The following is a 144179-nucleotide window of genomic DNA, read 5'->3' on the forward strand; positions in this document are numbered from 1 at the left end:
GTAGGTTGTTTACAGACTGGTTATATGGATTATTGGCTGCTCATGCTGCATAAGTTTGCCATTTAAATTTCAGGATCTTAATCCTGAAAAGATTAACTTGAACTCGGATGAGTTGTTCAGAACACTTGTAAATCATTGCTGCACTGCAGCCTTTGAGGGCCAGCTCCTATAAATTCTTTGAGGTAAGGAGCCCCAGACCTGGTCATCTGTGCTCCTATCCATCAGAGAACCCTAAGTGTGAGAGAGCTCTGCTGTAAGAACCAGAGCAGGATGAAAGCACTCAGCAGTTTGCACTGGCGGCAGTGAATAGAGATGAGTCCCTGAGGAGAGCTGCTACGCTTGACTGCAGTATAAATACTAAATGTAAACAAATTTGTAAAGCTAACCCACGTCATACTATCATAGCTGTTGCTCGACTGAAATATTTTAAGGAAAATAACTATTAGCAAGAGGCAAATTACACACTTTCATGCAAATTTTGAGAAACATTTATTGCAAACTCTGTGAATCTTTCCATCTTTGTAAGCACTTTCAGAAACTCAAGGCAGTTGTCCTACGCATTCACTGCTAGAAAATCGTATCTGCAACAAAAGAAAATGTTCAAGTTGTTGCACCATGAGCTAAACTTCGAAGGCAGATCCAGTGTAAGTGTTGAAGAAAAGAATCTGCCCTGAGGATTTCAGTTGCACCCTGCCCTTTAAAAGAAGTGAAGCTCTTTACATACCTCGTGCACACAAGCAGGAGATAACCACAACTAACAGACTCAAACCAAAGAAAGGAAAATGATGTTTAGTTAATTTTCAGACTGCTTTAGAGATCTTCTTTGTTGATAGCAGATTCATATAAACTTTGCAGACTCCACTTGCCCTTTTAGCTGCAGATTCATTCTTCATCTCCTAAAAATAAATCCTTGCTAAGTTAAGGTTTTAAAACACTTGTAATGTTCTGGATGAAAAAACACCTGCAGTACAGAGGAAAGACCTGATAAGTCTCCACAAATGAAAGCAACTGGGAAACAGCAGCTCTCACCTCCTAAATGCTACCTGCCTTCAGCAATACAGCTCTTCAAACTCATGCATAAAAAGCCAGATATTCAATTTTCTTTCTTAAGCCATATAGAAAAAAAAAGTTTTGAGGAAATATCTACAAAGCCAGCAAAAAAGGCCGAAGGGTCAAGGCCATTCTGCCCTAAGTTCTCTCATTTCTTGCATTTCCATCCCTCCATCCCAACTGAGCTCTGGGGAGTTACATACATCTGAGGGTCACTAAGACAAAATTCACATTCAATATGATTTAAAATCAAACTGCAAGCAATTACTGTAAAAAATAGATTTATAAATAGATTAAGTGGATTTTTTTGTATTTTGTATTTGAACTATTCTTCATATCCTTGTTTCTCATATAAAATCAGAAAATATGTTTGTTTGGTTGGTTTTTTTAAAGTTTTATTTCATAACTCAGTCTTCTTTGCTATCTTTTGCAATCTGGGAGCAGAGAGACTTGAGCTATGTGTAAGTGGCTAATAAATTTCTCTCCTTCTACACAGGCCAGAGACAGGCTCAGCAGCTTCTACTCTCCTGTGCCAAAGCCACTTCTTGATGCAACAACACAGTCTGTACTTGCAGGGGCACTTGAGCAGTTTCACTTCCAAAGCCTCAGAAAGTTTGAATTTTCCCACATACCTCCCACCGGCTTGAATGCTTATTTTATTCTTATTATATTCTTAACCTAAAAATATTTGGGCCTGATTCTCAGGTATACCCAAGCATGCACAAAGGTGCAACAGCACAGATTTCAGTGGGATCACTTCTGCTGCAAATCTGCACAAGCAGCAGCACAAGCAGGGCCACTGTCGGGTTTGAGTTTACCTGGCTTTCCTTCATACTGATGAGTCAGTACAGAGTCACAGCTATCTCTTATCCTCCCAGAGTATGGCTCTGTTTCAAAAACCCAAAATAGCAAAGTCTGCTGCACTGCCAAACAGGAGACCCAGATTAAAGAATTTCAGACAGCAGTCTATCACAAGCCCGTCAAAACCATGCATATCGTGCAAAATAGTGATCGGAGAGACAGATCAGGTGACTGAACCAATATAGCAGCGCAATATGTTCGCTACCTTAATTATCTCAACTTTTTTTTTTTTTTTTTTTTTTTTTTGGTAAGAAACCAAAACTATTTGCTTCTTCCCTCCTTATAAAGATATTTAGTGTTACTATGCCTATGGTTATGGGAATATTTTTAACGTAGGATTAGAAAAGGGAAATGGTTTTTGAAATAGGTCTTTTGTTTAAAAATGTGTGGTGTCATTGAGTTGGTACTCCAAAGTAGACTTTTATGCAAAAATAGCCTCTCTTCACTGTTCCTTCTGCTTTGCCCTTTCCTCCCTCTCCTTGTAAGTTCATGAGGCTGTCTCCTACCTTTTACTGAAGAATCAGCAACCAAAACAAACTAGTACACACAAGGGGAAAAACAGCAGAAAGGAGAAAATCTAATATTCTTCTTTGGAAAATTGTCCCAGCACTATTTTTAATGTGGGATCAAACAGAAATTTGTAGGTGAATACTGCTTCAATTTGCTTCAGTTTATAACATGGTCATTAAATCCATATCAAACATGTGTGTTTTAGAGTCAAATCCTCTAAGACAAAGAGATGAAATAAGTAATCATTTGATAGAAGTACTTATAATGAATTAGATTTGAAAATGTTGGAAAGTCATTCAAGGAAAATCCTTCTTTTACCGTACACTGAAAACATATCATTAGCTTTAATTTAAGTCAAGGTGAGGAGGGGAAGGGGGGCAAAAGGAGGGGAACAGGCATCACAGGAAACTCTTGAGTGAGTATTGTTTAATCCCATTTAGGGACACTTTGAACAATGACATATATATAATGAGATATTTAAAATTCTTTGGTCAATCTCTAGCTAAAGGCTTTTACTGTGGAAAAATGAGTAATTCAATACAGTCTACACAGTCTTCCACATGCTTTTATTCTTGATTTGTTGGACATGTATAACATAAATTTCAAAACCAATCTATTAATGACTTAAATTGGAAACTGGTTTCCTTTGCTTTACATACAGTGCTTCAGTAACAAGCATAATAACAGGTGGATCAATAGATGCTCTTTGGTGCAGTATTTGAAGCATGTTAGCATTAGTCCTGTATCTCTATTATTGAACATCGTGTCAACAAATTCCTGTTTCAAGGAGGATGGCAAAAATATTTTCCAGTGTCAAGGTTATTTAACCACATGAAATGGTAAGAGTTCTTTGTTTCCTCCTAACCTTGCCTCTTCCTTCTTCTTCTTTTAAATAATCCATGTTTTGATCAAATCAGTGGATAAAAAATATTTTTGCATCAAATCTGTGTGCTGTCAACTAAGATTATGTTATTTAGAATGGATAGTGGTTCTGGGAAGAAAATCAATTTTTTTTCTCTTAGAGAAACATAAAAAAAGAGAAAGTCACTTATGTAAACACAAATATAGAAAGTAACAGAGACAAAGTGAGAGAGAACAAAAACAGTTGAGTTTACCATTTGAAGAATTTAGCTAGGGAATTATTTCCGACCTATAGTTCTCAAACACAGCATGAAAAGACAGGAAAATGAAATTTTAGTCATTAGAATTTGACAGCTCACAGTCATAATATGCTGACATGTGTAACAGGAATTAAGGAGTTCTGCAGGCAGAATCAGCACTAATATTTTTTTTAGGCAAATCATTTCTTTCAGCTCCATGAATCACACAGCATTGGAGAATCATTGGACACTTACAAGTGACAGGTATAATATAAATGTACTCATCTTTACATCCTTTATTAAGCAGCTTTAATCCAGAGGTATTCATTACCATCTAACTGGAACAAAGTTTGTATGCCACAAATAAAAAGAGGCTCTATGTGGTGACCACAGCCACAGCAGGGAGCAGCTTGATGGCTGCAGCCAAAACAAATTCTGCAACTTCTTGGCACTCACCTGTAAACTGAAGGTCTATTTTTTTATCTGTGAAAAACAACCAAAACCACTTCAGTAGTCTACAATGGATGTCCAGTGTTTGACTAATGCTTGACCTCCAGGGTGTGACTGCACCAGAATTTCTCAGACTTTGAAGGTGTGAAGCATTCTTGGTTCATCTGATCTTTAAGTAATCCATCAAACGTACAGTAGGTTTGCAGTCTTAAAATGTCAGATTTGTGAGGAAAACAAACACATTTTATCTACTTAGTACTACAGACGAGTGCACTTCGAAAGACTACATAAACTATTTCCCATTTTGAAAATACATTTTATAGATGCCAACATGTTTTCTGGATACTTTACAATCCTTTCAGAAGAACTCTTGGAGGTTCTAACCCACAGACTCATAACTCAAAGACCAATCCCAAACACATATGGCATTTGCATTAGTTGTATGTTGGACAACTCTATGGATCACATTTATAGGGCTCAGGCAGCTGATGAGAGCTGGCTCAAACTGGGAAGGTGAGCTCAATTGGCTGGAGCTGTGTGGTATGGCAGCAGCTGAGCAGCGGGTAACAACGGCGGAGATACAGCATTGCTTTCACACTTGAGCATATGACTCATGCAGAATATGAGTGACTCACATGCAGTATGTCATACCCAACAAAACTGAGCATACTCGGGGAAAACCTGATTATAATATAAGCATCATGCTCATGCCCTAATCACCTTGTAGAATTAGCTGGGATAAATCCCTACTGCCCCCTGCTTTATCACTATTAGCTACAAAGAATCAAGGATGAACTCAACATGCTGATTTCAGAATATTTCTCTAGTAGAATTGCTGGCATTTTTAGAGCACTACATCATAAAGCTTGTTTCCAGCAGGTGTAACTTTACAACATCCAGGTCAGGTGTATTAAGCAACAGGGGATGCATTTCTTTGGCAGTAATCTGCCACTGTGGCACAAACAATCAGGGATGAGTATCTGACTCAACAAACAGCTGTTGAAATTCTCCCTTGCTTTTTGTTTCTAAGCAGATGGCACAACCCACCCAGCCTGTACCCTATGTGTTGTGCAAGTTCAACAAGCTCTTCAGCCGGTGCAGAACCAGTTCCTAACTCAGTACCATAAATCTGCCAGCTTCTCTTTGCATATCCTTGAATCCTGCAGAGAGGATAAAAATATCTTTGGAGCTGACAGTCTTTATGTTTTTACAGTTCTTTGTTACATAAACCCTGTGAAGGCAAAAAACCTTGGTAGCCAAATATTTCCAGGTAGTAAGGGATGGGCCAAGGGCAAGCAGTACTACTGGAAATCTTTCTGACAGAGTGTCATTTGCTGTTGGGGGCTTAGGGACTGTCTTTTAGGGCAACAAGGAGGGTTAGTCATACTCTTCCATCATATTGCTTCTCTCTATATATTCATCTCTGTTGACCATAAATAAAGTCCTTTGTCAAATCTATGAAAATTTTAAAAGGTGACAACAGAAGTAGTTCAGAGAAATTAAATAGTATACATCATGGATCCTGAATCAGTTACTCCTGCTTCAACCCTCTGAACTCAGTATGCTTTTCTGAAGCTTATCATATGTATCAAGAATTTTTCCTTCTGTCTTTCCTCTTCATTTGTATGCCAGCATTTTTTCTTCCAATTTGAATTTTTCCTTCTAAAAACCCATCCCCTTCATCAGAGGAGAATTTGATTTCTGTGCCAAGACACAAGGAATTGCTATGCTCCCTTCTAAAACTTTTGTTTCTATTTCCATGAATTCAGTACTAACTCTAGATATGTGAACTTTTGATGTGTTAAATTATCATCTAATGTGTTAAATTATCTGATGTGTTAAATTATCATCTTCTGTCTTTTTCCATGCCCTGTATGCTTCCTTGGATTTGCACTTGAAGATGCACTCACCTGAAAGCATACTCCAGACTCTGCAGGGAAAGAATGAAAAGAATGAATAAATGAATTCTGCTTGAAGTGACAGTATGCATTATGAAAGAAGTTTTAATTTCAGATAATAAAGACTGAACCCTACTCTCCAGAGGCCTGTGATAATGAGCAGACTAATGGTGGCAAACCCCACCTCTCAAAGATACTGCACTGTCTTCATGGGCTCAGCACTGAACCAGCAGTGCCCTTTATTTCTTCCTCTTTGGATCTGGCATGTGTCAGTTGAGGTATCCAGAGACAGCACAGATGCCCAAACGTGGGCAGGAAGCCAGGTTGCAGGGCTTGCAGTATAAATATATATTTTTTTAACTTCATGCATACCCTTTTTCCCAGTAAGTGTGTTTTTCGGGCTTAGAAACTCTGTGTTCTTAGCTATTTTAAGAAACCTGAAGGGTGAGAGATGGAGAAGCAGCAGACATGTTGGCAACAAAGATCGCTCCATGAACAGAATGCCAAGATTAAAAACAGCCAGGGGAAAAAAGAAAAAAAAAAAAAAAAAAGGAAAAAGGAGGGATACCTTTGACTTTTTCTTGCTCTTTCATCTCAAAAAATTGGCTCATCTGAAACTGTTGGTTTCTGGCAAAGATTTGATATCAAATGAGAGAAATAGCATGTTCCTGAAGCAAGGTGATTTCCAAAGTGAGGCTAGATGTGCATTCAGCTTCTTCTACTTGGCAGCTATCGTGAAGGGCAAAAAGATTTACCATTTCTTCAGAGGGTATATAACAGGGTTGCCCCAATCTGTCAGGAAGTGTTAGAACTCAGTAAGACTTGAAGTGGGATTTAAAAGTTACTGAAGCTCATTTGTTCACAATGTCAGGTGTGGATCCACCCCAATCAAAATAAAAGACAGGAGGAAGGAAATATTGCAGGGAGTCCTAAAGGGAAGTTCTTCACACAACCAAGCTTAGTGAGAGCACTAAATAAAGAGGGAAAATGCAGAAGTCCTTGCAGATACTGTGTATCAGCTGATCTGTTGGACCCTAGGCACATGAATTCTGTTTGTCTATACCAAACTTAAAAGGGGAGTTATGTATTTTATATATACAGTGTAAGTGTGTGAGAGATAAGAGAGACAGAGGAAAGCAAGAAAGCAAGAAAGCAAGAGAAAGAAAGCAAGAAAGCAAGAAAGCAAAAAAGAAAGAAAGAAAGAGAAAATGAGATTGTTATTTATAATGTCAAACATTATTTTTGGACACAACCTTACAGTTTGTATGAGGACATAAGGATGGGGTATTAACTAAGGCATAGGGTTTTTGCATTTGTAAGAAAAAGAAGAAAGCTAAAAAAGAGCACTGCATAACCTCTACAAAATGGGTCACAACTGGACTAGAAGTAATTGCAGAAGTCCTATTTTGTCTAACAACATTTCTCCAATGGTCTGTCCAGATTTCTGTCTAATCTAATCTATCCATACGCCTATCACTTTGAAAATGACTTGCCATTTTTCACATTTTATTAATCCACCTCTGAAAATTCAAAATATGATTCAGTAGCAGGAAATGGCCTTGTGAAACAAAAATAATAAGTAAAAGCACATGCTTAAATCTGTACACTGTCTTACTAGACGAGAATTAAAATGCATACTGCATCTCAAAGATCTTTTTTATTCTTTCAAAGCAAAAACTAATGGAATAAGGGAGAGAAAAGTTTCCACGGCCCAGATATGTCTTTGCTGAATCACTTTGTAAGGTGTGGACAATTGAGTCATAAACTTTCACACTACAGATGGCTGTGTTTCTTTCATAGTGAATCAAGCTCTAAAAGATCTGTGACACTTTATGTTATATGTTAACTAGAGAGGCATATTATGTAAAAAGCACATAGGGTTTCACATGCACTAGTGCTCTCTGCACAAGAGAGCATCATTTTCAATATTCACTCATAAAACCAGCTTCCATTTTTATTTACTAAATTTCTTGTGCAATTGCCTGAAGTACATGCATACTGCTATTAGACTTGCTGGAGATCCTGCTTTGTAGAGCTTCACAAATTCATTAAATGCATCATTTTATATCCCATAATTTTATTTTTTTTATTTTGAAATAAAAAATTGAACACAAAATATCTTTCTAGATTGATACCCAAACTAATGCTACTTTAAGAATTGAAAGAAAAGACAAGCAACTTGATATATATATGTCTTTTCCCACATGGTAAAAGTGTCCAAATATTTTAGACACATTTTAGAATTTTAGAGTTAATATGACAATGCAAAAATACTTGCTGTCTATCTTAAACCAAATCTCTCCTCAATACAAGGCCTCACTTGCTGAAATGTTGATACCTGTAACTACAGGTGCACAGTGTACAGTTACAGTGACATGGTAAGGGTTTGACAGCTCCAGTAAAAATTTCTATTTACATTTTGACTGCAAGTACACTCCTTATAAACATTAATTTTAAAACCAGTAAAAAAAGCTTAAAATCATGCCTCTCCAGCTGACAAGTGGTTCTCTGGCCATGAATTGAAAGGCAGTCGCTGAGGAGGATTACTAGATAGAAAAAGATTAACACTTTGTTTGAGCAAAGAACATTTTGTTCTCATTTTTCTGAACCAATGGAAGATTGTTACACACTGTACAAATTGTTTCTAAGGCAATTATGAATAACTGTATATTTAAAACAAAAATGATAGGCAAAAAAGATTACTACAGTCCACCTCTCATGATATATACTCTTCTCTGGACACTACTGCTTCACACAAATCTATAATTTGTTATTGAAGAGGACATTTTCTTAATTAGAAAAAGGACTGTATTCATTACTATGCTACCAGCCAGAAAGGGGCTGATCCTGGGGATTAATCCCTGTATTTTTCAAAACTTTAAAAACTGTGTCATCAGAGCTATTCTGGAGAAGTAAAAATGTGTCAGGCTGAATTAAAAACTATGCTTTAGATCAAGCTGGCTAAACATCTTGACCCAGCAGATAAAAAGTTCTTGGAGTAACAGAAAGATCATGTTTCTGTCACATCTCTAGGTGCATAAACCAAAGGAAACAGTAAAAATAGATAGTGGATAAAAAGACAGACACAATGAGAACAGAAGTTTTCAACTCTCTTTCACTATCTTTTGAGATAAAGATTACTTCGAACATGCTAAATATTCCACATAGATGACTGGCTTGATCACTTATCTAGGGTCTCATTATTCAAAGTTTGTTATTAACACTTTTTATCTTGAGGTAAGAATCATATTTCCTAATATATAACCTATATAAGCACTAATATACTTAATTTGATTTTTTTTACAGCTTCTATCATATCCCCTTAACCATGATGTCTGTGCTGTAAGGGTCCCTGCTAAGTCTGTTTCACAGACACCATTATTCCTGTTCATCTGAAATTTCTGACAAAAGACAAAGTTTTGCTGCCACTTGGTTCCCAACTGAAGGCTAAAATTGCAGGTATAGTGTCTCTTTTAGCTTTTCTCAGATCTTAATTCTGTTGTGATCTTTAAATACCTTGAGGTATTTAGACATAGTAGATGAGTCATCTAAGCCATGGAAAATGTGTTTCACTATGACGATATAGAATCTGTGGATTGCTCTTACTTAAACTGTGGCTCTATAATGTTTGCTACCAGTCTTCAAAGACATTTGAGCCCATTTTGCCCAAATGAGCCGCTGTGAGCTCTTTCCTTTTGTCTTATCTCCCTTACGTCACTCTGCTATTTCAGGTGTGCATTAAAACCTCCTGCAGTTTTCTGTTTATTGCACATAAGCTCTTTTACATGTGGCACAACTGGAGTTTCAGACACTCACTCAAAATAACCTGCTTGTTAACTTACTTCTACACCCACATCTTTAGACAGATTATGAAGGTCTTGCAGACTAATTTGTCCCACATAATTAGGTCCTGAGAGCTTTACAATATACTTTACTATGCTTTAAATTAAAAAAAAAAAACTCTTTGGAAGTAATTTGACACATAAAATGCATGCAGTCCTCAGTGTGTTTGCCACATGTTCTGCTGTTTCCTGCTATGTTAATATGCCCTTTCATCATTTCCTCTCACCACATCCTCTTGACTGTGCTTCTTTCACCCCCTCCTCCATACACTTTCACTGACTTATCACTACTCCTCAGAGAGTTTCACTTACACTGGGAAGTAGCATCTGTAATAGAACCAGTTGGTTATAATTTAGAGAAGAAATTATGGCAAATAATCAACATTTTGAGTTTTAGATCAGAATATTTTCAGGGCAACATTCAAGTTCTGTTTCTACTCTTTTTGTTCCAGCCACAGCTAATTATCTTCTTGTCTGTGTTCATACCACATTGAACAAGCCCATTGAAATATATTTTACTGGAAAGTTCAGAAAGATTGAAAATGAGTGCTAACAAAATGATGCTTTCCTGAGCAAGGGCGGGTTTTGATAGACTTACTCAAGTAGGAAACAATATGATCTTCCAAGGAATAGAGTACCAAAAAGTGGATGTTAAAAATGCTCCCAATAGAAACCTTAACTCCCTTGCCAAAAGACATTTAATGTGCAACCATCTCTACTGTAAAACAAATGCTGAAGAGGTGCAGTCAGTGATATTTGCACAGGTTCATTCTCATTAAAGGCTTTTGTAATAGCATTCACTCTGGTGTAAACTTTTTAAAATTGACTTCTAGATCTATTAATCCCCTTCATCTCCTTCTCAGGAGCTTAATGTGTGACATTGTAGCTAAAAGGACTAGCTTGGTCCTTAGACGAATAAATGCGAATACAGAGTAGAAGCAGAAAAGTTACATGTGTTTTTAATGGCAGTGGGAACAGCCCTAGAAGGGTTGGAAAGACTTTGGAGCAGGAAAGACTTCAGAGATGGAATTGTAGGAGGACTTAGAGTGAAGATGTAAATAATTCTAGTTATTTAGAGTAATGCAAAGGAAAACTTGATTACAGCTTAAGCACATCTCTAGAGATATATAAGGATTTAATACTAGGGAAATCTTCATCCAGAAGGAAAAAAAAATTAAAATTTTTACAAAATTGCAAATATCAGCAGCTAAAGACTAAAGTTGTATTCCAGATGCTAAGTGTTAACAGCATTGAAACCTCTAAGTGAAACCTGTAAGTGAGGTTTAAGGTGGATTATCCCTCACTGCAACTATCAAATATATTACTGGATAGCTGGAAAAGGTAATACTTATCTAATGACAGCTGTTAGATTTAAAGAAAGAGTTAATCCAGAGAAGGTCTACAGCCTGAAATATGCCTGAGATAAAAATTTTAATTTGGTCTACCTTGTTTCTATAAAGAATTGTTGCAGTTCTTCCCACACTTCTGGGAGAGCACACTTGTGCCTGTTGGCTGTGACACGTCCAGCCTGGTCACTGCACAGCCAACATCCCCAGCAACAGCCTTCTACCTCCCATGAAGTGAAAGAAAGGGAGGCACTCCCAGGAGAATGTGAGTGTTGAATGCCTATGCAGTAAGACCCAGTGTTGTCTCTCTTCTGGCAGTGTCAAGGATGTCTGTCACTGGAGTCAGAAGAGCTTCTGAATTGTAATTCAAAACAGCAGCATTAAAAACCTGTGTCTTTCTGTTCACTGTACATGAAATAAATCTGGGATCCTGATTACACGTAGTGGGATGGCAGGACAGCCATCCAAAAACATTATCTCTTTGCAGCCCCTACTCCTTTCCTATAACTAGAATGAGAGAAATGCTGCTTCTCTGTTTTCTCCTCAAAGTCACACATTCTGCTGTGACCTTCCTTTTATGTGTTGTTTCACTTGTCTTGTTTATTTCTATCTCTTCACCTTGTTTGCAGAGTAGAAAGCCAGGCTGTGAGAGGAATTGCTGGGATCCCTGCCTAGTGCAGAGAATTCTGCTCCTGGGGCTATTTTCTACCCTGATGGATCTGCCCACAGCTCTGCCTCTGCAGTGGATGTTTCCCAGGGTCTGCATTGGCTCAGTTTGTTCAGGCTTCATCACTAAACATCATGTTATACATTGGGATAATGCTTCTGTGCTGAGTGTATGCATTTGCCTAGCTGTGTGGGCACAACAGGCAGGATTAAAAGTGTTTTCCAAGGTTCAGCACTGAGCATATAATGACTGTCACAGGGGAGAGCCACTTCCCTAAATGATGAAAGAGCAACACACCATTACACATTATTTAAACACTCTCTGACATCTCCTGCAAATGCATAGCCACGGTGGAGTGGCAAAGTGTGTCTTGCTGCACAGCTACAAAAAAATCCAATGTTTACTGCACTGAGGACAAGCATCCTCCGACCATGTCAGGCAGAGCATTATGGTCTACCTCCTCATTCACCATGAAACTTGCCTTCCTCACTTCACTGTTAGAGGTCAGAGCAAAAACTGTACTGCAATACTGAAGAGTTGGAAAGACCACCCTTTTCCTCTTTCCTTATCCCTCATCCATGCTTAGCACAGGAGACAGCATTAGCTCAGCACTAAAGGGTGTATTTTCACCAAGGGCAGATTAACTTCTGTTTGCCAAAAGCAGAAGACCTGTTGGTGAGTGCTGCAAGAGTCTGATGAAGTGGGATGCGCCCTGGCACTGTGATCTACCACTGAAATAGAATTTCAGGACTTTCCTGACCTGGCTGTCACAAAATTATCCTAAGTGAAGATGGAAAAGATGAATGAAAATGTATGAGGCTGAAGATACCCTTTTGAACGGAGTTTTTTTTCATGACATTATGGAAGTAGGATTTAAGTATGTGCCCCTGATCTGTCTTGTGCATGTATATAAAGAACTACTATGCGAATCCTAGTTCAGAAGAGAAGTGTATCTTGACTCGTGCAACTAAACATCCCTGAAATCAGCAGGTACCACAAACAATACCTATTTAACAATAGAAGCACTTTGTATTTCACTTCACAGTTACCTCTGAAAATAACTGGGATTTCAGGCTGAACAGGAAGGTTACACCAGCCACATATGAATTGATATTTATTCTTAAAAATAATAATTAATCTTTCTAAATGTCAATCTATTTATATACAACAGAAATGAGTCACTCTTATTTCACATTAATGAGGAACCATCTTCTTAATGGCTTATGCCGACACAAATATGCTGCTTTCTTGAAGAACGCAGCAATATAGAAAGAAACACTTCTGTTAAAATTCGTGCATAATCAAAACAAATTGAATATCCACTTTTATTTCCATAGGGAACAGAGCTATAAAGATTAATGCTAGACAATGATATTTAATTAAAGGTTATTTACTTTATAAGTACTTCCATGTTTTCAAGACTGGTCTCCTCATTTGAGACAGGAAGGTGTAATGCATTTCTGAGCCATCTAACAGTCATAGGTGGGGGAGACCAGTTCTGATCACAGCACAGTTCTTACAGCAATACTGACAAACTGTCTTGAAAAATTTTTCACATTAAAGAATTCTGGTGTTAAAGAATTTAAATGCATTTTAATTGACTTTTCAAAATTCCATTTTTTATTCACAAACACACCTGAACACAATAACAGGAATTCTTTTTTATATGCATTATTCTCTCTGATGGTATCTTGTTGTGTTGTTCATATACTCCTCTCTTCATTTTTGAGAAACAAAATACTGTTCTTCCAAGTAATGCTCTTCCAAGTAATAACCAAATAAGTTTTTTTCCTTGGGCATTAGACAGTTGCTGTTTCCAGACTATTTCTTTTTTTAATAAATTGTTAACTACTTCAGTGAAATTAGGGGAACTAGTTTGTGTATGAATGCAGATACTGATGTGAGGAATTAAAGGGAGTACAGAAGAAAATTGCACAGCATGGCACTTTCATTTGTTTTTTGAGGCTAAAATTTACAGTTAGACTTTGGAACACCAATTTCTAAGAGAAGATTTATTTTTAGAATTAAAGAATTGTTGAGATATATGTAACTGATGATTGTTTCTCATCAGTATGAATACACAACCCCCAAACACAACACTTTCAATAACAGTTGTATTAGCCATCTACAGCTACAAGGCTGTTTAAAATACACAAATAAAATGGCTTTATTTGGATTGTAATTAACATGGCAAATATCGCAATATTCTACAGGAAACAAACATTCCCAATCTATGTATTTTATTTTTTCTGACAACTGGCAAAGTATATTTTACTGCAGAATGCTTTATTGCTTCTTAACTATTCACCCTACACAGTATACATAAAAGCTTAATGAGTATAGCTGCATAAAAACTAATTTTAATGCTTTTAAAATCAATGGTGAACAAAATGTTGTTTAGATTGTTTTTCAAACAACTATACCACATCTGATCCTTTGAGGAAAAGCAATTACTTCTTCTTGTCATAGCCAATACATTTCTTCATTCTCCCATTTCAGTTGTACCATTCTTAGGGACCTTTACACCAGCTACAATGCAAACAGTTAAACATTTGAGCAAATATAAAAGAATATTGTTATTAAATGTCTAATCAATAAAATGCCACTTCCACTAATAGGCTAGCTGTGAGGAGGGCAAGAGGAGCAAAAATAAAAAACTTTTTTTTCCAAACTAACAAATCACATATGCAAGTTTGACTAATTAAATATATCTTTAAGGAAAATTTGCAGAAAAAAAATATGTAAAAGGTATACAAAAATCTCTATAAGACAGTCTATAATCTAGATTTATTTCCTGCTTCTTTTAACCACTCTGTGAGTAAATATCAGCTTTTTTGTATTTTATAAAGAAACATCAAATGTAATCATTTTTTGTAAGTTTCAACTGCTATAAATCATTGGGAACTTAATGCACACCTAATTTATGCAATTGCATTGGTAGCAGGGAAATCATCATTGTTTAGTGTTTTGTATCTCTGTCATTCTCTCACAGAGAATTTTATTATAGTAGGCACCACAATTGTGGAGAGTTTCTTAGCATTTATATTAATGAGATCAATTTTTAAAGTATGTAATTCAGTCATAAAAACTGAGATCATAGCCTGAAAGTGTTAGTTTGTGAATTTCCAAACATGCATGCGCGCGCACACACACACACTCACAAAGACACACGTACACATTTTCTGATTTAAATGCTTCTTTTTGTTTCCCTTAATCTGCACTTCTGAAGTCTAAAAAATATATTCCTCCTTTTTTATCAATTTTTGCAGTCCATCAGGCCAGAATACTATTTCTGTGGTACAGTCAAAGAAACAAATAACAACAACCAACCAAATGGCTGAGGTATTGAGGTTTATAAAGCATCCTTAACACATGCATGAAAGTCACTTTCCATATGCAGTTTCAATACATTCAGTATTATATTTCAGAAATAGAAAAACATACATGTTACTAAATGTGCACTATTATTCATAAGTTTTTTTCTGGACACATACATGAAGTGTGTATTGAATCCATAGTAAAAGTTGTGTAGAAACATTACTAAACATGCTTGCGTATAGCCCTCCTCCTGTCATTGCAACACAGCCTCTGTCTCCTCCTGTCATTGCAACACAGCCTCTGTTGATAATGTTACAAAGAAGTGTTTCTTTAAAAAGTCATGTTGCAGAAGATTTTTCGTGCAAGGGCTGCAGTTTCAAGCTCTGCCTTTACTACAATACTGCAACTGGGTTTTGGGCAACTTGCTCTTACCACTATAATTAATTCAGCCATTTGGAAAGAGGGTTTTGGGGAGCATTTGTTTAACCTCCTTCTATAGCTGCCTGTCCCAGTAAAAATCTTCTACATCACAGGTCTTGTATTTTCTAATCAGAGTTATGTAAGTGCTTCTTTTGTAATTATTTTGTTTCTTCCTTCAGAATGTAAATAGTTAGACTGCAACAGACACAACAGAACCTGAGAACAAAAGTGCAGGCCCAGCCAATTCAGTAAGGAATTAAGTAAAAATCGGGGGAAAAAAAAAAAAAAAAGAGAGAGATTAAATTTCAACTTTAAGGTAATAAAAGATGGAGATGGAGGTGCCAATGAAATCTGCCGAAACTAAATTTCAGAAGCACGGCTTTCTCATCTTGAAATGTTACACCCATAAAAGCAGCCTATAAAATTAATCTACCTGGAGATTTTCCATGTTAAATCAGCTCAGAAATAACTTTTGAGCACTTATGGCATTATATCTAAAATACATATTCTCCTGTTGTCCATATATCAAAATCCTGTATATTTTGAAAAATAAGCTCCGAGCTGCAGTGAAATGTTTGTATTATAAGACAGAACAGTAAAAAGTATATCACTTTCAGAGAGATTTGACATTTATAAGCGTTCTCTAAAAATTTGCATCGGGTAGCAGTATTGGGTGTGTATGCTGCTTAAAGCTTCCTAAATTCACTTTTTTGAAGAGAAGTATATGGAACAGTGAAAGGCAACAAAAAAAGGCAAAAAGCGTATATTAACCTACATCTGAAAATGAAATTCCTAAAATGCTATTGTTACCCATTAACCAGAGTCAAGTGTGGTCCATTCATATAAACTCTTTCATTCTGTTTGCTCAAGAGAAAAGGACATTCAGTATGAGAAAGAGAATATCAGTGGACTAATTTCCAAAGAAAACATTTACTTCTCACAGGAAAATAATGTGCATTTTCAGTTTGTCAGAACTGAAAATAAAGAGCATTTAGATAACATTGTTCATATTCTAATCAATTAGGTTATTGTAAAAATTAACATGAGGTATGTAATAATTTGTGCAAATTTAAAGGTAGCATTTTTTTCCTGCCTAGAAAGCTGTAATAGGCAAAGTGGCTGACACAAGAAGAGAAGGAAAAAAAAAAAAAGATGAGAAAAAGATTCCATACATTTGGGTCCTTTCCAAGAACTTTACCACATTTTACAGATTCTCAGTTTTCAAATAAAGGTGTCTTAGCCCTTTGAATTGTGGAGATATTCCTGCCTCTGTAAATCAATGTGTTGTTTCTAGCCAGCCTAGCAGAAATCTGTCTACAGCCAGTCAGACAGAAACAATAGGAGTGACAATTATATGTACTCTTTTCCCTCCCTCCAAAATTATTGTGGTTTTGCCTTAAAATTGCAAGGCAATTTTATTAAAGGATGTGTTAGTGTTCAAAACACTACGTTAGAATTGAGCAGAGGTTGCACTGTAAAAGCACATATAACTAAAGTTTACAGCCTCCTTTTTTTTTGCTTATACAATGTCAGTTTGTGTTACTTTTATCAACTGAGCATTGCAGATTAGGCAGGGAGACGAACACTGTAAGGAAATAAATTTGGGATGAGCATTGGGATTTTATCAGGTCTGGATGTTTAGTCAAATATGATGTTTCAGGCAAAGTTATTGAAAAAGGGGAGAAAAAAGCCAGTTGCAGACTGAAGTGTACCAAGTCGAACCACTGTTAAAGCACTGCATTCCATGCAGGAAGCAGCTTCAGAAAATCTTGATTAATGTGATAAAAAATATATTGGTGAAATATCTCAGCATTTCAACCGACATGGCTGAGTTCAGGACTTGGTCCAATCCTTTTTTTTCATTTGCTCACCTGAAACTCCCATTAAAATCTATTTTGCCTTCCTGTTCCAGCTGTTTATAAATTACCTTAATTTACTTCTCCAAAAATCCACCTGAACTTTAGTGAAACATTTGGTTTCACAATTTATCAAGTGTACAACGGTGCTGTGGTACAGCATGTTGTTAATGCGCTTTATGTTTCTGAATCTGGAAGCTCTCAGTGAGTTAAACATGTTCACTCACGTTTCTGACACATTTATCCGCAGAACGGGTTCAGAGGTGGACATTCTTTGATGTGAAATCAAGGTGCTACAGAATTCTGCAGAATCTATAGAAATACCTCCACAGATTTTGCCAAAAAACCTCAGCAGATTTATATTGGCCCTGCCAATGACTTTCTGTTTAACTTGTAATCAAAACAACTCAAACCCAGTTACTGTTTGCATATCTGCCAAGCCTCTCAATTTCAGCAGTAGGCAGCAGACTCTCAGTATGACAGCCTGTCTTTCAGATTCAAGCTGAATCTGCCAAGGCTCCACTACAGAGGCAACTGGTAAATTAAATGCCAACAACCAAGGACATTCATGTACCTTTACACTCTGCACATGAAGAGACATCACAGGCCTCTTCATTCTAATGGGTGCTTTGTGTGTTTTGGGCTGCAAAGTAAAGAGTGCCTGCTCTTATGCATAATGAAACCATTGCATATATATTAGTTTAGCTGTATTGCACTAATTCTGTGGTCACAAATTACCTAAGAGGTTTTCTTGTTACAGAAAACGAGAAAATTCTTTTGTTAGTGAAATTGACCCACTGAAATCAAGCAGAGAAAGCAAAAATCAACTTTTAAGCCCTCTTCTACCTAAAGACAGCAGATAACATTATGTAGCCAGGTAACAGAAGAGTCATTGTTAAGGGTAACCGAAAAAAATAAACAGTCAAAATCATACTGTCAAATCTTTAATTCTCTTGTTCGTAATATGAGCACGCTCTCTGATTCTGAAGAGGAGGATCTTTTTAAAACCATCAGTACTGCTTATTATTCTTTATAGCAAGCAGAAGATGTTAATTACATTTATGTAATATTGACTCTTATTAATACCTACAACTTGCATGAGACTTTTTGATTATTGATAGCTGATGCAGTCTCTATTGCAAAGCTTAGATTGTATTAGAGATTTTGAGTGCACAACCATAATACAACCAGAGATATTAATACCACTGAGCATAAATAACAGCACTTGACAGACTCAAGTAGGGGGAAAAAGCACTAACACTGGTTACTCTAATGGATAGAATAAATGATAGAATCATATAATGAGTTTACAGCAGCCAGGTTTAGTGAAATCTGTTTCTGAAGTAAGAAGCGGGGCTGGGGAGGGGGAAGATAGCAGTTTTGGTAACAGAATGAGGGTATGAACACATTAAAAATTAACAGGGTGTTTTCAGATAATTGAAAGAAAAAGCACCAGCATGGGAAATTTAGCTGTTGTAACTCACATGGTTCTACAGTGGGCATTATCACTGTTTCCTGTCATGGATTTAATCTGCCATCACACCTGTAAATGAAAGAAAGACATATGAGCTTCCCAAGAGTTCCTACAATAACATGAGAGGGTTTTATTTTTCTTTTTCTTTTTTTTTAATAGAGTGCGGGAGAGAAATCTTCAGTTACTGTTGTGCAAGTGTCTTTTTTATTTACTGTAATTTGGCAGACACATCTCTGCAAGACTTCAGAGCTAAGAAAGTGGAAAACTTTGACATTCCTTTGACTTGAGTTGGTGAAGATGCATCTTCTTAGCAACTGTAGAGAAATATTATATTGTTGCAGCTGCCTGGTGATAGCAGTGAACTTTGCTTCATTTTGCAGTGCCAGTTCTTCCTTTCTCCACTTCCATCCAGCATCTGCACTACTTACCTTTGTCACACCAAGATTTACTTTAACTGGAACTTTGTCAGGTACCCCCAGAAAAAATGACAAACTACAATTAATCTATAATTGTATTATGAGCCTGAAGGCATGAACTTCTTGGAAAAGAATTCACCTTCTATGGACACACACACGGGGGAATATTACAGGGATATTTGCAATTCCAGACCTCACAATTTCATTAATCAATGAGTAAATCTGTTAGCAACCAGTCATGCTCTTTTGCTGTGTGACCTAATCTTTACCTTGAACTCATCATTTCCTGATTTTATGTCATTTCTAGGTCCTGATGGAGTGGTCACTGAAGCTACAAGCAAAACTCTTATGAATCATAGGGGCTGCAGCATCAGGTTCCTGAATCAGTCCTTCCCCTTCCATTTATTAACAGTATTTTGTAATTATGTAAGTGAAATATGTCATTAATAATATGTACTTAACAGTGGAAGTTATAGGCATCTGTCCTTCAAGATTAAAAAAAAAACCACAGCTCCAGAAATCCTTGTGGTTCTCAAGTTCCCTTTTTCTCTACTCCTTTATTTCAGCCACCTGTCTGTAGGCTGGAAGTTAGCTGCTGGTGAGCCTGAGACAGGGATGGTGCAGCCAGTAGGACCGGCAGCTAAAAATCTCATGTATCTCTGGTATATAAAGACACGCTATCCCCTCCCTGAGGCCTACCTAAGTTAGAACATAAAGTACAAGTACATACAAGTTAAAAATAATGAAACTTCTCCAGTCTCCAGGAGCTACTGAATTTGACTTCTCTGAACAGATATTTTGATGTAAATATTCTCCCAAACCTAACTTTAAACAATTCAGTTCTGTCTGTCTCTGCTAGATATGTTTTGTTAGAGCCTTTTTTTTTTTACAGTAAAAAATTCTCATCAAAAAAATGGTTAATAGATGCAGTTTAGGGAACAAAAAGAAAAAAAAAATCAAAAAACTAAAACCAATAAAAAAACAAAACAGAACAAAACACACATACATAGGTTTCACTAATAATAGGGTAATAATTTCCTAGTTTGCATTCTGACCCACCCGAGGGCAACTAGCTTGGGGCTGGGGGAGGGGAGCAGAACTGGGTGATTAAAGGGTTAATATTCAAATGAGAAATTTGCAAGGCCTGCATAATGGAACTGCCACCCTGATAACAATAGGAATTTTTAACAATATCGAGCCTTGTTAGCAAGAGAGTTACAAGCATTGAGGGCAATCAGTGTGTCTTGTCAGTTTCTTTTTATCTACCATCTCCAACCGCCAAGGAACCGAAATGAAGCACTTTGGAATTATCAATTTCAGCCACATTTGCATAACAAAGCCCCCGAGGAAGAGGCATGATAAATGTGAAGGACCCCTCTTGGAAAAGGAACTGTCAACCGCGCCCCGAAAGATTCTCCGACCGAGCGCATTCTCGGGGATTGTAGTCAGCGAAAATAAAATGAAAGCATTAAAGAAAGTCATTCTCTCAGAGAGAAAAATCTCCCCCTCTGCACAGAGAGAACTGGATGAAATGACATTATGCATATGAAAATGTCCAGAAAGATGTTTGATTTATGTATGCATTAGATGCAAATTCCATTACCGCACGCGCGCTGTTGTGTGATTTGGCTCTGAACACATCACTGCCCTGATCAAATCTGATCTCATTAATTCCGACAAGGAGAGAGAGAGGGAATTGAGAAGAATTTATGGCCTGGACACTTGAAAGAAGTAAATTGTAATTCTGTTTAAAGCTGTAGCGAACCTTTTAAACACCTTTTATTATAGAAAAAAGCACTTACTTTTATAACACTGTTAGAACTTACTTAATCTTGTACTTGGAACTTCTAGTCCTCATTTAAAAAAATCTATGACCTTGTTTGGTGGGGGAGGTGGGAAGGGAGAGAGAGACAGAGACAGAGAGAGAGAGCAAAAAATACGCCTGTCTTAGACTGAAATCCAGCAGAAGCATCATAATAATATGATCAAAGAGGACCTATTGACTATCTGAATAATCGTGTGAAAATTCTGCTCTGCTGGTGTATGTTTATTTTTAAACAATCTTTTAATATCCTCAAATCAAATGTCAAATACTTTACAAGTGTTTTTATGAGAGATAGACATTGCATGCTTAAAAATGTTATTAATTGTGATCTAGATTAAAAAAATGAGTCATGTTTTATAACAATATTCTCAAGCACTGCAATGGTGTCAGCTAAAACTGATATGTGTTCCATTCTGAGATATAGACAATTTAAAGACAAAAAATTCCATATCTTTGCTAAAAAGGAAGTATATTACTGTAGGGGGAAAAAATGTTTCTTACATTAATAAAGATTCTTATCCTTGTTTTGCTCCTGAGAAAGACCTTAATAACTCATTTCCTCCCTTCATGAAAGATAATCACCCTTCATGGGTGAGATATCCTGTATTTACTTGATACCAAGTGTAAAACTGAAATAGTGTCTCAATATGTTATTGCATTGTATAATCAGTGTTCCTCCCCCAACATTCATGAACCCCTAGGGTGCTTCATAGCCTAGAATAGTTTCATTTCTGTTATGCATCTTCCGTTTTAGTGAGATATGATGAAGTACCTCCCCAGCAAAGAACAGAGAGGAAGAGAGTGAAAGGAAAAAAAAAAAAAAAAAAACAAGTGCCCCTTGATTCCGAAAATCTTAGTTGCCTATTACGATTCATTTACAGAGAAGTGAATGATTTCTGCAGTCTCCCCAATGAAGCCTGCAGCTTTCTTTGATAATCTGATCCAATTGAAGTAACTGTTGAGCAAATGTTACCCAGAGAGATTCAGAAAACTTATAATTTATTGTATGTATAAACACAAAACAATAACTTGTAAGTAAACCACGTGAACACAAAACTTGCAGGTAAACCATGAGAATGTATTTTAAACATCATTCACATTTTCAATGGTTAATATTGATTTATTGCGGAGGTTTTTTTTTCAATCTTTCCACATGCAGAAACTATGTGTTTACATATCCAAATGCAGAAAAATGTTACCCTTTGAAATGTTATTTTAGTATTTTTGGCTACCAAATTCAATCATTAGCTTATAAAAAGGGAACACAGACCTGATTTATGTAGAAATTTCAATGGAATCCTAAGTATGCATTCAAAAACCACTTTGCAGAAACATGCAGACATTATAATATATAAATGAGTACAGATATATCCTGTCATTTTATTATTGTGTCCTCACTATGTACACATTTTTGTAGAAGTATTTGAAAGAGCTCATGTATACATGAAAAATAGCAGAGAAATGTATTTTGTAAGCTTATAATAAAGTGGGCATTTGTTAAGGTGAATATGAATGCTGCTTTTTGACTGTACTAAATTGAGTACACCGAAACATGCAGTGTGCATTGTGCTGAGAGCATGAAACAACTTAGCAATTTGTATATCTAAAATATAATTATGTACGATGCAATATTTATGTGACTGAGAATTCTAAAGAATTATTTCTTCTAAATAAGCACCCTTTCCATTATTAACTGGAGTGTGGATTACTTTACGTTATGTTTAAGGGGAAAAAAATCACTCAGAATATTCCTCGCGTGTTGACTTTCAGAAAATTAGAACAGTGTGAGAGAAACTGTAATTGTAAAATTTGGTTTGGTGTTTTACATAAGGTTATCTCCCTCCTCCTGCATACCCTTTAGCATATCACTGAATGCATTTTATTAAAATATTCAAGCCACCTGTCCATTTGAAGCTGTTTCAGTTATCACCCAAAAATAAAAGCAATTTTGTATTTCCGAACACAGGAACCCAGAAATAAGTTTCCACTACTGGTGGCTAATTAAGCAGACTGGGCTTGCTGTCCCTTTAAAAAAAAGAAGAAGAAGAAAAAAAAAAAAAAAAGCCCAAGCCAAACCACAACAACAACAAAAGAAACCACATCCTTTTTGCCACCCTAACCCCTCCTCCTGGTCCCCCCCAAATACACACAGAGACACACAGACTACCCTTCAATGAGTGGTTCAGGCTCCCTGATTAAGGTCATGCCGTTTGTTCATTACTGGCCTGGCTAATGTGATTGAATTGGAACAATACCTTTGAACTCCTTGGCTCTGATCTGCATACTAATTGACTCTCTTGTCCTTGGTAGTGACCTTGACAGGCTTTCCACCACTCTCAGAATGGCTGACCAGTTTCTTATCAAAAGTTCCTAGTAAAAAAAGCCCCAACCCCAAAATACGAATTAGTCATTTGTACTACTTCTCTCTGTATTCATATTTCCTTATATACCATTAGAAAAAGCAAAATTTTTACTCCCTAGCTCCCCCTGGATGCTTATTAATACTTGAAAATCACAGTGTCACTTTAAAGTACTGAAACAGTGACAGCATTGTTTTGAAAGAGTTCATTGTTGCAGCTCAAAACACATTTTGCACGTATTTTCAGGTGGCTTTTTTCCATGTTACACAGAGTTGCAGTTTAACTCATGGACCTTTACATCATCGAAATTTTTCCTTCTTTTTTTTTAATACAAAAAAAATCCTGGTTGTAGCCTAAGAAAACAGTACAAATTAGCTTCCTTTTCAGAATTTACATTAGCATGCTAACAGTCTGCATTTCAACAGGTTCTATAGTAATAGAAATACTATTGTTTCAAACAAAACAAAATCAAGCCATGCAGAACACTGAATCTAGAAAATGCCAGGTTTAAGGTAGTGAGCTAAGGATTTTACTTTCCTATCTCTGGGGCTCTTAGAGCAATGTATTTCTCCAGAGAGTCAAGATTTCTATACAGAAGACATTATTAAGCACTGCAGCAATATTTATGAAAAAAGCAGTACAGGAGAATATTCTTCTGACTGGAAAGGAGAGGTTTACTTCACTTTTACTGGAGTGGAAGTCTACCTTGTGAGACAAGTGTCAGCCTCAGTGAACTTTTATTCTTAAAGTAATGAAGTAATAGTTAAATCAAACTAAAATTACATATCACCAAGAAAAAGAGATGGAAAGCATGCCAATAAATATTCTTTGTCAGGTGGTCCATGAAGATCCACTTTAGGAAAATTTATATTTTTTCTTTAATATTCATTCTTACTTAAGATGATATCTATTGCAGGGAAAACAGCTGGAATTTTAAGTCATTTAGTAACACTTTGCACTTCTTTAGGTTCTCATAGGGCTTTAGAAATATGAAGGAATTAATATGTATTATTACCAGGTGAAGTATTATTATGGAACATTAATAATGAACTGCAAATATACAAATAGTAAACCAAATTACAGAAATTTTAGCACACATTTTTCATGCAATTTCCATTTTTATTCTGCTTGGGTAACCAGATCAGCTGTTTTGAAAAAAAGTCTCGAAACAGAGGCTTTCACTACTGAGAAATTATTTTTTTAGTTTTTAAGGGAATAATATCCAAGACCTTAGACAGAGAGCTCACAAATTTGGCATCCAGTTCAAAACCATTATAGAAATAAGTAATAAAATTCAGATCTTGGTCCAAATTTTCCTAAAAATTCAAGACCGGCCTGAATCAAAAATTCCAGTATGAATTCCAGAATTTTAATACAAGGGAACGTGTGGGGCTTGGTTTGCTTCCCATGACTTCTTCTGTTCAGTACAGAAGTATGGACACAGGCTTCTCATCGCCCCACTGGAGTCTGCACACGTCATCTGCAATGTCCCTGCACTGCTGGGGAAAGCCTCGGGTGCTGAGACAGGAAAGGCAGACAGGGCAAGGTGCAGAGTCCAGCTGCAGACACCTGCAGCAGCAGCAGCAGTGCAGGGAAAACCTGCGAGAAGGATCCCTGCCACAGCACCAGGGCTGAGAAGAGGCACGTGCAGGTAGCTGGATCTGTGAGCAAATTAAATCTCCACAGCACCACACAAGCGACACAGGACAGAAGAATGCATTTTTGAAGGTATTTTTTTGCCTAAAACACATACAGGCAGTTATAGGTGTTTTCAAATGCATTTGGGCCAAATTCTTATTAACTTCAATTTGCCTTGAGTCCGTACAAACAGCAGCTGAACAGGTGAAGTTAGCATTTATATAAATTACCAATCAATTTTTCTCACAAAAAATAGCACTAATTATGCAAAAAATTAACATTTCTGGTATTCTGAGACCTTCCTAAAGTATACTGTACGCTAAAATATACCTGGTGTCCCTGCAGCAAGAAAGCATGCAGAGGAGTTTTTTTTTAGCAAGAAAGATTAGCTGGAAAGAATGCACCCTATGAAACAAGGCTCTGCTCTCTCATAGATTTTATTTTCCTTTCTCACAATTTGTCCATCCTTGGTTTTAGGACACAACTAAAAACTGGTATGGCCATCACTGTCACTATTTAATTTTATTTAAGCAGTGAGCACCACCTACTGCAGGGGAAGATTGCAACCTATTTAGTCACTACATCAATCACTTCCTATAATAATTTGTTTTCCTAAAGCTGTTACTGCTGAAGTTCTGACCAGACCTATTTATAGGTTTCATATGAGATAGGAGCTGGTCACTGCTCAAAATAGAGTTCTTGCGAGCTATCTGCAGCACATCTAGGCCTTAGATACTAACCAGCTAAAGGAAAATGAAAAAGATCTAATAAATTAACCTAGTATATAAAGCAAGACTTCAAACAAAGGCAGCTAGTGGGAGAAATTAGTTTGTTCTACTCTCGATACTTGATCTGTGACTAAAACATTAGAGAAACTGTTCACTGACTGGGGTAACAGCTGTTCAACTCCTTAAAATAATAAATAAGTGAGTTTTAGCACTGAGTTTGTTGTGCTTCTATATGACAGATAGACTTGGTTTAGGAAAAAGGAAGGAAGGGCACAAAAAGTCTCTCCCCTTTCCTATATCAGTAGAAAGGCAGGGATTCTGGCATCACTTATGTGGTGCTCATGCACCCTCTTCTCACTGCAGATGAAACCCCCTCACCTGCTCTCCTCTTATCCATTTTCTCACAGCTACCACTTCCTGCTCACCTAGTTGCTCCCTAACCTGATTCAATAAAAGCTATTTCGTTAAGCTGCATCATTTTGGCTGCTTTGGACTGGAAAGCCATTCTGTGACTCATGCCAGTAGACCTGAGGAGCCAGTAACTTTCAGCAGGAGCCTGGCTGTGAGCTGAGGGGATGCTTAAGCAGGAGGAATCAGGGTACCATCTGCAGCCAGAACAGGCTGACTGCAGCACAGAACTGTTGCAAAGCTATGCTAAGTTACACTGGTCAAAGAGGTTCCTCAGCAGCTTCTGTCTGTGATAGAGGAAATGTGAGCTCTGTCAGTCCTGGTCCTGCCATCACACCAGGATAAAAGTAAAGACCCTCCGTACTTCTGAGGATGAGGCAAATAAAATGCTCAGCTGAACGCCCTGCTGGGCATTACAGTAAGATTGCACATGCCTGCAGAGTGCAAGTGCAATGTATGCCTGTAGATATGTCAGAGGACTATTAAAAAAAAAAAGTCAATATAATCAAAACACCTGCAAAACAACATAGACTTCTGCTTCTAGCGCTTATTGTTTTTTACTTACAGCTGACATGATGTTGGCAGCATAAGGCAGAGAAAACCATCCCCTCCAATTTCATCATAATGACCATTATCTTGATTTCTTTTGGAACATTTAGCAATATATAGATATATGTAGAGACATACTGATTATAAAAATTAATCTAAAATTTTCTCTATGCCTTTCTGTCCAAGAAAAGCACAAGAAAACGAACACGTGACAGCTGTGGAAATGCATAGAACAAGACACACAGCAAGTGTGGTGATGAACAAGGTGTAGTAACCAGAAGGAAAAGAACATAATGAAAGTGAAAAGTATTAATTATTGATAAGATAAGGGACAGGTAATTACCACACTTCATATCTGCCTACCTGCTATAAGGATAGAGAAGACATTTTTTAGCTAATAGGTAGAGTGGTGGGTGTTTGCTCTTTTGGGTCTGTAGGCAGGTTCCCTTCTTCTTTGCTGGCTGGCACTGTCATACACAGACTGCATTATTCCAGGTAATTGCCAGAAGTCTATTGAAATCACTTAAATAACAATAATAACAATAAGGATAACTATTACAGTCGGATCTGATCAGAATACAGGTTAAAACGAAAGTCCAAGACTAAAACACATCCTTCAGCTTGGACAGGAGGACAGATAATCACATGAAAAGAGTCCATTATTTTACTTCACATAAAAGCTATAGTGAGAGATTTATAGCCAGCAGCAAACTTTAAAACAGTTGAAACCAATGAGAGAGTAAATACCAAACATAATATGTGCAAACACTCACATGCAGAACTTAGGATATACATTACATGTATCATGCAGACTGGGGAAAAAAAGCTTAAGTAAATTCTAGACATTTACCTTCTAGACAGAGATCTGAGGCATGTCTCAGTATTGCTTTTGCCCTTTTCTAGTTTTATTCCATCCCTTGCTGTACTGTTTTTGTCCACTCATGCAGTAATTTCTTATTTAAGAGGATAATATTTCTCACCATTTTATTTCAATCACCATCCCTTAATGACTACTTCTTTGTTAATTGAATAAAGACTTCTATATTAACCATTTAATCTAAAAGATTAGTGTAAAATCATGTGACAGCAATATAACAACAGCAAAGCTGAACCTCAAGGCACAAACTCTATGCTGTTAGTTATCCCTGACACACTGTAATGAGAACATTCATAACAAAATCCTTCTTAGTGGTAATGCACCTGTCTTCAGGCTTGCAACATATTTGTTGTCTCCGAGCTATCTTGATAAATGTCAAGTTGGTTTTCATTTCTTTTTGTTTAAAGGTGGTGTTAAGTTAGTAGGTTGATGAAGAAAGCATCAACATAGGTTCCTACACTCTTTTTTCTGATCTGGCAGGAGATGAGCTATCATTTGGTTAGTCACCAAGACATTCTGGACCTCGGATAGTCCTCTGACTTGTCAGCCTCTAGTCAGATATGAATCTGCTGATGTTCACACTCATGAGAAATGCCATGCTCATGCCTAAGAAACCAGTGAGCCAGTGCGCTGCATAACAAAAGCCCAGGTGCTAAAGCAGTTCAGGGATGCTGTTCTCCAAAGCTCTTCCTGCCACTGTGAACTCAAATAACACAGCAGGGCTCCTACTAGTTGCATGAGAGGACTGCCACTGGGACCATGCATTCACTTACTCAGACTTCTCTCAAGAGCCACAGCTTGGCTACACTCGCCTCCTGCAAACAGCTGAGCAGTGCTGAGCCTGCATTTGGACTGAGGGACAAGCCAGACCACCATTCTGGATATGTGTTTACTTGCTTCAGAAAGTCCCCCTCTCTTTTAGTATATTTGTGTTGCCCTTTCACTGAGTGCAGGTGCTAGTTTAGCAGTACCAGACATCTCCAACGTTGCAGGTTATAAAAGGTGCCATTTTTCTAACATTTCTTGTTCCTGTTAGTTCACAAAGCAGAAGACTTAAAGGGCCTTGTGCCATGAGGATATTCACAAGTTCAGTGATTCCCAGACAAGGGATTGTGACCTCTGGCGACATGAAAGAGATTCAAAAATGTAAAATGCAGCACCTTTCATCTGACAGGCTGCAGCTGAACAGAGAAGTAGACTATGATGTTTCCCAAAATGTAGGTGCCAGAAAATGGGTGCTGGCAGCTAAATCTTGCCTACCTGAAACAAATTTGTTTTCCCTGAAGTACCTACTGTGAGCATAACTGCCTAAAGATATATATTATAGGCTGAAAGCCTGACCTTTTAGTCACTTATTTACAATTGAATTTGGAGGAAAAACAAACAACCTCAAAAACAGCAGCATGGGGACAATGAAAATAGCACAGAGAAAGACCTGTCAGATGGGGGCATCACTGTGACAATCTAAACCGGTTCCCTTGAAGATTATGCATCTCTGCTCCTTCAACATAATTCTTTATCTAGGGATCATCTGCCTTCAGCTTGGTTGTCCAGGGTGGTCCACAGACAGTCTCTTAAGGGCACACAACGGGGCTCAGGAGCTGGGAGACAAAGCACCTCTTTAGAGGGGCACCTGTGAAAGGCAGAGGCTCCCACACCTTCCACATTCAACAGGGGCTGAGAAACCACGGCTTTGTGCAAAGAGATGATACCTCCAAAAAGGTGATTGGCAGCATCTTGCTTCTGTGAAAGGCAGTATCTCCCAGCTCTTGCTGAGTTTCAAACAGCATGCTTAACTTCTAATTTGGGAAAGAAAAATACCATCTGGCACCTCAACTTTGAAAAGTTGCCAAACCTTGACTTACTCTCTGAATCTTCCCCAGGAAATCATGGGAACTACCTACCAAGAAAATCATTACAAAGTGTGAGCAAGGCTCACACAAGCTAGCTACATGTAATCTATCACAATGTGTCTTTAAACAGAAAAGTAACTGATTTTTGGGGCAGTTTAGTCAAGCAGTCACCTTAAGAACTTGCTTGAGTCTCCAGTTCTGACTCCAGCTGGAAGATAATGAATCACAACTGCAAATTCTTGGTGGATTTTCATAAAAAGGAAAAAAAATTGTCTTTTCTAAATTAAGAAATTGAAGATGACAATTTTAGAAGGCTAACAATGAGCACTGCAGGATCATGCTGGATAGCACCAGACAACATAAGCATTTGATTCATGTTTGTACTCATTAAAGACTTGTGTATTGCTAAGAATACTATTCTTTGGATATAAAATTGTTTTTAAATAAAAAACATCAGAAGAATCAGTTTGTTAGAAGAAAATGCATTCACATCAGCGAAAAGATTTTTAAATTAAAGTCAATAAAGAATGAAGTGAAGTCTAAGAAAAGGGAAGATCTGAGAAGAGAAATAAAATTGTTGTTCTTCACTACCTCATTATTTGTAACCAGTGATATGTAAACTTCATGTTATAATAGAGGATCAATTGAGATGCAAATATCTGAGTCTTAATTGTATACATGGAAGAAAGAAAACAGCAAAAATATTCAAGCATGCTTTATTTTGCTATTTCTATGTCCTCCAAGATGTACATTCAAAGTTTAAGCAGCAACACATCACCTGGGTAGATTTATATGGAAAAAAGTGAATAAATGCCATTACAAATATTATGTGCAAATTGAAAACCATAGAAATATGCATTGTACTATAGCCAAACTGTAGCAAATCTGTAATATTATTAGTTCAAATTATTTTAGATTAGATGTGTTCTATAGCAATCGTATATATCAAAGTCACTAAGGCATTGAACTCATTTCTACGTTGTTTTACTCAAGTAAAACTTCTTTTGAATTCAAGCATACAAATTCAAGCCATTTATGGTTTTAAGTCTCATACATGTATCTGTACAGAGATGAAGAATGTATCTATTTATTCTTTAACAATATGCTGAATAAAGCTCAAGTGTACCAATTTTAGAACCGTATATTTCTTTAGTCTAATTGTTAAGTCACTTTTCCATGGGGACAGACCTTCTTCTGCTCAAGTCTCTCTCTGTGATTCAATATATGCACAGTTCTCATTATGCTAACTGGGGCTGTGTGTGTAGCTGGGTGCAAAATTCACATCCCTCATGCAAAGCCTGATATCACAGTGTTTGCAACACTGAGTCCTGACACGAGGTTTTGCAGATATGGAATGCACTTCCACAATCCTCCTAAGTACCAAAATCCCTGGGTCTCATTGTATTCCCATCCCTCTTGTTTTTTCAATCAAACCATATAGTTGGCTTTTATAATAATGACTCAGGCCAAAGCCCTCCCACAGTCAAAGGAAAGATTCCCTAGGTCTTTGACAGACCCTGAAACACCTTGTATATTCTTTAGCCATTTACAGCTTACATTCCTGCAATGCCATGGGAGACTGTGTTATGAAAATTGACCCCACAGTGTAATCAGTGGTACAGAATTTTCTCCTGTGAAGTTTTTTCCTTCTTTGCCTTGTGTGCAATTATGTGAATTTCAGCATCATTTCAGCATTTGTATAGCATGGAGGGCTCAGTTTCACCCAGATATTATCCATGGCCAAGGAAAATCTGTCACTTAAGCTGTACTTCATTCCCTAAATTCAGTTTCATTTACAGTCATGGTATATATAAGCAACACCTGCATACTCAAGATATTTTTACAGTTTGGAAAAAGGTTGTACACTTTAAAGGCCAGACTATATGCAGACATGCATGTGTATGTCCTAACTTCAACAAGAAAGGCCTTGTTGGAAACAGCACATACAAAGTGTGTCAATCTTCTGGCTATGGGTCAAAGGTCAGGAACTTTCTATCTGGGCTGGTAAGTACAGAGGAAGTTAGGATGATGATTTCACTCCAACCCATCACGTCCTCTTTCAGTAGAATATTTCTGCTGTGAGAAGGAAGTTGACGCTCACTTCATGCACAAGTGAACTGGAATAGTGCTTGACCATGGAGTTGGAGAATGCAAAGCCAGGCCTACTCCTGGCTACATCATCTTTGGAAAATCACTTCTGTGTTTTCACAATGCTCTAGCAGTGCTCAGCTCACCAGCACATTTGCTGAAATACATCACTAAACTGACACTTATCCAACACGGCCAGAAAAAGTTGTAGTCAAAAGCCTGTGAGAACAAATCATATCCTGCAGCAGCATTATGAAATGTAACATACATCCAAATGTGCAAAACATAGCATAACTGAACTCCCCACATGTATAGGATGCTTTTAGCAAGGCAAAAATAGGATGGAAGAAAAAAAAATGTAAAAAGTTTCTGACTTTCGTTAACCTTCTCTTGTAGTTCAGGTTATTTCTTTAATGCATTTATCTGCTTTAAAATTGTCTCCTTAGCCTCTCAAGGGAAACCAATATAATACACCATCACATTTCTCACAGGAGAAAAAAGAACACTTACTCTTAATAGGTGGCAATTTTGCCAGATGTTATTGACATAGTAAGTGCGAAATTTCAGTGATACTAAATGCAAAGTGCAGAAGATTAAAGAACAATGGAACAAAGTGCAAAATGAAGTTTAAAAAGCAGCAGTGTCAAAGTCAGAGAAAGTGTGAAAAAATTACATTTTAACAACACTATTAAGAACAAGTTTACTAATTACTGTAACTGGCACAAATTTAAAAGTGCCTTCCTTAGACTCAGTAAAGTTTTTCAAAGTGTGATATTTCTTTTCTTGTCAGCATTTTTTTCTTTTCTTTATGCACTGTAGCAGAGACATAACATTATTGTTACTAAAGCAATGACACTTGGAGCTATTTATCTTTCATTTTTTTAACCCTTTCTTACCAAGTAATATTTCTACAAATCCCTCTACGTGAGAAGGGTAGTGAACTACAGAAAATGTTTTGATAACTAATAAAGAACAGTTTAAAATAAACACTATGGAATTTAGTCAGTCATGCTTTACACATTCTCCGGCAATAATGAAATTTACATACTAAAAATGACTTCTCATTAGAAGTTTGGTAAAATCCCATTTTGCTGTTACAAAAAAGAAAAAATCTATATAATGTGCACAGTTTCCTCATATACAATTACCCACTTAAATACAATAATAAAATATTGCAGTTGAGGTGCTACTCTTCTATGAATCAGAGAAGCTCCACTGCTTTCACTGACATCATACCAAGCTTGAAGAACTCCATTTAATTTGTATTCTTCATGTTGTATTGACAAACAGGACCCATCTCTCACCTGGCAGCTGTACATGGACCTCTGCTGAATCTGTTGCAACTACTCTTTTTTTAGCCATCAGCCTTTACACTGGGGCCCATACAGTCTTCTGTGAAACTATAACCAGCAGTAGCAGAGCTAAGACCCAAGTATAGAATCATAAAAACCAAAATTGAATTATTTCAAGCACATGAAAGACCAGGGCTGCTTTGGTGTTGTAGAAGGGACTGCTCATTTGTAGCAGTGCTTCAAGAAGTTCAGAAGTCATTGCCCTGAATGGAGACATAGCCATTCACAGCCATCTATTGCTAGAAAGCAATCTCTAGAGTGGGAGATAATATCTTCACTAGAAAGAATCTCTAGAGTGGGAAATAATATCCTCACTGAAAATTGTTCTGGATTTTTTTACTTTTTGAAGGCCTTAGATTTCAATGAAAATTCTTAGGCCAAAATCTAACACAAAAATTGTCTGATATGACTGAGAGTAAAAAAAAAATCCAGAATAAATCCTTTACATCACTAGTTCTCGATGTTTTTTCTCTGTGTTTTCATTATTCAGTGGGTATATCCAGACTGTAATTGGTAAAGTGAGGTTAGTGTGAAGTTCCCATGATACTTTGATGCAGATAATTCAGACAGAAGCAGCACTTGAATCCATAGTCCATGGTAGTACCTGCCCAAGCCCAGGGTCCTTAAACAACCCACATCACTGAATACCAAAACTTCACTTCAGCATCTCCTAAGTGACATATACAGCAAAAAAATTCCAAATACAGCTCTAGTAGGCAATCCCAATCCCCAATTATTTCTCATCTGAGAAAGGTTTTAATTTAAAGTGCATTTGAAAACGCGAGTAGGAAAGCATCAAGATTTACTAAAATACTACTACTCTCTTAGCTGTGACAAGGGAGAGTTAACTTTGCACAGGATGCAAGTAGCTTGCACTAATTTTGGTTCCATTAGTGGGAGTGCTTCTAGTATATCAATGGCTACCCTTTTCATGGAAATCTGATATTATACAGCTGAATACATCTGCACAACTTTCTTGAGGCACTTTTCATCAAAGTGTATTTATCATACTCATCTATCACCACTTTTCCACCTCATGGCTGCACTTGACTCAATCAAATAATTTGCAAACTAGAAATAAACTCCAACAACTTAAAAAAATGGTGTACTGTACAATTTGATACAAAGCCTACGGCTCTACCCTCTTGAGGATGAAAAGATGGGGCATGGTAGATGATTCACTTGCCAAAAGATCAAATTCTCCTTAACAAATAAAACACAATGTATACGAAACTATACAGAAAGAAAGCCACTGGGATTTTTTTTTTCTGTAGTTGGGAGGAAGAGGCTAAAGTGGCATAATTTCCCATAAATGTACTTTTTAAAGCCACAGAAGACAAGTACAGATCTTGCACACTGATGTTCAGTTAATACCATACAGTTTAATATTGTGAGCACTGAAAAATTGTCTACAGCATATTTAAAAGGAAACACGTTTTTCTTCTTGTATTGTGGGTGTAGTTTGCTCATTTCTGCCTTGAGATGTGTGCAGTTGATGGTGTTCACCTTTTTCATTGCTGTTTGACAGAGATTTTCAGCATTGGCCTGTAGCAATGATGTGTGTTGTCTTCCCCTCAGATGTAAGCTTACAGGGAGTTTGGCATGTCAGGTCTGCAGTGACCAGCAGCTCTTGGTTTCACTATATCAAACAGTAAATAAATGCTGACCCAGACGATTACAAAACCCTCAGTGGGCCCCGGTTGTCCTTGTTCCCGGGTTAGTCACCTCAGCTGCTACTTCCAAATTTTAAAGCAATTATTTGGAATAATAATTATTTTACTTATTTTTCTGTCCTTTCCTGATATGTTTTTAATATAAATTTTGTCACATCTGGGGGTCCATGTCAAAATCATGCTCTGCAATTGCTATCTCTTATGTTCAAATCCACAGACATCCTCAGTCATGGGCCAGAAACTAAATGTGCTGGGATCCTGGAGGAAAGTATGCAGTTTGAGGGGTGAAGAAAAGGCAGTCCTGCTATCAAGACTTGAGCAAGAAAGCAGAAACTTTCTGAATCATACTCAGTGTGACTCAAGTTGAGTTTCTTTGGCTTCTCAGCACTCATAATTTCCTTTCATCTTCAGACAAAGAGAATGACCATATTCTTTGCTCTATTTCAAAATGTTTGCAGATTTCATTAACAGCAAACATGAAAGGCAAAATGTATTAATTTTGAACTATGTTTGTAAATTTTAGCATGGTACTTCATAATGTTTATATGTTAATCTATGGCCTCAGCTGGACTTTTTACCTACACTCTCCATATAGTTCCAGGATTTTAGAACTGTGGTAATGTTATCTCTTCACTTTTCCATTAAAGAGTTATAAAAACAGTGCACCTCCAGAAGTCCTTCCCACCACAGCTAGTTGAAGAATAGGTGATAGTTTTTTTTTTTTTTTCCATTTTCCCATTATGGATTTTTTTTGTTTAAATTTTGTTTCAGTAAGTTCAGGATAAGTTTGTAAAACATGACTAATGTTGAACCATGATGTCAGGAAGAGGGTGGAGGGTCTTTACGTGACTTGATATTTTTGTCTTGACATGTTTGTGCTAAAAGAAAGTTCACTGTCTAGGATTTTATCACATTCAATTATTGCTATCAGCTTGTGCATTCAAGATGTATTCCTAAAAACTGCCATTAGAATAATTTGTTCTGCCTCCTCCTTCTAGATTGGCAATAATTTCCCACCCCTCTCCCCCCCCTTATCTCCTTCTCACCTATTGTGTCTCTTCCAGTTCCCTAGGGGAATCTCATCAGAGCTATATAAACTTTTGCTATATATATATTTTTTTTGCCTCCTACTGCATTATTAATGGAACTCCTTGATCTCTTGCTAAACTATAGTGGACTTCTCTGAGATAATATTTAATCTTTTGCTGGACTTACAGGTATTCTGCAAGTCAATAAAACTGCCTTTTAAAGTTACAACTCTATAAAGAGTCATGTCTCTATTCATCATTCTGTATGAAGGACAGTATACAGTTTCTTTCTACACTATATCCAGTTTGTAGTACATTCCCTCATTCTTCTGGAAGCACTGAAGCACTTTCCACACACGACTTTGGGGATAGCTGAAGTCACACGTTTTGACTGTTGTGGGTTTTTTTGGTTTTTTTGTTGCGTTGGGGGTTTTTTTTGATTGTTTGTTTTTGGGTTTTGTTTTTTTTTTTGTGTGACTCCAGAGAAACTCCTGTAAGAATGTCATAAAGATTCTCCTAATTTGTGGCTATTTTAAGAAACTCATAATCCAACTGACACAGAGAGATTAATAATCAGCAAATGTAGATGATGGAACTTCAACAAAAAATTTCAAAGGAAGATACCATATCAGATATGGTAAACATCCTTCATTCAGTAATTCTACTATTTTGATTTTATACAAATCAACATGTCCCTTATTCTAGTTCAACATAGCTAATAAAATGCAACATCATTCATTCTCATGCAATTGCATCTCAAGATGACAAACATCATGAATTAGACTTTAGAAATTTTAGTAGTTTGGTGCTGACACCACATATCTTCATCTTTCTCTCAAATGGTTGCCAAAGCATACCAGAAATCCAACCGTTGCTCCAGAGTCAACATCAGCTGTTAAACTGCAAAGGGTGGTAAAGTGCTCATACCCCATATGAGCAGCTATCACTACATGTCTTGTGAAAATTATATCAAGTTCTCTATATTATTTTTATAATTTCAATCTGGCTATTAGCATTCTCCACTAGAAGCAGGCAATCTTTCTCTTTACTGAGAAAGATTGAAAGAAATTTTGAAAATAGACAAACACAAATTCCACACTTTCTAACATTTTGAAGGACATATCCTTCACCTCTCCCACTGATTGCATTATAGCAGCTAAGTAAAACACTAAAAAATCTAAATAATCATGAAACTCTGAATTTTCTCACCTTTTATTCTACATTCATTTCAAATTCCACAGTAAACCTTCACCACTATGGCTGCATGTTCTGCTTTCATACAATGTGCTCTGCCCATGCCCCCAGAAACCTCAGAGTAAAAGGAGGGGAGCAAAAACAGAAGGCTCAGTCTCATATAATTTGTTCAAATAATCAACCACACTTGTTTAGTCACATGGGTTAGATATTTGAATTCAAGACGACCTTGATATTTCTGGGCTTCAGTAGGAGGAAGATCTATTTGAGCCCCCAGGGAGCTCCACAAGGCATTGATTTAAGGATCCACTTTTAGAACTGTTTGAAAATTAGTGTAAAGATGGATTTCATCATACTTGTGGTAAAACATCATGTTTCTACATATAGCCAGCATGATATGAGGCAATTAATATACACTAGTAAAAGAATGTTGCTTTCATGATTATTAGGTTTGTATATCTTTTACACTCATTACAGCTTTTATACCTCCCAAGAAAAACCTTCCAATCTACCTTCCCCCCTGAATTTGCATTAAATTGGCACCTTTTTTTTTCTAGAAATCCCCATTAAATTAACACTTTTCCATAAAGGTCGAAAAAGTTTTATAATACTATTTTTGCTACAGCATTGTTTACTGCAACAAGTCAGTTTGAATGCCTTTTTTTATACACTATTGAGGGATATTTCCAGTATGATGAGGAAGTTATAGGCTACAGTAATAGTTGAAATTTGCCTTCACTTATGTGCCTGATTTGACAGCTTCTTAGAAATCTACCAAAAGGTCATTTCTACATTAACTTCTCTGTGATGTCTTGGAGAGGGTAAGAACAACTTTGAGACAGGAAAGAAAATGATCAGAAAAATTTTCAAGATGTATTGAAAATGCAATTGACCTGTATTTAAAACTGCATCTGAATTAATGGTCAGAGTGTAAGCACTGATGAAAGACATGGATAAAAGTCCCCTCTCTAAGCCCTCATCATAGTGATTTACAGGAATATAAAGGGGGCAAAACAAGTGACATTATTTCCCAAAATGAAGAGTTAAGTGTGTTTGGAATCCTGGAGTGTGTTTTTCTGCAATTTCAAATGTAAACTTAACTTCTAATTTTTATTTTGATAATTACAGAAAGATATCCACTGATAAAAGTTTTTGCATGCTCATATCTTCAGTCGTGATGAAAAAATGTTTTTTAGTTAAGTGTTTTCATAGTGGATTGGAACAGTATGAGAGACAAGTCACTGTGGACTGGGTAATTTCTGTGAATTCCTTGTTTCATAATGAAATGTTCTCTGAATGACTGGGATAAAAAAATTTATACATACTTCAACATTTACCTACTTGAATGATTTTTGCTCTCTTAAAATCTTAAGAGTGCTTTTACTCCAAATTGTTATATGAAATACTTTCAGGTCACACTTCTTCTGACTGTCATTTTTGTCAAAACAAATCTTACTCTAACTAGCTTTTCTGAGTCTGTCCTGCAATGCTGCTTTTCATAAAAACAGGCTGCTACTAGGAGAATGCTGAAGTCTTCAAAAGCAAAGATTAATAGATCAAAAAATACTAAGCCTTATAGGTGTGAAAGGCAACTCAGACCAAAAGAATATAAACAGCACAGCCAGAAATCTAATTTTTAAATGTGTTTTATGTTCTGTTTTTCAAAATTAAACAGGCAACAGATACAGGAAATAAATGTACATAAAGGGATGATAGAGGAAAAAATAGGAAAAGAGGAAAAAAGTATAAAACTGAAGAGGAAAGAGTTGTATTTAAGGGTAATTGAGGAAAATGCGCAGTGCAACGGGCAAGGGACTAGAGGCAGGGTTAGTACAGAAGGGTAATAGAATTTATTAAACCAACTGACTTAGTTAGAAAAGAACAGATGAGCTTTCAGGCATGCAAGCCCTTCTTCAGATATGAAACAGCAGGGAACACAATGAAACTTTTCAGGTACTGGATCCCACCCACAGATAATGTCAGAACCCTGACTGGCAGAGGAGGCATAGATTAATGACATTAATCAAAATGCTGACACACAGAAAGTATTAAGATACCGCCAAGTTTAAGACACGCTACTAAAACTCTTGGGCAAGGACTCAGTTGGATTAAAAGAAGGTAAATTTGGGGGCCTGTTGTCATCTAATTCTCAACATCTTGCTTTCCTTTTGAACTTTATTTGGGAGTTAGCATCAGTTCCAGGATTCTCCTGCAGTACTGCTAATGTAGCACAACTTGCTGTTAGACCCACAGTTGAGCCCATAGTCAGGGCAGCACTGTTTTGTTCTCTCAATTTGGTGGGAGAAAGGGAAGTACCCTTAGGTGGATTGTGGAGAGCAGCTCCAGCTCCCATATCAACCAAACACGATCAGGGTGCAGCGCCCAATTCTGTAAAGAACATCTGAAAAGAGGCACAGTAAGACATTCAATATGAGGTGGATCTATTCCATGAGGGGTAGAACAGAAAACTGCATGGAGAAGCACAGCACAACATTTAGTGTGCCACAACATTCTCAGTTTCACTTTGGTATTACTGTTTAGCCATTGACCTTCTTGAGAGTGATGGCATCATCCCAGTTGAGGTTTTCCACAGATTGGTTCTCACACATAAACAGATGATCAAGTTTTGTGCCCAATATACATTAGGGGCATGTGTGCATGAATGCATTTGAATAGGGGTTGATGGTGAAGGATGACGACCACCTGGAGCACGCCTGCATTCATTAGAAATTTAGAGTTTTCAGCAACTGCCAGGATCAGGGATTGACGTAGTATCTTTTGTTGAACTCACTGTAACAAGGACATTACCTACCACCGAAGACCAGGACTTGTAGTGCTGTCAAGACGATTCTTCCATTTCACTTTAAACTACAACAGGAACAGCAATGTGTTACAATGACAGACTATTTCCAAACTACTATTATTTATCAGAGCAGCTCCTGGAAGACCAGCAGGTCAAGACCCTCTTGTACTTGGTGTTGTTCATGATAAACAGTAAGGCATAGTCCCTGTCCCTAATGCTCCGAAACTAGTAAGCTGACACACACTGTAAATATTTAATACACTTTGTGTACCAGCATAAATACCTCATGTACATCAAGATGCTGCAAGATACAAACCAATGTCTCATACTGTAGTAATCTAAAGAATAGTCTGAATATAAAGTAATATTTCTCACAGTTCTCCTTTCATTTTTAAGTGGACTGGATATTGAGGGGCTGAGAGAAGAAACTGCCATATGTGTCTCTATTGCTAACACAAAAGGTTATAACAAATGGCAAACATACTATCAGCGAAGCAAACAAACCTATTGACACACAGGGAGAAATTCTGTACTAACATATACTGATTCAAAAGATGTGTGTTGACTTCTAGAGACTTTTAGAGAATGGAAGACTATTCTTCCAGAGAATAGAAATGCTATGCCTGAAAGAGTCATTCCTAAAGAATAGGAGCAAGGATGGTACATCTGGGACAATAGCTATTTCTGTCATCTAGATAAGTCTGTCTTCTTTCAGAAAAAAAAAAATGGGCCAACTTCTCTGAGTCACACAGCTGCTAATCCATTAGCACTGTCACATTTCAGAAATGCTATTATGAGTGCCTCTCACATTGACATCCTTCACTGTGTATAATAAAATCATCACTTTTTCTATTGGTCAGCCCCACAGTTCAATAGGTTCTTTGGTTTCTTTCCTTTCATTTTTTCCCCTCTATAAGCAGCCTGTATCCAAATTCTGCACTTCTTGTGTCTTCAACGGTCAGGTGGTTTTTATCTGACCGTATCTCTGAAACATCTGGCCAGGCCTTTGTTTTCTTTTACCCTAAATACTCCATCCACTACAGCTCTTCCTTTCTAGCCTCCCACATATACATATCACCTTGTTCCCTCCACAATCCTCTACGACTAAGGAACATCAGCCTTGCCTTTCAGTCTGATCTGATATATCTTTCCCACACCTTGAATCCATCAATCCCCTGATTATGACATTTAAGCTCCTTCCCCCTTTTTCAGAGCTTTGCTCTGCTTACTTACTCAAGTTGGCCCTAATTGAACCTCCTCCCCAACACTCTGGCACCAATTCCTGGTTTGACAGCTGACTCCCTATTTTTCTGTCAAACTAATAATGGTCTCTTTTTTGGTAGCCTTTTTTAGCCAAATGGCAAGTCCAATGCTCTATTTTCCTTTTAAATTCCTTGTCAGTACATTCTTCTAATGAAATGCCCAACATGAAAAAGTGCAGTGAAGGCTGATAAAAGTGCTGGGGTAAGAATTGAAACTGGGAGACTATTTTTGCCTGAAGCATTTAGAGCAAAAGCTACAGGTGCTTCCCCTCATTCCTGCTCAGTCAGGGTTTGCAGACCAAAGTCTGTCCTTGACCACTGTCCCATTCCAACCAAGCTCATTGCCTGCAGCTTTACAAAATCTATCAGCCAGGACAAATGTCAGCTCAGTCTCCATCTCCACATTGCCCGTCAAATTTGAAGTTGAATGGGTTTTAAGTGAAGGCAGAATTTGGCCTGTTTCCTTAATTAAATATGGTCCTGTCAGAAAGCTCTTACATTAGCTGCAGACAGAAAGAAAAGGAGAAGAAAAATTAAATTATGGAGAAAGGGTTTAAATCAGAAAAAGTCATTAAAAAAGACATCATTAAATATATGGGAATTTAAGCAGCTTTTAACAAAGAATGCAGCAGGGAAGAAAGCCCAACTGTGTTTTACAATCTGACAATTATGTTCTGCTTTATAAATCCTAATCTTTAAAGGACAACACTACTGTACATTGAGGAAAGCTAGGGAGAATTTTTCATGCAAAGTCAATGACAATCCTAAAATTCAAGGATGGATCAGTGGTATGGTTCAGTCATAAATTGCTATCCATCCACACTTGCATAATATATATTTGCAGAATCCTAAATTATCTAATGGTGTAATAAAATGCATGTTGGCTCAAGAGCCAGCATCAGAATGTTGCAATAAATTAAGTTCTAATATGGAAGCATAGCTGTATTTACCTATGCACAAATACACATTTGCACTCATACAGGAAACATGTAACCAAAACCTCAAAACAAAACCCTGATTCTATGTCTGTATGATAACAAAACTTTCAGCCATGTAAATGCAAAGTGAACCACATAGTGCAAAACCCCAGTCACACATAACCTCATACTACATTCTGCAATATTCCCCATGAGTTCAATTAGAATAGGTATTCTAGCATTAAGTAAATACCACATAAAAATTAGATTAATATCCAGATTCAGAAATTGACTATAACTGGTTACCTAAACATTGGCATGAAAAATTTGAAATTACATTGACCTTATATATCTCTTCAGACTTTCTAACCACTCATACACTGTTAGAGTGGTCACCATTAAAAAACTTTGGAGCTTAATTTTTCCAAATACCTAGCATTACTCTGCTTTTATGGTATTTTCTACAGTTAGACTATAGAATATCTAAAGAATTTTAAGACAAAGTTACTGACTTGCAATGTTACGTATAAGAGTTTTAATGGAAGTTTCTGTATTCTGTCTGTTGTAAAATGTGCAGTGTAGAAACTTAACTTGTTTTCTTTGTATTAAATAGACTGCTCTGAGAGTTTCCGTATACCACCAGTACTTGTAAAGAGACTGTTACTGTGAAAACTGAATAGCACCTCACTGTACTCTAAATCTAACAGTAATGTATGCTTTTATATCAAAAAATAGCCAGCTAAGGCCAGCACTTTTTCCTCATTTACTTTATATTGATATATGACAATCCTGATAAGAAAGAGATAGACCTGCCATATTTATAATGAATAATTTTATAATCAAATAGTGTATATTAACCTGGTCTCTGGCCAATCTAGCAGCTGGCTGCCAAGTTCATAATTACACTGTTCTACAGTGAAGGGTATGAAATAAATTAATTTCATGCTATTTTTGGTCTCATGCTAAAATACATTTATTAGCTGGCTAGTGTCAACAACAACTAAAGTTTGCTAATTCGGGTCTTGATTTTCCCTATTTAAATTCTTTTTATGTTTCTTTGCTCCATATTCTCAGGTCTGATCCATTTTTTATCCTTATTTTACATGTTCTTTCTTTGCTTAGTGATTTTGTACTTTACAGGCTTGTTCCAACTTGTTCTCAACTGAGAACGTCAAAATATATAAATATATATGTATTTACACCAAATCCAACAAGTATAAAGCTAAAATCAAGAACATGTTTAATATAAAATTACATTTGGATTGCTGATTTCTATGGCACATCTAGCTGTAATGATACTTTACTTATCAATCCCTCATTTTTAATGTCAGACATGTTATGTTAAGCTAGCTTGTTCACGTAATGGATTTACTGATTAGTTCCTGTTTTGGTCTATAATTGTTCAATGATTTCCTCAATATTAGCTTAACCAAAAAGCTTATATATAATTCTTTGCAATGTGCTTGACAGAAATACAGAAACATTCATGAGAGAATCACAGTTTAAGTTAATCAATAAAGGCTTTATCAAGAGTTTTTATTTATAGATAATGCAAGTGTTAAAAAAATGTTACAGCCATTAATTATTAGCAGTTTTTTTAAAGCACAAAGTAAGAGTTGAATAAATGTACTTTAAGACACTTAAAGCTCAGGCATTCTTTTTAAAATGACTAGCTAAAGAGCCCCTTGGGCTGTCTTTTTACTGCTTTTCAAAGCTCTAATAGCACTTTTTCACCAAGGACACACCCCTTGAATCCTCTGAGAGATACAATAGCATAATTGTTCTTTTAGGTTTTAAGGCCTTGACATATCTGTCACTGAAAGAACAGTGAATAATAATACCAGAACTATTTTATGCAAATTCCACTTAGAGGTTTCAAGATTTTTGTGAGACGCATCTGGGCTCCTTGTTGACAGTTTTATTGTCACATTAGCTCTACATGAGAAAGTGGGAAAGTTTTCCTCTTGGTTAAATAATACCCCATTTTAAAATCTTTTAGATAAAGTTAAAAACAAATTAAAAAACAATGAGATGGAAACATCAATTTGGAAAGGTATCAAAGGAGAAAATAGTAGTCACTTGTAAGATTTTTTCCCACCAGCTTTCATTTTTCAAATTATAAATCACACTCATTATAATGTGTAATATGTACAAAATGAATATTTACTTGCATATATGTGTATATTTACACACACATATAGGGTTATGAATAAAACATACCAGGATGTGTATTCTTAGGCTAGTCAGTGAGGAATGGCTCATATCTCAAGGTCACAAAGCTACCAAATACTTTCTGTGCATATATGTTCATAGGCAGCTGATTGTATACAAACCAAATGCATACTAATATATTGCAACTTCTATATTCATTTGGCAGAGAGGAGATGAGAGAAATATATGTATACATCATAGAAGATGCTTTTAGTAGCATTAGATGCTTTTTAGTAGCAAAAAGTTTTTTGCAAAAATTTCCTGAGATGCAGAGGTGTGATGAAGGTGCAAGAGTCACAGGTTTAACCCTTCTCTGCAACTAAGCACCACACGGCCCCTCACTTACTCCCTCCAGGTGGGATGGGAGAGAGGATCAGAAAGGTAAAAGGAGAAAAACTCGTGTTGAGGTAACAGCAGCACTGCTCAGCAGTGCCTAAAACGTGCTATCAATGTTATTCTTACCCCAAGTCCAAAACACAGCACTGCACCCACCACTAGGAAGAAAATTAAGTCTTTCTCAGCTAAAACCATGACAATATCTAAGACATATTCACAAATACTCATAAGTACAGTAGATGGATCCTGCAGCCTGCCTACTCCAGTAGCAAATGGTACAGTATAGGTCTCTACAGAATTTAAAAAGAAATCATTCTGCTACAAGGTTTTACTCTTCTGCGACACTGAAAACAATTATGCATTTTTCCTGTCTGTCCTGTTCACTAAGGAATAACTTTAATCTGAACCAGAAGAGTGTTATTTTATTTACATGTAAAAGTATCCTCAGAATTCTTCAGACCATGGCTCTAGAACCAGTCCAGTCTAGACCCAATCATTGTGAACCACGTTTCTCTTCTTAAATTGCACTAAAACAAGAATAGCAAAAATTACTATATAAATAAAGGTTTAAAGAAGACATGAAGCATGACCCACACTCCCTCTTTTTTGTGAATGCCTGTAGAATAGAGGCAAGGAAACTCATTTTCCTTTCCTACAGTGTGATCTCCTTTCCTACAGTGTGATTTGCTTATATAGTCAGAAGTTTAGCCAGCTGAAAGAATGGGGCTCCCTGTTAACCTGACTTTTAAGGAAAACAACCCCAGAATGAAACCAAAAGGAATGGGAGAATATGCCAATACAATCCCAGTATTTAACCCTCAGATTCACTATAATGGAACCACAGAGGCACAGATAATCCTTCCTGGGAATGTGAGAGGAGAAGAAGGAATTGTGTGATATGGTTGTATAACCTGTTCATGAGCAGGGATATGTCCAAGGATACAGAACTCCTCTGCATACAAATAGCAGGGAGAGAGGACTCAGAATCCAAGAAATTTATGCTGTGCAACTATTTTTGCAATGGATTTTCCACTCTTCTAATATGCTCTTGTACAAATATCATTCTTCTAACTTGACTCTTTTCAAAGCTTTTTCTCAACTTATAGACACTTATTTGATTGCACAGGCTTGAGGAACTACCCAGTTCTGATAGAAAGATAGCTCTGCTCAAGGGCATGCAATGAATCTGTATGATTATGAAAATAATCCTGGGATATTTAATATTCATGGGGAGCAAACATGACCTCCAATTTTAAGTTCTTACCTCTGAAAACACTATTACAGAGTAAACTGCATAAAACTGTAGCATAATAAAAAGTTATTTTGCATAAAGTTGTGCAAAACTTCTACATGCAATGTAAAATGGATTCATACTATTTTTATACTGAATCCAGCTGCATACATTCTTAGTTCAAGGACCAGGTTCAAGTATGCTTCGTTTTCCCTTGAGTTAAACTCATTAGACAAAAATCAGATTCAGATTTACCAACTTACAACTCATTTGCAAAAAATGCCGACATTCACAGGACTCCTCACTCTCAGTACTGAGTTAATAAATATCTCTGATGTGCAAAAATCCACGTTTTCATTTCTAAGGGATTGCTATTGACCAGACTGAGTACCTCTTAGTCCTGGTGCTGAACAGCACCTTTACCAAGAACCTGTGGTATAACCAAGAGAATTATGTGTAAGACTCACTGATCAGCAGTGTGTGAAGAATTCAACAGAGTTCTCAGTGGATTCAAAACATAAAATGCTAATGAGACAGCTCCCACTAAGTCACAGAACTACAACCCAAAAAAAAAGAACAAAGCTGACCATGTGAACAAATGCAAATATGGCTGAAAATTTGTCTTTCTGCCCTCACTAAGTTGTTTTTCAAGCAGTTCATATAATTCAGATGACAAGTACTTTACCAAATTCCCCTCTGGTACAATCCAGCCCAGCCTGGACTGCTGGATGCTACATGGCAGAGAGCCTTTTTCATAGGAACTGTGGGGAAAGAAAAGCCCTTAGAGAAGAAATCTACCCAAAACAAATTTACGAAGTGGTATTCCAAGGTATAGAACCACAACAACACAAGGTGTTTGTTGATGTGTATCAAACCATGGGTAGTTGCTACTTACATTGGTTATGTAACTAAAAATTAGAGATTACAGTCAACTTCCTTGAGCTGGAATGTGTTTCCAAAGTCACTGGGTGAGAAGTGGTTGGATGCCAAAACATTGGGGAGGAAATATGCAGTATGCCGTAAAGCAGAACATCTTTTTCACAGTGAGAAGTAGAAGCAAGGAGAGAACTTGCATTTTCTAGGTGCAGTAGCACCAGAGGGCAGGATAGAAGGAGCCAGGTTGGTGATTTCTATCTGATGCTAGAAATAATGAGGGAGTTTTAAATGAAGAGGGGAAAAACCTGGGGATAGGACCCAATTTCAAGTCTTACAATGCCATCCTTCCCACCCTGCTTTTGCCCATGTGGACATTTCACCCACTGAAACCACAGCCTATTGATGTGGGAAATAGGAAATTGGTTTCTGAATGACTCCTGTGTGAACCATGGCAATCCTGATATAAGGAATATCTCCATCACAAGGGGAGAGATGGAACAAAGCCCTCACTGATATCTTACCATAGAACAAAGTACTGATTGTGCATTTTATCACTTCTTTCAAAACAGAAAGTGCTCCAAAAATGTTGGGTCTGGGAGGCAGAGCAAAAGCCCATTGATCCCTCAGATCATGGGGCCTGAATCCCACTGCCTCAGGCAGGAGCAGGGCAGCTGATGTGGCACAGAGAGCATCACCAGCACCCAATATTTGGCATCTCCTCAGAGAAAGACTAAATCTGGGTTGGAATGTGGAAAACAAGTGGTTTGGTAGGAACTCTGACTGGGACAGGACATGGCTGTGGGGAGCTGGGGATCAGCACTGCTGTGGCAGGGCTGGTAAGGGGCTGACCCCAGGGGGTTTAAATGGGGTCCTGGGCCAAGGGAAGAGTAGGGTACCTACTGAAGATTCCTTCAGTCCCTGATGGGAGGAAAATAATTTGTTTGACCTACTTGGAGGTTTCAAGAGGGAGCAACCCATTGTTGAGCAAATTACATGGTCTGGATCTTAGACCCTGGCAGGGATGCAGACAAGAGTGCAGTAGGTGACTTTAATTTCAAATGTTACATCTGCATGATCCATAAAGCAGTTATATTAAACTGCTACAAATTCTGCATTCAGACAAACAGTAATATCATAACCCATACTTCAGGGCTTTGGTTGGTCAGGAAAGATTTATTTCTAAATGTACAAGTGCTCAGCAGCAGGAGAAAACTGCTTTGCTCTGAATCAACACAGACTGGCTATGACAGGAGACAAGCACGCTAGATAATATATATCTAAGGTGAATTTTCATTTACAGATGCCTGATTGATATAGCCATCTTGAATAACTCAAACTAGTAAGGATACCCAGATTTTTTCCTTTTCTTGCAGCTTGAGTAGGTGCAATTTCCTTCATTTTTTCTCCCTTTCCAGGAGCTTAGTTGCTGGTGCACAGTGGCCTTTCAGTTTCTGTGCCTGTTGATCACTCTAGGTTCTATGGGCTGAGGTTCTTGGTTTTAAAGTAAATTTCTGAGGTAATCATGACCATTCCAAATAATAAAGACCTAACACTGTATGACAGTCCATCGAAAAAGACCTTATTCTGAACCCTTTGGCTCTTTGAGTTGAATTTGGACAAAAATCTAATACCTAATGTTTAAATATCTAACATATCTAATTAGCTCAAAAAATAACTGAAATTCTAATTAATGATAAATTCATAGTTGATCTAATATCAATTGTAGTCAGGCATCATAAGTATATTATGTATAAATATTATAAATAATTTAATCTTGTTAATATGTTCCTTGAAATGGTATCCTAGAGATGCAAACAGTTAAGGAATTTGTTCATGGTGAGGCTGTATTGCAATTTAAAAATTCCAAATACAAATGAGAATATTTGTCTTTAGTATAACTTGAGAAATTCAAAGAAGATTTTCTTTTTTTTTTGTCAGCATGACACATGAAAGAGAAAATGAATTTTTAAATATAAGCAAAGTTGTTTCGTTTTTTTCTGCTTCGCCTGTTAGTCTAGTCATCTCTTCATTTTGTGGATTCTGTTTTTAATTCCATATATAATCTCAAGCATCAACCCTAAACTGACATAATTCCTTCTTTACATCTTCATGTATGCAGATGAAACTTCTCTGCCTGAACAAGTTTATTTCCTGTTGGTTTAGGATGTACAATTAGATGTCTATATCCAAAACACACCTTTCTATAAATCCTACCCACTGAAAAAATCTCATTATCTTAAGATGTTTCTATGGACAAAGGTTATGCTTTTCTGAGCCATATTAATCTCTTTGTCTAAACATCAGTATCTTAATTGGTTTAGATCAGAGTTATACTGTTTTGAGTAAAAGGATGTGATTAATGTGAAGTAAATACGACTGGATAAGCTCAGCATCACTCTGCAGTGTACACAAATCTATTATCATTGGAACTGTGAGAGTGCTTGGTAAAAGCCCAGCCTTAAGCTGGGCAATTCCTTGTAAAAACCACCAGAGAAGATGAGGAGATGAAAAGTACTTTAATTGTGCCTAGGACTTTCTGTCAAAAAGGTGTATTGTGAGCCAAGAACATTTTCATCAGTCAGAAGGGCAAGCTATGACATGAAGGTTTATGTTTCACATTTAGTATGATATAAAACAAACAAAATAAATAAATAAATAAATGAGAACAAGATCCAAAACCTGCAGGAGCAGTCCTTTCACTTCTAGGCACATTTGAAGTACTGCTGTGAAACTAAAGAGGGCTGCCCGAGTTTGGGGGAGCTCAGAAGAATGAAGGACGGGAGAAGTCCTGCCCTGCAGATGTGCTTCCTTGCTTATGTCAACTGCCTCAAAGGGCAGAAGTCACTCTCTCAGTTGACAAAAAGGCAGAAAAGGCTCTGCTCTGGTAGAACCTTATACACTGTTCAATTGCTGAGAGAGCAGTAGCGACAGCCATTGAGGCAAATGAGGAAACAAGAAAGAGAAAACTTGAACAATCTCATAATAGACAGAAAACTGCATAAAGATACTACTGAATAATTCATCTTAGGACAATAAATAGAAAATAAAAAAAGTAACAAAAGTTACTGTATGTAACTTGGAAGTATATAACTGTATGCAACCATGGAAGTATAAGGGGAATGGGGAAAGGAACACTAAATGGAGAATGTGAGCCATAAGCACAATTGTGCAGATCAGTTTCACAGCTGCTCCACATGAGAAAGCAGAAGTATCTCAGCATGTCTGAAGGTGAGCTCCCTCCCACAAGACTTCCAAGCACGGCTCTCTCAGCCCCCTCCCTTTCCATAATTAGAGAGAAAATGTCATAAACATCAATCTCCATTACACAAAAGAGGCACATAGAAAGTTAGGCCTCATCCAAAAACTTTGCCCTGCTCTACAACCCTCCCTTGAAGTGGCATTCCTGGAAGGCACTAAAGAATTTCACATATCACCTGAATTACAATGAAGTTTCATTCTTTAACTGCTAATACTACAATTCCCATAGCAATCCAATCATCTTTTCCTTATTTTTGCTGGTTGTAATAGCAAAACTCATCTTTATCATGGTTACAGGAAATAAAAACAATTGAGTTTCTGCACTTATAGCACTGGATTTTTTTGCAGCCACCCAACAGCATCCCTTCACAGCTGAGCTGCAAGGTCTTATGCATCCCCCTAATGCAAGTCTCTCTCTGTTCAATGTAAAATCTCTCTCACACATTTCTTTGCAGATATAAAATAACTAGAGCTTATTGTGGAGAAAATGAACTGTTTTCTCTCATTCTTCCCAATCACTGGGAATGTGGACAATATCTACTTTCTACCACACAGGCCCATAAAGTCAGAACTCTCTTCTATACAGGCCCCTCTCTCTATGAGCTTTAAGTGAAATTTGTAAGCGTATCCAGACTCCCATCTCTCACTTGAATCACTGCAACATCCTTTTCTCAAATCTTGACAAAAACAGCCAGGCCGTGCTCAAATCCATACATAATTGAGCTGAAAATATCATTATCTCAGGCTTTTCCTTTTGCCACATCATTTTGCTTTCTGTATCCTCTAGTTTGGCTCCATGTTCTTTTTATGTTAAACACAAACATCTCCATCCTTGCATGGACTAGCAAAGTCAATGCTCAGTCTGTCATTTCTCAATCATCAGCTGTCACCTGTGACTGATTCATGATGTTGGCTTCCTTCTCAAGTTTATCAGGTGTCCTAGCACGAACAATTAGTATTAGCATGCTGTTAGTATCCTCAGAGAGTTTTTGGTTTGGTTTTTTTTTTTGGCTGGTTGGTTAATTGGTTAGTTTGGCAGTTTTTGTCTCATTTTTGTATTGTTAGATATTTACAAAAGCCAATTACTTAGCTTAGCTGCTGTACTAGTTCTGATTCTCTTCTGTTCAGAGATCCTCTTGGGACAGGATAAAGATTTTTTTTTTTTTTTAATTGGGGAATAGGTTACATCTCCCAGATTATCCTGAGCTACCTGTACTGATTCCAGCAATTGACTTTGAGACAGGCTTCTTCATGGATGCATTTACTTACAACTGCTAAGAGTAGATGCTTTCAAGGCAAATATCACTCAAGAGCTAATAGAAAAAAAAATTCACTTATCTAGCCTTTTTCTCAGACTCCTAAACCATGAAGGCTCTTCTAGAAGGTAGAGTTGAGCAAGATGCAAGAAGTTCCTCAACTTTCCTTTATTAGTGAGCTTCACTTGAATTTGGCAAGGCTGCTGGTCATTTTGGTGCTTTATATTTCTCAAGCACTTAAAATAAATGGAGAAGGGAAGAACTCTGTCTTTGCTGCCTTTTGTCCGCTTCTTCCAAGAAATACTACAGGTGTTCTGTTCCAGCTCCTGCTGTTGTTCTCCCTTTTCATCCTTTAGCTTTTGTCATTTTTTGAAGACTTCCAGATAGTACCTTTTCTTCTAAATTCCATGTGACTATCCTATATACACTTTTGGTTATGATCGGAGCTCAACCTAAATTTCCACTGCTTTTCTTTGGACCCATCCTAACATATTGATAATTTGTGTTGTGCTGCTTCCTTACATTTCTTATTACATATTCTCTTCCAACAGACTTTCAACTGATTCTGTTCAAAGCCTGGGGTGTGCCAGGAGCTATAATTCTAGTCTCCATTTCACCGGTGCTATGTAGTGCAAAGTAAAGCTTTCTATGGGTAATTCAGACTTTTAGCAGCTAAAACAATAACAAAGTATAGCTGTCTAATACAACGTGAAATCCAAATAAAATTAATTTGGTGGACATTATCTAGTAATATGAGTCAATTGTCCTAAAGTGGGACGGGGCTTAAAAATGAAAGCTCCCACTAATTTGGATTCTGGGAAAAGTGCTAACATTTAAATTTCTGCAGTGTCTAGTGTTCTGTGCCTATTACTTTACTCATGTTGGTCTGTTCATTGCTTGAGGGCCAAAATACAACTTTAAGAAAAATACTCTAAGAAAATAATCACACAGATGTATAGAAAAGTACATAAAAGCATCCTTGACACAAAAAATGTAAATCGCAACACTTATAGCTTATTTAATTTTCTTTCTCCTCCCCTTCTTTTTCTAAGGCATAAAAAGAATAATAATAATAAAAAAAAAGTAAAACAAACAACAACAAAAAAGGAAGCCTAGCATAGTTATCATTCATGTTGATGTCAACAGCCCTGCATAGACAGGTTACAGGAAAATACCACCCCAGGGATCCTATTCATGGTACACAGCAGGGCCCTGTCTGTAATTACTGTGGCCTAGTTATTTCTCAGGGAAAGAAGTCCACCACCAGATCCCTTTTTTTCTTAATAGGTGAAGTTGAACCTAAAGCACTGTAATTTTAATCAAATCTTTCCCATCTGCGTGTAGTGTCTCTAAGAAGTTGAAGATTTAAGTGTATGTTGTAGGGTTTGCTGAATAGTCCCAGAGGGGGGAGAAAGGGCAGAGAGATTGCAATTATGTTACACTTAAAGGTATTTCTGTTGCCAAGAAAGGCATGGGCGGGGGGGTGGGTGCGGGGTGAGCCTCGAGAGCGTTTTTTCCTTTTCTTTCTCTGTCTCTTTTTCCCTTTCCTCTAGTGAGAGTTAATATGATGTCATGGACAGAAAGGAAATACTGCAATGGATTAGAAGAGAAAGCCAGAGTGAGAAGGGGGAACAATAAAGCAGCAGTTTATAATACGTCCATGAATTGTTTTAAGAATAAAAAATTTCAAGAAGGATGATTAAATAGTTTGACATAGCATTTTCGGTATTGCTTCTTTTCCCCAGAGAAGTCTCATACGCAGAAACTATAAGTCAGAACTTATATTGAATGTTACCTTTAATATTTTGATTTCTAATCTCTCATCCCTCTTTATGAGATTCCATAGTTTACATGAAAAAATCTGCTCTTTGTGCCTTTTGAATTGGAAAACACAGTTTCGCAATTATGGCAGAATTTATACTGGAGAAGGATCAGTTTCCTGTATCAGATGTTTCAGTCTAGCAGCTCCTTGGCCATAAAAGATTATTAAGGATGTGTGTCCATTAGTTATTTTTGGAAATGAACAGAAGTCACAGAACTGACAGGTAATACAAAAATCTTGTGCAGCGAAAGGCTCATTCAGCTGTTATAGTTTTAAAGCAACAACACACTGAAAAATAAAGCTGCTATGTGCTTGCATTCTTAAAGCAAGAGCTATCAAAATAACATGTTGTTTCTTCAAGTTACGGTTTTCTGTTTTGATCGGTTGCCACTCTGGTTTCTAGACAATACCAGCATAACAAGGGTGATGCTTAGTGTTCAACTGTTGCTTACAAATGAATTTTTTCTTCCCACTAGTTAAGTTATGTGTATTTTTGGACAGCCAGCCTGCAGGTCTAGAGCCTGTCAAATGCCATTTCCCATTCCTAAGCCACATCCTGTGAACAAGAAGGTAGATGCATTCGTGTAGGTATTAATAATAATGCAAGTAGCTGGATATCTCAAAACTGCAGTCTAGACAACAGAAAATGCAGCTGTGGCACCTGCCTTAACAAATTCACTACCAAGGAAAGTGTGATAAGATTCTTTACTTACTGAAAGTAAACCCCAAATTATTGACTGATTTACTCCAGATTCATTCATGTGGGCTTATTGTCCCATCTTTCTGAGAGGGTGCAATGTGAAATACTGGTACCAGTTTGTGTCCACAGCTTTCAAATTTCCTTACATACATGCCTGGGCATGTTTTCATTAATGTTAGACCAAAATAAATTGTTGGACAGAAATAGTAACATGAACAAATTATACATACTGAAGCAATTGTTTCTTCCAGTCTACAATTTATCAGGATATTCAGGAAGATCACCTAGATTCTACCTTGCTCATGTGTCACTGAAGTAAGAGAAAGTGTCAAAGTTCAAAAGCATAGATCAAATATGTGGTCAATACTTCTCAACTCCAGAAAGGATGAGAGAAACAAAATAAATAATTTATTTTTTTAAAAATCACAAAACTATGAAGTGTAGGAACATTTAGAGACCTTTTGAACAAAAAACAGTCTTCCTTTTACTGAAGTCACATTAATTGAGCCTCATTATATTCTCAAAATAAAACCAAGTATCATTTACAACTTAGCTATTAGGAAAAAAAAGGAATGGAGGAAAACGAGAAAGCTTTTGTTTTTCAGTGAAAATTTCAGATAATTTAAACAGTTTTCTGTTCTGATTCACAATTACCTCATGATACATTTCACTTCACACTAACTCTCTGTTCTTTGTATAGGTATACTCTTAAGTGTTGTTAATTTAAATATTTTTTAATTCAAACACATTTAATAACACAGCAAAGTTACATAACACAGATGTGCCTTTGTATATAAAAAGCATACAATTATAATATTTTCAACACGTGTTTTTCTTGATAAATTCTTCTAAAACAGTTATTGTCCAAGACAACTTCAGATAGAAAAATACATAGTATTACAATATTAATATTGTCAATATCAGAGTGAAAGAATTAAAGTAACAGTTGAAAGTAGTGGATGTTCAATATCAATATTTTCTGATTTTATGTTATCCATAAATAGTAATTATGATAAGTAACATCTCTAATAAGAACAGTTAAGAGAAAATTTTCACAGAAATAAAAACTAGTAGAATTATGTTGTAAGGTGTTTAGTTTAAGATCAGGTTAGGTCTGGGTTTGGCTTAGATTACTTGGTTGCTCTTAATATCAAAATCTCAGTTGGCCTAGAGTACTACAATTTAAGAGCCAGAAGAAAGAAAGAACAATTGAAATGAAACAATTGCTGCCAGCATTGGTAACCAAACGTATTTTTTAGATTTATCTTGTTGATGATAAGTTGGACCCTTTCTAGAAATTCAGAGATGATAAGGGCAGAAATGTTTAATTTAATGCTTTGTAAGAGAAAAGTAGCCTTTTCTTTTGCTATATTAGCTAAAGATTGGTTTTATTTTCCCAAAGACCCTCATAATTATATTAGGACTCCCATCCTGCTGAATCATTTTACAATTAATACAGTGGCAACCTTCTCCTTAGCTTAATGTGTATCTCACTCTTCTGAACAAATATGAGTGAACATATAGCAATGTCTGAAGGAACATAATTTCCAGACTGCCTTTTAATGCAACGGATTTCTTTATGGAAACTTGCAGACAAACTGGACGAAAGTTATAGGATGAAAGCAAATATGTATCAAATATAATATTCACTATTCCCTAAGTTGTATTTCCTGCCCTGTGAGTACCAGGAGTTCTATCTCCCACCCTCTGAGTTTCTGTCAGCAATCAACACCATTTACAACACATGCTGCATAAAGGAAAATTGCATTACAATGATAGTTGATCTCTGTTATGACATGCATCTTCATGGCTACAGAGGGGAAAGATAACTCATCACTGAAATAGCCATGAATGATAGATACATCTGTCTTTCTTGGTAAGAAGTGTCACAAGAGATATTGGCCCTCATGTGCTGCCTATTTACAAAATCATTGTTCTTCAGGAAAGAAAGTTATTTATAAAGACTAAGAAAGTTAAATCTCAGAAATATAGCTAGAAAAGGAATTTTTCAATCCTCTATTACTTAAAAAAGTCTGAATTTTGTCATTACATGACATACCTTGACCCAGCCTCCATATAAACATTAACATCTGACAGCATATTGTTGTCAGATGTTATGTGTAATATACACCAAAATGTTGTCCTTGAAGAAATTTCATTATAGTTAGCCTGTTAATGGGTGAGGCAAGAATATGTTCTCTTCAAAGATTGTGCACGAGCTCCAATTAAGCCTTTATAACTTTGTGATCTGTCACATGTACTACAAAATTACTGTCTTCAAAATGGCTGGAAAGGATTGCTTCTGGCTGCTTTCTTATGGAATAAGACAAACCTCTCCCACATACCTGTTGGTCTCTCTCTGCACCTTTTCAAACCACTGGCCAACTGCAGTTACAGCTGAAAGAGTAAAACTTTTAAAAATCATTAAATTCCTAGATGTTTTGTGAAATTCAGTAGCTGAAGAAAAAAAATGTTTCTCATGACTTTCTGTCTAGGAATAGCAGGGGAACTTGGCTATTATATGTGCACTGGGGTTTGCCACAGGTGTGATCTGAAGTCTGCAGCAGTGATACAAGAAAGAACCTGGGGCATCACCAGGGCCTAGTGACATCCAACAGGTGCATTGGGAAACCTGGCCTTACATGTTCTTCTGCTCACACACTTGAACATTAAAAAAATGAAAACATCTCCTCTGTCACTCTAGCTGTACAGTCAGGGCTTCTCTAAAACCTGCCTTTGTCTTGGGCAAATTTCTTTTTAAGTACTTCAATGTACTTTAAGTGCATTCATGAGTTGTATGGTCAGAAGGGAATTTCTAAAAACCTTGAGCTCCTAGCTTGACCTGCATAACACAAACCACATATTTTTTGTCTCCTAGCTCCTGCAGGATTATTCTCCTTTCCCATGTAAGTGAACTATATTGAATTTAATAAGTCTACAGAGCAAAAAGATTTAGAGATTAAAGATTATTTTCTTCTCCTGGCTAAGGCCCTTTCCAGAGAAGAGCTCAGGAACTGGAAAAGTCATATGTTTGGGTAATAGTATGTGTCAAATTAAACACGTATTTATGCTTTTCAATGATTCTGAACTAAGTTTATGGATTCCTATGAGATTAGGCAACTGAATTCCTTTCTGATCTATAAAGCTGCAGCCTTCTAAAATGCAATGTCTTTAGTCATCAGTCTGAAAAAGTCAACTCATGACATGCCTGAAACATGCAGTTTTTCAAACTCTCCAGAAAGTTATTAATAGACCAGGTAACTGCTATGTAAGATTATGAAACACTTTCTAAAGAGACAGATAAGACTGTAATTCTCAAAATACTCTTCTTATATACACTGGGTTTGATTTTGGTTAAGAATAATGGCATACTATGCTATTTTATTTCACTTGTACCCTGACATAGTGTTTTCAGCATAAGATACAAATTACAATAAACTGAAATACATACTTTTCAAGCTGTAAATCTATAGAAACTACTACAAGGTAAATTAAAAACAAATTCATATATTTATGATATAAATATATATCTTAAATATACATGATTCGTTAAGTAAAAGCATTGTTCCCCGATAAAATATCCATAAACCTTAAGTGTGATCTGCTCTATTTTCCCTCATATACACAGAGGATTTATAATTTAGCATTATATATACAGTTGCAAATGTTTAAACTTTACCTTGCAGTTTAATATATAAGTAACTAGCCACTTTTGAGTGCACCTACCATTTTGATTTTTCCTAGACAAATGAGATATTAAGAGAACACAACATAAATGTAACTTTTACCAAGGTATGGATGCTTCATTCTGCACGACAAAAAAATTATGACGTGCTAACCACACATATAGTGAAAATAATGTCTTAATTTGTCCTCTACAAAACCCAAGCCAAGTCACTGAGTTTTTCAGAATTTTTGAGAGTTTTGCTTCTCACCTCAGAAACAGCTTAAGTAAAACATGCCACACTGAACCCACAGAGACACTTTTTTCATAATCTCTGCAAATTTTTTTGGAATGTTGATTGCACCTTGTGTCATCCATGCATTTTGATATATACCTTTGCATTAACATGCTATACAAAGCCACTGTTTATGGAGATAATGAAATGTTTGGGTTAGGAGGCACACAGAACACACTTGTGATATTACAGTATGTCAGAATGATTCTTAGGCTCTGATGTGTATTATGGGTTAATTAAGGCATGGGAAATAATGTATATGAAAAGATATATCTTCTTCACTTCCAATGAAATAAAAATTTCAAATCAAAAACATCTGTCTTTTTTCGTTTATATGTCAAAATATAATTGGTTATGGTTGGGTTTTGTTGCCTTTATTACTTTTAATAGCTGTACAGCCACTGATTGCCCAAGCTGATGGTTAATTTAATTTCTGTCAATACAATATTGGGGCTGTCTGCATATTCAGGCCATGATTAACTGCAGCAGAGTCCATAACAGTAGTGTTATTATTACTGCATTTAACTACCTCTCGGGAGAAGACAAATTAAATTATGTTGAAAATGCTGTTGATTATCATTACGGACTTATTTGTAGAGCACAATTACTGATCTGTTGTAAAATAAATCAAATTTTTTATCATCGTGGTATAAATTAAATGTAATGTAGGCGAAAGGAGAATGGTTACTGAAGGAGTTCAGGCAGCTTTGTATAAGTCAACCGAGCACTGAATTAAAATAATAATCACAGATGAACACGATATTATATTTTAATAACAAGCTACTTCATGACCAAGTGTTCATAGATTATGGGACTTTAACAATAAAAAGCAAACCTAAAATGCTTTATGTGCTGTTGACTTAAGAAAAGGCTGAGACCTTCATATATAAATTATTTTCTACTACTGCCTCTACACAAACTGGAAACTCACTTCAAGTAACCAATTTGAGGCACCACTTTAAAAATATAATTACACTAATAGCTTACATATGATAATACTTTAGCTCTCCTCCTCCCTCTATGATATACTAATCTCTGCCATACTGTATTAGTGCCTTATGAAATGTGGGCCTTTACTGATAACTCTAGTGAAAACAAAATATGTGCAACATACTAGCAGATATTTAATTACACTGAATGCTCACTAATTAAATGCCCCTTAACCCTACATATTCACAAAGGCCAGGCAGTTACTCACTGATTCATGAAGACTAAATGAGAGCAGGTATAAATGGTTCTTACCCTGCTCTCTCCATAGATAAGTGATCCAGCTTCAGGCACGTTTCTTTTGACCATCAACCATGTCAGGAATGCAAGAAGTAATGCAAGGGAGACACAAATAGAAACTGCCCCCTTTTTCTTTCCACCCCCATTAGTAGAGTTCAGACTGAATCTCATGGGGGTAGTTCCTCAGCTGGCAGGTACATTGCATGTCCATCACCTTCACCAAAATTCTGACAATTCGTATCAACAAGGGATCTGTTTATCAGGTACTTGTACCACTTATGAGTGTCCTTAGAAATTATACTTGCCCATCAAAATTATTCCTCAGCAATCTCTGATGCAAAACTGTTCTTACTAACTACAATGTATTCCAGCATTCTTTACACAGAAAAAAAATCCCATTGACATTCATGGACATTTTGCCTACAAAGTAATCACATAAAATGCCTCAAAATAAGTTGTTTCAGTAGATGTTCATCAACTCATAGAATTCAGGATTTCTATTTTTACTTTTGCCAGACATTATTACTTTGGTCTTCAATCCTCCAATAACTGTCTCAGAGGAACCCCTTCTCTATCCTTACTACATTTTCAGCAGGAGTCAGTCATTCCCATGAATGAACTACATTGGCATGAAGGGTACTTGAGCCCCACAGTTCCTGGCACACCAACTGAGTTTTTGTTCCTGGCACACTGAAGCTCCTAACTGCATTAGGCATGCCTGGAGCTCCATGGCACTCCTTATATGTTAATCACATCCATTATACTTCATGCCTTGCAAAAATTTATATAGAGATCCAGAGTCTACAAGAAAATTACATCTGTAAAGCACCCTTTGGCCTAGCAAAAATATGATGGGCAGTGAGCCACGAGTTCTAGTTACAGCTCTTCATCTGACGTTAATAATTCTGTGCACTACAGAACCCTTATTATGCAGCAAGGCCTCATTAAGAAAGAGACAAGTATCATTTGCCATATTTTGCAGAAGGATTAACTCAGGAGTCATTTGTTGTCATTTGTTGTGCAGCAGGACTCAAACCCCAGGTTTTTAAGAAAGCAAACCCATGTTGTACACAAATAGCCAAGATGGATTTCAAATCAATGCGTTTGTCTAGGTTTTCCAGAGTTACCAAGCTACATTTCCGTATGTAGCCAGTAGATGAACCAAGAATTTTTACACTGCTGATAAATGTATGAACATTAGCAATATTTTACATTACAGCAGTTTTCTTTCTTTGTTTTCTCTTGTTTAAAGACATAAAAAATATCATACAAATTTCTGTCTTTCAGAAAAAGAGCAATTGAAATAATTTGTAGAAGTATCTTAAAAGATCAGAGGATTCAGAGTGAAACCCTTGTACAAAAAAGAAGAGCAGAGAATGATGCACAAAGAATTAAAGTTTTTATCTTAGTTGAAATCTAGAGGAGTTGAGATCTATTCCTCACTCTGCTATAAACTTTCTTTCATCATGATGTGCTCCTGCCTCCCAGCTTAAGCCATAACCACCAGTGGGTGTTGTGATAGCTGCATCCATCATTCTCTGAACATGGTAGCCAAGGGCTGTCTGGAATGGTGACCCAGACGTCTTGCTGGTATGCAAATATGACCATAAGTCACTCATCTTTCCCTATAAATAGCAGACAGCCCAGGGCCCCTGGAGCTCTCCTGTACGGCAGCGGGCTGCACACTAGGATCTCTCCTTGAGCAAGGACACCTCTCAAGGTTACTCCCCAGGTTGAGAGATCCCATTCCACAACAGATCCTCTCTAAGAGGTTATAGCATGATCAACTTTGACTTCTTGGCTAAGTGGTCTAAAGGATTCACTGTGCAGGATTCACTTTAGCCATAGACTATTGACTAAATCTGAGGCTAGAAGTGGATTCAGATGCACCTAGACTCCTCTCTGAAGGAAGCAAGAGGATCTATTCTGAAACTCATGACTCAACAGGAGATAAAACTGTCTCCCTGACAGTTTTGTCTGGCCCTAGCCTCTATGCACTAAAAAATCAAGTGTATCTTGCCAAGGAATCTTGTTAAACCCCTATCACATTTACTATCAAGGTTTGTTAAATCACTTGTTTATATCCATAAACACATTGTTGCTTCTTTCCTATGAGTGAAGCATGTCACTCCATCAGCAAGGTAACATTATCACAATTCAAACTTTTCTTGCTATTATTTATATTAAAAATATATAATTTCATTGCTACTTTCTTTTGTCTTGTTATATTGGCCTAAAAAGCTCACTTTTAGGATTATTTAAAATGTGAATATGTCACGCAGCCTGTTCATTTAAACCATGCATTTCAGGATCAAAGCCATCTACTGAATTGCATGTAACCAAAAGACTTTTTAAAAAGTCTTTAACCATTTATCACCTCTATGCAACATGAAATTCTTCTTGGCACTTTAGACTACCATAAGAAGGAATAGGCCCTGCCACATGGATTTTATAATGCAGTTTCAAGTGTGAGACAAAATAAGGGTTAGCAAAACCAGAAGGGCAAGATTTAGCTGTACTTTGAGAAAGAGAAGATGCACCACAGAAGGAAATAGAAAATGTGCAGATATAATCTGTTCTTAAAATATTCTGAGAATCCGTTATGAAAAAGGGTGATAGACTCTGAATGAAAGGAAGTTGTTAGCAAGCTTTCCATACTATGTGGGGAAGGTTTTTGTTCAATTTATGCTACCAGCCAAATGATTTTCATTTTTCAGTGCAGGACTCATTACTTAGTGTTTCTGCTTTAAAAATAAGGACTTGTAGAAAACTAGTTCTGGAAAATCTTAACAGATATGTGTCTAGGAACAGCATATATTGCCCTCTGCTTCCTATGTCCACATTTATGCAGAAGAAGAAAATCACTCAGAAACAGTGTTTAACTATTGTTTCTATTCACACACCATTTCTCTCATCCTAAAATGGTGTTCTATATTACAAATGAGGTCAACTAAGCTACACCAAAGTCAAGGGGTTAAAAAAAAAAGTAAAGGTTTCACTGTGTGGAGATATGTTCCCACCAATACTGCAAATTAACACAAATTTGACCCTAATCTACACACGTGACATCGACAGAAAAATATGTGAAATCATACATGCAAAAGAAAATTAACTCAATACAGCTATTTTTTGAAAAGGTAAATAGTGTAAACTTTGCAAACACAGGACTATAAAAGAATGCAATGCTATTAATATTCCACTTGATAAAGATTACAGATACCCATAAAAAGCACACCAGCCTGCAGTAAATGATGCCAATATGTTTTCCTAACAATGAATATTTTTACTGAAACAAGACAACTACCTCAATACCTATGCTCAATACAGGTGAAATGCACTCCATAAAGGTGGAACTCTGAAAGGATCCCAATACAGTAGTGCAAGGCACTGAGATTATTTGATGTGACACACTCCATTCATCTTCATGAAAGTTTCAAACTCATGAGATAGATACAAACTGATGTCTATTGTCATTTACTGGGAAACTATGAGGGGTAAACACTTCACACAACTCCCTCACAAACATAAAGCAGAATGATAGCTTTGATGGCACTGATGGATGGTATCCTTACAGCCAGGGGAAGGAGACTTACATCAGCACTGACACTGTGGGATCTATCAGCTGTCTTTAAAACAAAGTGGATCACAGGAGAAGACCAGAGCACAAACATATAACAGTGCTAAGACTTAGTTCCTTCCTCAGGAACAAAGCACATATAATTTAATGACTGTTCACAGAATGCTGGCTGTAAGGTTCAGAGATAAACTGCTCTTCATTATGTGATTAGGCCTTATAATTACGTCTTCCCTACATGATTAAAATATTCCATACAAGATAAATCATACCATGGAATGATTATGAACTGACGATATATGACCATGATACAGTAGGTAGACCAGTCCCTGTCCATGCATGGGGGGAAAACTACTGTCCTTGAAAAAATGTAGCACACTTCCATAGAACACATACCTGACATGCACATCTTTAGGCATCAGAAATCATTATGGATGAGAAATAGGAGGCTTCAGCTTAACTTGGGCAAGAGAGGTAATACAGCTGGGTAGCATAAAGCTACTTCAGTAATCAGCCAAGTTATTACTCTCATTAATTGTCAAAGCCATCTCTGCTCTTTTCAAAGCAAAGCCATCTAGGAATCTTCCCTGAGCTTGTTCAGCCTCAGGACAGACTTTCAGCTTGAACTCTAGAAATCTTTAGACAATACTTTTAGCTATCTGCAAAATTCTTCACTTGGACCTCTACATACTCAGACACCACTTCCTTAATTATAGCCTAATAACTTGCTTAATAATTCCAAGTTCTAAGGAATAACATTACAAAATAGAAGTGGATGATAATATAATATGTGGCACACTGACAGAACTCAAAGCAACTGTTCAGGAAGGGTGTAATTATCCATATTTCACAGATCTTTAAAATGAGGTTCAGAGGGGTAGCATCTTTCCCTGGACACAGGGAAACTGTGGTAGAGACAGAAGCAGTCATGTAGCCTTTATTCCTATACTACCCTACTGTGTTTTGAAATGTGGAGTAAATGAGACATTACCATAAAATATGCTGTAATCATGGTTTTGATTAAACCCCAGATCATGTTAAAATACTGGATTAAGCTCAGTATTTTAAAAACAATTACATCCAGTACAGTAATAGAGGGACATGTTGAGCAGTTTTTTTATTGACTCTTAATTAGAAATATATGCTTCGTTTATCATAGCACTCTCTGTAGGAGATCAAGGTGCAAGAGGTTTCAGTCTGATGTCACCATATGAGCATGTTGGGAACAAGTACATTTCTATAAATTAAAATTAGTGCTTTAATAGGGCCTAAAAGAATTTTTTTAATTGTCTATAGGGATGAGTAAATAATTGCTTTGTCAATACACTTCTCTCTTGGCCTGTGAGTTTTTAGAATTTTACTTTACTTTGTAAGAAATATTTTCACCCAGCTCTTAAACAATATTTTCATCTTCCTTCAGTTTGTTCCAGGCCCCATATTAGAATGAAAATTCTGCTTTTCCTGGAAAATCCTGTATATGTCACTCAAATATCTTTGTTTGTTAAGTCAATAATAAGACTTCTATAATACTCTGTCACACCAATAGCTCTAGATGTGATAGATAAGTTACTAATGCCTGTAAAACTTCTTGTGCAAATAGTATGCTATACTACTTTTAGAAACCAAGCATATTACCATTTAGATGATGAAAATGTATCTGATCTATCTTGTAAAATAATCAGATATATTTATAACATATTTTGTGTACTATGCAGATAATTAAGAAGACAGTCTTTCTGTAAAGCAAATTATTGGACCTGAAGGGTACTCTTGCAACCGCAATATTTCAGGCAAACAAAACAAGCCACCAACAAATCAAGGAATAGCCTTTTCTCACTGCAGCCTGAAAAAAAAATCCTACATTATTTTTAAACCTATAGATTCATATTTCTTATGAAACCACAGAATCAAGAACCAAAACACTTAGAATGTCCATAAGACTACAGCCCAGGATAAATTTTTTTTCTTTAAAAAAAAAAAAAATCAAAAACCCCCTAAAATTATGTACAGAAGTTACAATTTATTGCAAGGTTCTGTGGTCATTCCAGGCTCAATGTGAAATAAAAATACAGACAAGGAATGCTGTTTGCAGCCATTACCTAGAAAATAATTAATATTATCTGTTTTCCTATTTAAAAGGTATAATCAGACAATGTTAGTATAGTGCTTCATTTGAAACCTGAGCCAGTCTGACTGAAATTTTTACCAGTCTGCAACAACAGGTTTTTGGCTTACATTACACTCAATTTATATACATGACTGAAATTTCCCTCAGAAACCTCTCGCATCCTCTCTCATGAAGAAAGCATACGTGATGCGTGTTTTCAAAAAGCACTAAACAACATCACAAAAATATTTGTTACCAGATTTATTCGATAGCTTTTCTATCTATCAGCATTAAAAAAAAAAAAGAGAAAAAACTTTGAGACACAAGAAAATATAATTGTGGAAGCCAGATTAAGAGAAAAATTTAAGATGTCCATTTAAGATGTCTCTGTTCATATGTTTTAATGTTATTGTTGTTGTTGATGTTACTGCTTTTATTCTTTACTTGTCCACTGATATTTAGAGTTAAATTATGATCCAGTCCATGAGTATCTCTAGTGTATATAAAAATACATCCACAGAATGATTTTCGTCCTTTAAGGTTATGGTGAAAAAAATATATTTTCACCAAAATATACATGAGTTTGATTCCCTTGTACTTAATACATAAGCAACAGATATGGGAGCAAAATGTTCACATCTCTGATCCAGATCACCAGGCCCTATGCCAGGTTTTCTCCATCAAGTATTCAAAGAATCAGTACTCAAAATATTCCTACATTTTGTTTGTTCTTATTTCCAATTACAACTATAGGAATGTTTTCTCCCATATTACTCACAGTACCAAAACCCAAGGGAATATATCTCTCTCTCTAACCAGAAAAATAACTGTATTTTCTGACTAAAACTGAATGGTGATTTTTCTGGGCAGTTCCATTGCAAGGAGCATCTCTATTGCTTTCAGTTTTTCCAAGAAAGGCTTACCTGAAAGACATAAAACCCCACAAAAATCTGAGCAGGGCAAAAAAGCATTACAAGGGGCAAACAAAGAGGAAAGTAGAAGAAAGCTGCAAGAGTAGCTTGTTTCCTATACAGGTGAAGAAGTTGACTTTCTTGGCAGCAAGTTCATGGGCCTGATTTGTGATACCATCTGAGGATCCCCTTGACATGAGCTTCAGAAGTATTCACCATACCCCCTGCTACAGGGATTTTATTATTCTGAAATTCATTTTATTAGGACACTTTTGAACATGAAACCCTAAGTGATAGAGTACACTGAAATCAAATGATGAAAAATGCTAAAGACAGAAATTTTATTATCAAGGACACTCAAAATGAGGTTGAGCTGGTTTAAATGCAGGTATGAGTTCCCAGCTCGTCTAATCGATCCCATATAATACATGTAATTGGAACTTCATACCTTATTATTGTCTCCACTGGAGTTTTGTGGAAACAAGATGCTACACATTACACATTTCCTATGATAACACACAAACATTAAACTATGTTTTTAAAGAATACAAACATGGAAGCCTTAGTGAAAGTGCTGCTGATCTAGATTCACAGATAATCTTTAGACAAAAATATGTCTCCTTGGTTTATTGTCTTGCATAATGAAAATTATTTTGTGATTGAGTACCTTTGATGCTGAAGAGTATGCAATTCCTTGGCATCTTCTGTTCAGCTTCAGCTATTAACAATTACAGGTTTTTTTCCTAGTTGTACCCAATAGACCAAGAATTCCTGTCATATTCTCCTAACAGGTACCCAAACCAATCTGAAATACTTCAAGTTTACTTTCTGTAGGAGGTGTCTTTCATTATGTTAACCAATCCTGTAGTGGTTTTTATCTCAAGCTCTCCATATATCAGTATTCTTTCTAATCATGAATATCTGGAGTGGACACATTATTTCAGGAGCTATTTCTTCTGTATCAAATATAAAATGAATGTATTCCATTATTCTAAAAAACCTTCTATACTGGCCCCTGAAGGTACCACTAACATGTGGAACCATGACATTTCACTAAGAGTAGAGCACATAAAAATATTCACATATGAATCCTTGGTGAAGTTGTTTCTCACACAACTTTGTCCTACACTTGTTTGTTCCTAGGTACACAAAACTACCTTTGGCCAATGAAATAGACCCTGCACTTAACTTTTACACCTGCTTATTTTTCCATCTGAAGCATATTTCATCAGTAATCTGTCACTCTACAAATTTCACCAATTTGAATGATTTTTCTCACTTCCATGTCAGTAAACATGCTAAAAATGGTATTATATATGCAGCTGTGTTCCTCAGGGCCTCCTTCATGCACACCCAAATTACAAAACTGAAATATGCAATTACAAAATTTTATACTTTCCTTTCTCATCGCAGGTTGTTGGCTAGCATGTTACAATGGTAGGAGCAAGATTGTTTTCTTTTTTTTCTGGGCCCAAAATCATATTCAGACTTATCTAACAGCCCGAATATAGCTGTCTGTATTTCTCCCTCCTGAATTCATTTTCTGCTACATCATACATGGAACTAGTTTATTAGCTCTTTAAAGAGCAGGACAATAATTCAACTCTGCCATGTCTGGGCACACAGATTTTCTGGAAAATATCATGTAGGTTGTAATGTTATTGTTGCAAGAGTAAAAAAAGGGAAAAAAATATACATATTTCCAGGAGATAATCATAACAGTTGTGTAGCTACTGTGCTTTATTTTTAACAGTTTGATACAACATGAGCTATACATTCTTGCATACAAAGAATGCCCTCTCCTCTCTCTCTCTCAGATTTTTGGACCATAGGGATTGATTGGTCAGAATGTTACAGAACTCAGCAGAGGTCATCTGACAAAAGCTTTTCAAGGAAAAAGCAAAAGATCAGGTCAGTAGTACATATAGGAGATATAACTTTTAGTCAAATATTGTTCCTCTTCCCACCACAAAGCATATACTGTAAACAAGGATAAAAAGATGACTGCCAGCTTTATTGGTCCCAAAGGATGGCATTGTCTTCTCAGACCTTCTGATGTCACATCAGCACTGAATGCAATGGCTATCATATGAACAGCAATGGCTATAACATGTACCCCAAGAATTTCCTTTTGTATTTATCAAGCAAGGGAAAATAAAGCAAGTATAGAGCATCACACAAGAGATCATTAAGCAGATGATGAAGACAGACTTTAACTTACCACAGTAGATCTTTTCTTGGAAAAAATTAATTTGGTTGACTCTGTTGCCAAGAGATGTTTGGGAGAGAGCCAAGAGACTTATGGCAATAAATCAATGAGAAATAAAATAAACACGAATTAGAGATATTGTCAGAAAGTTAATGTCTTGCTATTTTGTTTTTCATAAAACAAGCTAATTTCTTATAAAGGTTCCAGCTATTTTTGCAAAGGAATACTTTTTTTTTAAATGGCACTGATCCTAGCAACATTCGAGAGGACTTCAGTCAGAAGAAGCAGAAAAAGGCAACTAAATCTTCTGCTCAATACAGTGTTTTAAGAAAAATCAAATCAAGCCAGACAAAATCAAACAAACAAACAAACGAGCTAAAGACAAGTAGCAAATTACCAAAAACCTGAATTGAGTGATAATGGGGAGGCTACAATGATGCTTACATTGCATTAAGCACTATCAGAAAGTGATCTGGGCTGATGTTGGTCAGTTATCAGAAGTGCAGAAAAACACAGATACTACAAAGTGTACTTGTTAACGTTATCAGTACAATTTGCATTGTCCATGATACTCATGATATTGGGAGGCAGAAAGACCATTAAAGTCAGGTTTCAGATCAGATTTGGAAAAGTACTTCAGTACATGCAGACATCAACAAGTCATGACACTTCACTGTGTAGTAGGCATGTATTCAGGAATGCAAGTAATTACATTCTGTCTTCTCTAAAACAGTGTCCCTACTGTTTCATGCTGAGAAATCATTCTTTCCTAGTATACACTCTGGTGGAGAAGTACATACAATTTACATTGTGTCATACCAAAGGAAAATGGGACATTTTTAAAGGAAAGGGGTGACTCCTATATATGTCCAGCTTTTGAAAGATATTAACATCATATGATAAAATTGCCATATTAATATAAGATAGAAATTATTATTATTACAATCAGGAAATGTTTCTTTATTTGAGAGGACTTTCTTTCTCTGAAACAAACAGACATATCAAATAAGCAATCTGCCCACTATTACATGTCAAGGAAGGTGCATATAAGCAAATGAAATGGATAATTTAAACTAAAAGCAATACAGAAATCTCACTTTCCCCTTCCCCTCCCTCCTCTACTCATATATATACCACACAAGAGAGGTGAGATGCTTAACAGCATGATAAAATGATCTTCGATGGCAAACACTTTAGAGAACTGACTTTCAGCATCCCGTCCATCCTTCGGTTGGTCTTATTGCTTAGGTTGTAGAGTCAGAAAGTTATTTAGCTGTACACATTATGTTCTGAGTGAGCTGAGTGCATGTAATTTATGACTGTTGCACTTTAATGCATATTTAATAAAGCTGCAGACATTTATACACCAAATCAACTGTGTCAATTTTGTTTGCTTTGGGAAGATGGAGATGTCCCATGGCAATGCTGACACTCCTAGTGAGATTTAAATTATAAGACATTTCATTTGAGAGGAGAACACTTTTAATGTACTATAGCTTGATACAGCAAAAATAATCAGCAAGGACTGACTAACAGATACAGGGAATAAGAACTAGGATAAGTCTTGTAAAGAGTCTCACCTTTTGCTTGCAGACAAAAAGAAGGAAATTAGATACTAGCTGATTGAGAAAACCTCCAGCAAACTACTAAAACTGACAATTAAATTTCACCTCAGGTTTTAAGGGGAGAAGGGGAGGCCATGTAAAACACAGAAAGAAGGATAATCTTTCTAAATTAGAATTGTCTCTAGAAGTTCTAAGTGTCATTTCTTTTTTCCATACTAGGACCACTAGATAAATAGAAGTGACTTTTCTTCTCTGCCATTAAGTTTCACAGCAGAAGCAAACTCTCTCCTGATCCTTGCAATATTAACTGCAGTATTAATCTGAGATATTTGTACCCATTACAGGGAGGATAAATTTGCCTTTTGTCTCTTCATATTCTTTTCAATCTAATCAATCAAAATGTTAGGGCACTAGCATCAACTGATTCAATAGTTTCTAAGTTTATAAGCACTTTAAATAACTGTATGTGGAAGATGTCTCTCATCCAGTAAAAAGCCTGGACTAAAGCTAGCTGCTATTTGAAGCACAGATCTGGACTGCAGTCCTTGTTCTGACAGTCTTTCAGATGGATCTGGTTTACCTAGCCAAGCCTCAATGCTGCTAATAGCCCCGAGCTCTGCAAGGCAGATTGGGAGACCATGCCAAGTTGCACACTGCTGCAGCTATACAGCCAGCAGCAGCCAAAGCAGCCGGCTTGAGGATGAGTGGATATGTCAGAGCAGTGATTTCAGAGTAGGTATGTCCACAAATGTCTAGGTTTTTCCCACGTTTGATGGTATGAATATTGCTGCTGAGTCAGGTTTCGCATCAGAATTTGAGGATATGTTTAGAGAATTACTTCTTTTTTTTATAGTAAATATGAACTTTTCTGGTTGGTAAAAAGCCAGATAGTGACATATATGAATATAGATATATATATGGTATTTGACTGAGGAGCCTAAAATCTGAACTAACCAACACAGCTGAGAGTTTGTTAAAACAAAAAAATCCTACTTGGAAAAGAGTGCACTGAGACATATTCAATATATATTCTGAAACGATGACAAAAATATGTGGTCCTAATTGAAGCAATGAACTGCAAATCTTAATGAATATGTGTCAGGAAATCTGTATTTTGTTTTGTAAAAATCTAGAAAACTCAGCCATTTAAATCAGAATATTTTATTCTTTAAACACTAAGAACTTAGGGGACAAAAGAGATTGACTCCATAAAAATCAGTGGGAGCTTCATTGATGTCAGCTGACCAGGATTCCACCTGGTAAGCATATTTTGCTCCTACAAATCTGATTGTTATTATTCTTTGTATGCATACTAATGGTGATATTTCACAGTGTTCATGTATACACAGCATGTACTTATTGTTCTCAAAACTTAGGATTATAGTAGGAAATCTTTATTCCTTCATCTCCGTTTACAGCAAGGGGGACCATTGTCTATCAGTCAAGGAACCAGACCACTCTGGAGCTCCATAGTTCATAATAGGACACAAAACACCAAAGCAGATATGTGTGAGAATGATTATAAGTGTCCATAGGGTAAAACATACTGATTTTCTAGAATTTCATGTTATATCTCTGTTTCTTTTATTTAATTTTTCAATCAATTTTCAGACTTCTTTCTTGTCCCCCTTATAAATACTTCTTAAAATATCCAGTGATTTTGATTGGACTTTTAGAACTTGTTCTTTTAATCTAATTTCTATTCCTCCCTCGCTAATGCTAAGGTTTTCCCCCTTTACACAGAAATAAAACATAGTAATACAAACTATATTAGTACCAAAAAAAATTTACCCTTCATGTATAGAGCATTTTCCAGCTTGAGAAGCAAAAAAGTGTGATCAAAAAGCCACATCTGGAATAAAGGTTGTTGGGAGAGAGGTTATTTTTGATATAACACATGAGTACAAAGCAGCAAGCTGTGGGCTGCCTGTTCTGATAGCCTGATTTATTCCTGCTCATCTGGTGTCACCAACTCTACCCTCACCACAGATGATTATAGTACAAAATCATTTAAGGTTACAAAACCCCGCTCAGTCCATATTACTCAGTCCAGCAGCTCAAGGGTGTAAAAAATACTCTGTGTCAACTGTTCTCTCTTCTATTGTATATATTTAAATTGGACCTTGGGATGACCATTTATTACAGTGCATTTTATGGACTCCCAAAAATAAATGACTTTTTGACACAAACTATCAGGCTTTCTAAATCCAGCTTCCACACTGCTTGAGGCTAGAAATTTCATCTAAATATTATTGAATTCCAGCACAACATTAGCATGAAAAGATATTTACAATAACACAGCCATTACAACTCAATCAAAAGCTGATTTCAGACAGAATTATGCAGAATTAAATCTTGCAGGATTCAAATTATTAAAAATCTGAGACTCAATAAAGTGTGATCTAGAAGTCCCATTTATCAAGGGAGCAGAAGTGCTTCTACAGTTATAGTGAGTTTTTCATATATATTCTGCAAGAATTTGCATGAATTTTAAAACATTTGAGTTTAATTCTTATAGAAATCAAGTAACTATACCATATTTATATGGCAGTAGGAGCCAACTGAGAATCATTTCTTTATGTTTTCTTTTCTACATATCACATTTTAAATACGTTAGGTTTTTTTTTTATTTCTGGTTCCCACTGGGCAGAAAAATGTTAATCCAAAATTCAAGAAATATATGTATGCTTGGTTCCAATAAAAATTGAACCAACACACCATTAAAAGTAGCTAGCATGAATTTAAAGCAACAATTAAAAATAACATTTCTAGGCAGATAATGTACTGAAAATAATCACTCACTTATTATAGTTGACCAGAGCAATTGTTTTCAAAATTCAGTATATTCATTTTGGCCTTTTTCCAACTCATCAACTACAAGCAGGGTCAGAGTCCAGTTCTCAATAGTAAGGCACATCTCATTCCATATGCTCAACTTAGCCCACTACTCTCACCAGTTCCCACCCCAATCCTTCAAACAAAACATCCCATGATTAATTTCAGTATTTTTCATTGACTTGTTTAATGTGTGATGGATGAAGTCCTGGCACCTGTCTCACTGTGAATCCCTTTCATCACTTGCTTCTTTCCAAACCACAGCACTACAATCCTAATCCATGTATCCCATTCTCACAGAAAAACCCAAAGCCTGTGGTGGCCTTTATAAGGATAAGAAGTAAAGGAATGGATCTTCAGTCAGTGTCTTCAAAACTCATATTGCTCAACACTTAGTTACAGAACAGCAATACTGATCTAAACAGAAGGTTTCAATTCCCCTGGTTTTACCCCTCCTCTAGAAATGATGTTGACTGTATTTCTGAGTAAGTTCCAATTTTTTTTTGTATTAAACAGATGTAGAAGCAATGTCATATGCAGAAGCTAACTACTCAGTCTGAACACTTCTCTAATTTGAGAGATTACTAAGAATTACCACTGGCAATGTTGAAATATCAGCTTTCATTCCTTTGTCCTGTTCATTTTATGGAACCAAAATAGTCTAAATAACCAAAAACTACATTATACGCTGATGCCAAAAGAAAATGTCCCGTGCATCTTCTTAAAACTAATTACCCTCGATCACAGGGACATTTCCTAGGGAATTAAAGAACTGAGTTGCCTTCTTCCTAACCCAAGCTTGCCATGAGATCAGGTCATACTAAAAGCTCCAGTCTAAAGTAAAACCTGTAAGTAGCATCCAGGACAAGATCAATCATGGATCCCCCTTCCCAAACACTCCCAGTCCCTGTCTTTCCTCCCACAGCAGACACTGCTAACACAGCATCTCCAAGCAATGTCTGCACACCCAGCTGTCAGCAGCTTTCATGGAACCAGCTTCTCCAGCTCTGTCATCGCACAACAGCTCCTTCACACTCAGCCCCACTACTCTGCAATTTACACTTCATGAAGATCAGATCTCAGAATTTCTGCTCTCATGACTAGAGAGGGAGGATTTGGATCCAATTTGCCGTGTTCTAGCTTTGATTTTATTCTTATTTAAAATTAATTTCAAATTGACCAATAATTCTTTAAGTAAACTGCTCAAAATTAAAAGGAAATAAGCTCAGTCAGCAGTAAGAACAATCCAACAGCTAAACCACCACTAAGAAGAGGTGTTAAAACACCATCTGTAGATATATTTAAAAAGGGATTATAGGGCACACTGAAGATTAGATGATCTAACATCCCTTCTAGTTTTAATCTCTGATTCCATTGTTCAATTGGCTTAACAAAGAATACCCATATTAAAAGCAGTCCTATAACATACAATAGTGAAGTATTTTTCAGGCAAAATTGTCGTTAACTGAACATAAACCAGTCATATACCACTCACCAGGCACTTGAGCATTTGCTTTTCACCAGCCTGAAATTATGTATACTTCACTCAGGTGTACTGAAACCACTTTGATTTTTATATTAAAACTGCATTTTGGTGAACACATAAGAGGAAAAATGTTACATAGTATCAACCAAAATTTGACTTTGATTTGAGATATAGAACACCATTCAAGTTAATGGAAGCTACAGGGGCACATCTAAAGGCAGAATTTTCCCCTACATGATAATATAAAATTATACAGCAGAAGAAAGTGAAAAACTAAAATAAGGAATTAAGTAATTTAAAAGTAGAGGTTGCAATTTCTATCAGAATTTGAATGTCTAGGATTGCAAATACGTTATGTTCTTTGACAGGTCCAAAGAAAAGTGATTATTTTCAACTCAGGGAATGTATTTTAATGCCACTTAAAATTTATGCTATAACAAAGTTCACAAATGAGCCTTTCCTCAGAGAGATTGTTTCTTTATATTTTTGTTATATTTTTGTTGTTTTTATTTCCCAGGAGATCTCTTAAATAAAATGGTAACATTACTATGCAGGAAGTATGTGTGCATGTAGGTGCATGTGTGTATGTGTCAGGGAGAGGAAATTTTTTCTAGAGTAAATAAAAAATACACTAAAATCTTTAAATCCCATTTATGGAAGCTAATACTTTTAACAACTTTAACTATGGATGGAAAGAAAGTTCCATTCACAAATGTACAGATAATTAAGACATACTTAAACATAATTAACTTTAATTGCAAGTATACAAAGACATCTAATTCAGATATTCCTTATGCAAGCACCAAGTTAAAAACAATGCATCAAGGAATTATCTCTATTATTTTTGGCCCATTTTATTTCTACAATTATCAAATGAATTCTTGAAATAGAATTTATTCATAGAAAGATGTATATTTTATTGCTATATCTTTCACATCCAGCGTTCCCCAAAGTGTTTTATAAACCAGTATTGTAGGCATATGTGAACATTGTAAATAATGATGACCAGAATTTTACTTTGGAAATAAAAGCTTAGTTTATCATAAGGGGAAAACACTGCCAAGAGGAAAGAAAATTCAATTTTCCCTCTCAACACTAAAGAAAAAGGAGGGTTTTTTCTTTGTTTGAGGTAGTCAGCATTGATGGACTGAATGGGGCACAGCTAAATGTTGGGAAGGCTGGGACCTTTTTATTCTTGTAATGCAGCTTGCAACACTCCAGACTTCAAATGGTGGAAGAATGAAAACTGCAGTAAACTTGAGATGAGCCCAGTCTTTTTTTACGGTGGTGTGACAACCCTTCCATCCTGGTATAAATATGCTGAATCCAGTAAAAGTAGGGAGAGATCATGACTTTTTCATATTCCCACAGCACCTACCACAGAAGTTTTTTAAGATTACTAATGCAAACAAGGTAAAATTCTCATTTAAATTGGTTGGGAAGAGCCATCTAGGATCAGCCATAATAATTATATTATTATCACATTTTATGCTGGTCCATCTCAACTGAGTTGCTTTCTGATAGTTAAAAAAATGGGTAAAAAATTGTTTCAAAGGATTTTTATTAAAGAATTCACAACAAAAAGGACAAAAGTTCTATTCATAAAAATTTAATAAAAAAACTAATGAAAATTCTGTTAAATAAATGCATTAGCTCCACTTAAATAAAATGAGAATATTCTCTGCTAAATACAGAATTGTTAGAAAAATTAATTCATTTATTAATTTTCAGTTTTCCAATATTCTCTTTTGTACCCTTCAGAAGACCAAATTATTTCCTTTTCTTTCAGGAAAAGAGAGAGCTAGAGAGCTTTAGAATCAATTGTCACTACTCATCCTGACTTTGACTACTTTTAAGAACTGTCAAACCACCAAGCTTCATTTACATCTAGATCATTTTCCTGGACTTTAACCCAGGCCATTCCTAAATGTTATGAAAATTACTCTGTATGATATATTACTTATTTTAATCAAATACAATTTTTTCTAATTGTCAGTGCTATGGCAAACTCACAGGGGATGGTCTGACTTGTGTACATTTCTGACAGTGAAATCGGTAACAACAGCTGCTTTGTGCCAGCCAGCGCATGTACCGTACCTCTCAAGCCTTGTCATTCACATCTCCCCTAATTACCAAACATCTGCTTTCCATTTCCATTAACACTGCACTACCAGCTTGTCTAGTTTAATACCAATGACTCTTGACCTCCCCCAAGGAAGACACTTTCTGTCAAAATTCCCCCAAAAGAAACCAGCTCGGCACACTAAATTTGTATTTAAAAAAAAAATCCACAAAACACTTCCCCAAGGAAAAGCCTCCTGCAATCAGATAAATAAGATTAAAAGTAATCTTGAACAAAGCAAACATCCCTTGCAAATTGTGCTTTATATCTCCAAGAAGCTTAAAATCTTTAAGGCCAGAAACATGAATATTCAAATGTAATATACAAAGCAATGGGTTACATGACAGGTTACAGTAGCAGCCTATAGGTTAGGGTGACTGCATTTCTGGCAAATATAAAACTATTATCTGTAATGATATCTGTCTGCTTAAATAGAGACCATAATGGAAGGTCCCAACTGCCTCTATTATTTTTTTAATTATAGGTTATTATAATGGTGTTAATGTTCACTGGTTAATCCAAGATCCTAAAATTCAAAAGAATTATGACTCTATAACTTAGAGCAATTCTTTTCCTTTATTCCAGGTTGTGATCTCATAAAAATTTATTCCTATTTGGAAATCAGATGGTACTTAAAATATTTAATAGCTTCATTTTGTTTTCGAGTTACAGTACACTATAAAAGTATAAGAATTAAAAAAAATAAAAATGAGGAAATATTTTAAAGTGACTGTATAATATAATCATTGCCATCAAAATCACAGAGGAGTCTACATTTCTCTTAGTCTTGATGACATATTTACCCTGGACAATGACACAATTTAAGACAATGTTTCTCAAATTTGGGGGTTATATTGTGAAATTTTGATAACAAATGTGAAGAAAAACAAAGTGCATCTCTTCCAATTTCACAATCGTGATCTAAATATTTTTTTCCTACTCCAAAGTTTTCTATACAGTTACCTCACTAATTGTGAGGCAAATAACCACAATATAACCAGGCATTTCTTTGCCTCCATAATCCAGTATTGAGATTCCTTAAAATCTTGGCAGTAGGTTCATTGCCTTTTACAGTACAGATAGTTCCTACTAGGGGAATGGACACTCAGGAGAGATTTGCAATGCCAAAAACACAATTCTAGAACACAGTCCTCAAATCTCTCAGATATTAAATGTTCTAGTTTAAGCTTATTAATGAATAAGAAAGATAAATTGTTGATGAAAGGGGGATGAAAACTAAAGCATAAAATCATTAGGAGATAATAATAAAACATCTTGTTATTTGTACCAGTAAGTATAAAAGGATTCAAAGTCCTGTACTGCAGGATATCATCATTGGTATCAGCTTAGTGGCAGAGGATGGCACCATGGACAACAAAACAAAAGAGATTTAAAGAGAGGAGTTTGTTTGGGGGTGGGGGTGGGGAGGATGTGTTCAGTGTGTTTTGGTCGCTTTTTTAATAAGAAAAGACGGTGACAGGATAAAATGCCAGAAAAATTATGTTAAAACTGTGAGGTTTCAATGTATAGTATCTTCCTTACTGTCAGCCTCCCTGAAGAACCTATCGCAGAAAAACAGTTTAACGGAAAGAGAAAAAAATGATCTTTTAATCTCAACAATAAAAGCATTCCAGTCTTTGTATCTGCTGACTTACAAAAAAGTGCCTTCTAACAACAAAAGATGGAGCAGTAATTACATAAATCTCTTCATTCTTGATGAAGACACAATGGAGTATAAGGAAATCAATAGTGTTTCTGCTGTAATTCTGGTTTTTATTATGAGCTGAAAGCAAACTTGTTAAAATTGGATTCTGTTGCTTGTGTGTGTATCCCTGTGTGTATGGAAAAAAAAAATTAAGATCCAACAACACCAAAGCAAGAACATGCAGCTTTTAAAAGCATATAATTTTTGTCCTATAATACTTATAAGACTTATGATGCTGTGAAATCTTACATTAGGAAATGGGTATTATAAGAGCAATTTAGCATTTTACATATATCTTGAAAAATTGATAGCAACATAAAAAATACAGTTTTAGTGGTTGTTCTGCAGACAGCCAAAGTGCCTAAAGGTTACCAACAAAATTGAAATCCATGTATTAAGTAAACTAAATGCACCCTGAAGTCAAATGTTTCTACCTTATTTTCAATAAATTGGCTGTAATGATTTTATCCCACAACATACATTTATAATACATGCCGCTCAAGAATGAGTAATACTGTTGATTTTGCAAAGAAAAGGTGGAAATTATTGCATTTAAAAATAATTAATAGATGGGTCTGCATACCTTTGAATTAAATTAAAAGAAAAATATTTCTTTTTTGTGGAGATGATTGCATTCATATCCTGTTTGGTGTGAAAAGTAGATTCCAAAAAGCTTTTAACTAATTTGTTCAATTTGTTTCAAAGCCAACATGAATAGGCTTGGTGCAAATTCAGATTCATTAAAACTTAATTAATATGCATCATTATGCAAATGAGGTTGCAGTTAATGAGTTCTTAAAAGAAGCTTTCTTTAATTAGTTCAGTTTTAATGGCATCATCATTTATCTGACTTGTTTTTAAAGCCACATGACATACAAAAAGTGACCATCCTCTACAATGTTGCAGTTTTCTGTTTCCTAATTGTGTTTCATCTTAATTCTTTAATGCTGAAAACTTTGAAAAAGTTAAATGTTTTGATGTTCAGTTCTACTGAATGTTATTTCAATTAAAAATACACTGTTTTGTTTAGACTAGAGATATGTCTCTTCTTTTTAGTTATTTTTGCCTCCTATTATCTAGACACTTGTTTTTCAGTGCACATACTGAAAAGGCAAGATACGTAACTAGCAGTCTTTAAACTCTGGGATGATTTAGTCTATGGAATATTAGTGGAGTTCACAAGGTTGTATTGATACTGCAAGACTTTACTAAAAGATGAGAGTTTATTGAGTAGTACTACTGGGAGAATCAGAGGATTAGTACAGGTGTGAAACAAAACAGGTTAAACAATTGTCATGAGAGCTAAAAAGACAAAAGCAATGTAGCTACACATTTCTGTAGTTTCCAACCTGGAAGCTTCAGAAATATAATAAGTTTTAAAACATCTTTAAATCTACAAAATATTGTGCTACATAATTGCAACTATGTTTTGACAAGCTTTCTTCAGAATGTAAGTTCTGTGTGGGGAAAAATTATAAGTCTTTTACAAAGGTGTCATTTGCAATGTGCAGAGTGATTCTTAAAGAGTGTGAGACTTGCAGCATCTCTGCAATGAGCTAGTCTGGCCACCTGCTTTTGGGGAACACATGCAATCATGCAATTTCTTGTTTGAACCTCAAAACCTTTACAGCCTGGGCTCTAGGTAAAAGAAATACTGCTTGCAGTGAGACTAAGCTCTGTGGAATATATTCTTGAAACAGACATAATTCAATGCTGGCCTGCAAATAATGATTCAGTTTGTAAGCAATTGAAGCATTTGAGGTTGACTCAAAAAATATGCAGCTATGGCTTGCATTTGTTTACAACTCAGGTTCAGGTAGGCAATCAGATTGGTTGTATCAACATGAATTACCAAATAAGAACTTTGGATGCCCTTTATATTTTGTTTATTCATGTTAATCTAAACCAGGAATAATTTATGCCAACAGAAAGACTCCTAATGTTTCCACTGACCTCTGGATCAGGCTGTTGGAATATCACATTAAGGGAAAATGGGGCTCCACACAGCTGTGCTTTTTGTTCAAGTCTGTAGAGCTGCTTGCATGAGCAAGGGCAGTTTACCTCACTACACACGTGAGGATCGGGCATGTGATAGAGAATTCATCTTACCTTCATTATTAGTTACTGATTGCTGGGTTTAAGTGGTACCCCTGAGAGAATGGTTCCTTTTCTAACATGGTCAGCAGTGGTCTTTTCTCACTGCTCCTCATCCAACAGCAGAGCACTGCAAAAGCTGAAGAGATGGAACAATAATAGGCAATTGATACTTTGGTCATTTGTCTCCAGTGTACGTAGCACAGAACCCCACGCCTTTAAGACAGGTTGTAATGTGCAAGGATTAATCTGGTGAGATTGTACCATGACAGACCATCTGGGGAAAGGGGTAGAGGCGATTATGGCACTCTGATAGAAAACACAGTAAAGGAAGTGGGAGAATATAAGATCAAGGCAGAGGAAGGTAAAACATGAGTAGTACAGAGGACACTAGAATATCACTAGCTGGCACTTGCAAAATATTTGGAATTCAAGTAGTTTGAGTGACAAAAAGGAACTGAGATGCTGTTGTAACACAGGGCAGAAATTCCAGTCTTTTGCCATTTCACCAGGTTTTCTAAATACAGCAAATGGAAATCAGTACATCACCTCCAGCTCTCTGTCACACCTGGACTTGGCTTGGAAAGCAGCAGCTATATTTTGGGTGCAATTCTCAGACAGCTGGACTGACCCATCAGAAGTGTCCAATACAGATCTCTATCTACTCTATCTTCTATGAAAAGTGTACAATGACTTTTTCTCACCACCTGTGCTTTATCTTTTTCTACCTTCACACTGGGAAAACATTGAAACTAATCAGTAAAGCTGCACTAGTAACCTTCAGACATTTTAAATGCAAAATTCCTAGTCAAACATTTTCAGAGATAAATTGGTACAGATGATGATTTATAGATATTTTGTTTCCTGGACAGCAAAATTCAGCTACTCAAATGATGGTACACTACACATCCATGAGCACTTTGCATGGAAGTAGATAATGAAATCCCTTCTGTAGAAATGTGAGGATGTGTTCTGTTCTACCTGTCATAACTTCCTCCATCTGAGAAGGCAACAGGGGTTAAAAGTTGCAAACTTTGTCACTTGAAAGAACAGAGGATTCTACCAATACAGGATTGGTGGACAAAAGCCAACAATTTCCAGGTACCAACTGCTACACTGATTGTATTTCCAGTGTTGCAAACTTTTCTGTGTCTGTGCCTTTTTAATAATTGCCAAACACTGATATTAAATTGCAAACATTTTGACAGGCCAAGTTCCCCTTCTCTCTTTTATGCCTTTTCTCATATAAATATTGCAACTAATTAATATCATTTCTATAAGAGGAATAGAGTTCCTTCACCCACAAGTTGTTCTATCACTCAAAGCTTGGGTCAAATATCTAAAATGTCACACTATCATCATTAAATTGATGTTTTAATCCTCCTTAATATATGACAAAAATGAGCTGTCAATTATGAGAGAAATATTGGCATTTTATTCTTGACATAATTTTCAATGCAAGGAATAAAACACCAATTAAACGACAATTATACACCAAGGTATGACACGTTATATATTTGACATAGAGTAAAATAATTAAAAAAAATTCTCACTAATAGTAAGGAGACTAGGAGTTTATTAAGAACATCAATTATCTCTTGTCTCGATTCTTTATCTCTGTACACCTTAATACTCCAGTGGGAGTTATGGCCCAAAACTACAACACCAGCCTCAAGTTACGAATAGAGGAAAAATATTCAGGAAATGTTAGGGGAGGCAGTGACTGATTTCTGAATTTAGCTCTGAGATGAAGAGCTCTGGGATGAAGAAGGATGGAAGTCTTATTGCAGGGACAGGGACAGAGACAGAAGGAGAAAAAAAAATACAAGCAGAGATTAAAATAAGACGACTAATTTTAGGAAAGTTACTTCCATGTGCCAGTGCTTCCTCTTTGATCATGACTTCTTTTAAATTACAGCACCCGTCAATCTGTCCTTGCACATTTAGGAAGTGTTTCCTTAGATGCAAGGAAAATGCTGTACCAGCAAATCACATAATTCCAGGGGATTCATCTACGCTGGATTCCTAGCAGAGCACTGTGAGAGGAATCTGCCATTAGTACCAGCTGTGTGTATACCACACAATCTCTCTCTAGTGATTGCAGGGAATAGCCAAGTACTGGTTGAACTCAGTTGTATCTTTCATTTCAGAAACAGCAAATGGGTATTACGTGTCAGGTCCTTCACGACTTCCAATGCCAGCTCTTTGCAGGAAAGCTTCCTCAGATTAACTTGAATGAAACCTTTCTTCTTGGGGGACTGACTGCAGCATGAGAAAATCTGTCTGTGAACCTAGGGTAGCTAGGATTGCTGCATCCTCCCCAAATCTCACAAACCAACAGTTTTGTAGAAGACCATGATTTTTTGCTGATGTAAAGATAAGAGGGGTTTCAGAGGACGGTTTTCTGTTTTAAGAGGGTAAAAAAATTTTGAATCCATGATAATTTGCCTTTAGAACTTCATCACTAACTTTCACTGAGGCCAGAATTAGGCCTAATTTTTAAACATCAAAGAAAAGTATTTCCTAAAGGCTATATTCTTTAATTATACTTTTATTTTTTATTTTCTGTAGTGGACAATGACAGGAACAATTCCAAACTCAGAATCCACATATTGCATAAAAGGTCTCAGTTAGAAGTCTGGGAATGTCTTGCAAAATTTATTCAGTAGGATACAGCCAGGACAAAGTCCTGTATTCAGATAACCACACTCCATATTGGATGAGTTATATTTATATTCAGCTGGAAGCTTCATTATCTTTCTGAAGGTGGTAGAAAATCTTAATCTGAACTATAATCAGTCCCTAGACTACCATTAGTGTCTTTCAAGTATGGATAAGAAAGCTTAATTCTGATTTTATGCTCAAGTAAAGAAGAAATAAATCTAGTGGAAACTTATGTGAAAGCATACAGGCTGCGTTATCATGACTCCAAACATTGTCATCCACCAGCTGAGTCCTGGTAACCCATCACTTGTGTACTCCAAACTGTCCCAACTGCAAAAGAAAAGGGTTTTCTTGGTTGGTTGCTTATTGGGTTTTTTTGATATGCTACTCTGTGAGCAATTACTCATTAATGCAGCAACTACTCAACTCCTTTGGACAAAGTGAAAACATCACCATGCTTCCATTTTTTGTTTTGTATTTTTCAGTAAATAAGACCTCTTCATCTACATTAAAGCAAGAGGGAGTTGGTGTCCCTTGATTGTACCCTCCATTTTGTCATAATTTTCCTCTGGTAAAACTGGCACATTTGGCAAACATCCTCAGATACCACCTCCATTACAAACCTCTACAATCCTTTTCCATTGTAATGGCTTTCTCTCAGGCTCAAAAAATATCTTGAATAGTGATACCCTTTCTTAGCCTGGATTCTCTCAGGTGATTTCTCCTAGCAAATACCTTTCCCTTTTTTGCCCATAAGCATCCTATTTGTATGTGTTACTTCCCTCACAACTGACCTGGCAGGCTAGCCAAAAAAAACCCAAAAATACATTTTTATTTATGAAGCACCCAAGAAAACTTTGTGTATCTAGTTGTAAAACACTGTAAGTGGTAAGCAGTAAATAGGAAAGAGAACATAAAACTGATGAGCACTTACCCTCTATTCCCTACTGATGCTTCTACTTAGCCCTGCTTAGCATTTCAATCTATATAAAGTCAATGGGCCATATAACCTTCTTCTATATACACTAACCAATTAACATTATTCTTTAATAGGAAGAAGTTTAGGGAATTCTTTTTTCCAGTTTGCTTCAAAGTAGCACTGTTACTAAACAACAGTAGTGATGAGTGCAAGAAGATGCACTTGCTCTATGAAGACAACTGGTGTCTAAATTACTGTAAAACTTGCATTTTTTTTTTTAATAAGAGAACCTCTTAAGTAATAATTTCTTAATAGTAAGTAAATTTTCCATATGCCTGTTAAAAAGTTACTGCAAAATATTGCAATTCCAGACTACTTAGGCAACCATCAATTTAAAGATTTTAAAAAGATGCAGGAAGGTATGGTAAAGTAAAAGAGATTCAGTCAGGTTCTACCTTGCTTGTCTTTTTTTTTTTTTTTTCTTTTTTTTCCTCTTGTTTGGGAAATAAAAATATTGGTTTGGGTCCACTTTTCTTCAGAGGGTGTTTATAACTCTTTGCTTGCAATTGTTCTCTTTTGAAGCCCAGATTCAGCAATTTTAGTTGGCACAATCTTTTCAATATTCTTTTCATCTTACTACTTCAGTATGATACTACAATTTTAAAAATGTGTATTTTATATCACTCAAAACCAGGGCCCAATTTACATCATCTTTGCTCATTCTAATCTCTAATCAGGCTTTTTAAGACTTCATTGTAGAGTCTGTCAGTTATACTATCCTAAAGAAGGACAGTACCTCCACAGTGAGACAGCATCTTGCAGATCTCAAGCCACACTGTCTGTTTAGTGAGTATTTCTGGAACATTATCTCATACCAGGGAGATGTTTGCCTGCACCTGCCCTTCAGAAGCAAACGCATATGCTTCTCAAGATTCTTCTTCAGAGTTCTTCCCACCTGTCTTTACTTTTAGAGCACTAAATGGCAAATGTAGTGATAGGGAATAGGTGAGATTTTTTTCTCTCCTATGGGAAGGATGGCATGTTAAAAAGGAACAAAGTACTCTGGCTGTCTTCCCATTGGCTTCTTGGGTACAGCATGGGCAGCTACACCATTTAGACATGAAGTGTGAGAAATTTCAAAGATAATTTAGGTTTGGTGAGGATTGATAAACTGTTAATGCAGAAAACTGATTAATCAATTTAATAACACAGCACAGACGCCAAATTTCATTAATTCTGACCACTAAAACTTGAATAGGAAGATCTAACATTTATTGAACATTTAGTAAAGAGGAGAAAGAGGAAGTCCCAGGAAAAGTGGCAATAAGGATGTAATTTATTAGATTAACAATGCTGTAGGACATAAACTGTGCAACATTTCCTGGGAATACAGCACCAAAACCTTTGGGTTTAGATGGAGGCTGTAACTAAGTATAAAGTTATTTCAGATTTAATTCTGATTAGTTCTGAATGTGCAAAATAATTTGAAAGTTACTATGAAATGACTGTTTTTTGAAAGACAAGCTAAAAACAGAAAAAAAATTTAGAAAAATAGAATTCACAAAAGAAGAATCCAGAAAACTTGGATAATTAGTGACTTATACAATGGAAATACGATCAAAATAAGTGACTACAGAAAATAAAACAACTGATCAAAAAACCCAATCAATTCAATACTTGGGATATTGCCCCTAAGGAGCTTTTTCCAAATCCAACAATACTTACTTTTAGTGATGACTTGGATGATACAATAAAGAATAAATTTATAAAATCTGTGAGGAATTGCAAGAAGGAGTCTAAAATTCAAACCAGCATCAGTAAATTAAAATAATTATCCAAAACCAGAAAGATTACTGCTTCATATATTGATAGAAAAAATAATGTTCAGAAATCTACAGTGAACAATAATTGGCTGTGCTAGTGCTGCGTGCAGTGGTTAGGGGATAATAGTAGATCTCAGACTGAGAATGAACCAATGCTGGTACTGCAACAAATGGCAGTGTCAAACTGGAATTTTTAACAGGAATATCTCAGCAGGAAGACACAGTTTTCTCCTCGACTAGAAATAGAATATACTCAATATAAATTGTGTCTATCTAGGACACTTGATTTAACGAAGACATAGACCAAATCTGAAGTGTCAGAACCAGAAAGAAGCTTAGAAAACAGGTGTGTAAAGAAATTGTGAAAGGACTGAATATGTTTTGAATACAGAAAAATGAAGAAGGAGCATGATGAAAGTCTTCTAGTGTATTAAAAATTATTTTGAAGAAAGTAAGCAAGACTGCTTTGTCACAACACACAACAAAAGTGCAAAGTTAATTTGCAGGGAAAACCAAAAAGTTTTTAGATATTAAAAATCTTTCTAGATACAGAATTGTGAAAAATTAACCATGTTAACTAAGAAAAGCACTATCTTGGAACTTAAGTAAACAGCTCTCAAGGTGATTATATATACATTTTAAGAGGAGATATGAACAGATCATGTTAAGCAAAAATATAACCCTGAGTCAGCCTAAAGTGCAGCTTTCCCTATACACCCCCTGTAAATAATTTTCTCTTAGAAATTAAATTTCTCTGGGGTTTTTTTGGTACTTTTGGAGGCAATTCTTGAATCTCATCATTTTAATATTCAAAACTCCTTTATATTTCCCCATTTGTCTTCTTGCCACAGCATCCTCTTAGTTGCTTACTTTCCTTCTACATTTCTCACTGTTATTGAACTTAAGATACAAAATACAGATCAATGATAATGGTATTAGACTCTTTTACAATCAGTGAAAAAATTAAATTCATATATTCCTAATTTGAAAAATTAATAGTTTCAGATAAGACCCTAAAATTGATCGAGTTTTGTGATTTTTGACTAACAAATTATTGAGTGTCAATTTTGAAACTCCAGATGGTTTCTGAGCTTTCTTTGTTTTTATGATTTCTGCCAGAGCCACCTCAATCACTGTTCTTTGACTATTGACATGCCATTTGGGTTTTTTTTTACAGTTTTACTTGTGCTTCTTATCACATGAACAAGAGACTTCTTGCAGCTAATTCTTTAAATTCTCTGGTAGCTAAAGCCACCTGTAGTAATTTCAGTACTCTACTGAAATAAGACAAGGCTGTTTCATTTTCCTTCACATGCTCTTAATGGACCCCATAAGCACACTCAATCATAAGAAAACTCCACAGGCACACTCAAAATAAAGTCTTCCTTTGTGGTTAAAGCTTTGTCTCTACTTGTGGCACAAAATTGTCATGAAAGCATTTACCTGAGGTTTTTTCCACAAATTTCTCTGTCTTCTACTAACACCTTAGTATATGACCTTGGGAATATGCCTTAACCTCTCTCAGCTGTTACCAGCTGAGATTGACCTAGTTAATTAATGATTGTAGTTTTGTTGGTACACTTTTTTGATTCATTTTTAGACCTAATAAATTAATATATTTAAATTAATAACATATAGTTAATAATATATGTTCACCAATTGTATTACACAGTGTAAAGACTGAGAAACAGTCTGCCTAAAACACTGTTTCTCTGAACATAGACTAGTGCATAGAGCAAAAAATGCAAAAAACTTGGGCTTGGACATAGTGAGTAACTACTACACAGGCATGCATATGGTAAAATGCAAAGTCTCTTCCATCCATTATGATTTTACAGATTCAAATTCCCCTCTCACAGCAGAAAAACAAAAGAAAGATCAAAGCAATTAAACAAAAAAATATTTAAACTGATAACAGCAAATACATGACAAAAAAACCCCAACTTGTTACCCTGAAAACAGGGTAAAGTAAGTTAATTATAAATATACATGTATAGAAATGTACTTAATAACACATAAAATATCCATAATCCAATTAAAACAATCAGTATACTTAGTCAGACTGCTGGATATAAATCAACAGGAAGGCCTCGTCCAAAGCAGAGTGTTAGTATTAGTTGGTTAGCCTCAGTTAATGTGAGCCAGCTAGCAGATGATACATGTTGGCAGGGACAAGCATAGGACTAGTTTAGTTTGTCTTGAAGGCAAAGTTCAAGTTAGGTCTCCTGCCCTCTGAGCACAAAATTTATGTCACTGTCTACCTAAGGCCTGACAAATTTTGGATTACAATGCTGTCCTGGAGTTCCTTATAACCTCCACTGATGTGGAGGATGTCTAGCTGCTGCCAGACAGAAAGAGGATATTGGACCAGAGATTTATAAATACTCAACCTGGCATCCTGGGTAACAAATCTACAAGGGAGCTGCTTATGAAGTCCAGCATTTGAGCCATACCCATTCAGCATGACCAGCTTTTTTCCAGGAGAGCTCTGAGTGCTCAGTCACAAAAAGCAAATCACTCTCTTTCTGTTACCAGCTAAGTTTGTGATGTTCTTCTGAACCTTCGCAGTTCTTCTACAAAAACATTTTTATTTTCTAAGCTGCATCAGTTTTGAGGGTCATCACTTAATGGATCAATTTTCTCCATGAATCACACGGAAACACACAGTGTCAGAATCACTTTTACTCAACAGTAGCCATTGGTTAAGCCACTTGATATGCCCATAGTAAAAGAAATTGTACATATTTTCCCTTGCAGCTTTTTCTGTGAATAAGATTTATTTTTAAAAGAAAGAGATTGCATATGAGTCAAAAGGTTCATTTGCAAGGCTGTCATGGAGACAGCATTTTTAAATAACTACAGCTACATCAAATGATAATCATCAAACCAAACAAACTAAATGCCAAAATACTCTGAAACCTAAAAATAAGAGCCAGGTCTAAATTACTCTAATTTCTAAGGCTTTACAATGTTTCAAAAGGTAAGTCACATTCTGAGTGTATACTCTTTGTTTTTCATACTTGAAGAGCAGTGAAGTGGTTTGTGAATCAGGCTTTTAAGACATTTGGCTGTAGCAAAATTGTAATAAAAAATGCATAATATGTTCTTAAGAATGAAAGTAACACCTCTACCATAAATTGCTTCTTTGAAATATTTAAATTAAAAAGTCTAAAGCATGCAATGCTTGCATAAAATAGAATTAAACAGCATGTAACTCAGATATGTGAGTTTCCTCACAGAGATAAATTTAAAATTGGGAATGCTCAAGGTAAGGAAAGTTTATTCAAGACAATATCAACAATGTTAGTGGAATTTTCTCAAATTCAGGGTTTGGGCATTTTTTCATTCTCTGGGAGATCTTTCCTTCCATTGCAATTCATGGAAATTATCATTTTCAATGAAAAAAAATCATCCTTTACTTTCATTCCTTTTAGTATAATGGAAAAATTTCAGTTTATAAAATAAAAAAGCCTCCTTTAATGAAAAGTAAAGTATCTCTCTATGGTTTAATACCTTGTTCTTCTCTCTAAACACAAAACCTGAAAGTCCTTAGACACTGTTCCCACTCAGGCATAATTCCCACTCAAGTAAACTGGCATTTTGCCACAATAAAACAAGTAACACGATAAGAATTCAGCCATGAGACTGCATCAGTTTATTGCAATATTTCCCTACAGACCACAAGCAGAACTGTAGTGTGATGACAGAGGAAGGCTGCCCAGCACATACACAGTTACTGGAATTCTGCCAGTCGGGCAATATCCCTTGTCTTTCTCCCGAAGAGAGCAAGAAACATATTGTGATAGGCAATGAAAGCAGGGCAGAGTCAGTTCTGCAAGCAGGGGCATTTGTCTTTCTGAGTTACATTTTAATATATTTGGGAAAATCATCAAATTTAAAACAGGATGTAAAAAAAAGACATCTTCCAAGTTCAAGAGATTTCATCGAACTTCCAGCAACCAACTAATTTCAAAAACTGAAATCTGTTCCTTTGCAAAGAATTATGTTTGTTTACAGTTTCTCTGTCTCACCTGAAATTCAAATGAACTGTGGATGGAGATCTAATAACATATAACACATATATTAATTCAAGTTCAGAATGGCCAGAGTAAAGTTATCTGAAGTTGAAAAGGATAAAGAAAAGTAAAATTAGCTAAAAGCAGCAAACCCCCCACACACCTGATCCTCTCTTCTACTTTGAGGAGTATGTCTGTTCCATTCAATGAGCTTTGTGTAGAATCCCTGCATCTTTTGATTTGAATTCTTCTTTATTTCTCTCAGTTTAGTCTTTTGGAACCTGTAGTTATTATTAAATTGCCAAGGCAAGTCCTGATCTAAAATGAGAACCACCTCTATGGGCTATAAATACAATACAATTAACTTCAACCATGAACTTATTACAAAATGAACTAATCATCTATTTTGTATTGACTATGACTTCAGAGGAGAATGTGTATCTGTAAATACATATTTATTATTGCATTAATTTTGTGTATCATGCTATATATCACATACACAAACAGAATTATTAATGACCTTCTCTCTTCCTTGTCTGTATTTTCAGTGGATAGTATTCACCCAATCTATCCTGTCTTTTCTTATTCCAAGCTACCTCACTACATGTATGACTCTCAGAACTTCTTCAAAAAAGAGCAATATTTATCAACTGTTCAATTAAATGCATATATTATATAGTTTCTGTTAGTGACATGATAGTAAGAAGTCTGTCAGCATTTCCTTTACAAACCCTGCTTTCAGAGGTTTATAATTACTGTGTAATTTTGCCTCTCCCACTACAAAGTTTCAGCTTGAGGAGAAATGTTGTTCCATTAGGATTTACTTTTAGCTGTCCAACACATAATATTTAAATATGAAATATGGAGCCAAAGTTTTCATAAATTTTAATGATATCCATAATATATCAGACTTCTTTTAATTTTTTGTGACTTAAACACAGAATTTTTGTTAACAACTAAAACAATACAGTTCAAGTTATCCAGAATTGTTCCTTTTCCTAAAGAGCTCTTTAAAAGTGGCTGCTGATCAAAGGCACCACTTTTACGTATTACAACTTATACAGTCATTACAAGCTAAATGATTACTTGGTAAGTCTTAGCAGAGCAGCAGGTATTGTCTTTTGGCTAAGTTCATTTTTACTTGTCTGCACTGAAAATGTATGTGGTCATTACTGTTCCACCTTGGCTTGCTCTCTCTCACTAAGAAACCTATCAGCCAAAGGAAGAAAAGAAATAATCTGCCTATGTAAGAAGTGAAAAGGAAGTTTGAATTGAGACACTGGCCATTGGTTTCAGGAGAATCCATAGCTGGGAATATTCCTCTAGCAAGTGTAACACCAGTTATTCTGTATTTTCCAGGCACAAATGTAGATCTAAGCTGTAACTCTTACTTTTGTATTCATGCAGTTTATATTCTAAGGTAAGAATTTAAACATGGCTGTTATAAACTGCACTGTATAGAAACAAAATTATTCAGCCATACTTAGACACATGCACCTTTATGTTCAGTGTTTACATCACAGATAAAAACTTAGCCAAATGGAATTTATAGCATTATATAGAAATATATTTCCTACATGTATCCCCAGTAACAGCAATCACTGAAACTCTTAAAAATGCCAAAGTTGTAATACTTTTTCCTAGCCTAATTTTGTCTGAGGCCTACACATTTGAACTTCAGGTGCCTTCATGCAGAAAATTTCTTCTAAAATTTGACCCAAGTTTGTTTAGGTCCTCCCTTCACACCAGAAGTGTGGCTATGCAGCTGCAAGCTACTAGCAAAGGATCCAAGTAGGTGATCTGTGGTCAGATCTACACTGGCCTGCAGTAACACTTGTTCTTTCCAAATATATCAAAGTTAAATTGATTGTCATTCCTCAACTAACACAGTCTCACAAAAGCTACTCTGAAACAAGATATTAAACAATTCCAGGTTAGGAAGACTTCCTTTAGTTCTGACTGGCAGCCCAACTGAGAATGCTCTTAGTGTATCAGAACAGGGCAGTTAAGAAACAAAGCCAAGCATATTTCTGTGCGATGCAGTTTGGCTGCAGTACATGATCTGAGAATGGATTTTGATGAAGCTCTGAGAAGAGTCACAATTTTAGCACAATGTGTTTCTCTGTTGCCTTTAACTACCTGTTTCCTGCCTCCATCCATGATTTTTTTTTTTTTCTGCAGGAGTGAAACTTCCAAAGAGGAAAAAAACTCCTTCAGGGTGGCCTATGTCATACATATTTCTCAGAACATGAGTATAATTGTGATGCTGGCCTTAAAAAAAAAAACAAAACAAAACAAAAGAGGGGGGAAAATAAGAACTAAACAACCAAGATCTTATGTATTCTAGGACATCTTCTCTAACAGTTTTAAGGGGTTTTGTATTCTGATAAAACAGTACACAAAAACTCTCCTGGGTGAATGCAGAGATTGAGGAAATCAAAGACCAGAAGGACTCTGGGTACCTTTAAGTGTGTTGCTTCTGTACCACAGTCTAACCTAGATCACCTTGGATTCAGCACTTTAGCAGTTTGAGGCTGTACTATAATCTGCTAAACTGTCTTCACACCACAGACTACAGCGTTTCCCTCACTGGGCTCTTTCTGTCCTTGGTACCATCTGGCTTGCAAAGGCGTCCTCAGAAGTCCTCATTCTATGATGACTCTTGCACAAAGACCTTCTTCCCAAAGAAATGGCAATTTTTAGACCTCATAAGATCATTCTAGATCTTGTAACACAACAGAGCGACATCCAAATTTCATGTTGAATCATTTGTCCTTCTATGCTGCACATTTAGCTCATTTAATATCAGCTATCAGACTTCAGTGATGTGTTTGTTTGACTCACAGCAGCTGGAATCAAGTAATTAACTATTGCACCTCATTTTATTTTAAAAGAGAACTAATTACTAGCAGTCAGAATTGCTAAAGAAAGTTTAGAAATTTGTGTTTGGCCTTTTCAAAAAAACATATGTCAAATAAAAAAAAGAATTTCAAATGTATTGCTTTTTTAAATGTCATGAATTTTCAGTCAAAATCCTGATTTTTGCCGGTGCTCAGACTTGGCAATACTATTTAGCCCAGCAATTTTACAGTGCATCTGAGACAAGGAAAGATTAGCACTCCCTCAGCTTTGCCAGCAGAACTGCACATGTAGCTGCCCTCTAAACCTTCTCTTGCTGCAATGATAGGGAGTAGGGCTTTTCAAACACAGCTGATTTTGACTAATGTAAGTTAGAGAGGAATATGCAAAAGAAAAAATTATGCAATGGACAGAAGTAGTAGTAGCTTTTGTTGTGATAATTATGGCAAAGACATGGAGGATCTCTTCAGCCTGCTCAGCCATGTTCAGGTGCTGAAGACTACCAGATTCATTTAAGACAAGGCATTTTGGAGGTGTAAAAATAATTATTTGAATATCAGGCCAAGTAGCTGTATTATTGACAGCCTCTTAAATAAATTTTCTCATAACTTTCAACATGAATTTAACAATCGTATGTAGTTATTTTTATTTTTAATCATGAATGTCATAGTTTACAGTATCAGGAACGGCTGCTGCAGTTAACATATTTAACAGTACTTTTATGCCTTCACATGTCACAAACAATACCTAGATTTTATAGAAGTTATGCTTACTCACTTTTTTTTCCCCCAGACACTAAAAACAGTTAATATTAATTCAGAATTAATGATAGATTTCACAATGGGATTTTGTATTGTGACTTTAAAAGGAATTTGTAAACATGTATATGAGCAGAACTGATCTCCTAACTGCAAAACTTTTCACTCAAATTTTCAGACTTGGCCTTCAGAACACCTCCACACATCACCTATGAGCAAGAAAGAGCATAGCCAAAAGTCATTCATAAATCTGATATTTTTTAATATACTTGGCTTCTCCCTTATTTTCCTTATTTTGTGACTAATAAGCCCATTGAGAATTCAAGCCTGCAATTGATGGTCCAGAAGAGCTTTTCTGTCATTTATGAAATTTCACACAAGCATAGCCATGGTCAGAAAGAATCCCAGTTTTCGGTTATAGAGATGACACTGTCCTTTGGGATCTTAAAGATAAAGAATGGGGAAGGAAAAGAATACCAGACAAGAGTAATTCCATATTAAAAATTCATTTAAATACTTCTATGAAAGTTTATAACTTTATATGTAGATAGAGTAAGTTGATTTACTCTATTAACTTCCTTACTACTGAAAGATGTTTTCACCATGGAGTTTTATAAAAAGCAGGAACAGGAGAGACTGCAGCTGCTTGCCCAACCTTCTGGAAAACATTTTCCATGGAATTTGCCACCTTGAACTATTTTATTCAAAAAAATCTGAAGGATTTGTTATATGGGGCTTTCCAAACATTTTTTGCCAAAAGTCTTAATGTGTGTCATTAGAGCTGCCAAGCTGTACATAGCATACAGAATGTCTTGCTGGAGTTTATAGAATCTGGCATAAGAAGGTTAAAGAAAACAGAGCACATATATGGAGAGTGACAGCTGATTATTTATTTTTACATATTTTTCAAAGTATCAATAAATCCATCTGAAATTTCATAGGCTTGAGATGTTGTAAGGGCAGCAAACCACAAATTACAATTTAGTTTCATTTGCCTTCTATACAGTTTCCTCCCAAGCCCAAAAGAAATTCATACAGAACATATGCTCAAAAAGAACTTTTAATAATCAAATGAATTTCAGCTTTCTGGAAGGCCTAGAAAAGTGCTATCAAAAGAAAATTATAAAGTAATATTCACTTCACCAAACACACAGGATTATTGAAATGTCATTTCTATCTTAATAGTTCACCAGGATAATTTAAAGAATAATGTGTTTGATCCATCACAGAGCTTAGGCACCTGCAGTTTGCTGCTGAGGATGCAAATCATGCCCTGGTTAACAGCCAGTGACATTCATAAGGTACCAAGATCAGAGGCCACCTTTAGCTACAATTAAAGATGAAAATTCTGATTTAAGGTAAGACATCATACAAAGCTGGTCATAAATCTTGCCAAACTTCAGTAATTTGGCTTAAAATTTTCTCTATTTGCCATCTGCTTCACATAGTGAATCATTCAGGGCAGTGGCTTTCTATGGTCACTGCTGAATCTTATGGTTCCACCGCAGAAATTTTTCCACTCTTGGTCACTTACTAAGCCTTTAGTGCAACTGCATTTTGCACATGCTCAACAAGAATGTCTCCAGAGTTCAGCTACTCCCTAAATAGTTTGCTCAAAAAATATTTAAAGACCATTTCAATCCCAGGATCAAGCTTGTGCAAGTGACTGCCAGAAACAGTTATGACCACAAAGGATGCTGATGGTGCTTTGTGACTGGGTTTTGGTTTTTGGGGTTTTGTTTGTTTGTTTGGTGGTTTGGGGGTTTTTTGGGGTTCTTTGGGGGGGGTGTTTTTTTGGTTGGGTTTTTTTTTTGGGTTTTTTTATTTGCTTTAGCCAGATCCCTGGAATCCATGCCAGTTAGCTCTGAGGACTGGCTCAGAACATGTAAAGTCAGGTTCTGTAGTGCAGGGGGAGAGAAAAGGCTGCTGTTGGTCAGCCATCTCCCTACATGTCCTCCCCTCCTTTCACAAGCAGCAAGCATGATTGTCCAGATTTCTCCTCCCTGTCTTACTGATACTTCTCCCAACTAAAGAAAAATCCAACTGGGACTACAGTTCCTCTTCCCTTTAAATTTTGCCTACAGAATCCAAAACTTTGAAGTGGCTCTGAACACAAAGCTGGCTCCAGGACTCTCCCTCCTGTGCTCTCGATGGACCATATGTCTGACAGCCTGCAGGACAATGCAAATCCAGTCAGTTCAAATACAGACTGAACAAATGCTAAGCCTACTGGAAGAGCAAGAAAGAGTCTATGGAATAATCTGGCATTAGATACAAATTGAGGCTGGAGGCTGCTAAGGAGGAAGAACACAAGGAATGATTTCAAAGTAAATAAGGCCTAGGGTCTTTCCTTGAGACATTTTGAAGCCATTCCTCACCTCCCAGTCATAACTTGTGCTTGGAACACCCAGGGAAATTTGGAGGTGCATTTCTGCTGTAAGGATGTTCTGGAGATCCCAGGATGCAGCTGAAACTGCCTTAGTCAAGTGCTATGCTCTGTACAGGCAGGACTGGCTACAGGATCTGGACACACAAAAAGGCCTAAATTTCTTTTTAAAATCTCTACCAGTATTTCCAGTGCCATAAAACTGGCATCTCATCCCAAAACTGAAATGTAAAGTCTCTTTGTTGATCTGCTACTTGACTTCATCAGAGACCTTTCCAATCATCTTAGTTTCCCCAGTGCATTGACTTTTGCTTCCAAATGCCAAAATTACTTCAATCTGTATGGCTCACTGCCCACCTTCAACTGGAATCCACAGGAAAGGTACACCTTGAAGAAATCTTCTAAGTTTAACCTACCAAGTTAGCTGGACAATGTGAGATTACATTTTGCAATATCTTTTACACACTATCTAAACAGAGAATATAATCTCCAGGGTTTCCAATATACTGGATGAGCTGTAGTACAGCTCATCACAAAACACAAAATGCCATCAAAAATATGTATATCAGAAAGAAAATCTGTATTAATTAGTGACATGCTAGAAAGAAAATATTTTGTCTTTCTTATTAAAAAAATTCTATATATTATATAGCCTTAGCGCCTGGCAGTTAAATATAGCTGTTTTCTTTGTTTCCAATAACATCTCAGCCACAATTACTTAATAAATTATAAATCACAATGTAGTTTTTATGTAAATGCATTTTTGTGTTCAAGCATGGGATCAATGTTTGTGTATGCAAATGAACAAAGGATATTTTCAAAGAGTTTATGGTTCAAATCACAGCAAACTTTTAAATGTTTTACTGTGTTAATGGTTGAATAGGACACTGTTCTCTCTCTGTTTTTTTTTCCCTTAACAATTAATAACTTGTTTTAAAAGCACCTGTTGCTAATACCTAATTTCTGTTTAGTGCAACTTCAGAGCAAATAGGGTTCTTTGTCAGTGTATAGTTCCTGCTTGATGTTGCATATAATTCTTATAATATTCTGAATGGCATGTGCTAATTATTTAGCACAATAGCTCGTCTTATGGAGCTGTAAGGCTGTAAAAGAAGGGTGGCAATTACTTGGGGCATCTGTTTTTCTTGTAAAAACAAAAGTGTTGAAGGAAAAAAAAGATTTAAAAAAAAATAGGGAGGAAAAATTAACAGCCTAGTAACAGTAGAAGGGTTAATGTTTTGAAGTTTTTATAATCTATAAGGCTAGATTTGAAGCTTGCAATCCAGATAGTAAGAGATCCAAATTTGTATGTGATGTACTGAGGCCATATTCTGTTCTCCCCAGATGTCCAACCAAACAAAGTTTTTAACCCACAACTCTCTTAAAACTTGATTATAAGAGCACACCTATACACTTTATGCAGAGGAGATGTATCCCTGACAGGTGTTTAAAGCACTTTCAAAATCCACATACACAGAAAGTAGCTTAAACTCACACAGAAGAGAAACAAAACAAAATCAAAGCAACAAATTAAGCAGTTTACAGGATATATCATAGAATCATAGAATTCTTTAGGTTGGAAGGAAGCTTAGAGATCTAGTTCCAAACCCCCTGCCGTGGTCAGGGACACCTTCCACTAGACCAGGTTGCTTAGAGACCCATCCAGCCTGGCCGTGAATGCTTCCAGCAATGGGGCATCCACAGCTTCTCTGGGAAGAATAATGCTACAATACATCATCATCCTCACAGCAATTTTCTTCTGATCTCTAGCCTAATCTAGACTCAGTTTAAAGTTATTACCCATATTACTATTATTAGATGGCCTTGTAAAAAATCCCTTTTCACCTTCCTTTGGGTGCTGGAAGATGCATGAAGTACTCCCTGGAGCCTTTTTCTCTTCTGGCCAAGCAACTTCAGCCCTCTCAGCCTGTCTTCATAGGAGAGATGCTTTAGATTTCATGGCCCTCCTCTGGACTCACTCTGAAAGGATCACCTTCTTGTGCTGGGGCCACAGAGCTGAACACAGCACTCATAATATGCACTTATATGCTTATGATAGGCCTAGATTAACAAAAACCCAACAATCTGTATCTGAAATAAATTAAATTTAGGAAAAGGATGTTATTTATTTTTTTTTTTAATTATGCCTTAGGGTTCTGAGTCAGCTTCAGGATACACAAAGGAAGAAATACTCAAAACCTCATTCAGGCAAAGATGCAATCATGACTTGGGGGACTAATCTGGAGATTAGGAAAAATTTGATGGAATATGTACAATTTATGGGTCTAATCCTGTCTATGATGATTGGTCCTGCTTTTAGTCTCACAATCTTGTCAGAAAGGTAACAGAGAGAAACTAAGCTACATATTTTACATTTCTGTATATTAGGATTAGTTGTAAATTTCAGGTTAAAAGAAAAGGGTGCGGAGGACTCCTCAGGAAAAGCTGCTTTCATTAATTTACAATAATGTAAAAAATGATGATAAAATTGCAATTTACTTCTGCATATTTTTTCCTAGAAGAATTGGTAAAGTCCACCAAATAAATTAAATTCCAAGTTGTAGTGACAGACCTTAGATGATATTTTAAATATAGGTACAGCCCACAAAGAGGTCAGAAAGTCAATACATAAACTGAAAAAAGATAAACCAATATTACCTTAAGCTGCTCTAGATCATTTTTGAGACAGGACTCAACATAAAAAGATCCAGCTTAATCTGAAATTTTACAGGACATTTGAATAGCTGAGACTGACTTCACAACTAACCATATGCTGAGCATTTATCTGCATTGGGCTTCCTGCTTCCACTGATGATGTGAATGTTAAATTGCCACTGACTTCTAACAGAACCAAATCAAATACTATAATTATACACTTTGTACTATCTGTGCTGCACTGTATTATTATCTATAATTGATTATTCAACTCAGTAGCTATTGTTCTTTAAAATGCTTTTGACGCATTGTAGGAAAAGCGTTGTATTAAACAAAGTTGATGAACGGAGAGATTTCGGACTTTCTGTCACATGTAATGATGAAGCTGGTGTAAACCAGACTAGTTTCCCTTCCAGAAAGTCACATCCAAATTTTTTGAGACTGTGTTCCACACAGATAACCTTCAGCTGAGAAACAGACCTTGCTATGCTGAACATTGTGCAAATGTTTAGGAGAAAAAAAAAAAAAAAAACCATTGCTAAAAACTTCCACATAGACAAGAAAAATATTTAGCTTGGGGGAAAAAAGCTGGAAAAATGGCAAAGCAGTAAGTTATTTGCCAGAGAGGTACATCAGCCTAAGTTACAAAAGCACAGCCTAGCTCAAGTTTCTGGGTTTAATGTGTCTTAAGTCATAGTTACAGTCCTTTCAATCAAGTGTGAATCAACATAATCACAGACAGGGAAGGTCTGGCTATTCTTGTCTGCCTGCTCCTGCCTCCCATCCTGGGACAACCCACTTGTCATGACATGGCCATGTAGTGGACTGGACCAAATAATAGATCCAGAAGAAAACTAATTCTTTTCCTTTACTGGGTTAGCATTCAGTTTTTGTCCTCAGCACTTAAAATATTCAAGTAGAAGAATTCCAGCCTCTCTTTGAAAATCCAGTAGTCTTTAAATATCTAATAGTTAAGCAGTCAAATTCTATTCTCAAAACATGAAAACACCGTGACCTATCCCCTTAGATTCCCATATATCAACTCATTTTGCTAAGCACAGAAAGCTGGTTTTGTATTTCCCTTTTTTATATGTCAGTAAAATAAATAAGGGTTGGGTTTTTAAGCTATCTAAAACTAGTAGGCTTAGTTCCAAGTAGCCTCAGTATTTAGAAGAACGCCAAAGTAATGTCTACATTATTTTCAGATTAAGAAAAGAACCCTGATTAAAAAAAAATATTGTTGGAGTGTAACAAGTTTCCTAATCACAAAAATATTTATTTTCATGTCTTCAGAACACATACTATTGCTTCCCATAATTACAAATGAGATTAAATGTTAACCAATTTAAATCTGTCAAAATATTTTAATAAGTGGGGCAGATGTTCTGTTTTGTTAAGTATCACTATTTACTTTATGAAGTAATAATAACCTTACCTTTCCTCTGCAATAGTTAATAGTAAATGGTTAGAGCTTGCCAAAGAGCAAATAAATCATTACACTAAATACAGGTTGTCAGGCTAGTTTAGTACCTTGTACACTCCATTTTACTTAGATAAATGGCTTAGAATGGGATTTACTCTCTGTGCAATTTTATGGAAAGATTCTGGCTTTCCTATTGTGTGTAGTTTCATATCAGATTTTAAGCAAGGTACAGTATCAGTATGCAGATTTTACATACACTTACTTGTGTGGGTTGACTTCACATATGTACAAATGTGAGACAAGCTGCAGACCTCCCAGGAATATCATTACAGAGAGTACTTTAGTAGAAAGACTCTGGCTTTGGTAAATAAGTAAATATACCAGTGCAAAACTCAAGACAGTTGAATATTGTAAAATCAAGACTCTGAAACACTCCTCAGAGTTGTCTTTGATTTAACCATCTTAATTTACAGTCCATTCATAGTCACTCTTCATCGAATTTACAATTGTTCAACTCCAGTAAAATGCACAGACAGCTTTTAAAATTATTGCTGAACATATTAAGTGTAGATGCCACATTTTTCTGAATAGCTGAGACATTTTCAGGGCTAAGCACAAGTGGTTCTGACCACTCAGTCCTGAGAAGGTTCCTGTTTGGTCTGTAACAGAATTCAAACCCCAGTAAAATCCACATGTCAGTTAGGAGCTTATTTGCTCCTATAATTATATAGATAATATCTTCATTTTGCACAACTAGACATATTTGAAATTTTGAATGGAACAATATTTGTACAGTTATATATTTATCTTAGAATCACTATTTCATTTCTTCCCCCACTTCAAAATTCCTACCATCCAAATACTGAAAAGGAATAATTTGGAAAATTATGCAAAGCTAACAGCTAATAATGGTTGAAGGAAAGAGATCACAAGTTCCATTGGCTGACATTTGTATAAACTATTTGCAGAAAACTTGAGAAAAGCAACTCTGGCCATGGAAAGAAAGATGAGGTTATGAGTGATCTGTGAACAAGGAAAAGGTCCAATAAATTGGCTCACTTATTCACACTGAATAATTCAAACAGCTTGACTCAACACTAGACATACTCCTTACTCCTTTTAAAGGATTAAAATATTCATGGTTTCTTCTGTCAAATGCCATTATCACTCTGTAATGTCAGGAGCAATGGTTCTCTTCCCAGGGCTGTACGAGGCTTGGATGTGGGTCAGCAGCTCCAGTTGTGGAAGCTGCCTGACAAACACTGCTTCTGCCTGTGGTCTCAGACTCAAATCTGTGTGTCCTGCTGGTCCTAGCAAAGGCAAGTTCAAATAGGATCTCCATCTTTATGCCCAGGTTCTAGTGCCACATAAGCACTGTCAGGGTCTGCTGCCTGACAGCAGTGTGTAGTGATAGCTCAGAAAGAAGGACATCTACTTCCAGTCACAGTTGTGACAAGATCACATTAGACAATATCCCTACCTCAATAAAAATAAAAGAAATTCAATTTTCCAGCTCAAGAACAAATCTCACTTTCCTCTTTCCACAGCTGTGCACACAAAGCCAAATGGGAGCAAGTGATGACAAGGGAATAGGGGTGCTGAATAGTGAGTATTTTCTGTCACAGAAAGCCACTACAATGGCTTACATCAACTTCCTTCAAGCAGCTATTGGCATCTCTCCTCAAAATAAAAATACAGGGGACAAGGATCTAATGTGCTGGAGCACATTCCCAACCACAAGCTTTTGAAGATACTCAGAAGACAGCTTTTCTTTAACTGTATCGACATTCCAGTCTACTTCAACTCATGTTTTGCAAGATGGACACACTTTATAAATTCTTTAAGGATTCTCTGTGCATTTGGTAAATTCCTCTTTAATACGATCCAACCTGTTCAGTTTTGCAGTAGATTTTTTTCCCCTTTCTTTTAAAGACATCTTAATTAGTCTAATCCTGACTGGTCTCTTTCCAATGTTCCTGTTGGCACAGTAGGATTTCAATTAACATTCTGCTTTAGCACTGCAAATGCCCTTGCTCAGATTTTTTTTTTTTTAATGTGCTATTTTCGATGCCATCTCTGTTCTCTTTTCTTCCTAAAAAATTGTTCAGCTTCTAAAAGGTTTTGGAAGCAGAGGTTGTTCTGTCAATTTGTGCTTTCTGAGCTTATCAAGAAATAGCCCACCATTATTATTTTTTTTTTTCCCCTACTTGAGGGTTATAGTCTTTGTATGTTCTGACCACATCACTCATCCCCCTTTCAATCCCTTCTGGTTTCAAAACAGCAAGTTCATGCTTTTTGTCCTCAGCTTCAAGGCTCTTCAAAACTCCACCCTTCTTTATTTGTCTGCTCTTGTCTCTAATTGCATTTCTCTTTCTCTTTTTCACACACACATACACACACACTCACACTCTTCCTTCAAATCCACCAACAATAACAATCTTCTCTGCTGTTTGTCAGCTTCTCTCACACACAGCTCCACCCTGCCCCTCACACATGGAGTGCCCTCCCTGAACTGAGCTGTCAGGCGATTGTCCTCGCTTCTTTGAAATCTATCCTTAAAAATCCACCTCTGCTGCAACGTCTAAAATAAATCAGCTAATTAATGATGGTTATTTTGAGGGGCAGATGGAATAGCTGACATTTAATTTACAATAATAATTTTTTTTAAATAAAAAAAACCCTTTTGTGCAAGTGTGAGTAACTATCTTAATCTGTTTTAGACTGCTCTTCCAAAGGGACAGCAATATGGATGGAGCAGTGCCTAGATCCTGCAGCTTGTGCACAACATCCCTGACTGATTTTAGATCATGGGAAACTCTCTCTTTCTCTACTCTTTACCTGTTTTGCATGTTTAAACTATAAACTCTGCAGGATAGCAACTGTGGATATGTCTACTCTGCATACCATGTAGTAACTGATAATATTTAAGTGGAATAGGAGAGAGAAGTCCCAGCAGTGTGGACTTAATTTGTTCAAAAGGTATTCTGTATTATGCAATTCATATCCGCAGCAATTAACACAATGACAAAATTAGCTTCATTGAATTATCGTGGAAATGCATAGCTCAAATAAAAATAACAGTGCTGAGCTAAGTACCTTACTACTACTGCAAATACAATATAACCATACTTCTGTTTAACCTGTAAGCCTGTTAACCACAACCATTTAAACATGTGGGCTTGACTTCGAAGACACTGCTACCAAAAGTATCCATTTATATCCACTATATTTAAAATTGCTTACAGGCAAACAAATTCTTGCTGTGAATCTAAATCTGCAAATTTCAGTTCCAATCGAGACTTCTGTAAAATTCTGCTACTTTAATATAACAGGAAACCTCATCTATTAGGCTAGAAACAGAGACACACATCTGCAGCTAACCACTCTTTTTCATTGCTCTTGGCTACAGAAATTGGCACACCTTAACCACATGGGCCCAATAAACCAATCAGACCTTTCTGTGCCTACTCATCTTCTCTGGAAAACTAGCTTACGTTTGTGGTAAATCAGTTTCCAGTCACTGAAAGGAGTGCAAAATATCTACAGATTGACAAATTTGTTGCAAAACTTTGCTATTTAGAGAATGGCAGATGAAGAACAGTGGAAAGGTAGGATTGTTGCCACTACAAAACTACTTCAAATTGGAACATATAATCAAGATAGCAATCTGCAGCAAGTGGACAAAAGTTTTCAGCTGTTCCAAAAGATACAGTTAAGTACAAAATACCTAGTAAGAAAAAGTTCATTTCCACCCCTTATATAGTGGCTGAATAGTGCTGCTGCTTTGTGTCTTCTTATTACATTCCTCTGTTTCCAAAAACTCCATTAGAAACTGTGAAAATAATAATAAATAAAAATTAAAAAAAAACATCCAGGAACATGATACATTTTCAACTCTGCAGTCTTACAGGAAAGCAACCCAAACCATCTTCCCCATGGGCACCGAATGCTGACATGAATTTTCAAGATTTCACAGGAGATAGGTACAACCATATGGAGCCCTAAGCATCACCTGAAGAGCCCAAAGGGTCTTCCCACACCAATTCCACACAGTGTGACCCTGTTCACAGGTAGCTGTTTCATAGCTGCATCAGGATTTTCCACTCCAAGATAAGCCCAGTCATCTGCTATTTAACACCTTCTCGTGAGTTTTCATCCAGAAGAACCTCACCCATGAGTTCTGGGATAAAAGGAAGCACTGCAGGAAACACCCAAGTAAGTTTGCCAGGGTGGAGGAGGAAGGTAATCTTTCAATTACTGTTTGCTCTGTACAGGGATCAAGTGAACATAATTTGTGCCAAACAGCTCAGACTGACATAGTGCACAAAATCACAATTAATCTGGTATCATCATCCTGTAATACCACTGGGTTATTAGTTTTACCTATCAGGAAAATATCAATGTCTTATCATTTCCTTGAGAAAACACATGAAATGAAATGTTTACACACCTTATATTTTGAGCACGCAAATCTATACATTTATTTTTTCTTCTTTTTTTTTCATTTTTTCTGACAGGTAGGAGAAGAATACAGAGCTGGTAATGGTAAGGAAAGGAAGTGTGGGGGATCTTCTTTTGAGCATAATTCTTCAGTACACTAAATGAGACTAACAAAAGAGAAATTAAACATAATACCGTGCCATAGTACTATGACATAAGTGTCAACTTAGAATTTTAAATACAATGATAAGAGTCTTCTAATAATTATATAGGTGGCAAACAAGGCTTTAGGGCAAACATATGTGGCAAAAAATTACTAATGGCATTCGAACAGAAAATCAGCTATGACCGACCCCTCCTATGCATCATATTCTGGTAAGGTCTGCTTGGTGGAAAGGTTAAGAGCAGTTAAACACTGACCCATCCCTCCCTAGTCTTTTCCATATTCATAGGAAACTATCATCCATATTCATGCAACAAGATAAGTACCTTGAACATGCAGAGGTTAAAAAAAAATTCTTTACAATCTTATTCAATGACATGACACTAATTCCCAGAGCATGGATCAGGACATAAATTAGTGTGTCTGTAAAGCTGGGCAAGATGGGTGAACAGAACACATAGAGCAGCCCCTGGGTGACACTTAAACATTGAAAATATACACTCTGAAATCCTGCAGCAAATTCACAACTCTTGGACATAGGTAGACCACAATGATTTCACAACATGATGCATACAAGTGTCTGCCTTTGCACAGATCCACCTGCATATCTGTAAATCCATGGATATCTGCAACCTGAATTTCCAGCCCTCACAGGTAAGTGGCATGAGAGGCCCAAGGTTGTGATACAAAATCTTAGGCCAGTGCCCCCAAACAGCTACAGAATCAAAAGGCACATTCTGTTGTCACTGTAAAACTGGTGTTACTGCTACATTTTTTTTACAAGAGAACTATCTAATAAAATCATAGAGTTTTATGTACATCTTATTTTGGTCTTTACACTTCTGGTGTGTAACACTGAATGCATTTGAAGAGGAACAAGGCTCAGAAACACTCGGTCCTTTTTTAGAACTTACTTTCCATACATATAATTTTGTCTTTTCTGTAAATTAAAAAAAAAAATTAATTGCCTAATGTAAACTTAATAGTTGTATTTCTTCTATTTCTTTATATTTCTTTTGCCCTACAATTTTTGCAAGTGAAAATGTATCCAATTAACTGGTCCTCCCCCCCAAAAAGAACTTCTTTTCCTGCCTACAGAAACAGAAAATAATGAACCTCACTGGAATAATATATTCATATAGTAAATGCTAGTTTCACTCCCTGCCCATTTCTTTTTACAGGAAAAAGTTACCTTCTTTCTTTCCATTCCTACAGTATCAGCTCCTTCAGTGCATTTCAGTAGGCAAAATGGCTCAGTTTCTTTTACCATTCTACTCATCATTATTATCATAAGGGTGGCAGAGCAATAAGGGAAGCTAGATGGTTAAAGTAATAGTTTTTTACTGTATTTATTAGGTGCAGATTTATACAGCATCTTTGCAAGCATTAATTTACTGATTTTTAAACGGAGATTCTATCTTCCAGGATTCAGTCACAGAAGCAATGGAACTTTGCTGAGGCAGAGGTCTGAAAACTTGTGTTTATCCAGACCACATGGAGGTACCTCAGCCTCAAGTGACTAAAAAATAAATAAATTTAAAAAAGGAGGGAGGAGACAGGTGACCTTGAGTGCTGATAGGGAGGAGGGGCTCCCTGCCACTGCATCTGAGTCTCAGCACTGCCCTCCACACCCGGTGCTCACAGAGGCAAGGGCACACCCATGGCCAGGGCCAGGCTTCAGGGGAGATGATGGGAAGAGGGTGGCTGAGGCCCTGGCAGCAGAAGGCCCATAAATTGTCTCTGAAGATTAAATCGTTCCCTTAAAATCTCCTCTCCTGTGTGTGATATAAAGCTAGGCTGGAGGGCCCCCTCTAATTCCCAGCCATTGGTGTTACAACAATACTTGTGAGCCTCTGCTGCTGTCACAGCAGCCTTTCATTTCCCTGCCTCTCACTCCTTCCTCTCTTCAAGGATAGCTGTAATGTCTAAGCACCTTGCTGCCTTTAATGGGTTGGATATTTATGATGCCCTTCTGAAGCGAGGGAATGATTCTGTTCCAGACAGGTGAGAGCTGCCTGAGCTGCTCCTTCACAGCCCCTCAGCTCAGCCAGTCTGAGTTCAGAGCAGGAGAGTTTCTTCCCAGCTTTGGACTGGTGTGCTTTGCACCCGAAGCAAATGTGCTTCCCAGCTATGCTGCAGAGACCAGGCTGCACAGGGGTAAGACAAGGCAGCCAAAACTCAACAAGCAAGTCAAGCTCAAACCAATTCTGTAGCTCCTGAATTCACATTAGGACTTTTACACTTTTCTCATCTTAGATCTTAAAGACAGGTAAAAGAAAAATATTAATATCCGTTATTATACTGTGCATTGTCTAATTTGCCACTTTAGTTTGTATGAGTTGCTGAGTTTCATAAAGAGCACTGAGAAAGTTTATAAATATGTAAGTAAATATTTACTTCCCTTGAGAAACACTTTTTGTCACTAACTGCTGCAAAGGGAGTTTATTATTGATGAAATCAGCTGTCCTGAATGTTCTAATTTAATAGGAGTGCACACAAAAAAAGTCCTGTTTTTTATCTGTTATATAATGGAAATTCTGAGTCTTTTAAAATTTCATAGATTTCTTTTGATGAGGAAGAAACCAGGCAAAAGTAAATGCTGATTAAAAATATATAATCTTTAAGTAATTTGATTTCACCTTTGATTCTATAGCAATATTTTTTTTTGCTTATTTGTTAGCACTAAAACTTCACTGTGAAGTAGGTCACTGATAGAATAATTAGCAGATTATACTGCAGCTAATAAAAACTCTAGAAGAAAATAATTTGGGAAGAGATTTGGCTTTTAAAATTCAGGATCTCGTTCTAACTAAATACCTGTGCAAGAACATATTTCCAGAGCTGTTTTTAGAAAATAAAAACTACATGAGAGGCATGGTGAAAGCACACTGTAAGGAGAACTGGCTATTTAGCATGATAGTATAGGGTATTTTTCCTACCTGGCACATTGGAAGGGTGTGTAGAGAGATCTGAGACAGTGGATCACTATCAGCAGTATAGCAAGGTGACACCACGTTACTTACTGAGACTAAGCTACCCTATTTTTTAGCAGTATTCAAGCACCCCATGTAAACCACTGTGCTGTTCCAGGTCACTCGTGCCCAGCTCCTATGTGGTTGCCACCTCGAAATACTGGCTCTCCAGATTCATGATTGCTGCTAAACGTTGTCACAGATTGCTAAAGCTGAAACACATTTTATATGCATAATTTTAGCCCTATCTCACCTGAAGAGAGTATTTGACCCTTGTTTTACTGACCATATACCTCCTCTCTGGACAGATCAAATGGCACATAGAAGCAATGTCGGTGGCAGAAGCTTGTTTGTGCAGAGAGGTGAGCATACCTGCAGAGAATCCCAAAAGATAATGGGAGTATTATATGAAGCAGAGGAGAACAGCAGGTTGCCAGATGGGTCCTAGAACATCTGCCCATTTAGTAGGTCAGAATTTGTTGATTAGAAGTCCTTCAATAACTATTGTATATAGTTTAAATATTTTTAAGAGAGTCTATCTGCAGAATTCCACAGGTCTATAAGAAACTTATGCAGAGAAACTACTTAGCACACTTTGTGCTCCCTTAGCAAAAGCGTGAAGAAACTCCTCTCAGCAGCCTGAGCTATGCAATGTGGAAAAGCTAAGTAGACACACTGAAAATAGAGCAGCAGTTTAGGTTAAAATATATATTACTGCCCAGGATTACTTTTTTTTCTGTGTTTATTTTATGTTTCCATTTGTCAACGTATCTACAATATATTCTTTGTGGCCCTGGCACATTACAAGGGAGTAGTTCTTCCACTAATCTACAGGAATGCTTCTGTTCTTTGACAATAAGAATTATGGAGCCTTTTGCTCAAGTAAATCAGGGACTTCAGGATTCATGTAGATTTAGTGCTTCTCAGAGAAGTTGTACTACATAGGCTTACTTGTCCCAGGATTTTGAGAGCCTTTTAAAAGCCTTTTTTGGAGGCCAAATAGTCTTCCTTTCTGTTTGCCCTTGAAACTTCCAGTTTTCCACTTGACTCCCAAAGTTCAGTATAAGACACAAGGTTTTAGCCTTGTTTGTTACCTTTCCTCCTGAAAAGGCCTCAGTCTGGGCCACAGGCTGGGGACTCCTTTTCTTCTTGATCTCTTACTCAGCATGGCTGCAGAGGAAGCATGCTTTAGCAAAGTGCCCCTTTGCCCATAGTAGGGAATTTATCAGCAAATGTGGATCCCAGCCTTGCCAGATATCCCAGCTTCCTTGGACGGTATATTCTATTGACAGAACACTCCTGCCAGGGAAGGCAAGGACTTTTGGCTTCTGAGTCTATGAGGTCTGAACATCAGCTCTGGAGTCCATATATGTGCCCTGATCCCCACCCACATTATCTTTTATTCTAGAGCTCTTTAGTCCTGTAAATAACAAAGCTCTGTCTGATTTTTACCCAAATCTGCTTTGTGCCTTTTTTAGAATTACATTTTTTAAAAGTCCCACCACCCTCATCTCTTGTAATCAATAGAATGGGATCAATATCTAAGGGTCAAGACCTTTTCTTTTTCCTGTGGCTAAGCTTTTTCCAGCCTTGCATTTTAAATAAAACCTGTATTCCCAGTCATCTGTAAAAAGGATAGGAGGAAAAAAGACAGCTGATTAGTGCCTCTCTTTTAGGTCTTAGGGTAATGGCTGCTTTTACCTTTCTAGTTTAATTCAGCACATTTACAAAGCATTAAATCTGTCAGTGTGGCATTAACTTCTATCATGTGCATATTAATAGGAATAGTAATCAAAACATCAAGAGAGTTTGGGTGTTAAAACTGGTAATATTTTCTTTAAGTGCTAGTACACATTTGGCTTGGAAGGTGCTCAATATTGCTAGGGATTTTTAAAGTAAGATTTATCTCCTATCTGTATAGAAATGTTTTGTGGTAAATCTGCTCATTTGTACCCCAAAGGGCATGACTTTGTCATCATGCTGATGTTTTCGTGGAACATATTTGTAAAACACAATTCCTAACTTTTCTTGCTTACATTAAGAAGAATGCTGATTAAGTGGAATCAGCATGTAAGAAAATATTTAGCAGCTGTTCTCTTATTGAAAAATCATAAAAACATGGAAAAATAATCACACATACATTTTATGCCAATTAGCAAATACTTATTTTAATTAAATCATATTGAACATTACAGCATAGTCTTAATATTACTAAAATCCATATAAAATATAGGAATAGTGGAAGGAGAGAGAAAACATCTCCATTAATATATTAGGAAGGTTTTGTTAATAAGCCAGCTGAATGGGTTCAAGGGATTCCTGTTTTATGTGATTTTTTATAATTTTGCCTATATATATTTATATAATCCCAGTGCTCTCATTAAAAAAAAAAAAAAAGAAAGAAAGAAAGAAAAAAAAGTTGCTTTCACTTTAAACAGCACAAAGGATAGGAAAAACTACAGCCTTACTACAAATTATTTGCAGCTTCAGTGTTGCCAACATATAACAGCTGTAAACCAAGCATCTATTTTGAAATATCCTAAATCAGTTTTTACAAATCAACACTCTTAGTAACAACTTTCAAAGAATAAAAGAATACAGCCATGGGAATTCACATTTATGGCTGAGGGTAAGTATGAATTAAATGTATCTATTTCACTTATGTTGCAAAGTATTCAGTGGTTCAAAATAGTATCAATTTATCTGTATTCACTTTTTATTAGGAAAGAGGTGTAAAACCATGCAGGTTTTAATGATGTAGATAATAATAATCAGGAAAAGAAATGCTCCCCAGTGAGGATAAAAGGAATACTTGCTACCTTCTCAGAGGTTCAGCACTCTATCTTTGGGAAAAGAAGTATACAGGCAAGAACATTGTTCTGGAACACAGTAAAGGAGTTCACTGTCTTTGTCGACTGAAAACTAAAAGCCTTTGCTCTTCCCTCCTCTCATATCTAATCATTTTTGCCTTGCACACACCACCTACACACCTAACACTTCACTGACAATGGTTTGCCTTTCCCTGCTACCCCGCAAACACAATGGAAAGTTAATTGAATGTTTTATGCTTTAGCAATATCAAAGAAATGAAAAGAATGCAGGTTTCAACTGTATTTCAATAATAAGTGCATTAATTTTTACCTTTTAACTGACACTTGTACTAATTTCCTTAAATGCTCTTTTTTACTCTTTTTTGATCTGTCTGGCTTTGTCGGGTCTGATGATGAGGGCTTACTTCAAATGCAAAAAGATTAGCTCTCTTTCCTTTAATAGCACAATTACAGCTTGTGTGATGTCTAAATCATGAAAGATATCAGGGACAGACTTCTAAAGTTGCATCAGTTGTTTAAAAAATGGTACTAATCATTTTAATATCAAAATTACTCTCATTTCCTAGTGGCATTTAGGAACTGTTGGGCACAAATACACATATAGACAAAGATTACAAAGATTAGTAGCCATTTACTTCTAATTTGATTTAGATAATTATTATAAATAACACAATGAAATGAAAAGGCTCTGTGCTACATTTTCACCTCTACCCAAGATGTTGTTCAGGCACTAAAAGAATATTGCCACATCAAAGCAAGAACCAAGAGATCTGGTTCAACATTTAAAGATATGCCAGAATCTACATCTCATTTTTGGATTTAGTTCAACATGGGACTTAGCACTGAACACGAAAGAATAAATGTGTCTTCTGTAAAGATATGTAATACATTTAATCCCATCAATGCTTAGTCTACTTTTTAAATCCTGGATTTAATATACTTTACCAAGAGAGGGCAAGATTAAGATACCCTTTCTCATACTGGATCACACCTACCTCCTCAAGATTACCATTAGTTATATTACGACAGCAAGAAAAGTCCCTGCTCAAGATGTGGGTCTGCAAATGATGAAGTAGAATACAAATCTAAAGGCATAAGGAAGATTTAGCTTACACTCCAAATTGGCTTTGAATCACACCCATTCATGAAATGGTCATGGCTGGCTAAGGTAAAGAGGGATAGCAAAACTTGGATGAGGTAGCGGCTATCTTCTTCAAGAATATTCCCTAAAATACTGCATTTCTGTAGTAAAGACTTATAAGCAATACTAATGCCCTAAAACATCTACATAACATGTTGGCTGAGGCAGGTAAAAGAAGAAGGCTGTTGCAGTGATCTTTTTCAAATATTTCAGGATGTTGTGGCTATTAAACAGTAGTTGCAAAGGAGAATTTGACAGTTAAATACAGGAGTGAAAATACAAATTGCTTTAGGAAGAGCAAGTACTAGCTTTGATAAATTTTAAGTTCATAACAGATAAAGTGGAACAGTTTGACCCATTATCAGTCTATTTTAAGATGAACATTTGTTAAATTCTAATGAAAAAATGTAGCACTTAAACTTTGGCAGAAGGACAATTAGTTTTTTTCCCTGAATTGAATAAAATCACATGGCACTGATTTTGACTTTAACTACAAGCAATAAATATGAACTGCAACAGACTCTAACAGCTACTGGCCATATCTACGTGGATACAAGCAAAGTTCACTTCAATTTCAAGCACACAAAATTTATGTCTACACCACATAGCTTATCATGCATTAAGCCTGTACATGCAAGAGCCGATTTTCTAGTGTTAAGGATAACTTGCACCTTTTTGATGTGCAGGGCTATAATCAGCCCAGCCAATCAATGCGGCTTCCACTGAGAAGCAAGAAAAAGGCTGAGAAGCTATTATACACCATCAGCTAACTCCTGAACACTTCAGGCAGTTGAGCCTGACAATTTTAGCTTAATTTACATTAAAACATATACCTTCTGCCACTTATCTGCCACATGCATTAGGATTATTTTTTTGTTTTGAATTTTCAGAGATTCCTAGTGAAGCATGGTGGCTGGGGAGACACTGTGCCTCCAGAAGAGAGTTGAGAAAGTTTATAGGGAAACAAGCTCCCAATTTCCCTACTCATAGTCAGTAGATTTACACTTTACTATAATTAGAATGAGCAGTAAGCTATCATGCACCAGTAGATGTTCTATGGATCTGTCCACGGAGAGAAGATTTTGGAAGTGGATAATCTTTGCATTCTTAGGCTCTGCTTTGAATATGTCAATTAAGGAAAAAATAACAAAGACAGGCAGACCAAAAAGAAACACCTGAGTTCTGGAAAACCTCTGGAAGAAAAGCTGATAGTATCATATATAAGACTGAGCAAAGTGGGGAGGAGGTTTTCTGCACAAGTTTCACTCCTGTGACTAAATTTTGCACAAACCAAAATTATTAGAGGTTGCACCTCTTCAGGACCTTTAGCACTGACACAGCACACTGTGGCATGTACAATGTGAATTCTTATCTTGGATGCTGGCTCACTATCTTAGGGTATAAGCTCCCAGATTCTAGTTTTAAGCTGGCTGGACACAGAAAACAATACTTTTGTCACTTTGTCAGGCTTGAAAGTGAACACGTTGTCCAGGTGGAGCCAGCTTGACTGTTGCTGGCCAAAATGATATTTTTTTCTCCCCAATAGGTTTCTCAAAATCATCCACTGATAACCATCATATATATTGCCATTCCAGCACATCAGGGCCAGGTTAGGCAATGCATGGGTACAAGTATATTAATAGAAATGGTCTCTTTTTAATAACTGAGATGCATATGCTTGAGAATAACAAGATGAATATTTTATGTTGTTGTTTATTTGAATTTCATTTTATCTTTTAAATACATTAAATTCTTACTTACCACTTTAAAGTGATGACTGGGGGGAAGGTTTTGCTATCATAAGTTTAGTAAAAAATAATAAAAATTTGCAAAATATTTTCCTATTATTTTAAGAATTAATAAAAATAGATTGAAAGAAAAATACCCAGAATTAAGAACAAACTTTTAAATTGTCTTAATTAATAAACTTAGTAGAAAATGAAGATAATTTTTTTCAGAATTTCCAGAAGACAAATTTTAAGAGAGAGGCCAGAGCATAAATGAGTTCTATAATGAAAATTTTGACAGGAGTGTAATCAGCTCTTACTAGAATCTTTTGCACTGTATTATGGTAATTGTGATGAAATATATGGGCAGAAGTCTCTTTTACCCTATGTATGTCCATGCTTCTCCACATATACTTCTGCCATTAGGATCCAGACTGCTTTTCCCTCTCTTGCCAAGCTTATTGAATTTCTATCTGTCTACATCATCTACAATTTCCTGCTGAATTAATCTCTTGTAGCCTACTTCTTGAACCTATTAAATCAGATTTTCAGTATGTACTCCACTGAAACTTAACTGAAATTTCTCTTAAAGGTAGTTCTTTTCTTCTAGTCAAATTCCAGGGTCTGAATCTTCGTACATTTCCCTGTGACATCCCAACAGGTTTTCACATAACCTGTCATCCTTTCTCTGTGAAATCTTGTCCTCATAAGTTGTTTTTTTTTTCTTTTTAAATTATCTTTCTGTTCTTCTATCTCTCTCTAAACAATGCCTTCAATGTCTCAGTTCACACTCCTCAACTCTATCCACTGCCTCCTACATCTGTCTAATACAGAGGGTAACATAGGGCCTTTTGTTACTATCTTTTCTACAATGTAATCTATATGAACAAACAAGTATTTACATTGTAGTAACTAGGAAGATAAGAAGAAATCAAAGGTATGGTAAATAGCATGGTTTAACTGCTTTAAAAAAAAATTACATGTGCTATTTCAATGACAATAGGGAAAAAGGCAAGTTTATCCTCTTTCTAAGCTCCAGGGAGGGAAATAATGCAACTTTAATTGTCTCTTGTTGAAATTGTCCATTTGGATGGCTAACCCTCTTCTGACATGGTTGGTTTTTATATTAATAACTGTTCCAAATGATGTCTTTTCCTATTACACTGACATTCTGTCAGCAGTTTGTGCCTGATGAAAAAAGTGAGGCTCTGGAACAAAGCAGTCTTGGCAAAATGGAGAACGTGATATTTGGCATCATCCATGTTACTGTCTCATAAACGTCTTCAAAGAATATCTTTTAATTCTTTGAAATTTTTTAATTCTTAGAATTCACATTCTGAAGTCACTGTTTTCTTTCAGTCTATATTTGTTAAAGGAACAGAATAGTCATCTACTCTAAAATGGCATTACTTTTCCAAGTAGAGGTGTCAAAATATTTGGTGTATATGATCTGGCATTCTAGATATTTCTGGTGGCTGTGTGGTGGGTTGACCTTGGCTGGATGCCAGTTGCCCACCAAGCTTCTCTATCACTCCCCTTCTTGGCAGGAGAGGCAGAGAAAAATAAGAATGAAAACAAGCCTTGCTGCTCAAGAGAAACACAGTTTAACCAAACAAGAGAAAAGGCTGAGAATGCAGAAGCAAAGAAAACAACAAACAAAAATTTAATCTACTTCCAGAAAGCAAGGTATGTCCAGCAACTTCCTGGGAAGCAGGCCTTCAGTACATGTGGTGCTTGCTCCAGAACACAAATTTCATAAATAACAAATGCCCACCTCTTCTCTTCCTCCTTATTAGCCTTTATTGCTGAGCAGACACCATTCTGTATGGAGTCTCCCTTTGATCAGTTTGGTTCAGCTGTCCAGACTGTCACCTCCCAAGATCTTTCCCACTCTTAGACTGCTGGCAGAGGGGGTCAAGAGTTGGAGTAGAAATTTTGGAGAAACAGCATGGATGCTGATGGAACACTCCTCAGCAGTAGCCAGAACACTGCTGTGTTACCACTTTTTGTGCTACCAGTGCAGAGCACAGCACTGTGAGCACTGCTACGGGGAAAAATAACTGCACCTCAGCCAGGCCCAATACACAGGGCTAAAGGTTTGCTCTTCCTTTGGATGGCTTGCATTGGATGTCTTTCCGCATGGAGTAAAGGGTCATATATGTATATATACATATATATATTTTTTTTTTAAAATATTTATACATTTATATGTATATATTACTTACCATTTTAAAGTTTCTAGGGTGATTTTGTCAATTTTGGATCAAAACAGCTGCTACAACAGAAAAAAATAGATGAGACCCAATCACATAGCAATGACACTGACTCTACTCAGATTAAATGCAAGAAGAGGAGGTCAATTTTTTTAATTGCAAGTGGCTAATTCACTGATTACTAAAAACTGTTCATGAATAATTTATATCTCAAATATTAAACTATGTATGGGATGAGTTACTGGCGAGACTACAAAACCACAAACCTGCAACTCTTCCTTCCTATAAAGCCTATCAGAAGACTTGACCTGTGTAACTTGCACTATTTTATTTGTTTTAATGATTGATCCTAAAGTATAGAGTTATCTGAGTCATTTGTATAACTTTATTGGATAAAAGTATTCTGCAGTTTTAAGAAGCAATGGTGATTTGCAAAATAAACCAATTTAAAAAAATTTAAATCTCATGGGCCAAATTAATCATTACTGCCTTTTATCATTATTTTGCTTATACATTGTGATGTGTGGGAGCATTCATCCCAGTTTGAAACAAGCTATGACAATAGGAAAAGAGTGAGAAGATAAAGGTTCAAGAGATGAATTTCACTATTAGATTCTTCATCAAAAACAATAAATATAAACACAATGTTCAATTAATTTTTTTACCTTTTGTTTCCTAGCAGATCACAAACATTTTCATCCCTTACTACACACCTGGAAGCCACAATATGTAAGTATTAGCAGTTCCATTTTATAACCAAGAAATGAATGCACGTTGAAGACTAGGATTTTATAAACTAAGGCCTCAAGTTTGGGCAAATGAAGGTGTGAGTACTACAAAATTGTGATAAATGGAACTGCAGATCATCAGCTTCTGAAGACCTAGCAAACAAGATCTCCTCAAATTTACCAAGTGAGACCAATGAGTTTTTATGAAAATTCCATCTTAAACAGCTTAGTGGACCTCGGAGCTGCATCTTACTGATCTCTAAATCTTGTTTCAATTCCTTACATAGGGTTTTGGGGAGATCAGGATAATGAGGGTAAACGTTGCCCGGATGCTAAAGATGGTCCCTGCTTCTCTCCTCTGCACAGGACAGATGTGGATCTTTCTGCTGTGGCAAAGAAGCCCAGAATGGCCCACACACCACCCAGACTGATCCAGTGTAGGATGTATTCCAAGCTGGACATTGGCAAACGCTAGTCCCCGGCACCCCAGCAGTGCAAGACGAGGCTCTGCCGTGTAACTTCCAGCAGAAGTCCTGCTCCAGCTCCCGTGCGGCGCCTGGGAGCAAGGCGCGGGCTGATCTAAGGGGAAGAGTGCCACCTACTGAGCCACCTGCACGAGCTCGCAGCTCCGCGCCCCCAGGGAAGGAACCCTGCTCCGTGGGGACAGCCTGGCCACCGCTGAACCTAAGTGCTGGCCGCAGATTTGAGCTGGAAAACAAACACACATCATCACACTGCAATGAAGTAAAAAGATAGGGCTGGATCATTGAGCAGATGTTGCTAACTGTTAGCAGGCACTGTCTTGCATATGGCAGTGCACAAGAAAATAATGCCTTTTAAATGTCTATTAATATCTATTTTTATATATGCATTTATATTTATAATATATAAATGTATATTTAAATTTCTATTTAAGTGTCTATTAAATAAACTGAATTTTGATAGTCACTCAGCTAGAGAAAGGCTAGAGTGAGCTTTCCTCTCAACCCCAATAGTGTTGCTGAAGCCCATCAGAGGAGAGGACACAGTAGTTAATCATGTGAAAGTAAAATGCAGAGCTTAAGGACCTCCTGTTTAAAACTACTTTTCTTTCCAGTACTCCAATGGATGCTTTTGTGTTAATCTTGGGCCCCATCTGTCCATCTACACAATTTCATATCTATTATGCAGCTGCTTAGCTTGCACTGCTGAAATACTTCCTCAGTATGTCCTGTTTTATTTATAACCACAATCAAAATCACCTGAAACTGACATTTTTCATGTAGAATCCATTATGTGGCAGAGTGCCAAGTTTACACCAATACCTAAAAATATGTACAAGACTTCTTTAGAAAATCTTACTTTTCAGCCCTGCTCAACTTCTGAAATAAAATGGAATTTAGATCTTTATATTTCAATATTTCAACCTCAAACATTTTCAAAAGATGCTATAAAAAAAAAGAAAAAACAAAACACCAAAACAGAATTGAAATGGTTAAACCTTTTATTATTCACATTGCATTCATAGTAAATTGTGTAATAGTTTTCATGTCTTAATTACTTAAATTTTATATTGAGCTATAGTGATATTATCTCTCTTTTTGTCTCCACACAATTGTATTTTATAATAGCTTTTATTAGGGCCTACATGAATAGAATGTAAAATTAACACATCATTTCTGTTACTTCTGCAGTTCAGAAAAGAGAGCGCTTTTCTGATATTTGGTGGGAAAAGTGTTTTCCTTTGTGTTTTATGACATATAGCAATTTGTATTAGTTAGGGACAGATTTTGAGCAGCAAAGTAACTAAGAGGCACTTCTGTCACTTCTAGTGATTCCACCTCAGCCTGAAAGTGGGTACAATGCCCAGCATAAAATGGAATATTCCTCCTAGAATAGCTTGATCTTCTTCTCATTGAAATAAAAGGCAAAACTTCCACTGGCTTCCACGAGAGAAATACTGGAATAGCAGACACATAAGCTAATGGTGTGTTTATACAATCTGCCTACCTGCCTTTGAAAGCAAGGTCAGCTCACAAGCTCTGCCTCCTCTGCCAGCAGTGCATACCTTGATACCATCACGAGGCCCTCCATGGTCTGGGGTTGCTCCTTGCATTTGGGCTGCCTCCTTGAAACCTGGCTGCCAAGCCATTTCCTTCACCTTTATGAAATCCTTCCTAAAATCTCCCTTCTGTCAGCACACCTACACTCAATCTGTGTGTAGGATGTGCAAATAAATTTAAATAAATATTTGTTTTCAATTGTTAACAGAAATAGCAAGGTATGCACATCCAGGGCTTAGACACACAAACAAGATCCCACAAGGTAACAAGTTTCTGTTGAGCTGCAAGAATTGCCTGGATGCACACTGTTCCCCCCACAGCATTGCAAGGTGAGTCAAGTCATCCTCACACACCTGCACAGCAGGCTGAGCCCACTCCAATTACCGTGCATTTGCTGGAGGCTCAGAGGACACACGTGGGCACTACCACACATCAGCTGGTACTTGGTAACCCTTTGGTACAACTTGTTCATCCAAAATTGTTATTGTTACCCTGCCATTTTTCACAGGTGGTTTTGGAATTGTAATATAATAATTTAAAATGTGTGTATAAACACATACTATTAAATCAAGGAAGTGGGAACCTATTAATTCTATTTAAAAAAACCTTCAGACAGACATGTGCTTATTCTTTCATTATAACAATAAATTATATTTTAAAAGCCTATTCACAGAAGTTTTAGTGGCAACTAAACATCATGAGATGCATTGTTCACAGTTCTTAGGCCAGTAGAAGATGTCAACAAGAAAAGAGGATAGGCTAAGAGCGCCATTCCAAAACATTGATGGAAAAATTAAATATCTTTATTTTACATCTCTCTCCAAATGTGAGCTCAAATCTTCCTATTCAATTGGTGGGCCAGATTCTGCCTTCTTTTATCATGTCAGTAAATTTCCACCAATGCCAAAAGATGTGAAATGTCACCTTATTATACACCACAGCTCTTTGTATGGCAAACTGAGTTTGCCCAGAAGTTCCATTCAGTCTTTCTCTTGCTAAATGAAGTGTCTTCTATGTTGATCTCCAAGAATAGTTGCTCATTATGAGTGAGCACTTTTTATTCTGAAAATGGGTTCCTTTTTCCCTCTCTCTTTTTTCTTTTTTTTTCCTTAACATGTCCACATGGTTACTAAACATAAAGAGTTTCTCAAGGAACCAATTTTACCACTTTTGTTTGGGTATTATATGGATGTTCAGAATAGAAATCAAGAGTACAAAAATAGATTTTCTTGATTTATGAGCCATTCCTGTTTTCAATTCACCATCAGTATGTGCAGACACGATGCAGTCAAGAAATGAAGCATCTGGTTCTCCCACGTTTCATTTATGAACTTTAGCACCAGATGTAAATCATTCATAAAATCCCAAAGTGTTGGAAGACTCTCTTCCTTCATTTTAACAAACATATATTCCAAGTACTGTACCTAACACTTCACATCATTTGTTACGAGTGATGGGATCAGAATTTTAATGACTACCAGAAACAAATTTCAAGAAAGAAAAAGAAGAGAAAGAAAAACAGGTAAGTGTGGCATTCCTTGTTTCTGACCATGAATTCACTTTGAAACGAAAAGATGTCACTTTAAGTTGTTATAAACAAACTCTACGTTATTACCTGCACACAGAATGTTTTGAAGAGAACAACTCCATTATCTTATATCCCTTCTTTTCCCAAATTCTTTCCATTAGTGTCACGTTTATGTCAGCAACTGCTGATTCAACTTCAAATCTGAATTGCTTTCCTGTTCTCATCCACCAATCACCTTTCCTCTCCTCCTTCAATCCTCCTTTCAGTCCCATTTGTTCAGAGAGCCCCTCTTGCCTTTCAGCATATGTAATCCCTTCCTCCTCCCTTCCCACTTCTTTGTTTCACTATGTGCATTGAATTTCATAGGATAACTCACACTTTGGGAATTAAGCACCTGCCAAAATAATTATGGGATCAAGGCCTATTCTTTATGTCAAGGAAACCTGTCTTCTTTGCATAGAAGAATCCTTTCAACAATATGCATTAGACAACGCTTTCAACAACAAATCAGTCTTTTCTGGCCCTTTTTAATACTGCATTTCTTACATATTAATTTAGCTGCAGAGTTATCAGGCGTGGGTTTCACGCTCTGAGGTTGCCTTACAATGTGGCAAGCTGAGGAAGTGCTAAGGAGGTGAACAGCAGATACAGCAGGAAGGCTCCTTTATAAAGGACCTCTTGATGGAGAAACCTCTAGATAAGGGAGCAGAGAAGGCAAGGGGATTCACAGGATCACAGATCTTCCCTTTCTGCCTTGCTGCTTTTCTGCCATTCAGGGCAGCTCTCTTTTCTGTCCTCTCACTCGCTGTACAGTTGTTTAACTGCTAAACTTCTACATGAATGAGTGCAATTAGCCTCAGTGCACAGACACCAGCAGTAGAAAAACAGGGTAATATCCAGATAGTTTCAGTGGTAACAAAACCCTGAATAAACTTTTTAAAAAAGGAATTTTCCTTTTACTTCAGCACTATTTGACATTTTTTTGACTTTTTTATTAGTATCTAGAGAACTAGTCACTACTATAGCTGATCACCTAGATAACACCACATTTAATGCCAAGAATGGACTTGAGACAAGGAAGAACTGTCCCACCAGTGGCCAGGCTGTAGGTAGACTGCATGAACTGTTGGGGCTGTGGAGCAGCCTCCAGACATCCCCCAGCCTGATGTGCAACATGTTCTGCAAGGACATGCTGGGAACATAGCAAGTTGCTTTAGTCAGGCTGGGAACACAGACGGGCAAATCCAGGGGCTGTAAATCTCGTGCAGAGATCACAGCTGCAACCATAGCCCATGGTTTATAGCACTGGCTGTAGATCAGTTGCTTGGGTGCCTAAAGCCCTTGGGCAGAGAAGGATTCTTTCCAGTCTCTTGCAGCCTTGATCTCCAGCACAAACACAACTGTTCATCCCCTGCCCAGAAACAGTTAGTCCCCCTTAAAACTTGAGGAAAAAAAAAATCTTCTCTTGCAGGCAAAACTCAGCAACTTTTGAAGCAGAGCAGATGTTCAAGAGCAAGGGGAGAAAAAGTTGAGCTGCACAATTAAAAGCACCAAATGAATGATACTGTATCAAATCAAAACTTCAGGGGAGATTTAGGTAGACACACTATGAATGCTGAAGCTGAAATCTAGCCTGAACACGGGGAGTTAACATCTCCATTCCTGAGAAATGTGATACAGGAACATAGCTGCTAAGCATCTCAGCCTCCTACGTCAGCCACTGCCAGGAGCAGAGCTGACACCTGCTGGGACATTGGTTATGGGAGGCAAAGTGGCCACAAACCAGCAGCACCTCCCCTCTGTGGCCAGGGCATCCCCTGGCAGGTGTTAAAGGTGAGCTGCCCCAAGGCTTCACCTTACAGCCTCTGGCCCAGTCGCCAAGAAAAACCAGTGTCTGACTTGGCAGGGTGGGAGGCTGCATGTGGCTGCAAATGCTAATGGATTGCTATCAAATGTGATCAAACCAGAAGGAAAGGTACTCCATAGGTAGAAAACAGCATTTTTATAAAAAACGTGTTTGGGGTTTTTTTAGCAACAGTTTTAAAATAATTTTAAAGCAATTTAAGATTCTCTACTATAAGATAAATGTTGGTACAAACTTCCAATATTCCTTGAACATTTTTAAGCATGATAAAATTTTAAATTATAATAGAAAAATATCAAGACCACTTTTTTCCTTAGAAAAATAAAAAGAGGAACATTTTCTATGGATAATTTTCTATGTTTCCTATTTTGCTTCCTTACAATCTAAAATTAATCTAATTCATTACTATATGTAGACTGATCAGCCTTCAATCATGATTGCCATGTATAAATATAAAAAGGTGATCAGTTACACTACAAGAGGTTTCCCTGTTAAAGATGATCATTCCAAACCTCATAACTATGTTTTTCTTGAAAAAATTCCAGAGTTTTAACTATACATATATTTATAAGGATACTGTCTTTGCTGGCTCCTTTTAACTTGGGTACTTTTTGGCAATACTCATCCATGTTCTGTAAGCCCTGTTCACATGGAATGGGTGTCTTTTTTCAGAAGTAATTCTTGATGACTTCAATAGACTAGTTATGATGCAAGAGTCTTAATTTCAATGTGAGTATCTGACTATGGCTTCTGTATTCTGAAAGTGACTAGTGGCAAACAGTGAATAATGTACAAATACATCATCATTAAATTTTTTATTTTCTTTTTGTTTACTTGACCTAAACTTTAATTTATTTTCAAAACAGGCATAACTATTACACCTTTGTCATATTTTCTCTTTTTCATTTTATCTATAGCGGAAATCCAGCCAAAGGGAAAAAATATTAGGAACAACATCAGTTCAGATAAGTCATGCCTGCTATATGGGAAATTCCATCAATTTTATTTTATTCCCCACCTTCATACCATGTCAGATGCTGCAGCCTCGGCCTTTCAGAACTCTACAAGCACTACTTACAGTCTCATCTAAGACCCACAGTGCTTGGGTGGTCTGTCTCAAACAAACCAAGGCAGGAATCCCACCTCCTTGATCCATAATGCACTCATCCATTTCACTTGTCTGCTCAGACATCCCACGCCAATGATTTATTTGCAGAGGTGAAGCTAGAAAGCTAGAAAAGCCTCCCCCCTTCCAAACATATGTACACATACTTTTATAAACTGGCTGAAATATTCAGTAACTTCCCAGTGGGGAATGGTGTTTCCCTCTCCCTCTCCTATGTGCTCTATACGGTTTCCATTATTCTTTGATAAATGTGTTATGACACACTATTTACCTCGGTCAGCAGCTCTGGGGAGCTTTGTGCAGCTTTGCCCCCCACCTCTGCCTCCCACTAGATATTTCACAAATAAATCACATTCCCAGATTAAGACAATACAGTTTGGTACGGGAAAGGGAGAAGAGATGTAGGACAAAATTTGCTGTAGGAGGCTTTGGTTTCATTTCTCTCTCACTCCTGAGCCATGTGGAGCTGGTCCTCAGCCTGTAACAGTGGTGCTGCCTCAGTCAACTCCTTTTTTTCTTTGAGGGACAGGAAGGCATTCTCTGTTCAATGTGCTAATTCTCCATGCTTGAGGTTCCCAGAGAAATATTCAGAGCTCAGTTTTTGATACAGGAAGGAGCAAGTCTAAGGAGCATGTCTCTTGTAATGCACATGTTCACAGGTATTGAAACAATCTTTTCCAAGTGCAGGAAGTGAGACAGGGTATACTGTGTGAAGGAAGGTTTGCAGTCCTCTTCTGCTGAAAATAAGAAAATATGTTTAAGGTGAATGATCACAGAGAGTTTTGTGTGGACTTGCTCAGTATCATATTACAGGCAAAATTTGTGGGGTGGAGGATGTTACCTTCCAAAGTAATTACCAAATGACATGCATTACTGCAGCAACTGCATATACTCCCAAAATAAGGCTTTTCAGGGAAAACTGAGTGTCATTGCAAATTCTTTTCATATGAATTTGATACTAAAATACCAGGACACCATGAGTAGGGTCTGCAGACACAGTGAGTGGTTTGGGAAGAATTTTGAAATCAATGATGCAGATGTGTATGCACATATGTGTGTGTCTGAATGGGGCGGTATCAAACCTGATTAAGCCTGTTTGCCTGAAATCTACTGAAAAGCAGATCTTTCCTAGAGTCACAGACTGACCTTCCAAAATCAGACACAACCAAAAGCTCAAATGAAATTTGGTCCAGGAGAAAAAGCAGCCAGCTATAGAAACTGAAAATATTTCAGAGAACACCACTGTTGCTAATGCTGCCTTGCTAATCCCATCAATGCAGAGCTCTATCTGTAGAAAAGGCAAGAGCCCAACCACAGTATTGTTGATTCCACATTCAAAAAGTATGAATTAATAGTCTCTTACTCTTTGCCATAAATTAAAAATAAAAATAACAAGACTGACTGAGAATCACAGGATTTTTGTATTTTTTTTTCTTGTGTTTTATAGTTGCAATAATTTTTTTAAATAAGTGAATTATGATTGGAGCATACTAATATAAGAAAAAGGGTGCTCCCCATCATCACCCTGATGACTTCAGGGTACATTACAGGGTTCCTCAGTTAAGTTAGAGAAGCACCATTGAACTATGCTCAAAGTGAAGTATATCATGGGTACCAGTGCTGCCTTCTCAACACCTTCACTCTCAGATAGCCAGGGTCCTTGCAAACCTTCTTTGAGCTCACTAACAAAAGCAACATGGGGAGGTCCTCCCTTCATGACTATGTGTCTCAATGCTCATTACTTTTTCCCCTTCTCCTGAGCTTGTATAGAAATTTTAAGGGTTTTTCACACAATATTTCCTCTTACATTCATCAGAGGATGTGAGAGCTATGTTTTCTCATCAATACGACCAGGTTAAATTTCACCCTTCAGTTAAGTCAGTATTCAAAGAAGAAATCACAGACCTTCTGTCCTGGTAGTTCTAAATATCAGACCTCTGTGCAGGGATGCAGCAGCTGCTACTGGTTCCTATTCTGTACATCCTAGAATAGAAACCAGTTACAGAGCAGTGCCTGCTAACTGAATTTGCAGATGCAACAAAGCCTTACCCATCTCCTACATACATTTGGAATATAACTCCTATCCCTTATGTCCTCTGTGATATTACAGTGGAAGATAAATGTGCTCTCATTTATAAGCAGTTACCTCAATAATATGAAATGTGGGTATTTACCTATGAACACAGAAGAGTAAAACCCCAGTAAAAGCATCCCCTCAAATTCCAATATTAAGGAAGAAATTTGGCAAATTTCTGTCACAGGTAATATTTAAAGATCTGAGCTGTGTAATGAATGGAATGTTATATTCTGACAGATTACAATAATACATGGCATTAAGTAAAAAACCCACCGTATGCTGATGTAAGTGGACATGGCACACTCTACAGATGACAATTCCTGTCTTTGTCAGCAACAACATGAAAAGAAAAGCAAATCACACCAGATAATTTAGAGATAAGAATTAGTTACTGGGAAAAAAATTTAGAATATTGGTTTGATTTGGTAACTGGTTCAAATGCCAATATTGGGGTTGCAGCATAACAATTTATATTTCTATAATTATTGAGTCCAGATTGTCACAATATGTGTGTGCATGTGTGTCTTTGTTTCTCCTTGAGCCTGTTGAAGATATGAGCAAATTTAGAGTGATAAAAAGAAAATCAAATCCACCTCAACATGCTATTATAATGGAATTGCCAGATTTTCACTTTCTGTTCGTGAGTCTGTTAAAATATAATAATAATTAAAGTAAAGCAGGTGAAGTATACGTGTTGATTTCCTAATAAGAATCAGGGTATTTGTAAAAATCACCAGCCTAAAAAATAACCCAGATATTATGGACAGTTATCAAATTTCAAAGATGAATCAATGGGAAAAAAAAAAGGAAAGAATTATATGCTGTGATAGTTTTTGTAGTTATTCTTCCCACTTACATATTTAAAAAATGAAAAATTTTGTCAAAGCAGTCAGATTATTTAAGCAGAAGACAAATGAAACGCCAATGTCATACAAATGTTTATCCTATATACTTCATTTTCCCTGTCAGAACAGTACCCCAGCAAGGAAAAGATAATTCTTGCTATAGTTAGTCCAGGAGAAGGCTGTTTGTCTAGCCAGCTAATTTTGGCTTGCTGAGGGATAATTAGCATAAACTATTTTTCTAGCCACTTACTCATTTTTATTAAACTTACAGGGAATTAAATAGGGACTTCAATTCCTCAATCAAGTTTGTCAAATCTGGGCCTTGTTTTCAACTGACTTTGCTCACAGGAGACAAACAGTATTGTTGCACAAACCTTCATTCCTAAGGGAGCTGAACCAGAAGCTTAAGTGCATCTAGAGAAAGGGGCATAACCCGAGTACTCGGAATAAGGTTATAAATTAAACTAAAGCAATTGGTTGAACCTAGACAGAACTGAAAGATTTTCACCAGGGAAAGTGAATCCTGGTTTGTAGTAGCTTTATATTGCAATTCCATTTTTTCCACACCTCTTTCTCTCCCTGTGTATCATCACCATGCCTAGTGTAACATCACATAAAGTCTCCACTGCCATCTCATACTTCCACTTCCTCTGCCAAGTCCCTAAGGATGACCCAGGTGTATAACACCCCCAGATGTTTCTGTGACTGTAGGGCAAGGGGCAGGCTGTGCTGTGCTGAGCTCAGAGCCCAGCCAGGCCAACCAGTGCAGGTGGGACAGTGGCCAGCACAGCATGGCACATGGAGTAGGTGATGGCTGCATCAGAATTACAGCCCTTTTCCCAGGAGGGTGCAAAAGATACATCCCAGCTTGGTACAAACATCAACTTTTAGGAAATTACTTGAGAACTTTGTATTTCTGAGACTTCTACTACCTCAACAAATTTTATGGAGAGTGGCCAAGGGCTTTCACAGTTAGTGGGGGCAGGAGCTGATAGGTAAACATCATGATAGCACATGTCTCACTTCCTTAAAAAACAGACTAAAAAGATGGAGAGACTCATGTTCACCAGATTGTAAGTGATTTCCTGCCACTAAGCTGTGTTTCTGTGACCCCAGTCATTTAATATGTTTGCTTTTCCCTGTGTTGTCTAATAGGGGTTTGGCAGCCACCCTCCCTGTGACAATGACTCAGTGTGCTGCTTTTCCTGTCTTATTCTATGAAACACATCATTTGATGTGACTAGCACAGCTCATTTTGATGAGTCAGAGTCAGGAAATATGAAGAAAATGTAGTTTTCTGAAGGATGAAGTTCAAACAAATGTTTGAAAAAAGATAGGTTTTTTTAAATTCTGCATATTAAAATTGTGGATATGGTATATTTCATGTCTACCTACCTACCTGGTACAAAGTAATTTTTCTGTGTTAACATTCATTACAACATGTCTGAATAATCTGGAAGATCGGAGGGGAGAATACCTGGAAGGACATTCTCTCTGTCCATGGTACACAGTTAACATTCATTTTCTGGCATTCTTGGAGAATCCTCCTAAAACTGAGCCTCACTTTCTATATCCTAATATGCAGTCTGTAACTTCTGCCCTTATTTAAGTTCATGTTTTAAGAAATTTGTATTCTAATTTGATAGGTCCAATTAAAAAAAAAAAAAAAAAAAAAAAACAAAAAAAAAACACCTTTTTTTTGTTTGTGTTTAAAAAAAAAACAAAAACCCTATCCCAGGCTCTGAATCAGCTTTTTCCCTTTTCCATCTTAGAGCTATAACTACAAAAATATTCTTCTCCTATATGTGATTATAGATGTTTTCCTTACCTGCATAGGAAGGAAAAACTATATGGATTTTCACATTTCTTCTTCTAGGATTCCTCATAATTGAGAAAGAAAATGGCAGAGAAAAGGAGTTGCCACAATGTTCCTTGTTTATCTGACCTCAAGCAGCTACCAACTCCTCCAACAAGAGTAGAATGGGGAGTGGAGAAGAACCAGGACAATAAAACTGCTCTTTACACTGCTTCTTAGCATTGTTTCACTGGATTGAAGAAAATTCCCTCTGCTACAGCCACTCCTTCACTAAGGATTTGGAGGGGTTATAGATGCTTTTATTACTGTTGAATTCTTTAGAATACAGGAAAGTTTTCTCATCATCTCCCTTGACAAAAGCAACAGCTTTTGAAGAAGAGAAGATCAGGAGTGTAATAAGAGCTCTTCCCCTGCCTCCCCTCCAGTACCTCCAGAAGTTTGCATTGCCACACACATCAGGAGATGTGTCACTTTTCCCCTCCTTCTTCCTCTCAGGACCTAATGGTGAAATAGGTTTTGTAGGTAACACCTGAAAAAATCACTGCTTGCTGCAGAAAGGGCATAGGAGCTCTGTCTGTTGAAGCAGAGATCATTTGAGCTGGAACCAGCAAGAGCCAAACTGACCTGGCCAGAAATTCTTTACAAAAATCTGCAGCTACAAACAGCCAGGCCACTGGTGAGAAATGAAGGAATGTAGAGCCTGGTCACTACAGCCTTTTTCTTTCTAAAGGCAGAGAAATAATCAGAGTATCATCACCTCCTCTCCAATTATGACCAAGTGCATGCACTACAGAATACCTTTCTGCATAAAAATAATGTACTTATTTGAAAATAAAGCATGATTTTTTAAGGAAATGGCAGAGAACAAAGAGCACAAGGCCAAACTTTCTAATAAATGAGATTTATTGTGGGGAAAAAAAGTCCAATAATTACATTTTCAGGGGAAAGGTCATTATTACTTAGAAAGAGGTTAATAGAACAATATTAATGGCTTTTTAGAGGGCAAAAGAGATAGATGCAGCATTAATATGAATGAAAACAAGAATGAGAATGCTCCTTGTTACCTAAGTTTAGACTGAAAATTCGGAAGGTCAAATTCATCTTTCATATTCCACAAAATAAAGAATTAGACAGTATAAAATCTTATCAAGCCTTTTCATTCAATGAGTTTAACAGAAAGTAGAGAAAGAAAGTGATCAAAAGTTTTAGCCTGAAGCCAACAATTAGAAGCATGGCTCCAGTTCTGTGTTTCTGGGAGACTCTAAGGAAAGACTGTTGAAGATAAAAGTCAAAATGAGTCCATCACTGAACTTTTACTAAAGCAATTGCAGCAATTCTATATATTTGGCCCATATTTTAGATTACACTAATTTTCTAAAGTAATGGGAAATTGCCAGAGATAAAAAATAATTTCAATATACATTAATAATAATATTACATTACATGTCTGTAATGCTGTCCATGCAAAAAAGTCTTAAAATGCTTTATAAACACTCAATTAAGCCTCCCAACACCCTGAGAAGTAGATGATTTTTTCTCAGCCATTCCTCAGCTGGAGAAACTAAGGCATAGAAAATTTAAAGCAAAACATTTGCCTCAAGTTATGTAATGACTAGCACTGGTTACAATCAATCATGCAGGAAAGAAGAAGGCATGTGCAACAAATATTGCCAAAATCAAATAATTTTTCTGTCAAAACAAAAAATATCCTGCACTCTTTACTAAGTCTGAGCACCCAGAAATCTCTTAAATACATCTAATATTTTTTCCTCGTGAATATCTTTACGTACATGCACAAATACATATTGTCTACAAATAAATAGGCAAACTAATAAATAAACTAAATGCATTTATTTAAAATACATGTTGCAAAAATATTGCACATCCTCATTGACAAAACTAGCTAAATGATAAAAAAAAAAAATACACCCCAAGAATCTTGACTGTTAATCCCCAGCCTTGACCACTAATACTGATTTTCCTTTTTAGGTAGTGTTGAGCGAGGAAGAAAAGAGATATCCAAAGGTGATTATAAAGATGGTTATTATCATCTGTCACACACATGTGTAAATTATTAGCATGTTTTAACTACAAGGCTAAGAAGGATCTGTCTAACTAGTAATTCCATCCTGAATACACTCAGCAGTACCACACCAGGACTCACAATTATGTAAGTTTGTTATTAAAATGCAAGTTGGAATCTACTGCTAAATCTCCATAGTCACAAATACACTGAAAAGCTGTCCTACTTTAGAAGATTAAATTGACTTTATTTTTGGTTATTGTATCTAAACATTGTAACTTCCTTATTGTACTCTCACTAATTCAGTTTTACTTTACCAAGCACCTCAGACAAGAGAATTTGCTGGAAGTCACAGTCATGCTGTGAAACATATATATTTAGGACATCATTTCAGAATACTGTAATTATAAGTATTTGAAGTCAAAACTCAAAATTGTGCACTATGAGAGAAAACTGAGGAATCTTTTGTTGAGTGGTCTGGCTGTAAATTTCCACCAATGCCACCAGTCTCAGCAAGTTTTAAAGCAGATGTATTTATATTATTTGGAATGCACTTTTGTCATGAATTTAAATAAAGAAAATTGTTCAACAGCTACAGTTCTTATTAAATCCTGACATTAAACTTATTTTACTATTAGTACTGCATTGTACAGTCATTTGAGGAAGATATTGCTTAACATAATATAATGGGGGAGATTAATGTAAGACATTAACTCTTCAGCCCTTACTCTTAATACTATGTTCTTTATACACTGATCAGGTAAAAGGATGGATAGTAGCATCTTGAAGGCTTCCTCTTTTGTGCTCTATTCCTCTGAGTGAAAAGCTGATGCCTAGCCTTCCTCACATTGAATTTATTAGTTTAGTCTATAAGAAAGGGCTTTTGGAAGAAAACCTTTAATAAAAGTCAAAGTAAATTAAATTGAGATACTGCAAAAAGTATAATGTGAACAGGATATCACGTGACAGTACATAAGGGCTTAATTTTCCCAATTCTAAGGCAAGACTGGGTGAAATCTAGTAAATCACAGCACCACATGGAAATCAGCATCTTACCTAGACAGAAGACACAGCTGGTGACTTTGCAAAAGAAACCCCAAGATCCCTTCCTAATAATGAGGTACCCACTCACCAGAGCTTTTACCAGGCACAAGAAGACACTGCAAAGTACGAACATTCACGAGTTTTGGCTATCGCAGTGCATGCAGTCTGCAGAGAATCACACGGTAGTTCAGCTTCCTTAGCTGCTGCCAACAAAAGCAGCCAAGTGAGAAGGACACACAGATCTGGGTTCCCTCACCAGCTCTGCCACCTCATCAGGAAATCCTTCTTATTCCTCTGGTTTCTGCCTGGAAAAATGGCTTTCTGCAGGAGCTTTAAAGAGAAATGGGAGCTTTAAAAAGAGATTTCAGAAACACCTAAGCGCAATTCAGAACTTGAGGATGAAAGTATTTTGTTTTCTGGGGCTTTTTTTTCCTTCCTTGCCATCTTCATAGGTAGATAAATCACTCATGTTTTTTTTTCAAATAGAGATATTTCTTAAACATTTTCCTGTTCCTGCCCCTAAAACTGACTTTTGCACAGTCAGTTTTGAAATCTACTTATGCTTCAAACTCCGTGGTATTATGTGATTTTGTTGGACACAGAGATGGATACAAAGGAACAATAGGTGTTGCAAATGTTTAAAAAATAAGCTGTTTCAAGTACTTTATTCTTAAAAAGTACTTACTCAATCACAATCTTCATAAAGTACTCAACTTGTCAGTAAGCCTTAACCCTAAAAATGTGAATGTAGAGGGATTTTTCTGGACTTGTTGGTGGGGGGTTTTAACATTTTAATTTTTTAATTTATGACCGAGTTGTTGGAGAAGGGGAAATGTCTCATAATGGGGCTGTAGCTGAATGCTTAATTAGAAACAGCTAATCACCTCTTCAAGTAAGCTGAAGAGTTACATAACTGTTACCATTCCTACAGATAAAGACAGTTTAACTTCCTATGGAAATAAGTTTTATGTAACAGTTTTGTCTGTCTCTCCATCTTTCTTTTCTCTCCCCTTTACTTTCTCTTCAACAAAAGAGAACCATAAGTCAATTTGAACTTGAGAGCTCCAAAAATGTATTTCTACTGTTTTTATGGAGACAGCTGATGAGATAAGAAAGATCTAAATCACAGCCCCAGCTTTCTCTAAAAGAAGCAGAGAAAGTTATAGATGAAGTTGAAACTTGATGCGAGATTACTATTTGTAATGTCTGAGATGCCAAACATGTTGACTGCTTTAGATTTCATGTGCTCAATTTCCTTGTACAGAGAAATAAATGAGCAATTTTCTGACTTAACAGGGGCCAGCAGATGATTGTGTTCTCCTGGGTCAGTGCAGGTCACTCTGTCCTTACTCCAAGATCAAAACAGTCCTTTAGGAAACATGGCCACAATAAAATAAAGTTGAATGGTGTAAGTGATCTTCCATTTGTGTGATTACTAATACGCTCTATACTGGTTTGTCTTTTCTGTTAATTGAAAGCAATGACAAGGGCTGATATATGATGAACTATCCAGAGGTGTTCATAATCATCTGCTTCAATGTACACTGAGGCAGAGTCAGGCCTACATTGAGAGTGATTTTGAAAATCAGATCCCAGAATGATAATGATTTCTATATTCCTAGAGTAACATCTGGACAGGACAACCTTCCTCAGTGGCAAGCCAAGCTATTCTGATACTAATAAATCCTCTGGTACAATCCTAGTGCTGTTGTCTTTGATTGGAAAATCCAAAGGGGAGAAAATAACTTAAAATAACCATTCATTTTAACTGTAAAATATTCTTTTCATTTTTATGTTTCTCACATATGTGAGAGAGACACGCTTTCAACAAAATATAAACTCAAAGAAAAATTCCCGAATTTTCAGAAATATTTGCAAATTGTTAGATTTTGAAGTCAATGCAAGTCCTGTGGACCATTCTTATCTTCACTGGTGTAAAGTAAAAGCCCAGATCCTCATATTTTGGGAGACCTCACATGAAGATTTAAGTACTGTAGTCCATGTTCACAAACAAAGAACCTAGAAGGAGCTAAATGTTCATCTAGTCAGAATTTGAATCTAGTTTCCACATTGCATTGTATTATTTCAGTAACTTCATGTATCAATATATTGTTGAGGATTAATTTTCTCTCATCTCTTTAACCTGGTCAGTCTGACCAGCCAAAGATGAAACTGATAAAGTGTGAAACACTCGTGGCATCACTTCATGGGTGAGCTACTGTGAACCTACTGACAGAGTGAGCCAGGGATGCAAACTATTTGTTGCCCATAGGAGTGCTTTTCTCAATATTGTTTCACTAACTCTGTGCACTGTTTTACTCTGCTGGCATATGGTTGCGATCTTTCTGTCTCCTTTCTGAGTCGCAAGGTTCACAACACACCCATTTTAATATTATTTCAGATAGGATTAAACAGAGAACTGTTTAATGCTGTTCAAAAATTGAGCATAGAGTTGAGCATCACCATTGTTTCTTTTGAGACAGAGGTGAGGGAAAAGGTATTAAAGCTTGTTAGATGGCTGAGGCATATATTTGTTGTAGGTACTAAAAATGTTACTTTGGCATGAGGTGACAAAAACCACCGTTTCTTTACCAAAGGTAAAATCATTCCAAGACTTACAGATATATATATCTCAGCATTATGGTAAGATTGCAGGAATCATAATAAGGTGTATACTCAGAGCATAGCATTCAATAACCAGCATAGAAGATAAATATAGTATAAACAATATAAATGATCTGTCCCTGAAATATCCTCAAGCAATGAAATATTTAGAAAAATTATAAAGATTAATATAATGCCTCATACATTTGCACATAAAAAAGAGTAGCAATGTTCCTTGCATTAGTACAAAATTAATAGTTTCATCAAGTTTTTTATCCTCATAAAGATTTTTTCTTGTGGCTATAGAAACATCATGAAGTATTTAAATCACCTGTCAAACGTAAACCTGCTTGAGTACTGACACTTAAAAAATATAATGTGAAATCAGATATCATTTATACTTGCTAGAATTTTTCATGCTGACTTGTAACATATGAATGGGGAGGCTAGATGTAAAAACAGTAGATTTTCAATTTTTACCTTTTTTTCCTCACTAATTTCCAGAATGTAATTCTGCCCCCAGCTGGTTAAGACATAGCTGACATAGGAGATTGAAAGTGAGAGAATATTGAACCTATGAACTCTGCTTCTTCTCAGATGATGACTACAATTTGCATGCAAAGTATCAGCAGCTCTAGTGCTCAGCACAGGTGCTAATAGATTCTAAGTTCTTTATGTAAGTATATACTGCACCCTCCTCATTACAGCACTAATAGCTCAAAGGTGAAACTGTTTGCAGGAAACAGAGTTCATTGATTACTCCTACAGAACGTTACAATTAATGACATCGGCCTGTGGTAGTTGCTACACCTGTATCAGATCAACTGAAAAGTAGAAATTTAATGCTTGCTCCATCAATAGATTCTGGAAAGTTGCATACATCTACTGCCTGGAATGGATTTTTACATGCTTACGTGTCTTCCTATTGCTCTTTTTTCATCGGATTCTTAGGCTGTCTCTTTGCAAACAGAACACATGTACTGAAAAATTTACGTGACTTTCTCTTATTTTTCATGTATAACTACAGCCCATCCTTATCTCCCAGGAAGGAAGAAAAATAAAGGAAAAAGGAAAACACAGCAAGAGAAAGGCAGGGAGATAAGTTGTTATTATTATTACCTTTTGAAACAAAAGCTTTCATTCACCCTTCAACCTCTCTCCGCTATCTTCTATCATATTTCAGGACATCTCTTCTGATGTAGCTGGAGAATAGATTACAAATACCTTCAAATTCATCTGACTTACTTTCCATTCCATATATCACCTTTTCATATGCAGCAGTTTCTGTCACATCAGCAATCTATCCCCTCAGCAGCAGTCCTGATGCATCCTTTCAGGTTCTCAGTATTTATTTTCAATACTATGAAACTAAAAGGGGCAATGCCAGGAAGTTTAGCCCCTGTATTTAGACTCTGTATATTCAAATAAATAAAATGGGTGAGAAAATCTGGTATAAGTAGAAATAGTCATTGGAGATAGTTTTCATAGAACAAGGCAAAAAGGAAAAAATGTAAAAGGAAAATTATTTAAAAAATAAAACAGATTTTAGCATCTGTGCAAATGTTAGCATAAGTACAAAGTATGAACAAAATAAAATGGTGCCACTGGATGAGTAGGGCCCCACTGGCTGGCAGAGTCTGGCAACTGCTGCTTTCCATACTTTGCTGCTGCCCCCATACCCTGGTGTCCCAAGCGGACTTGGAGGAGAGGGCAGCCACAAGAACACCCAGTCCACCTGAGCCCGGCAGAGGCTGAGCAAGTGGAACAGTATATGATGAAATTTAGCAGAACACTACAGGAGTATAAATGTTAAATGAACTTAGTGAGTTTACACAGCAGAGAAGTGAAATTACAGGATGGAACAGAGCTGCTGAGGGAGCACATGATTGAAGCAATGGGATGTGAATACTCAATCCATTAGCCTTAACAGAAAATCTCTGGTATAGGTTTGGGAAGAGGCAGAAGGAGGAGGAGTTCTGCTGGGATGTGAGCAGGGGACAGATCCAAGAGGAACAAATGGCTGTTAATGAGGACTGCTGCAAACTCACAAAATTACTCTGTGACCAAGTGCAGACCTGACACTGAAGATGCCAGAAGAGAAAATTGAAGATATGCTTGAAGTAGGAAAGAGTACACCCAGTCAGACACATCAAGAAATTACTGGATATCATAAATTTATCAAGAAAAAGAAGTTTGTCTCCAAGGATATAATAGTAAGTCAGGGCTGACACGGCATTGTGGAAAAGAGGTGGGTATCATGCCTGACAGGAGAGAAAGGTGGAATCCTGGTCAGTATTTGCCAGCTGAGAGGATAAAACAATCCTTTACCCAGACTATGAAACTTTTCAAAACTTCCTGCAGTCAATTTTAAAGGTTTAATTTCTCTTTATCATTTACCTAACAGCTCTAGTACTGATTTTAGTTTGCTCCTGATAAACCTTGTTGCATGTGAGCTTTTCTCTTACATTCCATAGTAGCTGGAGTTTCTTTGTTTTCCTCTACATTTTGCTTGTCACACAGCAGTACTTATGAAAAGTGTCCAATCAAATAAGCACTGGAAAAACTATCTTCTCTCCATTGTCCTTTTTAAAAGGTCTCTTCATTGTGCCTTTCATTAGAGATGATCAAGAGATGAAGGTAGGGGAGGGGCTGAGCACACCCTAAAGACATTCAGAACAAAATTCATTTGACAAATTGCCAGGCTTTGGACTACTCTGTCTGCAGAGGGAAAAAAAAAAAAAAAGCACAACCAAAATGTAAAAGCAGATAACTTACAGTCTGACAGCAAGGACTTTTAAGAAAAAAGAGAAGTGTTCTCCATTAGGTGTTATGTTGTGATTATTTTTCATGGGGCCAATTTCTCTACTTTTTCATCAGACTGTAACTGCCATGACCTACACTAATGGAAAACTTGGGCCATAGTGTGAGCTTAAATTATATTCCTAAATACTTGCAAAGTATGTAAACTGCAAAGGCCACTAAAAGCAGCAAGACTCACCTGGGTAATCTGACACATTTCCAGTCTGAGGATTTTTATATGCCTTTGAGCCTTTTAATGTAAAGCCTACCTCCCTATTATAATCCTAACAGCTCTGGTTCTACAGCTCTCTTTTTCGGTGTTTCCTTGACACACCACCACACCCCCCCACACCACCATCAAGTTCTTTTAAAATCCTGAAATAATTTGTGGTCAAAACTAAATCCAAATTAAGTCCATCTGGGGAAAGTAGAAAAACCTGAATTCCATCTTGTTGTCCTGAACATCCTATGGTTGCATAATAACAAAATGCCTTTGTTCTCACAACTAAAGTATGCATCAAGAATCAAAGAAGCAAGGAAAAAAGGGAATGTTCCAAGCTATTACTGTAACAATCCAATTACAATGCCTATCAAACTTAACTTCACAGGTTATAGCTCCTAATTGCCTGACAAAAATTGACACTTCAGTCGCAACAGCATAATATAATCAGAGTCCAAATTAAATTTGATCGTGGGCAGAAAACGATGCTATCATTCGGCGGCATGGAAACAGGAGATCAACTAGCATGATATCAAGGATCAGAAATGAAAATTATTCATTAATGGCAATGGTTTTCTGATAATGGAAATGACACAGTTCAGACGGCTTCGTAAAAACACTATTAATTAAAAAGATGATAGACCTAACAAGGCATAGAAACCAGTGGAACCTTTCTCTGTGCTTGTTAAGGTGAAGGATGACAATGTTTAAGAACAGAAGTTTATGCACTTTTGTGAAAAGTATTCCGCTGATTCTGTAGCAAGTTTACTGGTTCTTGCTTAGTGAAGCATCTTTCTCTAGGGTGCTATGTTAGAGGGACATAAAAAGTGTCTAAGGCCATAATGTGGCATTGTAATAAGCATGAATACTACCAGCTATAAAAGAGAAGGGTCCAGTTCATAAAAAAGTGCACATGGGATTTTTGCATACTCCCAAGAAAATAGTGCAGGGAAAACTATTTTATTTCCCTGTGCAAGCAGATCTGTCCCCAATTCACTTTTGGGAAATACAGAGGTGCTTTATGCTGGAAAGAGAGCAAGCCAAAAATCCACCCTCAAAAGTTTCCTTGAGCGAGAAAAGACAAGGCCAGTGCCTCAGACTGCTGAAGTTCAGACAATGCCTCTGTTCCTTACACAGAGCTCCAGATATTACCACAATAAAAACCTCCAATACTAATGCAATGCCACAGGCATTGTGTTTGAAATAACACTCTCAAAGGGGTGATTGCTGTACCATTGAAACCACTGGGTGCTTCTGCCAGGCTAGAAAAAAATCAAACCCGGCTTGTCCTGGTTTGAGGAAGAAAAGGTCTATTGGCTGCTAATGATCTCCATGATCCACTCCCATGTGCTCTGCCCATCCCACCCCGCAGGATGGGTCATTGCCCAACACACATGGCTAAAACTGCTCTTGAGGACCCTCAACTCTTTCTTCTTCAGTAGCTGAGAGAAGCAAAGAGGTATCCCCTGCTGCATTTCCTTGCTCCACAGGCAGCTGCTTTGGAAATGCGCAAGCATAGGCCTCTGAAACTTCTTGATGTGGGAAACCAAAGATACAAAAGCCTCAAAAATAAAGGACTTTTGGAAAGAGAAGAAGGGAAGAACAGGAAAAGACAGGTGTACCCTTGCAAAAGGACAACTCAAAGCAGATCCTCCTGACCCTAGAATGCAACTACACTGCATTTCAGCAAATCAGAGACTCAGTAACTAATCTCATGTTCCTTTGATTGTCTGAGGATCATTTAAATCCACAACGTGTCATTTGCATCTGCCTCTAAACTATCTTCACCTGATAACCAACACACTTGAAGATCACCTCACTTGTTAAAAAAAAAAAAATTAAAAACACATAAAATACTTAATACTAATCTATTTGGAACAGCTCCAAAAATTAAAAGCATGAAAAAAATGGATATACTTTTAACTTTCCCTACTTATTTAATAGCCCTTTTACACAATGCATAAAGCCTAAATTGTCAACAATGTTTTTAAAAATAAAATCTTTTGAAAAACCTTTGAAAAATCCCACCTCCTTTTTCTAATAAATTAAAATGTATACAATATGTGATCATTGCACTGTACCTGTAAGAACTCCAGCACAGGTCATCCAGTTTCAGTGCATTTTACTGAAGTACTCCTTAGCTCTTTGAACGCAATTATTTAAGGCAGATGCAAGGAATGCTAGAATTCAATATATAAAATAGCTCAGGTGGAGACATATATAGTAATATTTATGAATGGAGAAAACATACTCTACAACATCGGCTAGCATGACATTAAACAATATTGCAGCTACTATATGATTATCTCTTGGTTTAATAACTTGACCTTATGAGAGGTTGTTAATAGATACATGGAGAAATTTTAAAACACAATGTATCAAAATTTTCATGCTTCTTTTTCATTGTGTATCAAAGTTCAGAACCAGGAAGAATGAAAAACAAGGAAAGAAAATAGAGACCAGTGTTTGTGTTGTTTGAGGTTTTTAAATAAATATTTTAATTATATAGCTTGTTACATATTCTGAGCAATGATGTAAACTCCTTTCTGATAAGAGTGGCACTATTCAGCAGCTAAAGTGGGTTTACTTATCCCCACAGCAGGGACTTTAACACAGAGGCAGCCAAAACCCAAATCCATTGTGACCATTAATCCTGCAGGGTAAAGTTATAGACTGAGTCATCTAATGGATAAATTCCCCCTTTAAATTCCAGAAAATTAAATCCCATACATGTCCTTTAAGCATTCCGGGGTCAGATCCACACCCACAAACTCTCAGGCTTAATGGGAATTTTCTGACAAAAGCAGTTACAGGAAATGTCAGTTGATGTGTTTTGACTGGGCATGGTCTGGCAAAGGTGGTATTTCAGGCAAAAAGAAAAGAGAACTAGAACATCTAGAATAACAAACAGGTCAGCAGTTAGGATGCTTAGCAAACAAAAGAGATCCACACCCTTGTCTCTGCAAGGTCTCATTTGGGGCTCACTTGTTGATTCCAGATTACCGAGTACCTATTACTTCACCACCTGTTTGTTCATCACATCCTTCTTTACTGTGAAAATTTTGAGTCTTCTTGAGTTCATGCTGCTGACCGCTTAACATCCCACACGAAGCAAAAGCCATTTCCACCTTATCTCTGCTAACAGTGTAAAATCAAAATAATTACCATTCTTTAGTTCAACCCTGGGCAGAGGAGAATCACTGCAAAAAGAGATTCACCACTCTGCATCCCACTGCCATTGATCTTGAGGACTTAACAGCAGGAAAACACCTTGCTCAGGTAGGGCTGCTGTGGCTGAGAGCCCTCCCACAGCCCCATTGCAGATTGCAGCTCCTGGTATGTACAACCTAAAATTCCTCAGTTTTCCAGCAGCACTCACTGAGACAGGGAATACACAGGATTAAGAGGAAAATAAATAATGAAATTAAGCTTTACAGGGTTGCTGGCCCATTTTCAGGTCCCCCATTCTAAAACTTGCAAGTATCACCATTAGGCACATGTCCAAGTCTATTTCCCTGGTGGATTCAGGCTTATGCACCACTCGAGAGGAGTCTGTTAATGACTACAAAGATCCACAGCTGTTTACAGTTTAGGCTCAGTGGTGGACCAGGCAATAAGCTTGATCCAACAATGAAGTTGTTGGACTCTCACAGCAAGCAGAGACATTGTGTGTCAACTGTCTGCTTGCTCATAGCACGAGTGAGTATCAGGACAGCTTAGCAGGGCTCAGGGAACAGGGAAAGGGGTAGGTATGGATTGGAGAGAAACTGTGCAGGGCCCTGAAAATGAAAGATGTATATAAAGGAACCAAGCCTAAATAGCTAGCAGAAGCTTAGATAAAGTAACAAATAAATAGGCCAGGGAAGTTCTTTAACACATGTAAAAAGGGACACAGTCTATTCAGAAAAATATTTCAAAATCAGATTTACCGTAAACCTTTTTTTTTTCCTTCTTTTTAATTCTTCTTTTTTTTTTTCATTAGTTGCTTGCCATGGGGGGGATTTCTTTCAGAAACTTTGGGTGGTTTCATAAATGAATAAATGAGAGAAACAGCTTTTCACAGTAGGGTTTGGTCTTCAGGAAAATGATAGTAAGAGACAGACAGATTACTGAAAACCTGCAAAAGACTGAGGGAGAGTATAAGACAGGCTTATATTAAGCTTTACATTTTCAGACATGGAAATGAATGTAATATTAAAAAAACTATGTAAGAAGATGTTTGAGGTAAAAAGAAAAAGGGGGAAGCTGATAGAAAAATCAAAAATTATTTAATCAGAGGATATAATGTTTCAAAAACATATCAAAGTAATAAGCATCTCTTCAAGCCATGCTCTGACTACAAGTCCAAACTGTCTGCTGATTAAGAATGGATGTAATAATGGATGTTAAAACAAAATAAAAAGCATTCTCCAAGGAAGTCCTAGACACCAAGACTAGCAGCTCTGAAAGAAGGCTTCAAACATTAAAAAATTGATGGTATTAGAAATTTGCCAAAGAGACACCCTTGTCAATGCTAGATTTTAAAGCATGACCTGACAATGTGCACTGGTCCAAATTCGCTTCACTTAGAAGTAGTGCATTTCTAATTAAAGCAGTGTTTTCTGTCCTTCCAGTTAAGACGGTTCCCAGAACTTTCACAACTGGTGCCAAGGAGTTGTTATAAGATTCTAGAAAGCTTTAAGGATGTGTCTGTGGGGGTGGGCAGCTGATCAGATTATTTATTGATTGACCAGATAGTATTAAGAAAAAAAATTCAAAGGGAAAGGATGAAAATATTTCTGGTAAGGTGAAACCCTTCATATTTACCGAATAGATTATCCACAACAGGAAATACTTACTTGATGGCTTGATTGCAAAGTCAGGCAGGTCCTCGGCCTCACTGACTTCACTGGAGTGCTGACAATTTACCATCAGAAGATCTGTGCTCCCAAGATAGTTTCTTAATGCAATGGTAAGCTCTTAAATTTATAAAAAGCAGGACATAGGAAATACAAACATGAACTATCTTTTATTCAGTCACTTTTCTCACATACAGGATTTTCTAATATACACAGCTCCAAAAAGCAGGAAAAGGAAACAGTAGAAATATGTAAACTCATAACATTCTGTTTCAAACTGAACTCTCATTTTTGACTCTCATATGAAGTGCACCTAATAGTATAAAAAGGGAAGAAGAATAGTTACTGAAAAGCAACCCCCTTTAAGGGAACAGCTGTGCTGCAACTTTCCTTGACTTTCTGCCTGCCTAAGCCCTTAAACACTCAAGATTTGCAGCACAATTTTAGACTCAGAGCCCTGCCCACCCTCAGCTTTCAAAATATCCTTTTCATGTAAGAAGGTTAAAACTGGATGCCCAATCTCCAGAGTGTGCCTGTGAACTGCCCTCCAAAAATGTACCACTCTACCCTGTGCCACTGATGCTAAAAAGAGCTGTCACCAGAGAAGATAAAGGGATTTCTGTGATCACACAGAATCCAATTTCCAAATTCAAGCTCACATCAGAGAGTGAAGGAACGTCTTTGCGTGGCACCTGCTTACATATTTTCTGGAGTGACTGCAATCTAAATATTGGCAGCTGATAACAGCAAGAATACTATTCTGTGCCATATAACAGTGTTCACCAGGACTGTCTGTTGTTATTCAGCAACAAGAGGTCAGAAAACAGAGGGCAAAAATCTGTACCACAAATGTATCGTATTGGTGATTCCAGGCCTCATGGATCAAAATATTGCATGACTACATAGTGTCTGTCTGTTCATGCACCCTCATTTTATGTTCAATTTCTTCAATGGCTCAGAAAAATCTTTCAGTATCAAGTAAGTCAGATCAAAGTAAACGCATAATATGCATGAACAGGTCCACTTTGTATAATATTAACAATGTAATTTCTGTCAGAAAAATGAAATTAAGAATCTAAAAAAATTTCTAAAAGTGATTAAAAGCAACAAGGCAGTAAGAAAAGCAAAGGATGTCTGAATTTGGCGGGGAGGGAGGGATTACTGTAACACACAAAGATTTTTGTCATCCTACTCAGCCTTCCGTATAGCTTATTGCTGCAATAACACCTTGGATTGCAGATACTACTCTCTATTGATACCTAAGGGGCAAAGCCTTTAAGTGACACCCATTGCAAAATATTTTTATTTCTCATCCATTTAAGATGTCCATTTATACTCCCTTAAGAAATGGAAACTGCTTTTTTGTAGATGCTTATCTCAGGTTTGCTTGAAGTCTGAATCATAGCACTTACGTCCTTTCCCCCTACCTATTATCACCTGTACCTATAAAAGTAGAAGAAGCTACTGCAGCGAGTCATGCCACTGTGTCAGGTTGTGGGATATATGATCTTAAAAAACCTGCTAAAAAAGTAAATGTGCCATGATTCATCAATTAGGTAGTGATTTTTAATTTTTATTTTATTAAAAAATGAATAGGTATTTCCCCATGGATAAGATTTTATTATACAATGCATAGGAGTTTGCTGCTATCTGCAGGTAAAATACTCTATTACTGAGTAAAGAGCTGAAAAGGAAGGCAAGCATTTAGCTCCTGGTTTTCATTGCAGCTTCACACAATTTCATGTGAAAATCCCAGATCTAGACAAGATGAATGAAAATACAGATCCCTCACATGGGTCTGAGAGGAATGTTTTCTCTCTAATATGATAAGCTGTAGGCACACCACTCAGGATGTTTTCCTTCCAGGATCTGCTGGTAACCATGGGCAAGGTCAAGCTTTCTCACAGCTCTCCAGAGCAACACTGGCACCCTCAAGCTATTGCAGAAGCAAAGAATTCTTAGGATCTAAGAGTATTCTTCTGATGCTCAGTATCCCTCAGATGTCCTCTAAGATGTGACAGGCTGTCAAGTGGATGGGACACAGAGCTGGTTCCACAAATGCCCAAGTTTTCAGAAAGTCTGTAGACTATATCAGGAAAGGCAGTTCAAAAGGCAGTGGTTTTTTTTATAGTCAAATTGTAATTTGTCTCTCAGTCCACATGGCAGGCCTAGAAACCCAGATGTCACACTGTCCCTCACAATTCTCCCCTCCATCTTTCCACTACATGGTCACTACTGTTTCCTTTATTTTCTTTTTTCAGCTATTATTTCTTTTTTTTTTTTAACCCTTCAATTTGTTCTACAAGTATGCAATGAACTGAAATACATTCAACACTCTGAAGGACAATTGTTGCTGAATTTTCTTCACTTTCAAAGTCATAAGCAGACTAAAAATTCTGTGTGTGCTTTACATAGCTCAGTTTATGAGAATACTAACCCCAAAATACATTACAAATAATTTCTAGGTTTATAGGTATACTGTTACAGGACTTTAGCTGTTACAAAATGTGTCCTAGGAATATTAGCTTAATTCCTTGGAAATACTAAGGATTACACACTTTTTCTGTCTTGAGCCTGGAATGCAGTGTTTGAGACGTGTTCCAGATACTGCAAGACAGCCTTAACTACTGTGTGGATAGAAATATGAACATGATAGAAGTCCTTAAACAACGCTTAATCAAGCAAGATCATATTGGAGGCGTCATTACAGGAAATATTGACTACAGGAAATGACATGCCCCACATTATCTCATCAAGGCTTAGATAGTCATCTTGCAGATCTGCACTGCAGAGCTGTAATACAGCTCTCTAGCTTGCTATCAAATGCACATCCCTCTGATCAAAAATTAAAGAGTCACTGGTGTTAAACTTTTCCTACCCACCTTTTTTTTTTAACGTGGCCTCAATCTGTGAAAAGCTGATATAACATTGGGGTTGTTTTCAAAAAAGGGTTTCAACAGAAGCTGATTTCAGCTTGTGGGTAAGAGATGGGCACCAGAATCACTTAGCACAAAGAGAATACATAACACAAGAGAAAGAAAAACACAACATATCCATCACCAAAGTTTCTCCTTTTAACCTTTAAGTGTAGTCAAAACCTAATGACTTGCTAATTATCAGGAGTTTAATGATGCCTCTAAGCAGAGGTTGTGCTACAGAGCACAGTGTCCATGAACCTCTAGGATCTGGGGTTACCTCGTGACTGCAGCCTGCAGCGAATTCTCCTCTTCTCCAATTCTGCTTCTAAGAAAGCTTTCAACCCACCACCCCCCTCCCCATTGTTGCTACCAACAGTGAAGGAAACAATTTTGAACTCTGGCGTAGGCTGGTCTCCAGATGGCTGCCAGCTTTTTAAGCACTGAGTTGACTAACCTTGCTCAAAGCAGGTCTATTGAACACAGTGCTTCAAATATCAGTGTCTGCTGGGATTGCATCTATATATGTGGAGTCCCACCGTTCCCATCACTAGTGTAGTTGAATGAGTGAATCAGGAGCAAGAAGGATAAAATTGAGGAAAATGCATGAGACTTCACTCCCCCTCTGATGTTGAATCAGCCCATTAAACAGCAGGGAGTAGCTGAGCATAGATTTTCCTTGGGCTTGCTGACCACTAAAAGCAAATTATTATAACCCAGGCTGAGCCTGAGGCTGGGAAAGACCAAGAGGTTGTCTTCCACATGGAGATTAAAAGGATTGTCCTTAATTCAGCCCAGGTAAAAGAAGTGACTCAGGAAGGAGCAAAGTTAGTTCTCATTGGAGCTCTTGTGAAAACAGAAATCATGGGCAATTACTATAATTTAATTACTTGATTATGATATTTATAATATTCTTATGGATTGACAATAAAATCATCAGCCAAACCATCCTGGAATGGAGTCACCCACTTTCTGAGAATAAAATTTATGGGGACAGTTTGAAGCTGTTTCCCTGGAGTCTGTCAGTCTGACCTCAGCCACAAATAAAGCCTTTTCAAATGTAAGGAAATAGTTCTGGGATATGTAATATCTGATGTAAAAGAAGAAGCACCGTCTTCATTGCTAGCCACAGGAAAGCCTGTTTTCTTTGGTTCTTGGCCCATATGAGAGTTAGTGCATGAAATATAAATTGCTGCTTAACATTTAAGCTTGGCAGAGCCAATTAACACGGCCTTCTCAACATGGGCTTGGAGGTTATTTCAATTAAATGCTTTGTACAAAAGCTGTTGCTGCACACAGGATTTCTTGGTATTTCTGAAAGGCTGTCCTTGGTGGGTAGTTTAAGTTCTGCAGTGCATTCATCTCTCCCTTTGATTACAGCAACCTCAGTTCTCCCTTTACTTATCTGATATCTGTTTCCCTCCTGCAGGCCATCTGAGCACTGCTGCCAAAGAGATGACCTGCACCCTCTCT

General features: G+C 36.7%; 3 long non-coding RNA genes across 4 annotated transcripts; 1 reads left to right on the forward strand and 2 right to left on the reverse strand.

Annotated features, from left to right (window-relative positions):
• Positions 1–2828: 2828 nt before the first annotated feature.
• LOC137476624 (uncharacterized) lies at positions 2829–6931 on the forward strand. The gene is made up of 4 exons (XR_011000471.1): positions 2829–4484; positions 5005–5089; positions 5185–5241; positions 5872–6931. It is a non-coding gene; the product is annotated as an uncharacterized lncRNA (long non-coding RNA).
• Positions 6932–12727: 5796 nt separating this feature from the next.
• On the reverse strand, positions 12728–100340 carry LOC137476625 (uncharacterized). Its single transcript, XR_011000472.1, has 4 exons — positions 100231–100340; positions 67453–67529; positions 18803–18861; positions 12728–14253 (listed from the first exon to the last, which is right to left on the reverse strand). It is a non-coding gene; the product is annotated as an uncharacterized lncRNA (long non-coding RNA).
• A 20326-nt stretch (positions 100341–120666) lies between these two features.
• LOC137475311 (uncharacterized) lies at positions 120667–133164 on the reverse strand. Of its 2 annotated transcripts, none has more exons than XR_010999813.1 (2): positions 132415–133164; positions 120667–122259 (listed from the first exon to the last, which is right to left on the reverse strand). It is a non-coding gene; the product is annotated as an uncharacterized lncRNA (long non-coding RNA). The 2 variants fall into 2 exon arrangements; XR_010999812.1 differs by having other exon boundaries at positions 120667–122262.
• Positions 133165–144179: the final 11015 nt, after the last annotated feature.

This window comes from Anomalospiza imberbis, chromosome 6 (assembly GCF_031753505.1).
Source record: "Anomalospiza imberbis isolate Cuckoo-Finch-1a 21T00152 chromosome 6, ASM3175350v1, whole genome shotgun sequence".
In the NCBI taxonomy this organism is placed as follows: domain Eukaryota; kingdom Metazoa; phylum Chordata; class Aves; order Passeriformes; family Viduidae; genus Anomalospiza; species Anomalospiza imberbis.